This window comes from Saccopteryx bilineata, chromosome 3, assembly GCF_036850765.1.
Source record: "Saccopteryx bilineata isolate mSacBil1 chromosome 3, mSacBil1_pri_phased_curated, whole genome shotgun sequence".
NCBI lineage: Eukaryota > Metazoa > Chordata > Mammalia > Chiroptera > Emballonuridae > Saccopteryx > Saccopteryx bilineata.
In genome coordinates, this window is record NC_089492.1 from 17,061,605 (window position 1) to 17,205,783 (window position 144,179).

At 40.5% G+C, this 144,179-nt stretch overlaps 1 protein-coding gene across 1 annotated transcript; it reads right to left on the reverse strand.

Annotated features, from left to right (window-relative positions):
* Nucleotides 1-58,765: 58,765 nt before the first annotated feature.
* Nucleotides 58,766-111,307, reverse strand: COLEC10 (collectin subfamily member 10). Its single transcript, XM_066265770.1, has 6 exons — nucleotides 111,018-111,307; nucleotides 78,914-78,985; nucleotides 77,455-77,526; nucleotides 67,472-67,525; nucleotides 65,996-66,091; nucleotides 58,766-63,334 (listed from the first exon to the last, which is right to left on the reverse strand). The coding sequence occupies exons 1-6, from the start codon at nucleotides 111,163-111,165 to the stop codon at nucleotides 62,946-62,948; spliced, it is 831 nt and encodes a 276-aa protein (XP_066121867.1). The 5' UTR covers nucleotides 111,166-111,307; the 3' UTR covers nucleotides 58,766-62,945.
* Between the last annotated feature and the right edge of the window lie 32,872 nt (nucleotides 111,308-144,179).

The window sequence follows — 144,179 nt, forward strand, 5'->3', positions numbered from 1 at the left end:
TTATGGTAGGTAAGCCAGCTATTTAGGCAAAATGTCTGGGTTTAACTCCTACTTGTTAGATGTATTACTATGAGCCAGTAACTTGACCTCTTCATGTCAAACTTATTTTCCTGTGAGACAGAAATAGTAAGTGCACCTTCCTCCTCAAGTCAGAGTGTGTATTATTTTAATCAGGGAGTAGAAAGCTCCGAGCGCTGTGGAATGCAGAATGCACTGTAGGAATTCAACCCCGCACGACCGTGGGAGGAATCCGGGCAAACAACAGTCTAAAAAGAGGAGAGAAAAGTTGTTAGGCGGCAGCCCTGACATGGCTGAATGAGTAGGGTGCTTCCAGAAGCTGGGAACACCGACTGCTGTAGAAGCCTACTGCAGGCTCCCTCGTGGCTAGAGACTGTGAATCTGGATGAAAACTTCAAATAATTTTTTTCTTTTTTTGGTATAAGTATATCCCAATTCCAATTATTACAAGGGACATACTTATACTTTTTCTTTAATGCTGCTTATCTGAAATCTAAATTTAGCTCACTGTCCCTGTATTTTTATTTGCTGAATCTGCAACCTTCGTCTGTGGTCACATTTGGTCAGCAGGTCCGGAAGTTGGGATGGAGAACTAGGCATGGAGCAGGGAAATTCAAGAGTAGGCTGGAAACCACCAGCACCTCTGCCCCGTTCCTCATCACCTCTGCCAATGACAACCAGACCACTGCCTCTCAGATCTCACCCAACTCTTTCCTGCGGCCAGACCTACGCTGGACCTCTGCAGGTAAGGGACTCCAGGCAATGGAGTTCCAGCTGAGCCACCCTGACCAGGACAAAACCCTGCCTTGTGCAGTGAGTCAGATGACACATGTAAAGTCTTAGAGCAGCACCTACACATTAGCCACACTCATGAGCGGTCACGCTTTAAGGTCGCTGTGGTTTCTGGTATTTAGCAGTATTGCCAGTGAAACCGTGGGCTGAGGGGGTCATGGGATTTGATGAAGAGTTGTGAGTTGTGAGTTAGTGGTAGGAGGTATAACATAGGCTGGAACTGGCAGAAACAAAAGACAGCTTTGCCTTGTGAGAATAAAAGAGAGCTCTCTCGGGGCACTAAGCAGTTTCTCCCAGACAGGGACCGAGGCCCGAAGGGCAGCCTGGTGAACAATGTGATAACAGTGGACTCTTGTGTGGGCTGATGATACCTTTGGGCCTGTCCGAGTGACTGTGTTGTAATGATTGCTGGCCACTTTAACACTGGTGTGGGCCTTTCATCTTTCCCATGCAGACAGAAGTGTTTGGAAGCGGGCCGGGAATCAGTTGTATCGTGCTATTTCAGATACATCGCTGTAGATACGCTATTCCTGGGCCCCTGTGGAAGAGAGCTGACTTGGCCATCTGTTTTCCGATTCCAGCTGGGCACCTTACTACCTATGTCCCCGCAGGACCATATGGCATCTGTTGTCCCTTCTCCTGGTACCAGCAGCCTCATTGTGCTTTTGGGGACTGCTTTCTGCCAACAATGCAAAGGTCCATGTTCTTTGGCTTGGTTAGGGGTGACCATGTGACTCAAGCTTGACCAATGGGATTTGTGCTTCTTGGCATAGAGACTAAAACCAGCAACACTAGAAAGCAGGATTTGATTCACACTATCTGTGCAGCTGTTTCTAAACCGCTGTACGCTTCTGCCTCCTTGCTACCAGTGTGGGCCAGCAGCCTCGGGGTTGCTTGGCCTTCCCTCCGACTGACTGAATCAGCATCTGCAATTAACTGATTCCAGGTGTGCATGCATAATAATGTCTCCCACAATGTTTGCCTGGTGCATGTGTTTCATTTCTGACTTCTCAAGTGCCTACTTGTTTCACGGCATTAGGGGAGGCGCTTATGCGTGCATCACGGAATGAATGGTACCTCGGCGTCTGGCGTGGAGATACTGGAACGTTCACAAAGTCAGTGTTTTCTGGCTTGCTTAGAACAGCTTCTCAATCTCAGTCTATGTGGCTCGGGTGGGGATAACTCCATTCTTGCCTCCAAGGGTAAGAACATGGCGTATAGAGATGATCTTCGTATTCTATTCGCATTTCAAATCAGTCCTAGGAGAGTCTGTCCCGTGGCTCCTGTTGGACTGTTTGGGAAAGAGAACCTATGACTTTACCAGATTGTTAGTTCTAAGGATTTCGTGAACTTGGTGTTCCGGCAGCCATCTTGTGGAGCTTGCCCGTCTGAAAGCAAAACCAAACAGAGAGGTAAACTGAGTCAGTAATGAGAAGAGAGACTGCATCATGATAATTTTATTTGAGCTCTTAGGTCCAGTTTTCACTTATCTGGGCCAGTACATTTCCTTCTGTTTGAACAGGTGGGTTGGACACACACATAAGACATGACAAGCCAAAGCCAAAGCCTAACTGATTTGACTGGTAAAGATATAATGGGACACTTTTATTTTATTCTTTTCAATAATTAAAAATATATAAACAAGTTTATTCTTTTTAAATTGAATTTATTGGGGTGGCACTAGTTTACAAAATTATACAGTTTCAGGTGCACAATTCCATAACGTATCACCTGTGCACTGTACTGTGGGTTCCTCCGCCCATCACTATTTATCTCCCCTCTACCATCCTCTACTCCCCCCACCCAGGGAGTCACTGCACTGTTGTCCATGTCCAACGGGGCACTTTCAGATTTAGACAGTTTGTTACTTCCACAGAGAGCAATCAGGAGAGTAAGCCAAAGGTGCCTGCTCCCGGGTCTGTGTCCACACACCAAAAAGGGTGACACTGAACCGGAAGGAGCCAGATGAATGAAACGCAGGCTGTGAGGTACTCTGTCACGGAGGAGCCCATCCTCGGTGGCAGCTAAGAGGTACATTCTGTGTCTCTAGTCGGAGGAGGGGGGAGCACAGGCCCCACCCACCCTGCATCGGAAACCCAGGAGGCAGGGAGGCGAGACAGGCAGGGCAGTGGCCGATGGCCGCATTGTTGCTTCTTAGAGACCTTTATTTTCTTGTGTTTTGGGAGAACCACATATTCTGCCAGGACTCAGAAATGCTGTAGTTCCAACCTGTGCTGACAGATACACGTGGGTTCTCCAGAAGTCCTGAGTGAGGCCCCCGTGTTAGAGAACATTTGTCCCCATTTTGGTCAGTAGTGCAAGAATCTCCTTCCTGAGTTCGGCGACGCCTCCCCTCCTTGAGCAGAAGTGCAACCCTTGTTGTTCAGCTGTGCAGAAGCTGAAAGTGCTGGTTACTCATCCTCCCACCTCCCTTGTCATGTGGATGGAGCATGGCACATAGAATCCCCTATCAGATGTGCCCACTTCAGGCTTTGACACAGAAGCTGGTGTTAAAATGAAGCTGAGACCATACAGAACCTACCCCAACGTGGGTGACCATCTCTGTGGCATAGATACTGACGAACTTCTGGTGGCTGTGGTGACAGCTGCCCCAGTAAGAATATCCATTATCTGTGATGTAAAATGCAGCAGCCACTCCAGTGGAGGCAGCTGTGGTATCTTCATTCATGTTGTTTTGGGGTACGCTGTTTCCCACCTTTATTATGGGGGTCTCCAGGAGAGTCTCAAGCAGCTCAATTGCCTTTAAGAATCCCATTTTAGCCTGACCTGTGGTGGTGCAGTGGATAAAGCGTCAACCTGGAACGCTGAGGTCGTTGGTTCAAAACCCTGGGTTTGCCTGGTCAAGGCATATATGGGAATTGATACTTCCTGCGCCTCCCTCCCCCTTCTCTCTCTCTCTCTCTCTCTCTCTCTCTCTCACTCTCCTCTCTAAAAATTAATAAAATTTTAAAAAAATTAAAAAAAAAAAAAAAGAATCCCATTTTAAGCCCTGGCTGGTTGGCTCGGTGGTAGAGTGTTGACCAGGTGTGTGGATGTCCCGGGTTCAATTACTGGTCAGGGCACACAGGAGAAGTAACCATCCACTTCTCCACCTCTGCCCCTCTCCCTTCTCTCTTTCTCTCTCTCTATCTCTCTCTATCTCCCCTTCTGCAGCCATGGCTTGAATGGTTCCAGCTCATTACCCCGGGCACTGAGGATGGCTCCATGGAGCCTCCACCTCACATGCTTAAAATAGCTTGGTTGCAAGCATGGTCTCAGATGGGCAGAGCATCGGCCCAAGATGGGGTTGCCGGGTGGATCCCAGTCAGGGTGCATGTGGGAATCTGTCTCTCTATCTTCCCTCCTCTAACTTGGAAAAAGAAGAAAAAGAAAAGAAAAAAGAGTACTATTTTATGTTTAAAATGAGAGAATTGCTCTCAGTTGCAAATAGGATCCTTCACTGACATATCTTCTAAGATATACTTTATTTTTTTTTTAATAAATTTTTATTAATGGTAATGGGATGACATTAATAAATCAGGGTACATATATTCAAAGAAAACATGTCTAGGTTATTTTGTCATCAAATTATGTTGCAAAACCCTCGCTCAAAGTCAGATTGTCCTCCGTCACCCTCCATCTAGTTCTCTGTGCCCCTCCACCTCCCCCTAACTCTCTCCCTCCCTCCCATGTCCTCCCTCCCCCCCCACCCTTGGTAACCACCACACTCTTGTCCATGTCTCTTAGTCTCATTTTTATGTTCCACCAATGTATGGAATCATGTAGTTCTTGTTTTTTTCTGATTTGCTTATTTCACTCCTTATAATGTTATCAAGATCCCACCATTTTGCTGTAAATGATCTGATGTCATCATTTCTTATGGCTGAGTAGTATTCCATAGTGTATATGTGCCACATCTTCTTTATCCAGTCTTCTATTGAAGGGCTTTTTGGTTGTTTCCATGTCTTGGCCACTGTGAACAGTGCTGCAATGAACATGGGGCTACATGTGTCTTCACGTATCAAAGTTTCTGAGGTTTTGGGGTATATACCCAGTAGAGGGATTGCTGGGTCATAAGGTAGTTCTATTTGCAGTTTTTTGAGGAACCACCATACTTTCCTCCATAATGGTTGTACTACTTTACAGTCCCACCAACAGTGAATGAGGGTTCCTTTTTCTCCACAGCCTCTCCAACATTTGCTATTACCCGTCTTGTTGATAATAGCTAATCTAACAGGAGTGAGGTGGTATCTCATTGTAGTTTTGATTTGCATTTCTCTAATAACTAATGAAGCTGAGCATCTTTTCATATATCTGTTGGCCATTTGTATCTCTTCCTGGGAGAAGTGTCTGTTCATGTCCTCTTCCCATTTTTTTATTGGATTGCTTGTTTGTTTGTTGTTGAGTTTTATGAGTTCTTTGTAAATTTTGGATATTAGGCCCTTATCTGAGCTGTCGTTTGAAAATATCAGTTCCCATATAGTTGGCTGTCTGTTTATTTTGATATCAGTTTCTCTTGCTGAGCAAAAACTTTTAATTCTGATGTAGTCCCATTCATTTATCTTTGCCTTCACTTCTCTTGCCATTGGAGTCAAGTTCATAAAATGTTCTTTAAAACCCAGGTGCATGATTTTAGTACCTATGTCTTCTTCTATGTACTTTATTGTTTCAGGTCTTATATTTAGGTCTTTGATCCATTTTGAATTAATTTTAGTACACGGGGACAGGCTGTAGTCGAGTTTCATTCTTTTGCATGTGGCTTTCCAGTTTTCCCAACACCATTTGTTGAAGAGGCTTTCTTTTCTCCATTGTGTGTTGTTGGCCCCTTTATCAAAGATTATTTGACCATATATATGTGGTTTTATTTCTGGGCTTTCTATTCTGTTCCATTGGTCTGAGTGTCTATTTTTCTGCCAATACCATGCTGTTTTGATTATCGTGGCCCTATAATATAGTTTTAAAGTCAGGTATTGTAATGCCCCCAGCTTCATTCTTTTTCCTTAGGATTGTTTTGGCTATTCGGGGTTTTTTATAGTTCCATATAAATCTGATGATTTTTTTGTTCCATTTCTTTAAAAAATCTCATAGGGATTTTGATGGGAATTGCATTAAATTTGTATATTGCTTTGGGTAATATGGCCATTTTGATTATATTTATTCTTCCTATCCAAGAACAAGGAATATTTTTCCATCTCATTGTATCTTTTTCGATTTCCCTTAACAATGCTTTGTAATTTTCATTATATAGGTCCTTTACGTTCTTTGTTATGTTTATTCCTAGGTATTTTATTTTTTTGTTGCAATCGTGAAGGGGATTATTTTTTTGAGTTCGTTTTCTAATATTTCATTGTTGGCATATAGAAAGGCTATTGACTTTTGTATGTTAATTTTGTATCCTGCGACCTTACTGTATTGGTTTATTGTTTCTAATAATCTTTTTGTGGAGTCCTTCGGGTTTTCGATGTATAGGATCATATCATCAGCAAAAAGTGATAGCTTTACTTCTTCTTTTCCGATATGGATGCCTTTTATTTCTTTGTCTTGTCTGATTGCTCTGGCCAGAACTTCTAGCACCACGTTGAATAAGAGTGGAGAGAGTGGACAACACTGTCTTGTTCCTGATTTAAGGTAGAAAGTCCTCAGTTTTATGCCGTTTAATAGGATGTTGGCTGATGGTTTATCATATATGGCCTTTATCATGTTGAGATATTTTCCTTCTATACCCATTTTGTTGAGAGTCTTAAACATAAAATTGTGTTGTATTTTATCAAAAGCCTTTTCTGCATCTATTGATAAGATCATGTGGTTTTTGTTCTTTGTTTTGTTGATATGGTGTATTACGTTAACCGTTTTGCGTATGTTGAACCATCCTTGAGATTCTGGGATGAATCCCACTTGATCATGATGTATTATTTTTTTAATATGTTGTTGTATTCGGTTTGCCAGTATTTTGTTTAGTATTTTAGCATCTGTATTCATTAGAGATATTGGTCTGTAGTTTTCTTTCTTTGTGCCATCCTTGCCAGGTTTTGGTATGAGGGTTATGTTGGCCTCATAAAATGTGTTTGGAAGTATTGCTTCTTCTTCAATTTTTTGGAAGACTTTGAGTAGAATAGGAACCAAGTCTTCTTTGAATGTTTGATAGAATTCACTAGTATAACCGTCTGGGCCTGGACTTTTATTTTTGGGGAGATTTTTAATAGTTTTTTCTATTTCCTCCCTGCTGATTGGTCTGTTTAGGCTTTCTGCTTCTTCATGACTCAGTCTAGGAAGGTTGTATTGTTCTAGGAATTTATCCATTTCTTCTAGATTGTTGTATTTGGTGGCATATAATTTTTCATAGTATTCTACAATAATTCTTTGTATATCTAAGATGTCTGTGGTGATCTCTCCTCTTTCATTTTGGATTTTATTTATTTGAGTCCTGTGTCTTTTTTCCTTGGTGAGTCTTGCCAAGGGTTTGTCAATTTTGTTGATCTTTTCAAAGAACCAGCTCCTTGTTTTATTGATTTTTTCTATAGTTTTTCTGTTCTCTATTTCATTTATTTCTGCTCTGATTTTTATTATCTCCTTTCTTCGGCTGGTTTTGGGTTGTCTTTGTTCTTCTTTTTCTAGTTCCTTAAGGTGTGAAGTTAAGTGGTTTACTTCGGCTCTCTCTTGTTTGTTCATATAGGACTGAAGTGATATGAACTTTCCTCTTATTACTGCTTTTGCTGCATCCCAGAGATTCTGATATGTCGTATTTTCATTTTCATTTGTCTGTATATATCTTTTGATTTCTGCGCTTATTTCTTCTTTGACCCATTCATTTTTTAGAAGTATGTTGTTTAGTTTCCACATTTTTGTGGGTTTTTCCCCCTCTTTTTTGCAGTTGAATTCTAGTTTCAAGGCTTTATGATCAGAAAATATGCTTGGTACAACTTCAATTTTTCTAAATTTGCTGATATTGTCTTGTGGCCCAACATATGGTCAATTCTTGAGAATGTTCCATGTACACTAGAGAAAAATGTATACTCTGTCGCTTTGGGATGAAGTGTCCTGTAGATGTCTATCATATCCAGGGGTTCTAGTATTTCGTTTAAGGCCACTATATCTTTATTGATTCTCTGTTTGGATGACCGATCTAGAGCCGTCAGCGGTGTATTGAGGTCTCCAAGTATGATTGTATTTTTGTTAGTTTTTGTTTAAGGTCAATAAGTAGCTGTCTTATATATTTTGGTGCTCCTTGGTTTGGTGCATATATATTAAGGATTGTTATGTCTTCTTGATTCAACTTCCCCTTAATCATTATGAAATGACCATTTTTGTCTCTGAGTACTTTTTCTGTCTTGTAGTCAGCATTATTAGATATGAGTATTGCTACGCCTGCTTTTTTTTGGGTGTTGTTTGCTTGGAGTATTGTTTTCCAGCCTTTCACTTTGAATTTGTTTTTATCCTTGTTGCTTAGATGTGTTTCTTGTAGGCAGCATATAGTTGGATTTTCTTTTTTAATCCATTCTGCTACTCTGTGTCTTTTTATTGGTAAGTTTAATCCATTTACGTTTAGTGTAATTATTGACACTTGTGGGTTCCCTACTGCCATTTTATAAATTGCTTTCTGTTAATTTTGTATCTAGTTTGATTATTCTCTTTTGTTTTTCTATCATTTGTTTTAGTTTGTTTGTGTTCCATACTTCTTTCCTCTGTTGCTACCTTTTTTAAGTCAAGTGTTTTTGTGGTGGTTTTTTTAAGGGTGGTTACCATTAAGTAATGAAAAGGGTACCTACCATATTCATTGTAGTACCCTATCTTATAAGTATTTCTGCACTTCATCATCCTTTGCTACTGTTAATCTCCATCCTCTCCCCCCTTTTTTTCCTTTGTTGTCACAGTTTAAGTTTGGTTTTATTGTGTTCTTGGTGGAGCTGTTACTTGTGGTGTTGTTTTCTTTTGTTCTTTGAATCTGGTTGGAAAACCCCCTTTAGTATTTCCTGGAGTGGGGCTTTCTGTTGATAAATTCTCTCATCTTTTCTGTATTTGTGAATGTTTTTATATCTCCTTCATACTTGAAGGATAGCTTTGATGGGTATAGTATTCTTGGCTGAAAGTTCCTCTCTTTCAGGGCTTTAAATATTGGGGTCCACTCTCTTCTAGCTTGTAGAGTTTCTGCTGAGAAATCTGATGATAATCTAATAGGCCTTCCTTTAAATGTTGTACTCTTCTTTTCCCTGGCTGCCTTGAGAATTTTTTCTTTGTCATTGGTTTGTGTCATCTTTATTATGATGTGCCTTGGAGTGGGTTTGTTGGGGTTAAGAAAACTTGGTGTTCTGTTTGCTTCTTGAATTTGAGGCTTTAGTTCCTTCCACAGGCTTGGGAAGTTCTCGTCTATTATTTGTTTGAGTATATTCTCCATTCCATTTTCTTTCTCTTCTCCCTCTGATATACCTATTATTCTATGTTATTCTTTCTGATGGAGTCAGACAATTCCTGTAGGGCTTTCTCGTTTTTTATTATTTTTGAGTCTCTTTCTTCTTCTCTCTGTTGTGCCTCAAGTTGTTTGTCTTCTATTTCACTAATCCTATCTTCAATGTGGGCTGTTCTGTTAGCTAAGCTTGTTACCTCGTTTTTCAGCTCGTGAATTGAGTTTTTCATTTCTGTTTGATTTGTTTTTATAGTTTCAATTTCCTTGGTAATATATTCTTTGTGTTCATTGAGTTGTTTTCTGATCTCCCTATATTGCCTTTCTGTGTTTTCTTGTATCTCTCTGAGTATTTTTAAGATTTCTATTTTAAATTCTCTGTCATTTAGCTCCAGGGCTTCCAATATGTTAAGTCTTTTCTCCATAGATTTTTCCACATCTATTTGTGTTACCTCTCTTTCTTTTGTATCCATAATATTCGATTTCCTCTTTCTTATCGGCATCTGAGGGTGGTCTTATTGATAGCACTAATTAGAATTAATAAAGCGTAAAACGTAAAAAAAAAAAAAAAGAAAAATGTAAAACACCCCACAAAAAAACCCAGTAATAATTTATTATTTTCCCCTTTTTTTCTCTCTTCTCTTTCCCTCCTCTCCCCTCCTCAGGGAAATATCGTGCCTATAATGGAGGGCCTGATTTGGGGTGAAGAGTTCAAGGGGCAAAAAAAAGGGAGTAGGGACCTACTAAATGCAAAAAAAAAAAAAAAAAAAAGGAAGAAAATCTTAGACAAGCATAAGATGATTTTCTTGTAAGTGATGGTCAACTAAGAGATATAATGAGAGGGATAAGAGGGAACCAGAAAAAAGGACCAAAAAAGAATAATAAAGAAGAAAAAAAATAATAATAAGTAAAAATCTGTTGTATTAAGTGGAGCGAAGACTAAATACAATGGAGACCTTGGGTTGGGAGGACCCAAAATGCCACAAAAAGAAACAAACAAGAAAAAAAATAAAAACAAAAGCAAAAAAGAGAAATAAAGCCAAAAAAAAGCCTTGAGTCCCAAATTAACTAATTTGTTCGTGATTGAGGATTATATGGGAGGAAAGTAAAATGAGAAAAGAAAAAACGAATAGAAAGGAAAAAATAAGAAAAAGAGAGAAACGAAGGAAGAAATAAAATAGGAAGAGAAAAAAAACAAAATAAAGCAAGACAAAAAAAAAAAAAAAGAGTAGAGAGTGAGAGTTAAGTGTTTTGGAGTATAACCTTAAAGGAGGGTGAGGATGAAGAAGAAAAATAAAATGCAACACTCATGGGTAGTGTAGCTCAAGAAAGGGGAAGCATAAGATGGGCAGAGAATAGAAGGACCGAGGTGGAGGAAATAAAGGCAAAAAGATAGAAGAAACAAACAACAACAACAACAACAACAACAACAAAAATAGTGGATCAAGTTGTAAAGTCTGTGGGTTTTTCTTGATTTTGAGAGGTTAACTTCTTCCTTTTTCTTTTCTCTCCCTCTTCCTGGTCGGTGACTCTGTACCCCAGGCTCTGCCCCTGTGTCACTCTTAGGTAGGGATTTGCAGTTGATGGGATGCTATGGCAATGTCATATAATTGGCTTTAGTCTTGCTGGAAGTAAAGGCTTGTTGGCGTTTGCAGGTCCAACGATGAGAGAGTTTGCTTTCCTGGATTCTCTCTCCTAGTCCTCCCTTTCTGAATTAGCAGCCTGGTGATCCAGCTATAAGGCTGCAACTGCTTCTGCCTGGGGAGTAAGAGGCTCAAAGAGCTGGGAAATCCCCACTCTATCCCCACTCAGTGCAAGGCTTTGGGAAAGGCTCTGACAGTCAGGGCCTCCAGTGTAATCAGGCGGGGGTGGGAGTCAATTGTTGTCAAGGTAACTGTTCAGCGCCTATCATTTAGTTGGACCTCTCAACCCAGGCTTTCCACACTTTGTAGCCTGTTTTTGCAGGGAAGAAGAGGCACTAGTCTCTGCTTACGACTAGTGTAGTATAGACCTTATTATCTGCCAAGTCCTTCTTGTTAGCGTTTATCCCTGAATATGGAGGCTCTATCAATCAGAATTTGCCCCGCCCCTTTAGCGAGAGGCACTAAAAAATATCACGCCTCTTGTCTTGGAACGCTGAATTGAGAGAGATCTTATCAATTAGAACCGAGGGTGCGCAGATTTCATGGGTTAAGCTAATTTCAGTGATTGGGTCACAGCTGTGCTTCCGAAGGTATTTTAGGCTGCCTGCGCGCGCCCCTCCCCGCCCACGGAGAGAATCTCCCAAGCCTCTCCCGCTCGCCCGGCCGCTGGCGGCTGGACCGCACCAGGCGCAGGATAATGGAGCCCCCTGGGTGTGCGGGCCAGCAGGGCGCCCTGGGCGCGTGGAATGCCCAAGGCACGCGCGTGAATGGGGCGCTCCGGGCACCGGTGGCCGGCGACCCCCACTCGCAGTGTGCGGGCCGCTGGGAGCGTCAGCGGTGGTGCTCAACTGGACCAGGCGCGCGCACGGCTGCTCGCGGCGGCTCGCGGTGGCGGCTCCCGTCGGCTGCTCGCGGCTGCTCGCGGTTCCCAAGTATATGGGTTGACTCACCACAGGCGCACTTCCTTGCGGTTTGAAAGAACGTCCCTGTGGTAGATTCCTCCACACCCTCGTCTCTCAGATTCAAGTGATAACAGTCCTTTCGCTATCAGTTTGTGTGGAACTCCGGAATGCTCCGAGGATAAATTTTTCTGTTTCTAGTTGATAAATTTGTTGTGATTTAGGGGAGAGCTGTCGGATGCGCTGCTCAAGGCGCCATTTCCGTGACGTCCAAGACCAGATATACTTTCTATAATCTGCCTGCCACCAACCACGTTCCACTAACCTTCTACATTGCTCAGGCCTCCATGCATTGATCATCGAGTCATCTCTGTGTGAGTCTTACAATCAAATTCTTCAGGATCTAAAGAAATGCATTTCTGATGATGGCATTTCAGGTTTCATGATAGAAAATGTGTGTGATTTAACATGATACAAACTCATTGAATAAAATATGGAAAATGCATTAGAGTAGAAAAAAAAATTATCGATAATTGTATCAGTCAATACTTGTATATTTTTCTATGCATGTTTGCCCAGTGACGATAATAACATGTAAACAACTTACTGCTTTCTTCCTTTATATGATATCATAAGCATTTCCCACACTAGTTTTAACAAACTCATAGGAGATTTCCTTTTGTGTGTTCGAAGGCTGTTTTTAGTGTTGCACTATTATAAATATCTCTTATTTTAAATAACTTTGTTCATAAAACACTTTTTCTATCTTTCGGGTTACTTTCTCAGCATGTATTTCCAAAAGTGATATTACCAAATAAAAAGATGTGAAACTGTCTTTATATATATACACACACATACATATACATATATATATATCAAATTGCTTTCTAAAAATCGCTAACTTAATAGTTAAAATCGTATTTTAAATAGATACTTGGCAAAGAGTATGAAAGATGATTCTCAAAATAAGAACAAAGTGGTCTAATAAACAAATAAAAATATTGAACCTTTAATAATAAAATATTAAAATTATACTAACTTTTGAACTACTTTGAGGTAAGGGATTTTGGAACTGTTTGCGTTTTATGGCTGTGTCTGCCTAAGCAAATGTCTGATCCAGTTTCAAGTGGTGTATTTTAAGGGAAGTATTAGGCCCATACTTATTTGTATCAAGTGCATCAGCCCCACGCCTGTCTGCTCTTTATTTGTTCTCCGTCCAGTGACCTTGTGAGGTAGTGATGGATGTGTCTTTGCTTGTTTATATCCCACTGAGTGCAGTGTGCCCCATGTGAGTGGGACAGCATTTTTATAGCAAGAGTTCCCAGTTGTCATTGTCAATGACAGTAGGCCAGCATTTTTGTGCTGGTTGTTTGTTATTCTGAAATGGTGAGCTGTCTGCCCACAGCTCTTCTTTGCATTTGGGCTGCTACTTCCTGATTTTTTTCTGGTTGCATATTTGAGTGATTGCTTTTTTCTTTACATTTTCCCTTTGCTATGTACATTTAAAAGGCCGTGTGTAGACATATGGAACTTCTGAAGCTATGAAACTTCATGTTTGGTATGTGTATCACTCTCTTGGACACCTTGAAGCCTACAGTTCTTTTTAAAGCTGAGGACACACACTGGCTCATCATGGCCATCATTGGTCTATAGGCGTTTGCCATAAAATATAGAAGCTTTTAAAAATAAATGCCCATGTTTAAAAATTATTAGTTTTTATTTACAAGTTCAAATTTTGTCTTCCTCTTCAAAAAAAAATCTTGTGATGTGGGAAAGCTCAGTCCACATTTTTGCATATTAGGAATGGCTTAGACATAGGGCTGCTCCTTTCTCTGCGGTCATGTGCTCTTCTGTCCCCATAAACCTGACTGTGTTGTTTATATCTCTTTAATGAGAGACAGTATAACTTCATGGTTCAGAGAATGTACTCTGTCAGACTTCCTTGTTTACTCATGCATCAGTTGATAGACATCTGAGTTGTTTCCACTTTTTCTCTACATAATATACCTATGGAAATTTGCATACAGGTGTTTATGTGGATATATTCTTAATTCTCTTGGATGTATAGGTGTTGTTAAGCTCATTCAGAAGATTTTTTTATTTGCAGCTCTCATCTCTAGAAATTGCGATTTAGTTCTTTAATATATTTTCCATTTTTCTCTTTTAGATTTATGTTTTTCTTTAAATCCTGGAGCATATCGAACATACATGCATACAATAGCTGTTGTAACGCTCTGATCTTGGCATCCTGCAGTTTAGCTGGTAATTTGCTTATGGGTCACATTTTTCTGCTTCTTGACATGGTCAGCAATTTTTGATTGGATGATTGATATCTTTTCATGTTATATGGTTGAGTGTTTGGCTGTTGTTGTTTTCCTTTAGGGAGTGGTAAGCTTTTTTGTGGCAGGTAGTTTTGTTACTTGCAGATCGATTTGTTACTTTCAAGGCTTATTCTTAAAATAAGCCTTGTTAGAGTGGTTCCAGATAGTTTCTAGGTCTCCTTTAGTCTTGCTACTCAAGTATGACCCTTCCGAGTCCCTACTGAATGCCTTAGTCATTATCAAAGTGTAATCCCTGGACTAACAGCATCAGTGTTATTTTGTTAGTACTGCAAAATCTTAGTCCACTCTAGACTTACTAAATCAGAAACTTTGGGGTTGGGCTTGGCTATCTATGTTTAGCAAAGTCTCCAGGTACGTGCTGAAGTCTGAGAACCCCTCTATTCAATTCTTCTTAAACTTTCATAGGTGTATGAATCACCTGAAGATTTTGTTTAAATGCATTTTCTGATTCAGTAGTCTAGAAAATCCTGAGAGTCTTAAGTTTTTCACAAGCTCCTAGATGCTGTTAATGCTGCTGATTTTTGGAACTTGCTTTGAGTAATAAGAACTTATAAACCTTACTTTCAGCCAAGGAGTCTGATTTCAATGGCTTAATTTCTAAGTAACTACATAATAATAGGGGGACTCAGACTGGAATTAAGGCTCTTATTTACTGAATATGCTAATCACTAAAATATATATTTATTTTAGATAAAAGCAGTATAGAAATTTCTCTTAATTTTTAAATCCAACTACAAGTATGAGAAAACATTATATTAGTTACACAAATACAGTGTGACCGTAAAGTCATGGTGCACGTTTGACCGGTCACAGGAAAGCAATAAAAGACGACAGAAATGTGAAATCTGCACCAAATAAAAGGAAAACCCTCCCAGTTTCTGTAGGATGATGCGGCAACATGTGCGCATGCGCAGATGATGATGTAACACTGTGTATACAGCGGAGCAGCCCACGGCCATGCCGGTGGAGATGTGGACGGTACAGAGGAAAGTTCAGTGTGTTCTGTGGCTCACTAAATTTGTATCCGTGACCAAAGTGCAATGTGAATAACAGCGCATTTATAACTAAGTGCCACTACATAGGAATAACATTACTCGGTGGTATAAGCAGTTGATGGAAACCAGCAGTTTGGTGGAGAAACCCCATTCTGGTAGGCCATCAGTCAGTGATGAGTCTGTGGAGGCTATACGGGATAGCTACCTAAGGAGCCCTAAAAAATCTGTGTGAGCCCACATCGAACTGCACTGAATAGGTATGAAACTGGGAGAGTTTTCCTTTTATTTTGGTGCAGATTTCACATTTCTATTGTCTTTTGTTGCTTTTCTGTGACCGGTCAAAAGTGCACCATGACTTTACGAACACACTGTATATCATTTGCTGAAATTTTTTATTATATGCTGGACAGTGCCTCTTACCTCTTTAACTCCTCCCAATAACTCTTTGCAGTCAGTATCATTATTTTTGCTTTTTTAATGTTTCTTATTTTAATCTCTGCAACAGAAACTCAGATTAAATTACTTATCTGATGCCATCAAACCAGTCGTTGGTAAAGCTTTTACTTAAAGCTAGGTCTGTCAGGTCCCAACACTACAGTTTTTGTGCTTATTGTTTCGCATTAGTATTTTAGTTTGAATACAGTCTTAAGAAATAAAAAAAACCCAAAAACTCAAATGAACTTACGAACTGTTGGACTATCATGATTGATAAAACTAAGTTGAGTTAAACACGGGTTATAAGTCCATGCCACCTGGCACGGTGCCAGCACTGCTCTGCCATCACGACCATTGATTTTAAACAACAGCCTCTGTACCAGGCTTCCATTGTTTCTTTTGTGTGTTTGTTTTAAAGTAATGTACTAACACAGGCATTGAGTTATTGTCTTTATATTAACTGGCAAAAGAATACTTTTTATCTTACTTGGAGGAGGTTAATCTTGGCAAATAAAGGGAAGACGTTGAAAGGCTTGGCAAAAATCAGAGCTTAATATATTGTGGCTAAAGCCATGTCACCTTTGTTTCAAAGTCAGGGCAGCTTGGCTGGGAACTCAGAGTGGCTCTGGGTTCCAGGGAGGGGAGACGGCGTTGCACAGGGCGCCTCACGGCTCTTTTTCACTCTCTGTCTCTCTCTCTCTCTCTTCTGAAACACAGGCAAAGAAACTTCTCTGCAGGAATTACTTTACAGCTGGAAGCATGAGATTTGATCATTCATATCTTGCCTTGAATCAGAAAACACATTATTATTAGTTAAAAATTTATCAATATATTTTCAAAAATAGCAAACCGGCACTATGCCCTAAGTTCTGGTCACTGCATGCTGAATTTTACAGGTTGGGTAACTGCCACTGGAAGTTTTTATAAGATTCCTCTTATAAAAATTATTCAAACCCTGTTTTGTTTTGTTTTTTATGTAGCTAGGATTCTCTTTCTTAAATCTTCTGTGCTCCAATAAAAATGGCCTAATTATTCTTATCCTTCCCCCCTTAAACTTTAGCTATATTTCTTCCTGAAGGTTAAAGGTAAGCTAAATGGCCAGAGATCTCATAGCCTTGAGCTTCTCTAGCTATATTCTATGACCAAAATTACTCCTAAGCCTGATTTTATTATTTGCCTTTAGTTTGTAAGAAATAACTAGGTATAAATGGATCAAAATGAAGAGCATTACTACCTCATTGTGAAATTCTTTATGACTTAAGTTGGAAAAATAATGCAATTTTTTTTAATGCTCAGTGGTAGAAGATGCAGGAAACAGACAGCAGTTTCTGAAGGTCTTTTGCATAAGGAGATGGTAAAACAGACGGGCAGGCCTCGGAGTGTAGAGTTTTGCCAGCGCATGGAAACTAGGAAGATGTTGTCTGTGCTTGGCAGTTTGGGGTTTTGGGAGACAGAGCAGAGTTTGGACATTGGAGCCAAGGAAGTAACCCAGAGCTGAGCACTGACCAAAGAGGAAATGGGTGAACCCAGGTGAGCAGTCAGCAATCAGGAGGCTACAGGCACCCAAGGGCGAAGCAATCCGAGGATTCCGAAGTTGGAGAGGGTGGGTAGTCATAAACTGAGAACACCAAAGGGAGGGAGAACCAGGGAACCAGAAACCCAGCAAGCCGAGCCCTGTGAGCACTGGCACCAGTAACAAAAGACCTCGATAACAGAGACCAAGCCCTGTTTATGATGTGGTTGCAAAGGCATGAGCCAAAAGAATCCGCCCTGAAATTCCTCCCTGGCCACGCCCTGTGACCCTGAACTTCTAGCCCAGTGCCCCAGTGCCTGGCACCGAGAAAGGAGAAATGAGTCACCAGGAGACCCAGTTTCTCCTGTGCAGAACAGGGGTTTTACCTGCCTCCCGGGGTTGACATAAGGACATGTTCATGAACGTAGTGAAGGTATCAGGAAATGCCTGGCGTGCCTCGAACTGGTGCTCCGTAAATACTACTCCCCTTTCTTCTTTTCGATAACGATCTTTCATATTTGCTTTCAGCTGGGGCAGGAGACCAGGAAGGACGATAACCAGGAAAGGTCAGGAGTTTAGGCAGCTTGAAAGGCTAGCGAGGAGCCGAGGAGCGGGAGAGAGAAAGACTAAAACACTGACAGGGGTTAAGAATTTGCCAGGGGCAGGGAGATGTATATTTAAATTGTGGGTACCTTTCAGAAGGAGCTTTCAGTTGGAAATTCCTGTTAGGGCAGGATTGTGGGATGCTTTCTATTTGCAAATAAAACAATTTACTGCTTAAATAAAATCCCAGTCGGTTTCTGATTGTGATCCTTTGACCTTATTTTCATCGTCAATGAAGTTTCTTCCAGGAGCAGTTGGTAGTCTAGTGAGAAGGTGCATATCGTGCAATGGCAGGTAAGGAGAGGAGAATCGTTTAGAAGCTGTGTTTGCAAAGCAAGTATAGCGTCTTTTCCTCTATAATGTGTGATTTAGAGTGTGTTTCCGAGGGGAGGAGGGTTGATAAAGATAACTTTCCATTAAAAAAGTTGATCTGGAATTAAATTCTGTTGATGTCATCCCCTTGGTTATAACCTTAAATGATCCACATCCCCTTCTTTACGCACCAGCACCCCCAGGACAAAATACAAATTCTTCAATAGGACAGACAAACATTCATGATCTAGCCTTCACACAGTATGTGGTCTCATCCTGCACTTCACTGCTCCTCCCATACTAGCCTGAAGCCTAATTAAACTATTTAAGGTTCTAATAGTATCATGTGTCTTTGGAGTATTCTACACTACTTTCACCCTACCTGCAATGTTTTTCTCCTTCCACACTATTGGTCTTTAAACTTCTACTTAGTTTGAAAAGCACTTCTTCCAGGAAGTCTTCCCTGACTCTCGTAAGACGGGATCAACTGTCTTTTTCATCACATACTTCTACAGTTACCAGTACCTATTTCTACGGGGGGTGGGGGGTGGGATCATGCTATGCAGTAATTATCTACATACTATTTTTTTTCCCACTCAAAACTGTGTATGTTGAAAGCACAAGAACTGTCTGGTCAACTCTGTCTCCCAAGCACCTGTAAGATAGTAGATAGTCAATAAATATTTGTTAAACAAATGAAAGAATAAACTGACCTTGAGCCAAAAAAAAAAAAATTCCCAACAACAAAAATAATCCAAAGCAATTTTGGTAACAATAAGGCACATATTAGAGCATTGGTAACCCTGGAATAAAACTAATTTAAAGTTGTACAGATGCCAAAAAAAAAGCCTTTATAAGGCCATGGAATACCATATAGAATCAAATGTATATGTTCATGTACATATATGTCTGTCTGCTTTCATAAAAGCCTATTGAAATTATGAAAAAAATTGTTAAAATTACCCAAAAATGTTAGAGGTTTTCATGAAGCTGAAATAGGATAATACAGTGAAATATTAAAATTGTACTAACCTAATCTTTGGACTCTGGATGATAACGATATGTTATTGTAGGTTTCATCTATTGCAACAAATGTCCCCCAGTGGTGGGGATGTTGCTAATAGGGAGGCTGTGGGGGGGGGGGGCAGGAGGGTGTATGGGAAATCTCTGTACCTTCTGCTCAATTTTGCTGTTAGGCTCCAGATTAATAATAACAGTAATGCTGATTAATAATGAGTTCATATCTGAAAAATCAGAGCAGTTTCAATGACATATTTCAGTCACTCACCAAAGCTTCTTGCTTAGTGTTTTTTTTTCTGATGAACAAAAAGCCACTTTTTTAGGTTTGAGCCAATATACACTATTAACTTGACCTGACAGCCTTGTTACCTGGTTGATAACTACAACATCAAAGGAAATACAGCAATCCTTAATGAATGTGGAAACCACCCAACTGAAAAATACCACATTTCATTTGAGTTTTAAATATATTTCAAAAGCATTTTATGGGACTGGAATGAGCTTGCCAAGGGGCCAGAGGCCAGAGAGTGAAGTCCAGCCCCCATTATTTTAGTTTTAATAACGGTGATTGCCCTGAGCTGGTCTTTCTGGTTCCAGTCTTGTCTTTCTCCAGTCCTTTCTCTCTACATGGCGAACAGAAAGAGCTTCCTACAACTCAAGGCTGATCAAGCCACTTCCTGGCTTTTAGTCTTCTGATGGTTGGTTTCTACCTCCCATAGGATCAGGTTTACTCAACAACCTACCTCGTCCTTTCTGAGCTGTCCCCTGCTTACTCCCACAACCTCATCTTCTACCATCCCCCCCCCCCCCCATTACTTACACTCTATGCTCAAATCAGACAAAAATGTTCAGGTCTTTAAATGTACCCTGTTCTCCTGCGTCCGACCTTTCGCACCAGCTACCTTGGCAACGTCCTGCCTCGCTCTTCATTTGGTGGATCTCAGTTTAGGTTGCTCTATTCCCCCCCCTCAAATCTCTTTGCTGAGCCCCTAAAACAGAATTTTCATTTTTTTCCTGTAGGAGAAACCTATTAACTGCTCTTTCTGCAATTAATTAACTTTCAACTCCTGTGTAACAGGCTGAAAAATGGCTCTCAAAGACATTAAGATCCTAATACCTGGATCCGGTGAACATGACCTTATATAGCAAAAGAGGTTTGGAAGATGTTATTAAATGAAGAGTCTTGAAGTGGGGAGATAATCCTAGATTATTCTGTTTATTCTTGTGAGTCTAAAAAGCAATCACGGGCATCCTTGTAAGAGGGAGATTTGACAAACAGAAGAAGCAGTGACTCCTGAAGCAGGAGGCTATGCTGCTGGCTTTGAGGATGGAGAAAAGAGTCTGTGAGCCAAGGAATGCATGGACAGTAGTTCTGGAGGATGCAAAAACCAAGGAAATGAATTGCTCCCCAGAGTCTCCGGAGGGAGCTTGACTCTCCCTATACCTTGATTTCGCCCAATAGACCTGATTTGAGACTTCTTGCCTCCAGAACTGAAGAGAATAAATGCATGTTGTTTAATAGACTACACTTGTGCTCATTTGTTACAGTGGCCATAGGAAAGTAGGCCACCCTCCAAACCACCAGGACCCATTCATGTGGTTTCCATGAAGAGATTTTTTCCCCCCTGAATATACTTCTTGCCTCTTGCGCTTTGGGTTTGTTTCATGGGTAAATGCTATTTGCTGTCATAACCCGCTTCACTTCCTTTCTTTCCTAAGTAAGTTGTTTGTCTTCCTCACCACATGGATTATCAGCTTTGTGAGGACAGAGTCCATGTTTGTCTTGTTAATCTTGGTTTCCTTAACCCTTTGCCTGGGGCACAACATTATGCCCAAATATGTGAAATTACCCATGGTAGAGAATTGGCAATTTCAAATGATTCAACCTAATAGGTTTTTAATAAAGATGTGTTGAATAAAACCATCTAAGGTGAAGAGATTTTTAAGTTAAGGGGCTAGTCCTGAACCACATCCCCACTTCTTCAGTTCCCTAATCATGGAAGCCAGGAAGGTCGCATGGGTTAGGCAGTGCCACTGCTGGAAGCTACTTTTCCAGTACCTTCTTGCCCTATAAATTCAATAGCTACACCATATTACAGAATGTGAGCAAGCTGAGAGTTATGACAAAGAGCAGGAGGCTGGATCTCATTATATAAAATGTTTTGCAGGACTTAGCTCATTAATCTTGACAATAACATTGCAAGTTGATCTTGTTCCATTCTCACTTTTCAGACAAGAAAATTGAAACAGTGTTTAAGTAGCTTGTCCAGGACCCTGTTACTTGCTAGTGACAGGGTTGGGATTTAAGCTCAGTGTGATTCCAAACCCCACTCTCCACCCATCACCTTTGAGAAGCACCAGTCATGGTAGAGGCATGAGCAGCACAAGGTAACATATGAGTAACTTATGTGTGTCCATCTCTGGGACACAGCATGCTAGGGAAGGTTAGGTTAATATCTCAAATTTTATCAAAAGGTTTCCACTACACTGTAGTACAGTGAACTCCACTGTGAAAAGGACACAGTTCTGTTGCTAACTCTTTGTCTTACAAAGTAGTAAGTCATGTTTTCTGCATGCATAGGAGCTAATATTCGTTACCAGAAAACTGAACTGACATTTTACAAGCTCTGGTAATTTAAACAGTTCACAAAGGTCACGGGAAACAAGAGGCAAAGAGAATGGGTCTGTTTAAAAGTAAAATAACTGTATACAAAAGTTCTTTGGAATACTAATAATATTTGGGTAAAACTAACAAAGTTAAACTATTATTGTGTTGTTATCAGTAAGATTTTTTTCTAAGATAATTTCCCTTGGTAGGTTTATTTTTTCCTCCAGGCTCAAAGTATAACTGACAATTAAAACTGTTTTATATTTAAAGTATATAGTGTAATGATTTGATACATGTGGAGCTGAGAAATGATGACCACTGTCAAAGTAAGACACCCATCACTTTAGGTAGGGTATTTATTTATTTATTTATTTATTTATGATAAGACACTTAGGAACTTCTGTCTTAGCATTTCAAGTGTCCCATACAGTGTTATAAACTATAGTTCCCATACTGTACAATAGTAGAACATATTCATCTTATAACTGGAAGTTTGTATACTTTGACCAACATTTCTTCTTTTTCCTCCGCCCACCCCTTGGTAGCTACATTCTACTCTCTGTTTATATGACTTTGACTTTTTAGATTTCACAAACAAGCCTTACCATACAGTATTTGCCTTTTTTACACCTGACTTATCATAAATAAGTTTTTACATTGCAATTTTCTGAGGTCTATCATCTTATAAAATTAAACCAAGTTTATCAAAAATATGTTAATTGGTAAAAATGAGAATAAGAGACATGGACAAGAGTGTGGTGGTTACCAAGGGTGGGGGGGGGGGAGGGAGGACATGGGAGGGAGGGAGGGAGAGAGTTAGGGGGAGGGGGAGGGGCACAGAGAACTAGATAGAGGGTGACGGAGGACAATCTGACTTTGGGCGAGGGGTTGGCAACATAATTTGATGACAAAATAACCTAGACATGTTTTCTTTGAATATATGTACCCTGATTTATTAATGTCATCCCATTACCATTAATAAAAATTTATTTAAAAAAAATATGTTAATTGGGTCTGACCAGGTGGTGGTGTAATGGATAGAGTGTCAGACTAGGATGTAGAGGACTCAGGTTCAAAACCTTTAAAAGTTGCCAACTTGAGCATGGGCTCATCCAGCTTGAGCGCTGGGTTGCTGGCTTGAGTGTGGGATCATAGACATGACCCTATAATTGCTAGCTTAAACCCAAAGGTTGCTGGCTTGGGCCTAAGATCACTGGCTTGAACAAGGGGTCACTCCCTCTGCTGGAGCCCTTGGGTCCAAGTCAAAGTACACATGAAAAAGCAATCAATGAACAACTAAGGAGCCACAATGAAAAATTGATGCTTCTCATCTCTCTCTTTCTGTCTGTCTGTCCCTATCTGTCCCTCTTTCTGTCTCAGTCATATATATATAAAGTAAGTTTTGAATAATAATGATGGTAGATGTCTCACTGCCTTACTTGCAACTTGAATACACTAGTTGAGAACTTGGGGGTTTTGTTATAATGGAGACTGTTGGGACTAAACTCATGATGCCATTAAATTTCTCGTTGTCAATGTTTGAAGACATAAATGGCTAAGGTATTTTACTCTGGTGTATTTAGTTGAGCTGCTAAGCATCAAGAGACCAAGTTTACATGGAAAATGCTAAAGGTGAGGGAGTCTGTTATTATTTTATCTCCTGCAATGTACTTTACCAAGAAGTAATATCCTTTATAGTATTGAGGGAAGCACTGATGTTCAGACTCTCACTGCAATCCCCACTTGCAATTTCCTTCTTTATCACTTCAGAAATGAGCCAGATGGTGAGGGGCACTCAAGATCTACATTTACTTTATGTGCAACACTGTCTAAATTAAATGGAACTTTCAACTCAATTTCATCAAAGTCGATATTTGTTGAAAGCCAGATGTTTACAAAACACCTTGATAATCACTGCAAATAACCAAAGCTGTTGATCAATTGCTATTATGCAACCTCTTCTGCTGAAGCACATTTGAAGTTGAAAGGACCACCTGTGAACATTATTATGCTTGGAGGTTGAGATTGTGAATGGAGCTTAGTGAGAAGTGTGCTTCTCTGGACCTGAGTCCACGCTCAGGAATTCACTTATATGAGTGTATTTGATAAATATTTACTGCTCTGTGTCTTTCTCTAAATATAAGCTCCAAATAATTAACTCAGGGGACAGTTAATGTGTATTTTAGAGCTTCTGTCCTGCACCAGCCAATGTGTTGAGTGCAGGGGATACAATGTAGAGCTAAATTCTCAGTCCCTGTTTCAAAGATTATGCAGGTGACAACATAAACAACAAAGTTGACAATAAGATGGTCACCACAGAGGCAGTTGCAAGATAGCAGAACTTTGGTTAACCCAGTTGCCAGTACTCTTTTCACTTGCTCCTCCAGACTTCCTTTCCCCCTCTTATCCACTTCGCTGTGCATCCAGGCTGGTCTCTAATTGCTACTCAATGCAATTGCTATCCTTTCCTTCTGTTTCTATGCTGTGCTTGGAGAGCACCCCTAGGGAATTGAAGAGAGGAACATAGTGAGGTTGCTATAGGCTAGCTGAGCTCCTCTTGGACAAATATAACTGCTCCTCTTAGGTAGCTCTCTCCACACTCTCTTTCCAAATTCTAGTAACTTTTCCACCTTTAGTTCCTTTCAGCTTTAGGGTTCAGCCTACTGTTCCTAGCCCTGAGATACTGCAGGATCTTTGTGGTTTCCCTCACCCTATTGGCATCTTGTAAATGATCCTTTCTTCATTTGTTCTCCAATTTCTCCCCATATGCACTATCTGTATGCATCATACCATCTCTAAATTACCAGGGGGAGATAAAGCCTTCGGCTGACATACAATAAATCTCTGTTGGGTTAAGCCTCTGAAGTTTGGAGGTGAATTTGCAGCATAGCTCTGCTTCCTACAGCCACTGACCAAGCTGAAGCAATGCATGAAGCCCTTAAACCCCATTCCAATATACAGGATTAGAAGAGACCATCCCAAGTAGTATGGCTTTCTTTAAAATAAAAGACTAAGTGTGGAAGGGAATGAAGTGTATAACAAAATGTGCGTTTGAAGGATAATCAGAACTTGGTATAGTTGGTTGTTCAAAAAAGAATCTATAATAGAGATAACCCCCTTCAATAGTTCTTTTAAGAGTTAGGTACAGTTAGGCATTAGATACTTAGATGCTCTTCATTTTGACCCCTCTTGAGGGCTTTCTGCTATAGATACACCAAGGGGCTATGGTGGGGCTTGGCCCTGATATTCTAGTGTGACTACATAAATATGTAGGAAACATTTTTTTTATCTATCCTATCTATTGTTTTCCCTCACTGAAGAGTAGGAACTTATTAGATGATAAAGCAGAATCAAACATAGGAGGTAATTTTTGCCAGAAATGTGGTTTAAGTCACTTTAGTCCACAGGCATATTTATACAAATCCAAAAACTATTAAAGCAAAACCCCAGGCTTTAAATTACCTGTGGCATGAGTTATTATTTATTTTTTTGTTCCGTCCTCAGTGTATAGCTCAGACCCTAATATAAAGACTCAATAAACATTTATTGAATTAATGAGCAAATTGATGACTAAAGGAATAAGAATACAGACAAAAGTAAATTATAGTAGCTTCTCTTTATATTGCTACACATTCTTATTTTAAGGCAGTGTACAAGAATTTATGCAAGTAAATGAATGTTGTCCTTTAAAGTAATCACCTTGGGGTAGGGGTAGTCCATAGGCAAACATGTCTGGAAATGATAGAGTTAGTTGTTCATGTAACCATTTCAGAATCAGCAGTGTACTCTCTTAAAGAGTGGAAAATCTTAATCCCCTGGGGAAAAATTAATTTTTTTTCTGAAACTGCTGAAAGTTATACAGATCTACCTATATTATGCAGGTAAATAATCAAGGTAGTAGTATACAATCTGTAACATACATACCATTGGGGAGTTTGGCCTTTTGAGCATTTGCTTCACATTCATTCCCCTGGATGGTGCCTTTCATAATAACATAGCCAATATTTCTTCCTTGCAATTCTTGGTGTCTAGTACTTGGCTCTGCTAGTGCCAGGTGGACAAACTCTCTCTGTTCTGTAACACTTGTTAAAATAGAATGTACCCAAGAATCAAAGATGAAAATCAAGAAATTGTTCTTATACCAGAGCCATTTCTTTGCATATTACTGTTACAATGGGCAAAATTTTTTCATTGCGGAACTCTGTTAATAACCAAATTGACTCTTTACATTTGGCTGTAATTCCAGGCTTGAAAATTAGGTTGGAAAAACATTTCTAATTTTATCTCAATTTTCTAGGCCATGCTCTTTTATAATATTGTCATAAAGTAAATGTAAGCTTGAACAAATATGGGATTCAAGTGTCGAAAGCAAGTGAATTCCACTGGGTGTCAGTGTGTGGATCAGTAAACATATGCCCAGCTTCATCTCCCAGGTCTCTGCCAAATGTGGGAGGGGAGAGGAGAGGAAGGAGAAAGACAAGACTTCATCTCCACCTTGCAGTTTGAACATGGGAACGTGGAGGACTGGGATAACTACATGAGCTCCACAGTCGGGCAGATGGACTCCAATTCTGCCCTGGTCGGTCATTCACTGGGATATCTTTCAGTCCTGCAGGTGGTTCCTTCACCTATAACAGGGGAGTGATGTTACTTACTTTCTAAACCTGTTGTCCAAGTGGCCTGTGATCTATGCCTAGCCTACTTGGTACGCACATCAACAAATTATATTGAGAATTTATTTAAAGTTTTGAACTCAGGAGTGCATCAACGTACATCCACTTGACTGTGAGTTTGAGGGAAGGGATACATCTTTGGATGCCTGGAGCCAAGAACAAAGCCTGCACAAAGTACTCAGATGTAAGGAAGGGCTTCAACAGTATCCTGTGGATACAGAGTGAATATCTTTTCATCTTTCATGCTTTGAATGTGCAATCATATTTTGTCAGTTCTTATTAGGGTGGCAATTGTATTTGATGAGAACCCAAGGCTCAGAAATTTTCCAATAGCTGGCTAACACTTCCATCAATTCAAATGTGTTATAAAAAGAGCATTCTTTAAAAAAAAATCCAACACATTCTGTTTATTTTTTAAAGACTTTCTATCAAATCCTGATACAGTCTTCTTATCATATAATGCCATGAGAAAGCTTCATTTTTTAGCACAGTCAATAGTCAGTAGGATAGCTTGTCTCCTTGTCCTCATTTCTCTAGTTCTACATCTTAATCCCAACTTTCCATCTTAATGCTACAATGATAAGTAAAATGGGTTTCCCCCCAAAAGAAAGAAGAGCAATTATTTATTTTAATTTCTTGTACTAACAATCTAGTAATGTAGCTTAGGTTGTTCTTAGACTTGATCCCTGCAAAAGCAGCAAATTTTTTTTTGTGGATTGATGTGTAAAGATGAGCCCTGAACATCAAACAGTTACTTCCTTATAATTGTCATTGTGAATTAAAACTGTATCAGTCCCACTACATTTTCCCTTTTCCAGGGAAATGCATACAGGTCTTCAGTTCTAGCTTAACCCTTGCTAGGTTTATCATCTTGAAGCAGTCATCTTATTTCTGAGTATTAATCTGGAAATTAAGCTATCTTATTTCAGGGGTGTTTGAGGGAGGGAAAGAAAAGATTATAGGGCCCTGGCCGGTTGGCTCAGTGGTAGAGCGTCGGCCTGGTGTGCAGAAGTCCTGGGTTCGATTCCCCGCCAGGGCACATAGGAGAAGCGCCCATCTGCTTCTCCACCCCTCCCCCTCTTCTTCCTCTCTGTCTCTCTCTTCCCCTCCCCCAGCGAGGCTCCATTGGAGCAAGGATGGCCGGGGCGCTGGGGATGGCTCCTTGGCCTCTGCCCCAGACGCTAGAGTGGCTCTGGTCGCAACAGAAGGACGCCTCGGAGGGGCAGAGCATCGCCCCCTGGTGGACAGAGCATCGCCCCCTGGTGGGTGTGCCGGGTGGATCCCAGTTAGGCGCATGCAGGAGTCTGACTGTCTCTCCCCGTTTCCAGCTTCAGAAAAATACAAAAAAAAAAAAAAAAAAGTATTAATTATCCTACCAATAATCTTCAGATTATTTTTCTTTGACTATCTATTAGTCAACTTGACCTCAGACATTTTTTATATAAATCAAAACAGGGGCTAATGGAGAAAGTAGGAAAACCAGAAGGTCAGTGATGACATGCCAACGGGATATATACCTAATGAACAGTTGTCACCCTGTCTGCACAGTCATTCTTCCCTCCCTCTGGAAGCTGTTTCTTCATGCTCACTCCCTCCTTCTGGAAAATGGTGCTTTTCCCATTTCAGCCATTTAGTTTGAATGGGAGCTGCCACTTGTTATAAGACCCAGCCATACCTTAGGACCTGAGATGAGCAAATAAATCCAGAGTGACTTGCCTCACTGCCTGACCTTAGCTTCTTCTTCTTCTTCTTCTCCTTTTTAACTTTGAAAAAAAAGACAGCAGGACTCAGTCATTTTCTGGTGATGATAATGAAAAACTGAAAATGGAATTGCTTCCAGAGTCTCTATTTCCTGCTGGTGGAAAAACCTATCCTAAGAAAATGAAGCCAACATGTCGATAAAAGACAAGTAGTACTTTCTGGAGACATTGGAGTTTTTATTCCCAATTGGCCCCTGGACCATATTTTCTCTTTTTGTGGTTATAAGTCTTCCAATAAATTTCAATTTTTTTTGGCTCAACTAGTTTTTTGTTTGGCTTGCTGTGACTTTTAACTAGAAGTAAACCTGATTTAGAAAATCCTTTATAAAAAAATATCAGGACCCTATAAATCCTTACTCCAAGTCCAACAGGAGGTTCTGGTACCTAAGTGAATAAAAGAGCCCGAAGTCAGGGATGACTGAGGAGTGAATGTTGCCCTTACCTGGCTCTAAGTGGAACTAAATTATAAGAGATTGAAGATAGGGGCAAAGAAAAGTTGGCATCTAAAAAGCCACCCATATGAATCATCTAACCCTTAGGAACACAATCAAAGAGTAAACAACAAAAATAACAAACATACAAACAAATAAAAGGAGTCAAGAGCCAGAGTCTGTGACTGGACATAATTAATAGAGCAACAGGTGAAGATGGGTAGTTAAGAGGCTAGATCTGTTAAACAGATGCTGATGTACAAAGAAGCCAGTATCCTGATTAAAGGGTGGCTGAGACACTACTTGCAGAAGTGGAAGGTACTGTCAGATGGGTGGTAGAGATGTGGACAGAATGTTATCCTGCCCAAGACAATGATTTCAGTAAGAGGATTTTCAAATGACATGCTTTAATTCTTCATCTGTATTTTCTCTTGACCCAATGTAGACACCTCTAGTTCATGAGCGAGGCTCTCAAGTAAAAAAAAAAAAATCCTAATAAAGTTATATTCCCATTTTAGAATAGTAGGCATACAAAAAAATACAAATTTGCAAGATCATTATTTTTCTATTTAAATGATTATTTATTTTGTAAAAAACAGCATTTCTTTAGTATAAGTAATAACCTTTTCCCAAAATAGTTAAAGATGAGTATTTAACATTTCAGGATACAGCTCTTACATGAAAAAAAATCAAACTTGTGAGCACCAAAAAAAATTGGCCCAAATATTTAATCTTGTCTGCCGCAGATGATATGTAGGAGTTCAAAGATTGGATATAAACCCATCTCATTCTATTTTGCCGGTTCTCAGATGTTCTCTATATGTGAATTCATTCATACCTACTATCAAGAGGAAAAAGTTGAAGGGTCTTTCAATGGGTCTTTAGAAGTCAACAATCAAGGTTGTCAATTCAGTAGATTACGGCAAGGACTATTGTATGGAGAATAATAACCATCATCTCTGAGATGAGTAGTCCTTTAGAAAAGAGAACACTTTCTCCCTTATTATCTTATGTAAGTCTTACTGCAATCCTTTGGAGTGGGTACTATAGCCTTTTTTTTTCTTAAGGATGATAAAATTGAGGTTGGAACATTACATGATTTGCCCAAAATTACACATGGGAGTGGTACATGGGAGCGCCAAGATCCATTTCCATTTCTTGCGACTATTTTGCTTTCCAGTACAATACAGCTGCTTCACAGCAAAATATCTTATCTGTCCTTGAATGAGCTGTCTGAGATATCTTACAAATGACACCAACAACTTCCTCTGAAAGCAGTTTCCTGTTTTCCAAGCATAATACTGCATAATTGGCTCAGGACTGAACTTCTTGACAATTGTTCAGAAATCAAGGCCTGAAATATATTTAAGCAGTTTCTCAAGTACTTGGCACCAAACATTCCTTGGATATGATTCTGCTGTCGGCTAAGTGATAGACATGCCCCCATTGTTATCTGGTAATGTAACTCCTGCTATTTGTCTATGCTAAACTGATTTAGCAAAATATATTTATTCTACAACCAGCTGGAGTGTATACTAAAGTAGAGTGGAACTTTTGTTTGTTAAGTTGGCATGAATAAGTTGAAAAAGAATTTTAAAACGGAAATCAGTATTTAAATATTTATATATTCTATTCCATTTTAATTGGTTTTATTACACTTTTAGATGCTTATATATGCACCATGAATATATATTTATGTGAGTCTGAAAAATATACAGTCATTAGGTTTATAGCAATGTGTTTGCTTTATTGAACAAATCCCAGGCTAAAAATTCATTAGAGGCTAAGGAGAATCCTATAAGAATGAGATTGCTTTGTTTTTGATTGATGGGTAGGTTTAGGAAAGAATAAAATATTACATTGTTAGAAATAAAACACATTTTGGTATTAAAAGTTTTGGAGCAAGTTAAAATGAGCTTATAATTAAAAGCAAGAAAAAAATTGGGAAATCAGAAAATAGTTGATTATCTAGGTTGCTTAATAAATAACTAGAAAAGAAAAGAATCTTCTGGATTCAACCAGCTTTATCATTTTGCTGCAATTCCCCAAATGAAAATTTTAAATTATGTATTAAAACACTGTTTGTACCAGGAAATGGATATCATTAGGCTTAACACTTTCTCATTACAGTTTTATATATACATTTACAAGTCAAAAAAATAAAATGAAATGAAACACTTAATTGCTTTGCTATAGAGAATTTTAAGGGAGCAGAGCATTAAGTAGCCATTATTCATCTTTGAAATCTATGATAACTCAGTCATATTAGGGTTGGTGACATTCAGAGGGTTAGTGGATACAGTCAATCTCCAGTTAATTTGAATGTGGGAGAAGATAAAGGTTTGTCTGAAATAAGCCCGTTGCAATAGTTGCTTCCATCTTAAAATCATTATGTGGTAAGGTTATTTGCTGAGGCCTTTTTCTTCAGTAGAAGTATGGATGTAGAAGACATTTGACTTATTACTTCATTTAAATTTGTTATTTTCAGGACAAATCTTATAACAAGAATTTATGCATGGATAAGTCCTCTCAAAATAACAGCTTGTTTTGCTAAATTTACAGTGTTACAATATACAGTTGGTTTTTCATATAAATGCTATCCTAACAAGATAATTATTTACATATAGACTTAATTTTACAGTAGGAAAAGCCAAGCCTTTCACTTATTGTATCGGGCGCACTATGTTACATAATTAAGTCAATAAAACATACCTGTGCGTGCTTAAAATATAAGTAGTTAGAAAAATTTCTTTGCAGGCATTTGGCCCATATCCATGGCCTTAGGAAAGTGTCTCTCAAGGGAAACCAAGAGCTTTTGGCATTATGTCCCATCTTGGAGTGAGTGAGATGTTTGTGGGTTGGATTCCAAATGCTTTTGAAGTTGCCTAGCTACCACATCTCAGCAGAAGGAGAAACTGAGAATTTTGACAGCAACTGGCCACATCACAAATGATCACAGGCCTCCTTTGACAGCTGAGTGGTAGGGAGTATTACCATTTCCACCTATGATATCTCCTTTGAGTATGACCGACCGTGGGCCCATGCTAGGGTGAATGGTCTTCGACTGCTCTCGATTCACATCAAGTTTTACGAACTTTCAGGCCAGGAGGAAATGAGAGTAGATTAAAATGTCAATGAACAAATATTCTTGGGCCCTGATCATGCATTAGGATATGATACAGGGGTACATAAGTCCAGATCTGAGGGAGTGGGGCTAGCAAGGGAAGCTTCCTTGAGATGGAGATCATTAATTTGGGACATCATGGGGATGTTGGCACAGAAGAGAGGAGCAGATGCCTGCATGGGGACTCAGTGAAACAAGCATTGTGTGTTCAAAGGTCTTAAGAAAGCTTCATAGGGTTGAAAAGAGAATCATATGAAAAGAGAAAGAATTAAGTCTGGCCTAATTCTTACAAGGTCTTAAAGGGATTATTAAGGATTTGAGACTTCATCTTAAGAATAATTATTAGTTATCAAAGGGTCATAATAGAGGAATTTCATCACTCACAATTATGGTTTAAAAGAGACTCAACTGGCTACACTGAGGAGAGCGGGTCAGTGGTGGCCCGAGAGTGGCAATATCAGATGCAAGAGTCCAATTAGAGAGACCTATCCTGTCACTGTATTATTCTACCCAGAAGATGGTGGAGGCAGGTACTAGATTGGTGCCGCCAGAGATGGGAGGGAGGATATGGATTCAGGGGGCATTTTTAGAGGAAGAATTGGCAGGACAGGGTGACTACCCATGCACGGTGATAAAGGGAAGGTGGGCATCAAGGATGAATCCATATGCTTGTGAATGCCCAGAGGAAACAGGAAAGGCAAGAATTCTTTGGGAAAGCCGAGTTCTAGGTGCTTGTGAGAAACCCAAATGGAAAGGCTGTGTAAACAGATGGCTGGGTAAGTGATGGACTCAGACACAGATTTGGACGGGAGTTCCAAGTAGTCATGGAAGGTTTGAAAATGTTAATGATTGTCTAGGAAGACAGCGCTGGACAAAATCCCAAGGAACTCTGTATCTCATTGCAGTTTGGAGGAGTGTGACCCAATAATGGACACTAGTGTGTCCAGAAGGAAAAAAAAAAATCAAAAGCAGAGGCACCTGGAAAGCCGCATGAAGTAATTTTTTTCAAAAAAAGAAAGATCCAGCCTGGCTCATGGTGGCACAATGGATACAGCACTGACCTGAAATGCTGAGGTCGTTGGTTTGAAACCCTCGGCTTGCCTGGTCAAGGCACATAAGACAAGCAATCAGTGAGCAACTAAAGTGAAACAACCGTGAGTTGATACTTCTTGCTCTGCCTCCTTCTTTCTCTGTAAAAATCAATCAATTTAAAAAAATTCTTTACAAAAAATAAAGAAAATAAATCCTCTCTGTTGAATCATAACCTGGCAGGAATAATTTTAGTGGAATGGTAGAAGTAGAAAGTTCAGAGGTAGACCTGACCTGTGGTGGCGCAGTGGGATAAAGCGTCGACCTGGAACACTGAGGTCGCCGGTTCGAAACCTTGGGCTTGCCTGGTCAAGGCACATATGGGAGTTGATGCTTCCTGCTCCTCCCCCTTCTCTCTCTCTCTGTCTCTCTCTCTCACTCCTCTCTCTCTAAAAAAATCAATAAATAAAATATTTGGAAAAAAAAAAGAAAGTTCAGAGGTAAATGAGAAGTGAATAGAGAAAACTTTTTGTGTGTCAAAAGGAAGTTAGTATAGTAACTAGAATGGTAGTTAGCATTGAGGGAGAATACATCCATACATCCATATATACATTTATATATACATGTATACATACATGCATATGAAGAACAGTTGCACACATTTGGTGGATGATGGAGATGAGAAATACAATAACTAAACATGCTAAGTTCCTAAGAAACTCATCAAAATTATGGAAAAAGTATAATTTAGAAATAGATTTGACTATTTTATAAGTTTCAAGACCAGAAGTTGAGGCAAATTTCATCTGATGGCTTCTATTTTTCTCAGAATTTGAGGAATTACTTGAGGTGCTCTGTTGAGAGGGAGTAGGAATGTTAAATAATGTCATAATCTGTTCATTTTTTAAAACCATGGTTAAAAAACATATAAATGGAAAAAAATATGAATATGAAATCCTGAGTGGCTAAATTGAAATGGAGACCTTATTTCATTCAGTCAATAAAATCATGCAAATTTGAAAAGCAGATGATAGCACACCACCATTTTTTACCTTAGCTCATGTATACCATATGTGAACTGAGTCAGTGTGTTTGCTTAGCTTCTAAATTACCCTAATGGCAACATTTTTGAAAAAGCAAGTGATATAAACCTTTTCCTCATGCCCTGAAACATTTCATGTAAGTCAGTAGAGAAAGAGATCCATTCATTCACATTGTCACTTAAAAAATACAGATACAAGGCCCCAAAGTGAAATAATTCAAAGTTCCTATTCCCTCAGCAATTATAAATTGTGTGTGTTCAGCCGACATTTCTGGCCTGATTAGACTAGCAAGCGGTGCTGAGAGCGCAATGACCGCCGAGGGGATTGTAATGGAGAATGAGATGACAGGAAGGTTTGCATTTCTGTACTATATGAATAGTGTAAGGTGTTGGATTTTCTTGTTACTTTTCCAAATAAAGAGAAAAATAAAACTAAAGCATGCTATTTAACTATGTATGCTACTTTGTCAGAAGTCCAAACTCTCGGTTTGCAGCATAATGAGTTCATACACTATTCCCTACAAAGTGCTAGGCGTCTGTGAGAAAGCCAATGAGTATTTCAAAATTAAACTGACTTGAATCTGGTCATGTAAAAGTAGGTGACAAGCTGTCCCAGCTTTCTTGAGACTGAGGGGCTTTGGGGCATATGAGATTTCAGGCTTAGAATTGGGATATTTGGGAGCAAATCTGGAGTTGTTCACCTTTTAATGAGCCTGGTTAATTATGACTTGCACATCCTCACTTATTGCTTTTTTTTTTTTTTTTTTTACAGAGACAGAGAGCGAGTCAGAGAGAGGGATAGACAGGGACAGACAGATAGGAATGGAAAGAGATGAGAAGCATCAATCAGTTTTTTGTTGCGACACCTTAGTTGTTCATTGACTGCTTTCTCATATGTGTCTTGACGGTGGGCCTTTAGCTGCCTGAGTGACCCTTTGCTCAAGCCAGCCAGCGACCTTGGGTCCAAGCTGGTGAACTTTGCTCAAACCAGATGAGCCCGCGCTCAAGCTGGCGACAACAGGTTTCAAACCTGGGTCCTACGCATCCCAGTCTGATGCTCTATCCACTGCGCCACCGCCTGGTCAGGTGCGTATAACATTTTTAAAATGTGTAAATACCCTTCCCCAAACCATTCAAACCAGATTCTGATGATTATTTATTTATTTATTTATTTATTCTTTTTTATTTATTTCTAGTTTCGTTGAGATATAGTTGACATATAGCATCGTATAAGCTTAAGGTGTGCAACATGATGATTTGATATATACTGTGTGTGTGTATATATATATATGATATATATATATATCATATATATATATATATATATTGCTAAAGGATTACTGTGATAACATTAGTTAACACTTCCATCAGCTCATATCATGACAACCTTTTGTGTGGTAAGAACTTTTAAAATCTACTCTCAGCAACTTTCAAACACACAGTATGGTCTTCTTTACTGTAATCACCACACAGTAAATTACATTGCCAGTACTTATACATCTGTTGATCTTGAGATTGTTAAAACAGTAGATCTTGAAAAATTTTATCTGTCCTTTTAAGGCATGTTTCAAGCTGGGGCTGTGTCTCATACTGTCTACGTGCTTGGCATCTCAGAATAATGCCTGTAGTAGGCATTTTCTACAGAGTGGTTTAATGGGATGGTGATTTGTCAAGAATAAAAAAAAAGGGGGGGAGAGACTGACAGATACCACTATGCAAGAGATGCCTTTTCCTCCCCCAGGTCTCATGGAAATGGAAAATTACTATGATCTGTGCTTTGTAAAATTTATCTTGGGGATAAAAATGTTTGAGAAGTGTTTAGCTCCAAGACTGATGCAGAAAGTTTTATGAACCAGGAGGCAATAGCTTGGTAATAAAAGTATGTTCTTAATCACTGTATTGTTATATCAAAGCCAATTTTCAGCCCCCTTTCCCCCTTTTTATTCCCTAGTCAATGAAATCACTGTTCTTTAATGTATTTTTCAGTGTTTAACTGAAGCATTAGATATGTAGGTTTTCATAAAACCTAAACTGTTTCTTTTCATTAATTTTTTTAATAAATACATCAAACTAATCCAACCAGTTAGTTGGCATTTTTGGTAAAGCATTACCTGCTTCTTGACACAAGGAAGTAAAAACACACACACATATATAAAGAAGTGTTGGATCAATGCCACGTACTTTACTGTTTGCTATCATTTGAGACCCAAGGTTAGAAAACTTTTTTCAGCTTACCTATTCTTGTTCAGGTGTGCAATTAATTCAATGAAAGAGATGCTAATTCCACTGATAAAGGTTTAGTGTAAATGAGGAAAGGAGCAATCAGAAACCTTAGTCGGTGGCCCTTCAGGTGGATTAAGAGTGGGAACAGAGTGAAGATGTTGCACAATAGCATTAGGTGTGGGACTCCATGGGAACAGGCGTGGCGTTATTGCAGATGGAAGGGGAGGCTTCTGCTGCTGCATCGACTGTCGGAAGTGCAATGAAATAATGAGACAATTTTATCAGTACATTAGTTATACCTTATTTTTTTATAGCATAGAACATGTTTCACAGTGGCCGATATTCTCAGAGTATTGGAAATATTCATATCAATAACAGTTGTTTATTTTAAAGCCAAAATATACTTACCAGTAAATTTTCACACCTGCCTCCCAACAGATACACATTTTTTTGCCCCTTTTATTTAAAAAGTCAGCATTTAGAAGAAATATCTGACTTAAGATATTATCTAATGTTTGAGAATTATAGTTAAATTAATATGAATTTCTTTGGCAATTTGCAATGAATTTAGAGAGGTTTTGATGTGTTGTGTCTACCCATTCACTGGCTATTAGAGTAAGGTATTAATTTCCTATTGCTGCAGTAATTAAAATCAGTGGCCTCAAGCAATATAAATTTATTTATAGTTCTGAAAGGCAGAAATAGTGGAAGCATGTGCCCATAAAATACATAAAAACATGACCAGAGAAGGCTTTTTCATGATTGCTCCAAAGTGAAAACACCCCAAATAACAGGACACTCCAGGAGTGAATAAACGAATTGACGCTATGTAGCAATGTAAACTGCTGATAGGTGTAACCACATGAGTGAATCTCCAAACACTGTGCTGATCAGAAGAAGCAGGACGGAGAAGAAGAGCACATTCTGTGTGCTTCCATTTTTATGAAGTTCTCGAATAGGCAAAACTAAGCAGTGGCCATAGAAATCAAAATGGATTTCTATGGATTAGAGGTATTGATTGGAAAAAAAACATGAGGGAAGTTTCTGGGGTAATGGAGGCATTCTATAACTTTTTTTAAAAAAAATGACTGTACAGAGAAACAGGAAGGGAGAGAGGGAGAAACAACAATTCACTGTTCCACTGATTCTCATTCATAGGTTGATTCCTGCCTGTGCCCTGACGAGGGATCGAACACGCAGCCCTGGTGTATTCGGACTACATCGTAAACAGATGAGCCACCTTGCCAGGGCCGTATTTCATATTTTGACGAGGGTGCTGTGTCCATGGATATACAACTCATTAAACTACATTTCTAAAATGTATAAATTTTAGTTTATACTAATTTGTCCTTAAACAAATAAAAACAACATAAACTAAATATTTATTATTATTCTAATTTTATTTTAAATCATATATTTTATGTTTTCCATGAACTACTAGAATTATATAAATTGATTTTATAAATAAGATTTATTTTCAAGGGGAAAAATCATTGATATTTTTGTTCCTTTACATTTTTAATATTTTCTACAATATATATTTTTTAATAAAATCACGTCAGCCTGACCGGGCAGTGGTGCAGTGGATAGAGTGTCGGACTGGGATGTGGAGGACGCAGGTTCAAGACCCCGAGGTTGCCAGCTTGAGTACAGGCTCATCTAGTTTGAGCAAAGCTCACCAGCTTAGACCCAAGGTCGCTGGCTCGAGCAAGGTGTTACTTGGTCTGCTGCAGCCCCACGGTCAAGACACATATGAGAAAGCAACCAATGAACAACTAGGGTGTCACAACAAAAAACTAATGATTGATGCTTCTCATTTCTCTCTCTGTTCCTGTCTGTCTGTCCCTATCTATCTCTCTCTCTGACTCTCTCTCTGTTGCTGTAAAAAAGATAAAATAAATAATCACTTCATAAATAGTGCAATGACACAACTGTCAGGTCTATGATAACAGTATCTATAATATTTGATAACCAATTTATATTTACTTATTTGATTTGTGTATTATTTATGGATAGCATTTATTATATTAATTTATATTATTTTATATTATAACATATTTTTATTTCTTTACTGTTTATTTTATTTTAAATTTTTATATTTATACAGTATTATTTACTTTATTAATTTTTTTTGTATTTTTCTGAAGTGAGAAGCAGGGAGGCAGAGAGACAGACTTCCGCATGTGCCTGACCAGCATCCACCTGGCATGCCCAATAAAGAGCGACACTCTGCCCATCTGGGGCATTGCTCCATGGCAACCGGAGCCATCCTAGCACCTGAGGCAGAGGCCATGGAGCCATCCTCAGTGCCCGGGCCAACTTTGTTCCAATGGAACCTTGGCTGCAGGAGGGGAAGAGAGAGATAGAGAGGAAGGAGAGAGAGAAGGGGGAAGGAGCTGATGGGTGCTTTTCCTGTGTGCCCTGGCTGGGAATTGAACCCAGGACCAACACTCTACCACTGAGCCAACTGAGCCAACCGGCCAGGGCTTACTTTATTATTTTTATTGTATTTATTTATCTCTTTATCTTCATAATGCTTATTGGAATCCAAACCTGATTTATGAGTGTAAGACTTGGGTAATAATTAAGAGCAAATAGTAAGAACATCTTAAAGAAATCAAGCCTTGATCTTGGGAAACAAGGCAGAGCTCTTCAAACACTGGTTATCTCTAGGGTTCCTCTCCGTGGTGCCCTAGCTTTGTTTCCACTCTGTGTACACTCTGAGTGACTTTAACCACATTCAATACCCAGCTTGCCCCCGGGCTAACACTCCCTATCTTTTTCTACAGGATTAATCTCTCTGAGTTTCACTCCTCCATTCAGGGAGGGGCAGAAGTGGGTTTATGGTTGTGAGTGTCTGAGAACAAACTTACTCTCCTATTATTATTTAATAACTATTGTATTATTTTTGTATGAACAACTATAAACCTACTTTTGCCCCACCCTGTTTTTATCTACCCACTGGGTATCGCCAACTAAATAAATGGCAGTTGCCTCAAACATGACATTTTCCTACTGGAAATAATTAACAAACCACTTCCCTAAATCTTGAGGCCCTTTTAGATGACACACCCATCATTTAGCCAGGAACCTAAGGATTTCCTGTTCCTGCTTTTACCATACCTGTAACAGCTAACAAATGCTAAGTTCTGACCATTTAATGTCCTAAATAGCTCTTGTGTCTGCCTCTTCCGTTTCAGCTTGACTGTCACAGCCACAGAAGAGCCCTTCTCAAGTCAGACCAATGTCAGTAATAACCTGCTGCCTTATTTCTGGGCTCCCATCTCAGCTTCTACAGTGATTGCCTTTGGGCCAGCTGCCAGGGTGCCCTTGCCCAATGCGACTTGCTTCCTGTGAGGTATAGAGCAGTGAAAGTGTGGGCACTAGAGTCAGCCCGCCTCTGTTCAGGCAAAGATCCACCACTTCCCGTGTGTAACCTGGGATCGTTTGGTAACTTCTGCCTCCTCATCCACCCAGGAAGGAAATAAGAGTACCATTCAGTGAGATGAGTAATGAAAAGTGATCCATGCAGTCCCTGGCTCATGTGAAGAGAGCAATACATTCTATTTTGTATGAATATACATTTATAATATAGTACAATATATAAGCATACATTTAAATATATATGCAAAACTACATTTACCTAAATGTCACTCTCTCCTCAGGGCAGCACACAAAGCTGTGGTTGATACACGTGCACCATTGACTACTGTTGCTGGGCTTCAATGTTTGTCACCTTCAGGATTTGATTTCCGTATTATATCAAGAGAAACTTTGAGTCCTCACTTTACGAAAGGCAATGGGTAGATCCACCTTGCTTTATCGTTCTCTGTAATGGGAGCTTTTATTTCCACCTGTTAGTCTTCAATGTCATTTGAATCTGTGGAATTCTTTAGCATATCTAAAGTCTTGGAATAATTTGGAGCAGTTCCCCATTTTCTGTTTCATAAGCCGTTTCTGTTCATTTTATACGAAACAAAAATTGAGCCCAAAGTTAAAAATATCAGTGATTGATGGAAGGTACGGCACTGCCCAACACAAGCGCCTTTTCCTCCCACAAACGGCAGAAACGACTTCCTGAGTGGTCTGTATATTGATGTGTATTTAGCACTGTTTATTATTTTATCCAAATAATGTTTATTGGAACCCAAACATAATTAATTAGTGTAAGAGTTGTGTAATAATTAAGATCAAATAGTAATGAATATCTTGAAGAAATCAAGCCTTGATCTTGGGAAGCATAGCAGAGCTTTATTTATTTTTAAAATTTTTTGTTTATTGATTTTAGAGAGAGAGGAAAGAAGAGAAAGAGAGAGAGACAAAAACATCAATCTGTTCTTGTATGTGCCCTGACCGGGTATCAAACAGGCAACTTCTGTGCTTCAGGATGATACTCTAAACAGCTGAACTATCCAGCCAGAGTGGCAAAACTCTTTAAATGCTGGTTATTTCTAGGGTTCCTCTTCTTGGTTCTCTATCTTTATTTTCATTGTATGTATACTTTTGAGTACATAGTTTGTTAAATTAATTAATTTCTATGTCTCTCTCTTTCCCTCCCTTCTTTCCTTTCCTTTCCCTCCCTCTTTCCCTCCTTCCGTCCCTCCCTCCCTCCCTCCCTCCTTTCCTCCCTTCCTTTCTTCCTTCCTTCTTCCCTTTCTTCCTTTTTCTTCTTTCTTTCTTTTTTTTAAAACTTATTTATTTTTTACAGAGACAGAGAGTGAGTCAGAGAGAGGGATAGACAGGGACAGACAGACAGGAACGGAGAGAGATGAGAAGCATCAATCATTAGTTTTTCATTGCGCGTTGCAACACCTTAGTTGTTCATTGATTGCTTTCTCATATGTGCCTTGACCTTGGGCCTTCAGCAGACCGAATAACCCCTTGCTGGAGCCAGTGACCTTGGGCTCAAGCTGGTGGAATTTTGCTCAAACCAGATGAGCCCACGTTCAAGCTGGTGACGTTGGGGTCTCGAGCCTGAGTCCTCTGCATCCCAGTCCAACGCTCTATCCACTGCACCATCGCCTGGTCAGGCCTTCTTTCTTTCTTGTAAGTCATATGAGAAGCTAGTCAAACTATAAAGGTAAAATTGTTTTTCATTTATTTTATAGCACCTATAGAATTAGGCTGTGTCCTTCTTTGTGGAATAGGGTATAACTGTCCTAACCTAGTAAGGCAGTTCTGAGAAATAAATGAATATGTGTAAAACACATATGGACTCAAATATTTGTCTATATTATTTATTATTGCTAATACTATTATTACATTAGAACCTATGACAATCTAAGAATGGCATCAAAATAGATATATGCACACACGTGTCTATCAATATTTGTATATGTACATATATAACACATATATGAAATAATATCAAAGATTTTAGTTAATTTTCTTTGGTATAGTTTTAATTTCCTCACATGTAGAAATTTCTGGTTATACTTTCAAAATGATTGAAAGGATTTTCATACTGCTTCACCTGTTTGATTTTGTTTTATTCAACTGATATTTATTGGATTGACTGTTATTATGTGCCAGACTCTTCCTTGTAGTATTGGACATCAAGTAGTAAATGGTATTAATACATCCTTGCTTTTATGGGGTTTAGAGTCTAGCAGTGAATATAAATATTAAACAAGAGATTACGAGTTTGATTAATATTATATTTGAGAAATGTGTAGTACTTTGAGAAGGTGAGGCTGTCATTTGTAGATTTATTAGTTTCTAGGCAATGCAAAATGTGAGTTACTTAATTTATTTTGGTAATAGTTTCTCAGACTGTATACGTTAAACAAGTATACTTTTGCACTTCTTGCCTAAATTATTTTAAAAACAAACATTTTGAGCAGTGGACTATCTTGGTATTCAGACATTTAATAGTGTGTAAAAACAGTACAAAGGCTTTGAACCAAGTTATGAACAAAATTAGAATATATGAAGTTAATGAAAGAAATTTAGGTATACCGGTAAATTCCTCAACACAAAATAATACTCTAAAGAGATGAGTGTATTTAATAAATGACTAAATAAATTTAGGAAGCAGAATAGAAGTTTAATTCTGAATGTAAAATTCTGAAATATATATTTTTTTAAATTTTAGAGTTACCAAAAATTGACTTTATAACCATTGGCAAGTGATACTTGATCATTTTTACTAAGACTTTGCTCTTTAAGAAGAGAAAATAATTAGAAGGAAATAAAATTTTCTACTTCTAAGTACTTACAAACTGCATCGACTATTTTGAATAAAAGTAGGTAATAAATGTAAAAGTAATATAAAATTTTATGACTTTCAGTTTTATTTGACATTTAAAATTATTATACTGCCAAATATTGCAGAAATAAAAAAGCATTGGATATAATATATATTCCATTCTTTAAAGGAACTATAATACTTTTCAAAGCAGAGACTGTCTTATAGATCCATTTCACTTAAAGATAATAAATATCTTTGCAAAGAATGAAGTGATTTTATTTATAACTAATAAAATAGCCAATGAAAATTTTCCCCCAATACATTCATCTACATACCTCTGCATACGTTTATCAATATAGGCAGGTGGTCAGCTATGTATTTTGAATTTTTGCAAGGTTGACAATTATCATTTAACACAATGGTCCCCAACCCCCGGGCCGCGGACCGGTACCAGTCTGTGGGCCATTTGGTACCAGTTCGCAGAGAAAGAATAAATAACTTACATTATTTTTATTTTATTTATATAAATATTTAAGTCTGAACGATGTTTTATTTTTAAAAAATGACCAGATTCCCTCTGTTACATCTGTCTAAGACTCACTCTTGATGCTTGTCTCGGTCACGTGATACATTTATCTGTCCCACCCTAAAGGCCGGTTCGTGAAAATATTTTCTGACATTAAACTGGTCCATGGCCCAAAAAAGGTTAGGGATCACTGCTTTAATAAGCCTCTTTTTTTTGTGTGTGTGACAGAGACAGAGAGAGAAAGAGAGGGACAGATAGGAACAGATAGACAGGAAGGGATAGAGATGAGAAGCATCAATTCCTCGTTGCAGCACCTTAGTTGTTCACTGATTACTTTCCCATATGTGCCTTGATCAGTTGGCTCCAGCAAACCAAGTGACCCCTTGCTCAAGCCTGTGACCTTGGGTTCAAGCTGGTGAGCCTTGCTCAAACTAGATGAGTCTGCGCTCAAGCTGGCAACCTCAGGGTTTTGAACCTGCGTCCTCTGCATCCTAGTCCAACACTCTATCCACTGCTCTACCACCTGGTCAGGCTAATAAGCCTCTTTTTAGCATATGCTTTGTGCAGTTAGACTAGTGGTGAATGAGAGACAGAGATGAATAAAATTGGTCCCTGGCTTCAACCCTTTCATGATTATTATCTAAAGATCATTCTCTAAAGCAGGGGTCTCAAACTCAACTCAGCATGTGGGCCACAGAGCAAGATCACAGCCATTCGGCCTCACTAGGTCTACAAAAGGCAACTGTTACGCAACACTTTTCTCATTGCAGTTGAAAACAAAAAAAAAAAATCACTACAACAAGCACAATCGTACATGCAGTTTACTCAGTGTCACAAAACGACCAGAAACTGTAGTTCGCATCACAACTGCTGTTAACTAAGCTAATATCTAGCTAGGATGCTAGAGAAATGAAAAATACAAGTAGGCCCCTAGGCTTACTTAATTTTATCCAAAATATTTTGAACTTCGTGGATTAGTCTGCGGGCCGCAATTTTGAGACCCCTGCTCTAAAGAGTATAAATTATGTTAGTCATTTTTCTTTTTTCAAAAGCTGTAAAATTTCATGACTGAGAGCTCTTAGGTTATGTAATTTGGAAATACCATAGAATATAGCAGGGATCAAATATTTCTTCAGTCATTTTCAATCTTTACATTAAAATTCTTAGAGTATAGTTGAAAATTCAGAATTTGAATTTTATGACTGTCCTCAGTCTAAAATTTCTATATCTAAATCTTTGTCTTGACTTTTTCTTACTCTCACTCTCTTAGCCACATCTTCAAGTATATACATATAGTTATTATTTCCTATTACTAGATAATAAACAACCCCCTTTCTTCTTTATATTGTGTGCTTTATATAGCTTTGCTGTGTGTGTATGATGTGAGCATATACATTAGTATATTTTTCAATCTTTTTTTTAGATTTTATTTATTGATTTTTGTAGAAAGCAGGAGAGAGAGAGAGAGAGAGAGAGGGAGAGGGGGAGAGAGAGAAAGGGAGCTGAATCGGAAGCATCTACTTGTAGTAGTTGCTTCCTGTATGTGCCTTGACCAGGCAACCGCAGCATTCTTGGTCGATGCTTTATGCACTGCACCACCACAGGTCATGCCCTTAGTGTTCATTTCAACATCAAACCTAAGGCTGCCTTTGTATGTTAGGCACAAAATTAGAGTCAACACACGTGTGCAGGGAGAGGGACGTGGTGGGGGAGAGAGCGAGAAAGAGAGGGAATGGATTAGATTTGCTGAGAATCCAAAGTACCTGGCAAATATCACACCTTAGATAGCCAATGAACTTCACTCATTGGCTTTAGGCTTTCACTCATTAACTCCAGCTTACAGACAATTCCTCTTTCCCTAGCAAATAAAGACACCAAAACGTAGTGACCCGCCATTGAGACACTAAAAGCAGTCAAACAATGATAGGAACAGGTAAGTGACAACTCAACAGAAAGAAAGTTAAATAAATAAACAAACAAACAAATAAATAGTAATAATAAAATTCAGACATTAAAATTCTGGAAGCATAGACATCTAGATCAGTAAAATCTCTAAACACCTTAAAAGACCTCAATGCATACGTTTCTAATACAAGACCATAATTCATATTCATAATAACTACTTCAACTATCAAAAATGTTTTTACATGTTATATATATGTTCTTTTGAAGAAGGAATGCAAGTACAATAATTCAATGTATTTATATTTCCTCCGAAATAGTTAACAGTGTTTAAGAATTTAATTACTGAATAGGAAAAATTCCATCAATCTAGACAGACTTCAGTGAAATACTTTATTGCTTAATAATGGTAAATAAGACAGCCACTCACTTTTTCTGGAGTCTATCTAATCTTATGTATTTCTTTCTTCCTGGATCTGTCCATTTAATTGCTTTTTTTCATTAGTGAGATTTCTTTAAATAAAGTTACTATTCTAAGTGTCAATAATCAGAAATATTTGCCTTTCCTGTGTATTGGAAAATCACTTTAAGTTTACCAGACTTTGTCAGTCCTTAGAAATTCTTACCATACAGTGTATGTTCAAAGTTACTTCACAGTCAAGAATATCAGTAGGTCATGTGATCTTCTACGTGCAATATGCAATTTCAATTACTCACTTGAGGCTTTTTGGTTAATTTGTCCAATTTGTCTGAATTACTATAACATTTCTTGGTTCTTGATACCATCAGTCCTTCTGGAATCCTGAAATTTGAAAGCACAAGACTTAAAAGTCTTTGAATATATTTTCTACTGTCTTTCCCTATTATAATTCTTTAAGAAACCACCAAACTTGATTACAACTTACCTTTCAATCCATATTTGGTGGCTTACTGTTTATGGCTTTTCTTATTTTTCTTTCTTTTGTGTTTTCTTCTAGGTTGTTTTAGTTCATTCCTCTTTCTTCTGTTAACCGCAATTTTCCTTCCCTGTGAATCCAGTTTTGGTGGGATGCCCATCAGAATTCCCTGGCTTTCTTAAGCTAAGAGGGGCCTAAAGCCTCAAAGACTGAAGTCTATATGAGCATCAACGAGTCATACGGAAATGTGGGGAGATTCTAGATTGTATACTATCCACCAGAGAAAGGATTGGTAATAAACTATTTTTTCTTCAGATCATTAACTTTGAGTTACTCCCATTCTTTTCTGGTGCAAATGGCTTCCTCTGTCTATGACAGTCCTAGTTCCTATCACCTTTATTGTTTATAATCTCAGATTGATACAAATCTCTTCATTATGCATATATTAAGTGATTATGCAAATATATTAAACCTTAAAAAAAGTGGCCTTGTGCTCGAGTCACAAAATCATTCTTGAACCAATCACAGCATTTGGGGAGAAAGAAGTTTACCTGATTGGCCAGCCTAGAGGACGCCCCACCCATGGAAGGAAGGAGGCAGAGTAACATGTTTGCCAGCCCCTTCAGGAAAGAAGAAATTGTTGAGCAGATAGCCAATGTCTATTATAGGGAGTATGTCAGGGCACTATACTACAAACCTGGCTTTATTCTTAGTATTAAACACATAGATTCTACACTTTAAAATGCTGTATTGTGTCAAATACCCACCACTTAGATCTGTCACTTTGTAATAAATGTCTTTCTTTTCTAAATGGAACATGGTAAATTGTCTCTCTGCCTCTAAATTGACTTTTTAAAAATGGAAGTCTGTTCCTAGTGCCTACCAATTACAAGTAACAACACATAAACAAGGAACATGAAAAATCAAGATCACATAAGAGCAGAATCATTTTAACAGTAGTGAAATCTATTTCAAATCCATCAGCAAAGCTTCAATAGGTACCAGTAATGAGTTTTAAAGCTCCCAGGTCAGAAACCAAACAGGCGGCTGCTCACCACACAGGATTCATTAATCATTTATGCTGCCTGCAAAACCGGTCTGCTAAAATGGACCGAGCGCGCAGCGGCTGAGGGGCTGACCCGTGAAATTATCAGACGCGAAGACCGCACAGTTGTTAACCGCCAATGACAGCTTCGATAAGAAACTGAAGAATGTTGATACTATAAAGAAGAAAAGATTAGGAAAAGTGGCTTTGAATAAGTCTAGTTGAACAAATGTTTCTCCACTTAAGGTACCAAGCAAGATGGCCAGAAGCTCTTTGTTCTGCCCTTTAAATCTGTTTTGCTGGTCTCACTGATGTACCTCATCACTTGGTAAATCCCACCGGCCCTTTCCACTGGCCACTGAATTCTTCAGAGACCGGACATCTAAGTGAGACCTGCACGCTTCACCGGTCACCTGTTGCTCTAAGTACTTACAGAGAGTCAAATATGTCACCCCCAAACCTGTTTTTGCCAGTTCATTTATTACTGTCATAAAACAACGAAATATTAATGAACTGAGGTACTGCAATAAAAGAGAGTTTACTGTGAAAATGAAGTTTAATCCACGATAGAATCTTGACTAGTACAATTTTTTTAAAATGCTATATAATTAGGGAAGTGCGCCATTTTAAAAGGGGTTTTAACGGCGAAATTGCCACCTCGGACACATTCTCCTCCATGATCTACCTGGGATGTCTTCCGTTTCCTGCCTCAAATTTACTCTTTTGTCTCCTTTCTCATCTTTTGTTCTTCAAGAGGCTGGACTATAAGAACAGATTCATCAGTGGGCCCCCTTCTCTCTGGCTTCTACCGCTTTCAGCCAGTGAGCATCAAAGGAGAGAGGTATTGAGTGTTAACTGTCTCGTTTCCTTCCCTGTGGGATCACGCTGGACAGGCTACATCCCTTGAGGAAAATCCTCTCTGTGACAGATGGCCTTCTGGTAACCACTCCCTGCCTTTCCCTTTCAGGCTGCAGGTATCGACGGAGCTCACTCCTGTCAGCCACAGTGTAATACATTCTCTTGTATTCCCCCTACTTGGCCCACACTTCTGTTCAGAGCCCCTTTTTAGAACCTGTCTTATCCATTTTCTGGGTACCAGCTGTTTCCTGCCAGAATCCTAAGCTGCTGGAGAAACAAAAAGGGTGTGGGTGCTGGCATGGGACCGTCCCGGATGCAAACCTTAACTCGATCATTTTCTATGCTAAGTGGAGGAAGTCGAGCATGTGTGATGCTACTTTCTCAATTCCCAATGTCTTCTTTATAAACATGTGGGTAATAAAAAATTCTGCTTGAAAAGTACACAATCTGTTTCTATCACCACAGGGAGAATCAATTATTTACAGCTTTTTTGTTTAATGCAGTGCCTGAAACATACTTAATGCTTATTATGTTCTGGTAAATGAATAAATTGTTTTATGAATGAAAAAGCACATTTGCTCATACAGACTCACTTCCTGGTAAGTTTGGCTGCCATTGATCAGGTAAATCCTTTACTGCCTTCAGAAAGAATGTTTCTTGAATGAGAACCAGATGAGCCCCATCTGAAGAACTTTCACTAGTGTCTCATCCCGTTGGCTTAGCACACATCTAAAAACCAATCGTGCAAAATTGAAGTGAGCTAAAATGAAATATCAAGGTATGCATTACTTTGGCACATTTGCTAATTATCCTGGTATGCCCCATTCTGACATTTTGCTAGTAACACTTATGTAACCTTATATCACACTTACCATACACCAAGCTCGTTCAAATTATATATATGCTCGTTCAAATTATACACACACACACACACACACACCTATGACCTTCTGGTGTAGTTACTCTTTTGTTATGCTCATTTTACAGAGAAGAAAAGTGAAGCACCCAGAGTTTAAGTAACTCACTTAATGCTCCATGGTGAAATCAGAACCTGTCCACTTAACTACTAGCTTGTAGTGCCTGTAGCAGAAACAATGTTATGTATTCACTACAACTTTTCCTTTTCCAGATCACAGAAAGAGGCTACATTTCCCAGCTTGCTCTGCAACTAGATAGGGCCCAGTGACTGGGTTCTGCCAGAGTAATATAGGCGACAATGAACTAACATTCCTTCCAGTCTTGGCCTTTAAAAATCATCCTGTGCAGCCCTCCAGCTCTCTCTTTGTCTTCTGTGGCAATCTAGAAAGCTAGCGGTTCCACCTGGCACGACTCTGAGATGGAGAGGCCGTCCAAACCATTTTCAACCATTATGGAAATGAGAAATAAACTTGTATTGTATGAAACCACTAGGATGTGAGACTACATTTATTTATATGTACCTTGGTCTATCCTAATAAAGATGTTGGTATTTTCCATCCAATGACTTTAAAATAAAGCTATACTAAATGGCACTGGCTTTGTTGTTAGGCAATAAGATAGCCAATATTGGAGGCTGGGATATATGAGAAACTAGTTAGCCGTTTTATACTTTGGAAGAGCAGCTGGAAAACTATTGCCTATTGTAACTTGGGAGACAGAGTAAGTGCCTTCAGCCGGCAGTTTTAGGGGGAATGCATGAAAAGGATAAAAGCACTAGTGTCTATTGGTTATTGTTGGCTGCCTTTAGCATGGTTATTACAAAAATAACATCGGGAAAGAACTAGCCAGTATATAAGCAGAATGGAAAGAAAGTAGACAGAGTCCAGAAAGAGAGGTCTTGCTAGGTTCAAGATGTGAAACAAAGATGAGCTGCTAGAAGTCACTTTTTAAAAGGTCTAAGAAAAATTTCCCATTTGAATGAAGTGATCTGTTATGAAGATCAATGAATTTCAGCTTCCCACCTATAGTCCAGGTGTGATGCATCAATTTAACAGCAGTATGTTATGTATTTTAAATGATAAAAAAAGCCCTTTTCACTTCAAAAACATCAATGTGATTTAAAAAAAAAAGACAATAAGATCACCATGGCTATTACAACAATTTAAAACACCACGTAGCAGTTACTTCTTGGAAAACTGTGATTGCTAACTCCTCTTTTGGAAAGCATCTAGAAATTATTCAAACACTCGGGGAAACTGAAGTTTCTGCAAATACGCAAGTAATACTGGCACAATAGGATTGACTGCTAGCCAGCAGTTCCATCCCCCTGTCTTACCCATGTTTGGTTTCAGGAAGCACAGCTTTGCTTATTGGATTGAGATGTTCAGAGCAGAGTGCCCTGGAGGTCCAGGGCACAGGAGAAATATCACCCGCATTTCTCTACTCCCAGTCTTGTTTAAATGCCTGATGGGCACATTGTTTTGTACTAAAATAAACACATCAGACTGTGGATTAGATGATGACATTTAGATGAATTTTTGAGATAAGATATGGAACTGCCAATGTGTTTATTTTTGTCGCATCGATGTACTTCAGCTGCCCTGGGCTGAATCACTTGGCAGGAACCAGTTTGTGAGTGTAAGTGAACTGAGAAACCGGGAGATGAGAGGGAACAGAAGGAAAGAGAAGGTGTGGGAGGCATCTCACAATTTAAGAAGACGGGCATTGCCATCTCCTGATACTGATCTCTAAGACCCCGCTAGTCTTCAGCCACTGGATGGGAGAACAGAATTCACACCTGGGATAAGGAGGAATGTTCCAAGTAGTTGTGATATGTGATGTCTTCTGGACAGAATGAAGGGGAGTGATGGCTCACGATACCCTTTACGCCTTTGTATCTCCTTCCCTTCCTCCCACTCAACTCTTCTGTTCAATTAAAATTAACAATTCAAAGCACTTAATTGCATACAAAGTTGTGTCTATTTCTAGATGGGTGGACGGAAGGAAGGAAGGAAGGAAGGAAGGAAGGAAGGAAGGAAGGAAGGAAGGAAAAGAATGCACAAGACCAAGACCAAGCTACGTGGGGATGACAAAAGGTCATTGTGCAGGCAACAAAATGACCTGTGTGTTTTCCCTGGGGTAAGCAAAGTGGGAGAATGAGAATCTGGGCTTGCAGGTGATGATGTTTCCTATCGCGGGATGAGAGTCTATAGGAAGTCACCAAACAGAGACAAAGAGAAGGCAGAGCCCTTTCAGGCCCAGCTGCAGCCCTGTGAGTCCCAGTGTCCTTCACTGCCTCAGTCAGGCTGAGTTGAGTGTCTGCTTCTTGCCATTCAAAGGCTCTGGGCTGAAGTAGTGCAGTAGGAGAGCTACAGGCCCGGGACAGGTGGTGCAGGGGAACAGGGAGGCACATTTCTAACAGTACCCATTATCTGTGAGTCCCAGTGTCCTTCACTGCCTCAGTCAGGCTGAGTTGAGTGTCTGCTTCTTGCCATTCAAAGGCTCTGGGCTGAAGTAGTGCAGTAGGAGAGCTACAGGCCCGGGACAGGTGGTGCAGGGGAACAGGGAGGCACATTTCTAACAGTACCCATTATTTGTGCAAGTGACCTGTTTCTTGATTGAGCTGATGGTGATTGAGACTAAAATTCTGAGTCATGCCCTATGCATTGAGGTTTGATTAGAATTTTAGTAGACTTACAAAAACCAATTTATGGGTGATTTTCTTTTTGAAAAACATAAAAATGTAATGAATGTCATCACAATTATCATATATAATGGTGTGGTATATTTAATATAAAATTATATAATTATCAGGAATGTATTATTAACACATGACATTAATAATTGTATTAATATAAAATTTTATTTTATGTATGTCACAGGAGAGTCCTTGAAGATCTGAGACGCCAGGATATGCCGAGGGGTGGACTGCACTCTTGAATTCCCTCTGGCCCCTTCTACTTTAGCAATACAGAAAGCTCCTAATGTTAGGAATCACATCTTAATCCTCTTGGTCTCTGCTAGAACCATCTCAAAAGACTTGGCAGCTCCTTCTTCACCTAGGAATAAATTAGTAGGTATTGTATACAATGTCCTTACAACCAACTCCATTGTCAGAATTTCTCCTGACCCCACCTTGTAATTTTTTTTTTTTTTCTGAAGCTGGAAACAGGAAGAGACAGTCAGACAGACTCCCGCATGCACCCGACCGGGATCCACCCGGCACGCCCACCAGGGGCGATGCTCTGCCCACCAGGGGGCGATGCTCTGCCCCTCCGGGGCTTCGCTCTGTTGCGACCAGAGCCACTCTAGCGCCTGGGACAGAGGCCAAGGAGCCATCCTCAGCGCCAGGGCCATCTTTGCTCCAATGGAGCCTCACTGCGGGAGGGGAAGAGAGAGACAGAGAGGAAGGAGAGGGGGAGGGGTGGAGAAGCAGATGGGTGCCTCTCCTGTGTGCCCTGGCCGGGAATCGAACCTGGGACTTCTGCACGCCAGGCCGACGCTCTACCACCGAGCCAACCGGCCAGGGCCTTTTTTTTAATTTTTTTATTAAGGCTCTCCTGTCCAATCCTGGGCTCATATTTCATCACCTCAATTTGGTTTCCATCATTCTGCCTGGCTTTTCACTCTGTTGCTTTAATAGGACTTCTAATATCAATCTTGGGTGTCCAAAGCCTATTGCCTTTCTAATTTCAAAGTTCTTTCAACTTCCTTATTTATCCTGGTTGCCCCAAGCCCTGATAGGGCAGCAGCAGCCCTATTGCTGAAGAAGGGTGTTGACCATTGGTCTCTGTGCTGCCTGCCGTGGTTTGCACTTCAGTTCCATCTCTATGTGGCTCCACCACGTTCAGGGACACCGGAGGCAGGATTTTGTTGCCTGTAGCAAGTGGACGCTCTGCCCTGTGGTTTCCAGTTCGGATTGGCCGATGGGAAGCGCTGTGGGAGAGCAGAGGGCAGTGGGAGACACGCATCAGCTCCTGATCCCTTGGCTTCCATTCCTGCCTGGCAGCAGGCTGTTTCTTTGCTCCTAAGGCCACAGCTCCTGCCAAGGAGCTCTTGCTGGTAGCTCTCTACCTGGGCATCATCATCCCTGGACAGTTTCTCTTAACTCTGCTTACACCTTCGTTAAAAGTTTCCTTTTTTTTTTTTTTTTGTATTTTTCTGAAGCTGTAAACGGGGAGAGACAATCAGACAGACTCCCGCATGCGCCCGACTGGGATCCACCCGGCACACCCACCAGGGGCGACGCTCTGCCCACCAGGGGGTGACGCTCTGCCCCTCCCCTCCAGGGCGTCGCTCTGCTGCGACCAGAGCCAAGCACCTGGGGCAGAGGCCAAGGAGCCATCCCCAGCGCCAGGGCCATCTTTGCTCCAATGGAGCCTTGGCTGCGGGAGGGGAAGAGAGAGACAGAGAGGAAGGAGGGGGGTGGGGTGGAGAAGCAAATGGGCGCTTCTCCTATGTGCCCTGGCCGGGAATCGAACCTGGGTCCCCCCCGCACGCCAGGCTGATGCTCTACCGCTGAGCCAACTGGCCAGGGCCAAAAAGTTTCCCTTTTTGACTTTACTCAATTACCTCCTTCCATAGGCCAGCTCTTTCCTGTAAGGGCTCTGAATGCTTTTCTAGTTCCTAGAATGCTGCCCTGCACACAGTAGGACTGGGGAACACCAGGTGACCTTGAATTCTATTGCTGAATTCACTGTTTATAAGGTAGTTAATGAGCAAACACACACTGGTTGCTTACTCTATCCTGGACATTTGGCCTTCGTCTTTGTGTTACAAAGATAAATATGATATAATCCCCATTCTCAACAGAAAATGCCAGGACAGGAACCTTAGAGCTGTTCTAAGAGCAGGGGCAGAAACTGCTGACGAACTCTTGGGAGGCTGAGATGGAGGAGCTGTGTCTCATCGGATAACAAAAAGGTTGGCTAAGCAGACAATGGGAACAATGCACAAAGGCAACATACACAAATCAGAAAGATGAGCCCATTTGGAAACTTCTAGTACATGCACAGATGGGGAGGTGTGTACCTGGAAGAGGGCAGCAAAAGGAGGAGCTGAAAATGCAGGCAGAAGCCACTGTACAAAGGATGTATATTCACTCATCAAATATCTGGGATTCCCAGTATATTATATTCTGAATTTGTGGCTTTATTGATTAGGACTATAAGAGAAAGAAATAGGAGGCAAGAGTTCTGTAACTGCATACCTGCAAAAGTTAGAAAATGATTGTCATCATGGAACAAGTGATATTTTATTACTGAATTAAATAAAGACTGGCTCTGGCCAGTGGCTCAGTAGATTGAGCGTCATCAGCCTGGCATGCAGATGTCCAGGGTTTGATTCCTGGTCACAGCACACGAGAGAAGTGACCATCTGCTTCACTCCCCTCCCTCTCCTCCTTCTCTCCCTCTTCCCCTCCCACAGCCAATAGCTTGATTGGTTCGAGTGGAAGCCCTGGGGCTGAGGATAGCTCAGTTGGTCGTGCCTAGCGCATCAGCTTCAAGTACTAAAAATAGCTCAGTCGATTGGAGCACCGGCTCCAGACGGGGTTGTTGGGTGGATCTGGGTAGGGAGTACCTGAGAGTCTGTTTGATTATCTCCCCTCTTCTCAGTTAGAAAAGAAAAAAAAATTAAAATTAAAATTAAATAAAGACAGAAATAAGAAAAGAGAAGAGCCATCATAGAATTGCTGAAGGAGTAGTTGTTCCAGCCTAGAGAACTATCCTTACAGCACTGAGAGGGACCCGGACGCTTTCCGAACCCCAAACCAAGGACTCAACATGCTCACCCACGGATCCTGCAGGCCGCACTCCTCTCCAGCAGCACTCACAATCTCCTTTCAGAGGAGAACACTGTGCTCTCCATCTTCCCAGCACGTTCCGTGCCAGGGTCACATCCTTCCAGCCCAGGGGACCCCCATTTTCACTTTCCTTCTGTCGGTCAGAGCAGTTGCTTCACAAGGTACTTTTCAAAAACTTCATCATGTCGACTTTAAGTGTTTTCAAACAGAGCCCCCTGAACACTCTGTCTCTACTAGAATCATTTCCTTCATGTGAAGCTTTATTTTTCCCTGATTTCTGAAGAACAGAGAAAAAAAGGGGGGGTAGTCTTCAGAATTCTTAAAATATCTATTTGTTCCTTTTGAGAAATGGATGAAATGTTCCTAAATGTCAAACATATTCATGACCGCTGGAGGTGCTGTGAAACAGTCATGGGTTTGTAGTCTCTCATCTTTTACATCCATCCATCAATATAAAAAAAAGATTAAAAAAAATATATAGGTGCTGTACATATTGATGTTGTACATAATAAACTCAGGGAAGCTAAGTTGCGAGAAGTCACATAGAACACGAGTAGCAAAGCCATAGCAGGGACTCAGGAACTTCCAAACACGCCCATTATCGTTGATGTGACTGAACAGTGCAGCGCTCCACACACAGGGGCTGGACTGGACCACCCGCGGTGAAACCCCAGCGGGCTGACTTTAGGGACGTTATTTAATCCCTGGGCCTCAGTGTAGTCATAGGAGAAATGGAAATAATAATAATAGTAGGTGCCACACTGGGTTGGTTTGTGGATTAAATCAAAACCACATATAAAATGCTTGCTTAGCATAACAATCAAGATCTATCAGTTAACATTATTTTGAATGACAATACACAACATCCATTCTTGATCTTATTATTTTAACTCCCCTTTATGGGCAAGCTTCTTGAAAATATTATCTTTTTTTTGAGAGAGAGAAACAGAATATCCAGCTGTCCTGACCAGGGAATCGGGAATCGAACCGTGAACCTTCAGGACAATGCTCCAACCAACCGAGCTATCCAGCAGGGCTTGATGATTTTTTTCTTTTCTTTCTTTCTTTTTTTTTTTTTTTAGAGATAGAGAGAGAAAGGGAGAGAGAGGGGAGGGGAAGCATTCATTTGTTGCTTCACTCAGTCGTGTATTCACTGGTGGCTTCCCATGTGTGCCCTGAGCTGGAGATTGAACCGCAACCCTGTCCTTTCAGGACGATGCTCTTAGCCAACTGAGCTAACCGGCAGGAACTGAAAGTATGATCTATGGCTACCATCTCTATTTGCCTAGTAGCCCATTTCCCCATCAGCACAACTCTACTTTGCCTTCCGCCTCCCTCAATACTACTGATTCTTCTTTGGCTAAGTCCCTTTATGACGTCACATGGACAAATTCAATAGGTACTTTGTAAATTGTTTTTAATTGAACTCTCAGAGACATTCAGAGTTGACTGCTCCCTTCTTGAAGCCTTTCAGACTCCATTACTACTTCCGTCTCCACTCTTTATCAATATGCCTTACGACACACACCTGTTTCCTTCTTCTCAACCTTTGCATTTTAGAATAACTGAACACCCTAGACCTGGGATATCTGCTCTCCTCCTCAACATTTTTACCCTGAGCAACCTCACTCCTTTGTGTACCTTCAAGTCCTATCTCTATGCCCAAGACTGCTGTGGTACGTTGGAACCAGGACTGCCCTAAAATGTCTCTGACAAACACGAACAGGAAGAGTCTATGGCTTATGACACAGACTCGAGTAAAGTTGAAACGTTGCCAGCACAGAAGAATCTCATGTCCTGGGATGTGGCCTTCAGGCAGATAGAACATGGCTCGCTGAGTTGCAGAATTAGTGTCGTATATCGTACACTGTAGCGTCAGTTGTTTCTGATGAGGCCTTTGGCCTAGAAGGAAATGAGACCGCTCAGGACCTCTTAGGCATCATGTATTACTTAACTCACGTGGGGTCCTGAGCACTCGCACTACTTGGAGTGAATCCTGGTGACAAATGGAGAGGGGACTTGCTCAGACGTATCATTTGATAAACATCACTCTCGATTATTATTAAAGTACCGTTGAGTTTTATTTCTTCAGTCCTTGAATTCATCCCTGATTTCTTCGATCTGCTCTAAGATGTTTAACATCGTGCCCTGGATGATAAAACTGATCTAAATAGTTCATGTGGGAGGAAAGGAAACCCGGACAGCACACTACTCCCCCCACGTCACAGCGGGGCGAACGCTAAGCCCGGGGTAGGGCAGGAAAAGGGTCAAAGGCTTACTGAGCACATTCCATTAACGAAAGAAAAAGAGGAATGTATTGTGATGGATTCAAAAAGAGCTAACTGCTCTTGTCCTTCAGCAGTTGGAGAGAGCGAGTTTGGCAGAGAAGGGGATGCGAAAATGTTTTTCCTCAAGTGCCCTGTTTTATATTATCTTATCTTTGTTCCTGCTGACCTTGATACTTTTCAGAGGCTCAACCTGAAAGTGAAAGTGCCCTCGCAGGATAGCTTGGTTGGTTAGAGCATCGTCCCGATGCACAGAGGTGGCAGGTTCGATCCTGGGTCGGGGCACCTACAGGAACAGATTGATGTTTTTTTCTCTCCCTTCCTCTCTCTAAAATCAATCAATAAATTTTAAAAGGAAAGCGAGAGCAGAAACAGAGGCACGTGTCCCTGAAGAGCATCAGTACATCAAAGGGGCAGTGCATGGAGTTGCTGGTTGATTATACAGTGGTGGGGGTGGGCCACCAGGCATTTTGAAGGAAAATGTAGATTAAACATGAGGTTTCAGAGGTAAGTCCTGAAAGAAATAAAATATAGAAAATAATCAAATGTGACAAAGTCTCAAAGCTTTCATTCTTGGAGACTTCCAAAGTCCAGTGGGTGGCCCAGCCTCTCCTGCTGTCTGTCACCAAATAGTTTTTACATTACTTTTTACCACAAGATGTTGTAGCCGAGGTCTAGGAGTATGATGAGAACGGTTTGAGACTGAAGCTAGACAGTATACCTGTAAACATGGCTTCGTTCCAGGACAAAAATTTCTGGGAGCTGGGATGCCAGTTAGAGCATCAGTTTTCTGGTTGAGGTGGACTTTATTAAACTGGATAGGAAGGAGATTCACTAAGGTGTAACCAAAGATTTCTTATGGGCATTGAGCACATAAACTTATATGAGGGTGGGTTTACATCCAGAACTTTGCACAAAATAATATGAAATTGCCTTTTACTCTTCATCATTGGGTATCAATAAAAGAAGCCATATTAAGCACAAAGGAACTCAGGACCTATAATCCCAATAGCTATGTGGTAATTATACTTCTGTAGAGGGTGAGAATATTGAACAACTATGGCTAAAAATATCCAGGAAATACAGGGCCGTAAGGATTATGTTAAATGCAAGGATGTTTCAGAGTCTCAGCATGTCACCTATTTGGGAGTGGTTGCTGACAATTGGACAGTCAAGATTTCCAGCGTGAGGTGTTTGCACACCAGGACCCAGATATCATGTGACTTCTGTCTGGATGGAACCTAGGGCTTGATTGTGGTATCAGAGGAACGCATCCTTCGCTTGTGCATAATTTCACCCTGCAAATATTATCTCATCATTTAGAGAAGCATGAACTGGGGTGGGTGGGGGGAGAACATTAGTACACAAAAAACTACTGAATTTTTATAAATGTAAGAATGAGGGAAATTTATAACACAATTTTTTGAAAGAGAAGCAGTAGTAGAATGTCCCATCATGTCCGAAATAAGATAGATCATCTGAGAAAAGAAGGGCTTAGCTAGTTTTTGTTTTCATTTTTGTTTCATTTTCAAAGGCAGGTCTCAATGGGATAGCCATGATGTCAATGAACCCGATGGGAATTCTTCCCATGAGGGTAGAAACCTGAATCTGATTGGTCCTCTTTCCGATTGCATCTCCAGCCCTTATCATGTTGGCTCTTAACACAAATTAAATGTTCCATAAATATATCTGATGAATTGAAGACCTGATGAACTCTACTGCCCACCTGTGCCAGTTGTACACATAGGCTTCCTGAGCCTGGACTCTGATTTTGACTTCATTCTCCTGCTGGCCTGGACACCTCCCTTGAACCTTTGCAACAGGGCCCCACCAAACCATCTACTTCCCCTGGGGTGGCACTCTCTCTGTCATGTACCCCTCCTAATAAATAGATTATTTATGATGGAGATGCCCCCTCAGGACTTTGAATACTATTCATACTCTATATCTGAGTCTCTCATGCCTTTATTAATTCAAATTTTGAATTTAATGGGTGCGGGTTAGCAAAATGTATAAAACTGGATACCCCCATAAGTAACCAGTCCCGTAGTGAGGACAGCATTCCCTAGCCCATTAGTACATGTATTAGCAGCCTGCGCCATTTATCTCAGGGCCGGACCCCTCAGAGTTATCAACAGCGAAAGGCAGAACAATGGGCAGAAACTGGAGAGAAGCTTACTCTAAGGAATAACTTTCTAAGGAGGTTAGGAAATTGCTAAAAACATTCAAATATGGACTGCGTGACCACCTGTCAGGGGTGCAGTAAAAGAACCTCTGATGTGAATGAAAAGATACAAGCACACAACATCTGTGGTTAATGCTTCCTTTCCCCGAGTCTCCATTCAAAATGACACTTTCGTCCCCTCCAATTTTAAGGGACTTAGCCAGAGGATGAAGGCCTCATGATCTCAAGGTAATACAAGTCAATGATTTTATTTTTGAATTTAAAAAGTGACTTTTTATGCGATAAACACAGGTGCAGATGAACTACACCTTTAAAAGAAGTATGGATGGTTTGAGAATCAATCGTACGCAGGTAAGAGGAACTCTGCTTCCTCTCAGCAGCATAACATTCGGCAATTTATTTACTGCCCTGGAGACAAAAATTTCATCTAGAAAAGAGGGTGAAAATGTACCTTTCCATGTGTATACACACAGACAGACAGACAGACACATTATATATGCTGTATACATATTTTTTACTTAAGTAATTTTTTATGTATCTTAAAATACGGCTTGTTTTCAACATGTAGCCGGTAGCAATGGCTGCTTTATTGTATCCATTTAACATGTGTGGCCTCATTATATATTACCTCCTTTAAGTGTCACAACACTCGATGAAGAGGAACTATACAGATTAGGAAAACAAAGTGTAGAGTCCAGAAAATATTTCCTCACCAGGGCTAGTAAGTGGCACAGTTGGCACTGAAATTCCAGACCGTCATGACAGCAGACCTGGATTTTGAATTTCAAAGGGACACTCTCAAACCTGCGTTGCCCCGCATGGAGTCCAACCAGGACTCTCTGCAAACACTTTGTCTCAATCTGCTGTTGATGCCGTGGCTGCTCCAGTTCAGTGAACCTTTCCTATCATCTCAATAAATGCAATCTAGAGAGCTGAAAATTAATTTGTCAATAACCAAAGCAACTCATATTTGGATAATGCAGATATAAGTAGAAATTTAAAAATGCATTTTAGAAAATTTCAGCCATTTTCCTGGGTGAGTTGTCCAAAGTATAATCAATGATTGCTAGATCGCTGTCAACGCAATGTACATCTTTCTATGGTGTTCGGGCTGTGACTCTGGGCATCAGCTCTCCTCTTGTCTGGTTAGAGAATGTGCCACTGCAATAAGGCAGTATTGTGAGATTGTGAAAAAAAATTACAGGATTTCTTCCCTGGAAATGTTATGTCATCCTTGAGAAGTGCCCAGATATGTTCATGAAAAGTTGAGTAACAGTTCAACTTTTTAGAATAACATCGATTTTAAATGCTAATGATTTAAGGGAATTCTCCAGTGAATTCTTTTCCGGGGCCAGTAATTATGTGCTCATTTTTAATTTGGGGCAAATGTTGATTTTCCTATATCTGTAGTCATCTACAAAATTGTACTGAGGCTGTACTCTGCTGCCTCCCCAACATCAATGGCATTAATGACGTTGGTGAATGAAAAAGGAAACCAGGAGACACCATGTTTGTAAGGCAAGTTTCTGAATCCCGGCATCTCTGTTAATGACCCTACTCTTGAACTCGGAAAGGTAATCAAGAGCCATTCCTTGAGGCTCTGCTCTCAGGAGGGAATTGTGGATGAAGGGCCATTCGGTACAAGGGCGACGGGCAGAGGCTGGAGAAAACACCTGCTTGGTGGTTTCAATCTGCAGGGCGGGGGTCCTGCTTTTCTCCCAGATGACATCATTTTGGTAAAATTGTACAGCTTCCTTGGGCCTCAGTTATCTTTATTGGGGAAATGGCAGTAAAAATGTCTGTCCTTCGTGTTGCGTAAAGTTTATCAAAACCATGTAAAATAGAATATGTGAAGGTGTCTGCTTTGTAAAGCACAAAGCAGGTTTCACGATGAATCTAATGAAGTGTCTGGTGCCTTCGAAATTCCTTCTGGGAAAGGTGGAAAGACGGAGCCTATGCTCTCTCATCTTCTCTTGGAAGCATTGGCAGCAAATTGTTGTTATTATTATAATAATCATAATAGAAATAATAATAGCACTCATAATACACACAACACATATTTATATACTGGGTTCTCAGAACAGATCAGAATGAGGCCCCAATGGAGCTCTCTGGCAAGGTTTCCAGTCCACTCCCTCCCTCCTCTCTTCTTTTCCCTTTCTTTCCTTCCAAGTGTTTCTAGACTCTTGTTCCTCATACCCTTGGCTGGCATTCTACCCAAAGATACTGGTTTTGATATGGTGTTCTCTTTGTAACTTTTATTAAATTGCCCCGCCTTTCAAAAATATCACATGCCGCAGTCTCCAAAGTCTGAATCAGTAACTAGTTTATTAACTCGATGATTGGCAAACATTGAAGAAATTCCTGCGACTGAGCTGAACTGAATGAGGTATTAATGGGAGACCTTGACTCGGATGCCACTGTGTCCTGATGACATTCAGTATGGTTAGAACCTTTAGAACTTCCCCACGAGCTTGTAAGTAGAAAGGCCATGATTTTGGCCAGCAGACGATAGCGTGGGGCCTAAAATTTGGGTTCAAATTGACTAAATGCCAACTTAGAAAAATATAGAGATACCTTATAAAGTTCCAGCTCTCTGATTTTCCCTGCAATATCAGAACATGTAGTGACATTGGGTGCTCCACGGCAGAATAGCAGCTACCGAGAAGCAGCTGGTTCCGCTAGATGGGCAAGCTGCTTCCGGTGTCAGAGGATCCCCACCTGTTCCACTTCATTTGTTTATATCATCTGCATGGCCCCTGTAGTACTTGCATTTGTGACCTTGTTAAACCCACAGAAATAACCTAATTAAGTCCTCTCTCATAACCAGTTAGTCATGGGTGAAATCACGAACAGATGGTTTAAGGTGAACATATGTGGTTGATCCGTTTCTCTAAGTTCATTAGCCATTTTGCCAGCATTTTAAAGCAGTCTAAGCATGTGTCACAAGCTATAACAGGAGCGGCAGTTTGCAGGGGGATATCTAGAGTTTTGTTCAACGGCTTATTTTTAGATTCCAAATGAATGCTATTTAGAGAGGTTTGATCTGGAGTTCAAAGGAGAATTTCCCCAGCTCCATAAATGTGAGTCGTAGGCAAGTTCCAAGCTCCACGCCTGCCGCATTCCTGTGATGCCAGAGTAATAGGGCATCTCTGCTCTGGGGCTTTATGATGTGCAGTTATGGAAAGTAAAGGGCCTCCCACAAAATGTCACCATGAGTGATGTGTTAGAGATAGAGAGGAGGGGTCTTAGAGACTTGAGGTTGGTAGCCCCTGGAAGCTTCTAGAGCAGGGGTCGGGCACCTATGGCTCGCTAGCCAGATGTGGCTCTTTTGATGGCTGCATCTGGCTCCCAGACAAATCTTTAATAAAAATAATAATAACATTAAAAATATAAAACATTCTCATGTATTACAATCTATTCATTTCCTACCACTCACGTTCATGGTTGCGGGTGGCTGGAGTCAATCACAGCTGTCCTCCGGGACAACACCAAATTTTTATTGGATAATGCGTAACATACATGGGTTGTTGTATGGCTCTCATGGAATTACATTTTAAAATATGTGGTGTTCATGGCTCTCTCAGCCAAAAAGGTTCCCTGTTCTAGAGTATTCTGAAGGCTTCACAGACCCCACCCATCATTCCCCATGCCTAAGGAGGAAAGTTGATATGAGACCACTGAAGACAAGGAAAAATGGAGCCATATTAGTAGGGGACAATTTAGTGGGAGGATTATACATAATGTTTAGAAAAATATCCTCCCTTTTTTTTTCTTTTTAATTTCAAAAGGTCCCTTTCCCTAAATCAGATTGTTAATCACCTAGGGGGCTGGGATTATGTCGTGGGCCCATAGAAAGGGAGGGAAGGCAACTGCTGGATATTATTCAGAGAGGGTTCCAGATCAGAAGCACAAAGGAGTCCGCGTGATTCCCTATGGTCCGGAACAGACCCTTGGGCTGGGAGCTTCTCCTATAGAGGTTGGAATATGTTTGTGTGAACAAGGGGACCTTGCAAGTGTGGGCACGGCTGTGATGGATGCCTGATCTAAGAAGTAGGGATCTCAGATTCAAAGATAGGTCCTATCGTGGCATTTCTAGAAAACAGAAAACCCTCCCATAAGTCTGATTTTTGGGCAAGGGCATTTTATCCTCATCCTCACCAACCAACTGTCCAGTTGTCCACTGGGCTAGGTAGAGAGTGGCCTGGGGCTCTAAGGGGAAGAAAAAATGCCAAGAGAACATTTTATTTGAATACAAACAAGCACCCCCTGCATACCTAATAATTCAAACCCTCCCTCCAGACCCATGTAACTTGGTGAGCTGTTGGCTCAATAATATATACTCTGTATGAATATGTTTAAAATTGTAACCAAAGAACATGGTGATGAACAAATTTAGTGTAACGAGGAGGGAAAGTGTGGAGAGAGAACAACAGCGGTAGACGCAGGGAACAGCCAAGGCGGAGCACGAGGAAAGTTACTTCTTCTTGACAAACTCACAGACAAAGTACATGGTGAGATGGCACTCCGTGTCATTCCACCTGCCCGAGCTCAGCATTTCCACACAGTCCTCGTGGCCGTAGGGGTCGCTGGGTTCCCCCTCCTTCCAGTTGCTGTAGTTCTGCAGGGGGGTGTTGTCCGTGAACACATACTGCCCCTCCCTCTCCAGGTCGTTCACCCCGATGAAGACCCGGAAGAAGCCGCTCTTGGCCACATAGTCCGCGATGAGCGAGTTGGCAGCTTCGTCCTTGGGCATGGCCAGCATGCCGCCCCGGATCCGGCAGTGGGTCAGGGATTCGCGGTAGTTCTTCTCCTCCTGCACGATGTAGTAGAACTTCTCGTCCGTTTCCCTAATCCCTGCGATGACTTTGCAGAGAGGAAGAGTGTGATTATGTAGCTCAAAAAGAGAAAAGGCAAGTAAATAATATTTCTGGATTTCAGTTCATTTCTTCAAGATCCTGCAATGATTTTGCGAGGCCCTGCGATGAGGTCAGCACTGGTTTAGGAGAAAATATGACAGTATTTCCCCATGTATAAGATGCTCCCATGGATCAGATGCACCTTAAGTTTGGAGCCCAAAGTTTGAAAAAAGGACAAGCTCGGAAAAGCGGGACATGCAAGTGTAAAAAAAAAAAAAATCTACCACCACTGTATAAAATGCACCCATTTTTTAGACCTCAACTTTTTCGAAAAGGGTGTGTCTCATACATGGGGAAATACTGTATGTAGTTATCAAATGGAGAAAGAACTTATTTGTGTCTTCCCTGCCATTCCTTTAAAAAAATCTTCTTTAGTTTCTTTTTCAATTTTTAAAATGTATTTATTTATTCACTTTAGAGAGGAGGGAGAGAGAGGAGGGAGGAGCAGGAAGCATCAACTCCCACATGTGCCTTGACCAGGCAAGCCCAGGATTTCGAACTGGCAACATCAGCATTCCAGGTGGACGCTTTATGCACTGCACCACCACCGGCCAGGCTCTCGCTGCCACCCCTTTAACTTCCCGCCTGACTTGGAAGCAGAGAGCTATTCTGGCACAGATTTTTTTATACGAACTGCTATCTGACTCACCTCAGACTCTTTTTCCCATCCCGGTTTACGCTTTTACCAAATTTACAGTCCGGTGAGCACGCCCTTCCACCTTCCATTTCCATGCTGTGCCTGCCTGGGAATTCTCGCTGCTTCTCTACCGGGAAACCCCTATTCACCCTTCAGACCCCGGGGAACGTGTTTTATCCCATAGGAGCCTTTCCCTGAGCAGACACCAGGACTCCCCCATGTTACCACTTCATCTTCCTCAACACGGTCTAGTCTAGTCTAATTGTTTGTATGCCTCTTCTGCTAAACTGTGAACATCCTGACAACAATGACCATGTCTTTGCCCCTCTGAAGACTTGGTGCTCCCAACAGTGCAGAGGATGATAGACGCTTATTGAACTGATATGGGAATAATCCAGAAGGTTTTCCCAGTTTGGATGAAACTCTTAGGCTGTGAACATGTACATTTCTTTTTTTTTTAATTGATTTTAATTTATTGTGTTTACATAGATTCTAGTGTCGCCCCAAATGCATCCCCCCCTCCCCCGTATTCCCTTCAACATCTCCCTTGCCCCCCTCCCTACAGCGCCCTCCCCCCTTCCCTTCAGGTTTATCCCATCCTATCATCCCCTTTCCCTCTGTCCTCTTTTCCTCTGGTCCCTTTGATCCCTCCTCTGTTTCAATTCCGTTCCTCAGTTCACATTGTTCATTGGATTCCTCAAATGAGTGAGGTCATATGATATTATTCTTTCTCTTCCTGGCTTATTTCACTTAACATAATAGTTTCCAGGTCCCTCTATGTTGTCGCAAAGCCATGAAAAAGAAGGAAATCTAAACATGTACATTTCTTGAGCTTGTTTCTACTTTACATGAAGGACATGCAGATGAAGTAGGCTGAGCTACTAAGTTTCAAGACAGACTTAGGGACTCAGAATCATTTTGAGCTCATAGTGAGGTATATATGTTTTGGGCTTCAGGGGGCATCAACATATACTTTTTAGGGTTCATAAATTAAAATTCACAAAGAGATCTGTGACCCCTCAAATGTTAAGAACTATTGCTGTGTGTTGAACCTCTGGAGTCTGGTTTATTGATGAGTGTCCAAGTCATGCCAGAGACAGGATCTTGTGTGTAAGTTCTAATCAGAACTATAAGTAGGGTGGTTAGTTAATATTGAGCATTTCCTGTGCCTCTAGTATCACAAGATAAATATGAACACAAGATGGCGTCTGTGTGCTTCCGATAATGTACAACAGATATAGCTGGATTGCAGCCAGTGGAAGTACAATAAAATGAAGCCACTGGTAACACTACAAACAGGAGTTCTCTCATTCACACTGGCTCAGAAGAGACTACATACGCCCATTCTAAGGGCTTCACTGGTAACTCCAATGGGGAAATGCACAAGGGATAACAAAAATGACTAAAATGAAAAGCTGCAAAGTTTAAAGAAACACCTAATGTCCCTATCTCTTCGTACTGAGGGAAGAGGACTCTGAAACTTGTATTCTAATCCCTGTTCCACAGTTCATTAGCTCTGTGTCCTTGGGCAAGGTAATCTTTGTAAGCTTCATCATAATCATAGCACTTACATCATGATTATTAATATTCCCAGTATTCAAGAAAAGAGCTATTGTTTTTATTATTACTTCTATTTTTTTTTTCAGATAATAGCTCTGCCTGAATCTTGTGATCCCTTTTTATTTTTAAGGCATGACTTGCCAGTCTATGACCTTTTTCCAATTCCCTCTGTCCAGAAAGTAACTTTTTCTACCCATAGTCAATTCAATGTGTGTGAATATATTACCAACTTGAAGTGTTCTAAAGTTGGAATGGATAGTTGGTATTTTGAGAAACCAAACTGGTGACACTATCTCAGTTGTCCTTTTCCCAACCTGAGGTATTTCCTGCTAGAAATACTGAAATGGAATTGTAATGTTAAAAGAGACTAAATCAATTAACAGCACAGAGCAAAAGAGAACAAATACTCACCATTCTTGACGAATTTCATAGATGTCTTCAGGCGAGCAACACTAATGTCCAGTTGTCCAACAACTTTCCGGTATCTTCCACAATCACAGACAGTACCTTTCAAATGACAGAAACTGTGAATTTGAGTTGAAACGCATATAGATGAGTTGAAAGGAGCCATCTTCCTCTTCCCGATATTTGCTCTCTTCTAGTTTACTGTTTTTCAGTGAGTAGCTATACTTTCCATCTCTTATTAAAAACAAGGTTTCCAATCTATGCTGCCTTTACGAATTCAGAATCTATCTTTTAAAATATTTTGAATGAGTTAAAACACAGTTCTAAGCCATCTTCTGAAAAATAAGAGTAAATATGACAAGATTTCTAGTGTTGTGAACCATTTGGCATTTTTGTTGAACAGGGGACACAACCCTCCAATTTCAGAATAAAATCTTCCCAGCTTTCTTAAAACCTCTTTCTAGCCAGTCTTCTCTTCTGTTACTTCATTGTTCACTCACTCCCACAACTCCCCAAAGGGCAGGAGAAATCGTCTATGATGAAATCAAATGTAAATCCTGGTGCCAGTTTGACTGATTTGAGGACTAAGTTTAAATCTCATGAAGAGATCCAACTGATTACTTTACGAACCAGTTGTTGCATTTGTGGGTTAATTATGATTGAAATTTCTGCCATTCACTCCTCTTTGCTCATTTACCTTTCCAATTACCTACTGCTTCTGTGACAGAGAAGGAATTGTAAGGAAAATAATGTGAAATTCAAATGATTCGAGTCCTTCCTCTTTGATGGCTGCTTCATATAAACCTTGTTTGCTTTTTTTTTAGGTGTTTGAAAAACAAAAAGAAGCTTATTAGCCAAAGGGGGAAATATCTGTGGCTTTATCTCTTCATATTCTCAGTTAAATATAAAGAATTTAAATCAGTTCTTCAGTTTAGTCTTGACCATATCCCCTGTAGACAGAAATGACTGAGGACCCCCAAACAATTGACTTTCATCTCCTGCACAGAGCAGTGGAAATGAAACCCTCAGCACGTGGGGAGATCCCCATGGCCATTGAAGGCGTGTCCTGCGACCACAGGACTTTCTGGATGAGGCCAGTTTGCTTTTGGCAAACTGCAGCCAGTACGTGGTTGAGGTGCTGGTGGAATGCAAGGTATGCTGCTGCCGTCCCCATGCTGAGCCCCTGTCCATTGCCCTTTGGGTCTGGGAGGGTACGGCTGCTTCCCAATGCACTAGGGTGGCGCCCTCGCAGTGAGCATGACAGGACAGAATGTGCCATCGCTCCCCTTCCCCCGGGCTTGGAAAGTCACCAGCAAATAGAGAGGAAAGTTCCCTTCTTTCCTTTATCCCGAGTCAGATAAAGACACGTGCACTGTAAGGATTCTTGTGTGTGTGTGTGTTTTCATAACAGATAAATCTATTTTTGAAATAAACACATTTGGAATAATGCCAGCAATGAAGGAGCAAGATGAGAAGTCATACCTGTTTTGCCTTTTCCTCCAGGAATCCCGGGCAAACCCTTTTCCCCTTTGTCACCTGAATAGAAACAACAGCCACAAAAAGAACAATTAAAAGAATGAATCATTTCAGACAAATAACATCTTAAGCAGCTAAAAATTAGAGGAAACAGTTTTAAAATTTAATTTGCAATATCACCCACTGGTATTCCTTGGTTTCATGTTTAAGTAATTTGATTTTTAATCAGCAGCACATGTACAATGAATCAAATAAATCCTAGCGAATTTAAATTCAGGGGAGTGAGAAGAGGGCAGATAGTGAGAAAGACTGCCACATGCACCCCGATCGGGATCCATCGGCAACCCCATCTGGGGATGATGCTCGAGTACTGAGCTATTTTTAGCATTTAAGGCTGATGTGCTCCTAACTGATTTAGATTGAATGTAGAATTCCAGTAGGATATGTAAGGGACATTTAAATGTGTGTGACCTATTCCACAGACATGTGTTTATCATGTGGCCTTTGAGTAAAGCTAATACAGTTCTCTGCATGTTCTTAATTTTAAAAGGACCACTGTTTTTGTACACCTGGGCCCATGATTAACACATTGCCATGTCTATTTATTGTGCTCCAAAGTTCTTCCATGCAGCTTTACCCTTGGGTTTTCAAAAACATGTACTGTGCTTTGTCAACTTAATTGAACAAATATTTACTATTTACTTACTCTAGGCAAGACAAAAGCCTTGGTACTTTGAGAGGATATAAAGAGACAAAATTAAACCTCTAGCTTGAAAGAGTTTACACATTTTTAGAAAAGATGAGATGTATGCAAACATCTGGAAATAAAGTGTGTCAAATGTATTATCCTGAAATATCAACCTGGTAATTTCCCCTTCTGCTCTTCTTTGAATGTCACCATTTTCGTATTCAGCCAGACACATCCACAGAATAATTTTCAGAGAACAGTGATCATTAAAGTAGAGAGAGAGAAAAAATGTTGATTTTTTTTTAACTTCAAAATAAGCTCCTAAGGCCACATCAGATACAGTAATTGAAGGCAAAAGCTTTTGACTTTCAAGAGGACATGTTTAGCCAAAGTTCTTGAGAATGAAAAGAGAAGACCCTGATAGAAGTAGAGTTTATGCTTCAATAGTGATCTGGAAATGGAAGAAGAAAGGACTGAGGAGGGATACATGCAGGATAAAGCTCATCTGGTCTGGAAAGGAGTATGTGGCCCTCCTTGCAGGAGTTTGATGTGGCCAGGGAACCGGGTGTATGACTGGAGGGGCAATGCCAGCGGAACAAAGCAGCATTGAGGTTCTGCCGAACCACATCCTTTCCCACGGAAAGAGAGAGAGAGAGAGAGAAAAAAAATGGGAGCCTTTTCAAAACCCACAGGGTGCTCTAGGTTGCCTGCCCTATTCTCTTCACCACAGTCTGCTTAGTGCTATTTAAACTGTGTATCCCAAATATTGTCATTTAAACAAGTAATCAAAATAAAAATATCAATGGGGTATTTTACCTTTTTTTTTTTTTTTTGGTATTATGTCTTCAGAATTTTATATATATTTTACACTTACAGCACAATTCAGTTTGGAATAGCCAAAGATCAAGTGCTCAAGAATCACATGTCGCTAGTCATCATGGTATCGGACACTTTTGCTGAGTGCTTTTAGTTAACAGTCCTGTGCATATTGGTGGTTGGTCCTCCAGGAGGGCACACCTGCCGGGGCTCCAAGGATTTGCTGCATCTTTCCAAGTAACCCATGTGGACACTTTTCTTTAGAGTGTTGCAGATCATCTAGGAGCCCACCAAACAGGAGGGTGTCTTTGAAACCCAGAATGAGTACATGGAAGGACACCTCAGAACTGTCCTTGGAAGAAATGAGATACGGTGAACTCTACAAATGCAGAATGCTGCTCAAGAAAGACCTTGAATAGAGATAACATACTCTGGGAGGGAGCGAGAAGAGACAGTGGTCCAGCTGGAGGGATGAAGGAAGGCTCTCCTGAGCACGTGGCACTGGAGCTTGGTTATGAACACTTCAGTAGGTGAAGACGGGAGCCAGGTAGGAGATAATGCACAGCAGAGGTCCAGGTGGGGGAAAATGCATGGAAGTATGGAAATATGCCAAGCCCCCAGATGAGGAAGATTGACCAACTCACGCCTAAATTGTGTCCTGCAAATTCCTCACTCTTTACGTGGACATTGGAAAAAAATAAGAATAGATTTTGAGATTCAATTAATGAGAGAAAGAGAATACAGATTTGCTAAGTGCCAGTCATTTGACCAGCGCTGTTCTGGATACTTTATGGATGCTATCATATCAAATCCAACGAGCTGGGTACTGTCATTGTGTGTCCTCCACCACTGCAGAAATTGAGGATCTGAGAGGCAGCATAAGTTGCTCAAGAATATCCAACAATTCAATGGCACTCCTGGTACTAAAGCCCAACAATTTCTGACTCCCCACTTCATGGTGCTTCCCAAATGAGTTAGCCAATGAGTTAATGAAAGAAATCAAACTATTTGAAAAATGTTACCAAAAGTTGAAAGGAACCCCGGTTCTTAGCACCACCAAACACAATGTGCGCTTGAAAGATCACATGAATATGGCTTTATATTTTAACTATTTTACAATAGTGTATTTTCTTTAAATGTAAATCTCTTTTAGTTTAACATGGGCTGGAAATTGATCCTAGTTCTGGGTGAAGACCAATGATGGACATAAAAGAAGCATAAACAGAATATTTGCTTTGAAAAAAAAATACTAATTTTAAGAAAAACAAAGCACATATCAGGGACCACGGAGGTGAGACACTATCACTGTCATGTGCTAACAGAGTAAAACAAAGAAAATGCCTGGTAGGTATTTGGAGAAGGCAAAGATGGTTGTGAATCAGAGTAGAGAAGGCTCACTGAAGCGTTAGCTTTTAGCTAAATATTAATAATGTGGAAAACAGACTCCTGAATTGATAATTCACTTCTTTTTCTGAGAATATGTTAGCACTGTGATTATTTTCCAGTATTTTGACATGAACTCTTCCTCATTTTTTACAGACAGAAAAAACATAGCAGTGTGGTGGAGTGAAAGACATAAAGTCCAAACAAGCAGGACTAGAATCTTGGCTCTGTCACTTACTGGCTAAACATGGACAGGTTACTTAATCCCTGTAAGCTTCCCTTTCTTATTTTTAAAGTGGAAGTAATGGTACCTAATATCTAAGGTCATTAAACAGGATAGATTAAATAATGTTATTTTGTTATGGGATTATCTCTGTGCTCGACTCATCAAAGGTGCTCAACCAATGTTAGCTTCTGCCTCCTAAATCAGGAAAGTTACCTCCTAAATATGGTAAGGGTAAGTATATCGAGTATTTAGCCAGTTGATGGAGAATGTGAACTTAAAATGTCTATTTCCCCAAAACAAATTCTGGTTTAAAGCCATACGCAGAGACTTATTTTGGTCCATGAGTGCGAACATGTTTGTATTAACTGTCTTAAAATGAAGAATTAGGGATTGCATTTAAACAAATAAAAAATCATAATGCTTTTGCTATAAAAGGATATTGACCTTAAGTAAAAATATTTATTTTGCTATGAGATTTAATTTACCTGTGCTAAATTATTCTTTCTTATTCGTGAAATGAAATATTGGCATCCAGAAAGCTACCTGTCCATGCAAGTGACATTAAGGTCAGTCCAAAAAGTTGAGATTAATCTGAGCCAGTGAAAAATTTTGAAGGGCCATTGACAAAATGAGGACAATAAATTTCAAAGTAGAGATTAAAAATGAAATTAATCCAGGTGAGCCAGAACACTGAGCCTTCATTTTTTTTTTTGAAATTTCAGGACATGCTCATAAATTTTGATGACATATCTCTGGAGGAGAAAGAAATCTTAGTCAATGGTGGAAATTGATGTTACAGGAAAGTGGTTCTTAAAGAAATAAAGGGTGGAAAAGAGGGTTACATCATAACAAAATAATAAATTTACCATTCATTCTTTCATCCTTAATGCAACAAACATTTAGAAAGTTTCTGCTATATCATATTAAGATAAAATGATTAAAAAGTAGGGTACCCACATACAGTTTATATTTATTTAAGCAAATTGACCCAATAAATCTTTCCATTCATTAGTTTTCTCTAGAAGTTGAGTCTGTAGGGCAAAACAGATGAGCTAATAAGCCATGTTAATAAGGAATGTGATAGAGGAACACACTAGGTGTTTAATTTTTTTTTTTTTTTTTTGTATTTTTCTGAAGCTGGAAACGGGGAGAGACAGTCAGACAGACTCCCGTATGTGCCCAACTGGGATCCACCTGGCACGCCCACCATGGGCAATGCTCTGTCCACCAGGGGGCAATGCACTGCCCCTGGGGGGGGGGGTCGCTCTGCCGCAACCAGAGCCACTCTAGCGCCTGGGGCAGAGGCCAAGGAGCCATCCCCAGCGCCTGGGCCATCTTTGCTCCAATGGAGCCTTGGCTGCGGGAGGGGAAGAGAGAGACAGAAAGGAAGGAGGGGAGGTGGAGAAGCAAATGGGCGCTTCTCCTATGTGCCCTGGCTGGGAATCGAACCCGGGTCCCCCGCACGCCAGGCCGATGCTCTACCGCTGAGCCAACCGGCCAGGGCCCACACTAGGTGTTTATGTCCCTGAGTGTGAATGAAGGCTTGCCTGAAGATCTCTCTTAGAGTCTCATCTAGATTTGACACATTTAAATCTAGAATCATGTGACATCTTGAATAACTGACTGAAAAATGAAATTATTGAATTTTGGATGTGTTCATGGTAGTGACTTACCCCCCCCCCCCATTCCTGCCCATTTTGGGGCAATATTTAGGATTTCAACCTCATCTAACAGGAATGCATCTCAGAAATCTTGATGTCCAACTTTCCACTCTCTGGCTACACCTTTCTATCCCTTTAACCAGTTGTTCAATGAAGAAGATACAGTCAGGACAGAGCCATGATCAATTTTATCTGAAGCTTACACAACAGGAGGAGCCCTCATTAAGAAAAATAATACCAAATTGCAAATGGAAAAGTGGCTATAAAAATATATACTTATCAAAAAAAAGAAATAAAAACAAACCACTAAATCTTAAAAATAGACAAACACCACATTATAAAAATACGCTACAAATCAGAACATTTTAATTAATAGATGAATTCTGTGCCTCTGTGATTTTATTTTTTCATGCATAATGGGCTGCACATGTTTGGCTGCATTCATGAATATCCAATTGACCTAGCACTATTTATTGAGAGGCTCATCATTTTCCATTGCAAAGTAATGTCAACTCCGCATAAATCAAGCTTGGGAGTCTGTTCCTGCATGATCTCATCATTTCCATCGATCTGGTTGTCTCTGCACTAAATCGATACTATCTTCATAGTTGTAGCTTTATAATAAATGTTCAAATTCAATGATTTCAGCAACCCAACTTTGTTTTTCTTTTTCAAGGGTTTGTTTAGGTATTCTTGGTCTTTTTCATTTCCACATAAATTTTAAATTGGGCTGTTACATTTCAAGAGAACTATTTCTGGGATGCTGATTGAAATAGCTTTGAATTCCTAGATTCATTTAGGGAGAATTGACCTCTTAACAATGTTGAGCTTTCCAACCTGTAAAAGTAGTTTTCCCTCCATTTTCTTAGATATTCTTTAATTTCTTTCATTATCATTACACATTTGTTATAGAGGGCTTTTACACCTTTTTAAGTTTATTCCTAGATATTTGATCATTTTAATGCTATAATAAATGGCATCTTTTAGATCCCATTTGCAGAGTGTTTCTGGTATGTAGAAACACATTTATTTTTGTATGGTAAGCTATTTAAAAATCTTAACAACACAAATAGCTAATCTGTAGATTCTTTTGTATTTTCTGGGCATGCAATCATGTCATCTGCTAATAATGACCATTTTATTCCTTCATTTTCAATTACTATAATAATTGCATTTTTAGCCCGGCTAGCACTTCTTCTATAATGTTGATTAGTATTAGTGATGAGGGCTGAGCTCATTTTTCTTAATCCCGGGAGAAAAGTGTTCAGTATTTCATTACTGGGTATGATTTTTAAATAGTCTTTTATTGTTGTTGATGTTGATATTCCTTTAAATATGAAATGTGTTTCCTCCCATTCCTAGTTTTCTAAGGATGAATGAGTATATGCTTAATAAAATGTCTCTCAGAATTTTCTGGCATTCTAACTGGAAATTAATTGTCACTTCTGAAATAAAAAGGAGCGGCCCTTTCTCAGGCTAGTCTTCTTGGAGCCTTGAATACCAATGCAGTTGGAGCCGACTTTCTGCTCCAGGCTCTCAGTCTCCTATTGCTTCCTCACATGGGACCTGGGGAAGGACTAGAGAGGAAAAGCAGTTCAATGGTATGAATACCTTACCTTGGACTGGTTCCCTTCTCCTCCAGATTATGGACCTCAAAGTCTTATTCAATTTGGCATGACTTTAATAAATATGTTTGGGGCATTTTCGGACTCAGCTAGACCTTCTTAACAGAAGAATGAATGCAAGCAATTCTCTCATGACCTGTAACATATATCTGAATTTTGTTTCTATCACTAACAATATAAGAAGTTTCTTTTATCTTTACACCTTGTTATTGACCACATAGACAAATTAAGAATATCATCAAATTTTAAAATACTTTTTTATCCAGTCTTTTTCGTATATGAGCTGTTAGATGTTAGGTACGGAAAATATTTTCACGGACTAGCTCTGGCCCTATACATTCCAAAACTTGTTTCTTTTCTACAATCCACGCATGTCTTGCGATGGATAGCCCAGGGCACACTCAGATGATGATCTGATCTCTGCCCCCACACATTTTTTCATCACGACTCTGGATAGATCTAGACAGAAAATGCTAGGTGTATTCTTGGGAGCTCTCCTTCACTGGCTTTGTCAGCTGCACATGGAAGTCATTGCAAACTCCCTAAATAAGTTTAAACAGAATATTTTCCCCACTCAAGTTCTTCTTAGCTAGCTTCCCAAATACTTGGCATCCACTCCAAAAACCAGCTAATACAAGGAGGAATGTGATGAAGAGAAGTTGAAGCGAAAAGAGATGGCAGTCTTACCCTGTGCACTCTCCTTGGGGACAAGATCACCTGAAGGGTGCAGAAGTCAGTTCTTGAGAGGAGATAAAAATCTTACTCTACACACAGTCCATAATAAATATATGGCCCGTGAGTGCTCTTGAAATCTCATGGGGCACGATGGTTAGAAAAAATATGTTTAAAAAACTTGTTGGAGGGGCAATTGGTCTAACTATTGTTAGATGGGGAAATGTTTTTTTAAAATATTGACAGACAGCCTGACCAGGTGGTGGTGCAGTGGATAGAGCATCGGACTGGGATGCAGAGGATCCAGGATCGAGACCCCGAGGTCACCAGCTTGAGCGTAGGCTCATCTGGTTTGAGCAAAAGCCCACCAGCTTGAACCCAAGGTCGCTGGCTCCAGTAAGGGGCTACTCGGTCTGCTGAAGGCCCGCGGTCAAGGCACATATGAGAAAGCAATTAATGAACAACTAAGGTGTTGCAACGCGCAATGAAAAACTGATGATTGATGCTTCTCATCTCTCTTCATTCCTGTCTGTCTGTCCCTGTCTATCTCTCTTCTCTGACTCACTCTCTGTCTCTGTAAAAAATAAAAATAAATAAATAAATAAAATATTGACAGGCAGTATTTTAACCAATTGAGGTTAAAATGTGTTACTTTTCAATTTTACCAAGACATGGGCACCTATTGGGAAGGACCCTGGCAGAGTCTTGGGAAGACCCAAACAAGTGCGGTCTCTGCAGCCAGAACTTCCTGGTAAATCCACTGCAGACGCATTCTGCAGCAGGCCTCGTGAGATCTGGGCAGTCTATGTAGCTCTTCCCCAGCTCTGAGGATTTCAACCCCAGGTGAATATACAATCAATCCTCTGATCAAAAACAACCATAGCCTGATCAGGCGGTGGCACAGTGGATAGAGTGTTGGACTGGAATGCGGAAGACCCAGGTTTGAGACCCTGAGGTCGCCAGCTTGAGCACAGGCTCATCTGGTTTGAGCAAAACTCACCAGCTTGAGCCCAAGGTCGCTGGATCCAGCAAGGGGTTACTCAGTCTGCTGAAGGCCCGTGGTCAAGGCGCATATGAGAAAGTAATCAATGAACAACTAAGGTGTTGCAATGCGCAACAAAAACTAATGATTGATGCTTCTCATCTCTCCATTCCTGTCTGCCTGTCCCTGTCTATCCCTCTCTCTGACTCTCTCTTTCTGTCTCTGTAAAAAACAACAACAACAACAAAAAAAAAAACAACCATAGCAGCCCTGGCTGGTTGGCTCAGTGGTAGAGCATCAGCCCAGCGTGTGGAAGTCTTGGGTTCAATTCCTGGTCAGGGCACACAGGAGAAGCACTCATCTGCTTCTTTACCCTTCCCCCTCTCCTTTCTCTCTATCTCTCTCTTCCCCTCCCACAGCCAAGGCTCCATTGGAGCAGAAGTTGGCCTGGGCACTGAGGATGGCTCCATGGCCTCCACCTCAGGTGCTAGATTGGCTCTGGCTGCAATGGAGCAACACCCCAGATGGGCAGAGCATCACCCCCTGGTGGGCGTGCCAGGTGGATCCCAGTCAGGCGCATGCAGAAGTCTGTCTGACTGCCTTCCTGCTTCTAACTTCAGAAAAATACAAAAAACAACAACAACAAAAACCATAGCAATTTCTTCACAGTGGCATTGCCCTCAGTCCCTGCTCTCAAATGCAAAAGGAAGGAAATTCTTAAAGGGATGAGCTGGAAGAGAGTAGGGAGAGAAGGTCTGAGTTACTGGACACCAGGAGAAGAGCCACAATCTCAGCTTGGTCCTTCCAGGAACACGCAGCTAGCCACCTCAGTGAGGCACATGTTCAGTTAGGCAGCTGCTCCAGCAGGTGTGGAAGCTGGAGGGTACAACAAGGCTGCAGAATTCTATAACCCGAGGCTCTGAGTCTGCCCTGACCTGTACCTTTGCCCAACTGTCCATTGCATTCTCCCTTAAAGAGTCTTACTACTCTTCGAGGCCTCGATCAGTTCTTCATGTCAATCTTGCCTACTTTCCCAGATGGTTTCAACATAGCCATAGAGTTATTCAGTATTATAAGTCTTTCTGAAAAAGCCCTATGTTCCCCAATAGTCTGTGAGCTTCTTGCAATAAAAGTTTTGATTCTCATTCAGCTTTGTACCTTCAAACAAAGTGGGACAATGCTTGTATGAATATTAGAAGCAATTAGAACCTGCTACCATGGGGTGGGGGTGGGGGGCTTTATAACAAGATAGGAAAAGAGTAATTAGGTGAAAAAAAAAGAGGCTACCTCTATTTTTGTAATAGAGGTTATTTGTAGTATTGAAACAGTAATTATGCACAGGATCAGGATATGACTGAAAACAAAAGGATACGGTGTTTCCCCCTGTATGAGATGCTCCCATGTGTAAGATGCGCCTTAATTTTGGGGCCCGAAATTTGGGAAAAAAAATGTATTACATAAAGTTATTGAACTCAAGTTTTATTCATCATAAAATTCATACAACTCCTCATCACTGTCAAAACTCCCATCCATTAGCTTGTCCTCATCTGTGTCTGATGATGAATCACTGTCTTCATATATTGCCTCGTTCTCAGTTCCATCTATGGCATTTGAAATGCCTCACTTCTACAACCACTGTATAAAAAGCACCCAGGTTTTAGATCCAAAATTTTTCGACAAAATGTGCATTTTATACATGGGGAAATACAGTGTACTTCAAGTTCCCATCCTGTTAACAGATCCCTGACACAGAATTATTCTCACTCCACTCAATCTAAGAAGTAAAATTATACTATCCTCGGCTACCTTGAGTTTTATAAATAATTGTTTTCTACTACTGGATGGCCCAGAGATGAAAAAAGAGAGCACACATATGTTAAAAGAAAAAACAGATTATTTTTATGCTGCAGAACATTTCAAGGAGAATGGGGCTTACCCTTCTTGCCAATAGGCCCGGTCTTGCCAATGTTGCCCTGGTCACCCATGTCACCCAGCTCTCCCTTTATCCCTGAAAAGCAAAGCATGTCATCTTTATATCCTAACACTCAACCTTCCCTTTAAAGACGTGGCTAATGCAGGCTATCCACTTGAAGGAAATACCAAAATGTTCATTCTCCTATCTGTAGTATATTTATACATACTGTGCTCTCTTATCTATTTTAATAGCATTATAATGTAGGTATTAAAATTAAAATGTGGGTGCATATGACAGTCCTGGACTGGATGATATGATATTAAAATGCTTGCAATAGTTTTTAAAGGACTACAGCAGGGGATGCTTATTCAAAGGTCAGACAAGGGGCCGAGGGAAAGAATTCTCGTATTTCATTCTAATTCTGTGCCTCGCTAGGTCCGTTTCAGCTCCACTTTGGGATTCCATTCCTTCTCTATTTTACAACCGGATCTGACTCTCTGAGCCACGTTAAGAAAGAATAGGGAGTGTACAGTCATAAAACCCAGTCATCAAGGGAATATCAAATATTGTCCTACCGAGTTTTTATAATAAAAACACAAAATAACAACAACAACAAAAACCCCAGGGATCACTAAGTTTCTCCAAATCTGGTAATACTTTTGTATTTTCTAGAATAAATTTAAAAATATTTGCCAATTATAAAGAGATATTTCTGTGATAAAAATTTTGCCATTAATTTTCCAGATCTATAGGAATATCTGTAGTATAAGAAGATTTTAAATCAGAACTGCTCAAATCGAGGTCTCAAAGGCCTGGGAATGCTTTTTCCTCTCTTTAAATTATGAAGATTTTGAAATCCGAGGTTTAGGGCCACCACTTTGTAACAGTTGGCAGGGAGCATGGCAGTGCCCAGAAGACACGCGCTTGCACGTCGCAACCCGGAGCTGTGTTTTGGTGAGACTTACTTTTGGCTTTGCAGGTAAAAACATTCTCTAGTAGCCTTTGTGTTATTCTCTTCCTTGCTCCTACTCCTTCCACACCCCACCAGATAGTGGAGAAAGGTGAGTAAATCAAAGAACCAAACAACTTTCTGCTGCGTTTCCTCTTCCTCCTTCAGCTCCAAGCCAGACAAAAAGGGTTGCTTAGCAGTGGCTCCTAAGGGGAGACACAGCTACAAACACAGCTGTGTTCCTGGCATTCGTAGTCTCTGAGATATTCTCAGGGACTGCTATTCCTTGGGGCTCCCAGAGTCCCAACTCCAGGCACCGCTAAGGATAAAATTAGAGAAATGTGTCTGAGTCTTGTTGACAGGTGATCTCATAAGGACTCTCTGGTGAAGAGGAAATGCCTACCTGAACAACAGTTCATGCATCTTTGGGGCAGAGGGTGCTATAAAAGCTGCTATGTCCCAGGGCAAGTCCAGAAGTTTGCGAGAGGAGCAGTTCTAAGGTGACTGTTAAGTTCATCCTGTTTTACCTACCTTTCGGCCCCATGCGTCCCACCTTGCCAAGCTTCCCCTCCTCTCCGGGGTCTCCTTTTTCACCATCGTCTCCTTGTGAAATGGAAAACAAATGAATGAAAACAGCTCGAGTAGTAACATAGCCCATGCCCCGTCCCCCAGGATAAGGTGAACACAGCATCCACCCGTTGGCTCAGAGCTGACCGAGACCTCCCTGTGAGTTATGTGTATGGACACACCCACATGTACTGGACACTCAGGGGAAGAGGAGAAACTCCCAGGACCATTTCTTTTTCACTCTTTTCCATGTTCTACCTACAGAAGTATCCCACTGGTGAGTCCCAGAAAAGTTTGTTTGGCCTGCAAATCTGTGTTGTTATTATTATTATTTGTATTTTTCCGCAATTAGAAGTGGGGAGGCAGTCAGATTCTAGCAGGTGCCCAACCGGATCCACCCGGCATGCCCACCAGGAGGCGATACTCTGCCCATCTGGGGTGTTGCTCCATTGCAGCTGGAGCCATTCTAGCGCCTGAGGTGGAGGCCATGGAGCCATCCTCAGTGCCCAGGGCCAACTTTGCTCCCATGGAGCCTTGGCTGCAGGAGGGGAAGAGAGATACAGAAAAGAAGAAGAGAGAGCGGGGTGGAGAAGCAGATGGACTCTTCTGTGTGCCCTGGCCGGGAATCAAACTCGGTACTTCCACACACGAGGCCAATGCTCTACCACTGAGCCAGCTGGCCTGGGTGCAAATCTGTATTCTTGCTGGAGAATCTGACAAACTCTGGAAGCATTTACATGTAGGATAAAGAGGTATATCTAAATATATAAGCATGTCTTTGTATGTTATATATGTCTATACGTTATATATAACATATAATGTATAATATAAATATATAGTTATATAAATACATTATAATATATGGTATTAATATTTATATATAAAACAAGTTATGCTATTTTAAAATTATAGAAATATTATATACATATAAATTTGTTACTGTCTGACTGCATGCTTGAAAACTCCAAAGTTATCGGCACAGGACCACCGCAAAGGGCTCTGCGTGAGCAGCAACTGTGAGTGACAGGCAAGTCCAGCTCCCACACCTCACTCAGGCAAGAAGGACTGGGTGAGTGTTTTAATGAAAGGTGCCATGGACTTTGAATCAGTTCTGGATTTTAATGTCATGGCCGTCAACAATGAGTGACCAAATCTTTAAAAGTTTGTGACTGAACTTACTGGCTTTGGAGTGAGGCAGATCTGGACAGGAGGCTCAGCCTTATCATTTACTACCTGGAGAAAGTTGGACACCGGCTTCCCTTTCTGGGTCCCATTTCCCTCTCCTGCACAATAAACTGCTAACACCTAGTAGAGAGGGCTCTTCAGAAGTTTAAATAAGATACTATGTATAAATGATGTGGGACCTAAGCAATGTTTAGCAATAGTGGCTATTTTTATTCTCTCCTTTATACTTAAATTTCCTCATCCTTAATCTGGGGCTGATCCCTGCCTTCCTTACCTCCCTTGGTTGTTTTAGGGTCAATAAGCAAAGCATGTGAATGTGCTTTGAAAATAAAGAGCTCAACACACACACTCTTATGACCAGCTACCTATATTATCGCCACACCAACCACAGGACATGAGGAGTTCTGTCCATCACCAGTAGAAGGAAGCAAATAAAACACTTCTAACGGCAAAAATTAAGTTCTTGGGATTAGACACTTTGGGAGAAAGAAAGTTGAGATGTTCATTTATTTATCCAGAAATAGCATGACCAGCCATCCTCTGTTTTGTTTGGTTTGGTTTCTGAGAGCAGAATGGTAATATTATAAATAAGAGCATAAGCAGTGTACAGAAGAGTTGCATTTCCAGGTGATAAGATTGGTCATTTCCCACCTGAAGCTCCAGACCCTCCCTTGGAAAGGCTTTCAAAGTAGAACACACAGCTGATGTGCGATCAGAACAGAGGGGTGAAGTGGGTGGACTGTGTGGCATTTCTCTACAGTAATAGTGAACACTTTTTGAGTGATTATAATGTGCGCCAAGCACTGTGGTAATGTAACCATCAAAGCAGTTCTAGGAGGTGAAAACTATTATCACTCCATTTTATAAATGACAAAACTGAGTCACAACGAGATTAAGCTGCTTGCTTATTGTCATAGAGCTTGTGAATGACAGAACTACAATTCAACAACATGCAGGTCTCTGCCCCTCCTGATTCCTACAGGTAAATGATTATCCCTCCCAGTCTAGGTTTTCGTGACTCTTAGCAGGTTGTAGATTTTAGAGAACTTGGCTCTGTGCTAAATTTTTCAGAGAGAAAAGAAGAGGTACAGAAAGAATGATTGGTTCCTTTTAAACAAGAAAAATAGTGGGGAAGGAAAACACACACACACAACAACAACAACAGCTGATTGTCTCAATGACTTAATTCAAAGGAATAGACCCTTGAGATACGTTAGTGCAGTGGTTTTCAATGTGTGTGCCAGGGCACACTGCTGCGCCCTAGGAGATTTCCAGGTGCACCCTATGGTATTCCAGAGAAATATGTGCCTTTGGGCACCAAAAAACCAACTGAGTTTTTGGAGTTTAGATTTTGGGGGGACAAAGGTGTGGGGAATTGGCTGTAAGCTGACAGTCTGCCCAACCCCCCACCTCACTTGCCTAATTAGGTTGCAAAGGCTGTTAAACTGTGGTGCTGGATTGTTTACACTACCCCCCATGTTCCCCGGAAAGACTGGAGGCAAGTTTCTTCTATCCTTTGTTTGGTGTAAAGTTAAGATGATATGTATGGTGGGGGTTTTGGATTGATGATTAAACATAAGGAATTGTCTCTTGAAGACTTGGATTTCTATAAAAGAAGAATATGTGGTAATATTTTTAAAAGCTTTGAACATTTTACTACAATTTTCAACATCCTATTTATGTAAATTAGGATTTTCTACCCTCAACACAATTAAGAGTAAAAAGAGAGGAATTCTTCAATGTATTGACAAGAAAATGAGAGTTTGGCTTTCAAATATATGTCCAAACATTGAAGAAATCACTAGGACACATCAGGCTTATGTTTCTCATAAACACAAGAGTGAAAAAACTTAACACATTCACACCGGGACCTGCTGAATTTACTAATCTTACTAAGAATATATCTATATCTATATATATATATATATAAATAACTTTTTTGTCATTTTTTTATTTTTTAAACCCTGTTTTTGTGAATTCTAAAAAAGCATAACTCAAAAAATGTAACATAAAAATGTCTTTTAATGTCAGAATAAACTTAATTTTGTCATATTTATTTCATTTAATTACCATAAAAGCACGCTTGGACTTTATATTTTTTTCTTTAACATTTGACTTAATTATTATAACATACTTCTCAGAAATTTGTATATAGTGCGCCTACAATTATTTGTAGGATTTTAAATGTGCCCCGACTTTAAAACGTTTGAGAACCATAGGTTAGTGTAATTGAGACCTGGCTTCAATACTCACCAACTGAGAGAACTTGAGAAGTCTTTGACCTTTTTTTGAAGCTTGTTTCTCTCATTTATAGAGTGGACAAAAATAATGCTTTTTTTTTTCTTTCCAGAGGGTTTTAGTAAAGGTAAAGTCAGAAAATATGTTGCTCCAGGAAGCCTTTTCCAACACTCTCAGACCAGGCTAAATCTGCCCTCTAATTACCTTCGCTGTTTAAAATATCACTTTGTACTGAGGGAGTCCGTGTACCTGAACTACCCCTGTGACCCATGGGACAGCTAGGGTCATGAGTGACTTATTTTAGCATCCCTGGAATTTAACACAGTGTTTGGCTCTGGTGCTTAATCAATTCAGTTGAATTGAATCTATTTTGTGAGCCAGAAAGTGTTTATAAGATGTAATGATAGCATTTATTAAATACTATGTCCCAGAGGTTGCTCCTACTTGACATCCATCCTATCGTTTGATCCCCAACACCAACCTTTATGCTGGATATTATTCTCAGCTCCAGTTTACAGATGAGAGACGGGTCGAAGAGAGGTTAAGTAATTTCCTAGGGTCACATAGCTCGTAAGTAATACAGTCAGGATTCAAACTGGGGCATTTGTTATCAAAGCCCACGTTCCAAACAAGCTGTATATGTATGATTGCAGACAACTTCCTGTCTTTGTACCTCTGGGTTTGGGGTTGCTGTTCCGTACAAGGGGACCAAAGATGCTTGGCCTGCTCCCCAACAGGTAAGATCAAAGGCCGGCATGTATGTGAAGCTCTCTGTGAATCGTAGAGCCACAGGAATGTGAATAATTGGTGCCATTATTATTTCTGATCCTTCTCTCTCTTCATGCGAACTTTCCTGTTCACTCTCAAGCAAGTATCTAACTAACCAGAGGCAATTGGATGAGTGACTCGGTCATCTGCTGCTCCCTGGTGGCTCCTGATGGAGATCTGGAAAGGTCAAGGTAGGATTCTTCTTCTTCTGACCTGTGTGCCTGCCTCCGAGCCCGGGGGTGAGCAGGCTGCTCGCTGGACGCAGTAAACAACATGTGCCCTTGCCTTCCACCGGGCTCCCGGGTTCTTTTGATCTCGGGGACTTGCTTTAATGAAAACAGAAGAGAGGCACAAAAGCCAGGTCTGCAGAAGACGCCCCACGCGCTGACAGCTGCCTGCTGTTTTCCTCTTGGCAGTATTTCATTGGATTAGCCGAGCAATTTAGACTTCCTTTCCTTCTTTCAAAGAACAGCTACTTGCATTTTAAAATTAAATAAAAAGCTATCAACTAAAATGAACTCATTTCAATTTTACAGCCATGGTTTGTTTCAGCACCCCGAGGCCACCGGCTTGCTGTGATAATCTCCCCAGCCGAATTCCATCAGAGCACACACTTGACCAATTTCTCTTTAGGTAGGACTCCCCCCCCCAAAAAAAAAAAAAAACACAAAGCCTGAAAATTAAAGTCTAGTTTGAAATGAAACAGCTGAACCTAGGTCAGTACCCCCTGCCCAAGGAAGTAATTATTAAAAATCAGCGATTGGTTTTGGAAATGGTAAAGAAAATTCACTGGAAGCTATTCTTTTCCCACTGTCAAAATCATCTTAGGGACGGGGGTGGGGAGGGTGGGGGCGGGGGGGACGTTGTTAGCAATCCTTCTCTCGACCAGCCTAGGAATTCAGTGAGATAGGCAGTATGGTGGCTTTTGTCTATGAGGCCAGACTCCTGCTTAAAATAGACCCTTTCCATCCCTACTTACATTCTTTCCCATATAGATGCCAACTTCATCCTCATTGTTGGAAATGTCAGCAGTCACTGATGATTGCCCAGACCTCTCGTTTATTCCAGACACATTAGTACAGTCTTCAAGTAGACCACTTCCTTGTACTTTTTCTTCCCCCGTCACAACCTCATCATTTCACTGAAATATTCGGTTCTCCCTGGGCCCAGCTATTGTTGCCCTCTCTCCATTCAGCCAGTTTATTAGTCCTTCTACACCTTCCCCTGCCTCCCCACACGTCCTGGATTCTGTCAACTCAGTCACTGCCTGCCAGCTCAACCTACAGCCAAAGGACGTGTACTGAATTGGGGGCAGTTTTCTTCATTCGCTTTTAATAAAAGAATAAAAAGCAAGCGAGCATAAGATCTAAAGGAAGAATGATTTGCGGACACCAAGTTTGCCATCTTTGTTGTCCTGAGGCAGCTTATCTCTGGACAGGGGAGATTCAGACCTTGGCTAAACTTGTTTAAGAACAATAAACAATATGCTGCTCGTGAACAGAAAAAATATTTACACATTCACAAAATACTGTTTATTCTGATCCTGCAATAGGGATATGGTTACCAAAAACAAAACAAAATGAAAAGAAACCAAAAGAAAAAAAAACAACTTCTTCTTAGTGCAGAAGAAACTGCATATGTTTAAGGAGAAAGGCTGTCCCAGGAAGACAGAGAAGATGGCAGCTCTTCGCCAGGATGCCACGTGCCGAGAGACTCAGCCTTCGGAACTGCGGGTCCGTTCAACTTGAATGAGTGACAGGAACCCATTCACGCTCCCTGGAAGCTTGGCGCCATGAACAGAACAGTTTTGTAGTCTCTTATGAGCTGACTTGTGTCGTCTACCCTAAAATTCATATGTTGAAGCCCTAACCGCCAGTACTTCAGAATGTGATTACCATATTTTTTTCTTCATAAGACGCACTTTTTTTTCCCCAAAAAAGTGGAGGGGAAAATGCCCGTGCATCTTATGGAGTGAAAAATACGGTATTTTATTAAATATTTTAACACACCATTTGGTTCAGAATATTTTTTTTTTCTTATTTTCCTCCTTAAAACCCTAGGTGTGTCTTATGGTCGGGTGCATCTTATGGAGCAAAAAATATGGTATATTTAAAGATAAGGCTTTTAAAAGGTGATTAAGTTAAATTGTGGCTGTTAAGGCTATCCTAATTCAATGTGACTGGTGTCTTTATGAGAAGAGCAAACTTGGACGCACAGAGACATAAGGGTCCCTGAAAAGGCCATGTGAGAACACAGCGAGAGGCAACCACGTGCAAGCCAAGAGATCTTAGTTAGGGGAGACCAAATCTGCCGACTGCTTGGCCTTGCACTTCCAGACTCCAGAACTAGAAGACAGTACACTTTTTTTTTTTTTTCAGAGACAGAGAGAGTCAGAGAGAGGGATAGGTAGGGACAGACAGACATGAACGGAGAAAGACGAGAAGCATCCATCATCAGTTTTTCCTTGTGACACCTTAGTTGTTCATTGATTGCTTTCTCATATGTACCTTGACCATGGGCCTTCAGCAGACTGAGTAACCCCTTGCTCAAGCCAGCGACCTTGGGTCCAAGCTGGTGAACTTTTGCTCAAACCAGATGAGCCCGCGCTCAAGCTGGCGACCTCAGGGTCTCGAACCTGGGTTTCCGCATCCCAGTCCGATGCTCTATCCACTGCGCCACCACCTGGTCAGACACATTTTTGTTAAGCCACCCAGATGGTGGTATTTTGTTGAGGCAGCCCTAGCAAACTAATGCATGCTAACAGCTCTTTTACTTTATACGAAATGATGTCCCTCTGTGCTTCGGTTTCCTATCCTGGAAAACTGAGATAGTTATATTTTTCTCATGGACTTGTCTGAAGAGTAAATGATATCATGGCTGGCAGAGTTCATAGAGGAGTTTTTTGCATTGAACGTGCCCTTACCGACCGACTAGATAGTGATGTATAGTAGGCACCCATTGTTTGTGCTTATTTGGTATCTTCTACCTGGGCTTCCGGTAACAGGACCACAGTTTCCCCTAGGAAACCATACATGCTTACTCTCTGTCGGGTTTGAATCATAGACCCAGCCATTGGTTCAACACTGGACGTGTGACCCAATCAATATAAACTGATAAGTCTCAATTTGTAAATGAGTCTCCTCAGTAACTCAGAACAGTTGTAACTTTTCAAAATGGCGACCTGCTCTTTGTGGAGGGGTGGCCGGAAGGGTAGACTGTTATTGAAGTATCTGAAGCACTGCAGAGGGTAAGCCTTCATTAACATGAAGTCATTATAGAGAAAAGTAGAACCAACGTGTGAACACCGGGTCCTGAACACCTCGCTGGAGCCTGGACAGCTCAGCGGGCCTCCCTCCCTAACATGAGTCTACAAAGTCCCCGTCTCTCCTCGGTGGGCTGTTTGATTAACCAGTTTAAGTTTGCTTTGTGTGTTGTCATTGTTTTTTCACCTGCAAACACAGGTTTCCTTACTAATGTAACTACTAGACACTGATCAGGGTGATAAGGACCTCGCTGTGAAGCGATCAAAACCTCAGGAGAAGATGGGCAGGTGAGCCTATAGTTTCTGTGCCCAATGCCGGCAGTGTAGCTATTATGGGACATAAAGAAAGAAACACCTCCCTCTACCCCCCTACACCTAAAACTTGCCCTGATTCTTTCTCAGAAAGAAGTACGTGGGATCTTTTGTACTGAGCTCCACCAGAATAAACTAACATCTAAAGATAAATGAAAAAGAAAAAAAAGTGAAATTACACGTTTATCATTCTACTCGGGCAGGCTGGTAGTAAAATGTTCTCGTCAATGAAAGCCCGCGTGGATTTTTACCTTCAGCCCCACCCCATGCCCCCTTATAGGTTCAACTGTTGAGTCACCTCCTCCACCCAGGAAGCTCCTACTATAGACCCCGCCCTCCCCTTCCTCTTCGACAGTCAGGACCAATCTCATCCTCCGACGGGACTGCCCTCACCCTTCATAGCCTCCACCTCCCTGTGTCTCAGATGATGGGACAGGTCAGGATGATACAGGGTTTTCTTTTTCTGTATCCCCAGCACTTGGCACAGGGTCTGAGATCCAGTAAGTGCCTTCTCTGTAAAGGTTGGTGAAAGAAAAGGAATAATATCCTTAAAGACAAGATGGCTAAATGCGAGCTTAAATGACAATAGAGTCAGATCCATTAGTCATTGATTGAAATGCCATTCTGAATAATGGCTGATTAATGAATTGACTTTGGTCTGCTGGGCTGGCGGTGGTGATGGCTTAGAATCTAGCGAGGCCACGCCGCAAACACGCAGACCTCCGTCTCCACTGCTCCCTCCGCCCTCGGGCTCTGGTTCCTCTCCAAATGGACCCGTGTCAACCGCTATCTCTGCGAGGCTCGCATCGCTCAGGCTCAATACCCGATTGGTTTCGACTCTTCCTCCATCCTCACTCCCATCTTGATTATTTTTTCTCTTTCCTCCCTCCCCTGCTGCCTTTATTTGACCTTTTATCGTCCCCATACTATAACCTCTGCTCTTTGCAGGTGATCCCTAAATGGTCTCAAGGGTGTTTTATTCTCCAGTGATGCCAAGTGCCTCGAAGTGTGTCTGTTTAATAAACAGGCAGGGGCTACAATATTGGATTCATTGGTTCTGAACTTCTTTCTTCTAAACCATCTTGCAAACTAATCACTTTGCAAAAGGACCATAAGTGAAATAAAAAGATGCTCTACAGATATAAACAATGATAGGTGGGAAAATGCCCAGACTCACTATTAGTCAGAAAAAATATATATATCTGTGGAAATGTCTGTCATAGCTTGCCATCAGATTTAGTAACAATTTAAAAAAGACTTATTGCATCCAAAGATGTCATATATAAAGGAAGTGCTGGGTCATTGATTAGCAATGTAAATGACTATGATGTTTTTGTAAAATAATCTGTCAATAATGATTAAAGTAAAAATCCACATACTCGGTTTTACCCCAGAGAACATATTTTATGGAAATAATTGGAAGAACAAATATATACATGAGAATATGTGCCTATAGTGTCAAAAACAAAAACCATAAACAGCCTTAAAGTTTGTCATAGAATTGGTGAAAATACAAAGAGGAATATTACGCAGCTACTAAGAGTAATGAGATGAGTTAGAAAAAAATATTTGGGGGCCTGGCCAGTCGGTTCAGTGTGGATATTCAGTCCTGGCTTCAATTCTTAGGGCACACAGGAGAAGTGACCATCTGCTTCTCCAGCCCTCCCCCTGCCCCTTCTCTATATCTCTATTCCCCTTCCGCAGCCATGGCTGATCAAAAGGTATCACACCAGGGCACTGAGGATGGCTCCCTGGAGCCTCTGCCTCAGGAGCTAAAAATAGCTCAGTTGTGAGCATGGTCCCAGATGGGGGTTGCTGGGTAGATCCCGGTCAGAGCACATGTGGGAGTCTATTTCCCCTCCTTTCACTTGGAAAAAAAAGAAAAAGAAAATGAAAAAAAAACAAATGAAAAAATTATTCAGATAAAGAGCAAGCTTCATGTTATACTACATAAAAGAATCTCTTTTCAAGAATAACATGCATGTGATCCCATTTAGAACAAAAAATAAATAAGCAGAATAAATATGGAGATCACTGTTAATTCCAGGCTACTAATGATGGTTGCATGGAAGAAGTGGGTCTGAAAAGGGAAGGGTCACAGTGAAAAGAGAGATCCTTGGCTTTGTCTTTGTATATATTTTTGTACATATTTACAAATATTATTACGTTACAACAAGCATGGAATACTCTTGCACTTTAAAAAACAAATAAATTATATAAAGGAACTGTGGCCTTCCTTCTCCTTATAAATACTACCCATGAGTCTGGTCTGAAATTAAATTCTAAATTCTCTGAATTTATTGATGGAATTATTTCCTTGGCAATTCACCATATGGTTGCTTGTTACTGCTTCCTAATTGCTGCCTGGCAGCATTATTTTATTTTATTTTATTTTATTTTTATTATTTTGTATTTTTCCAAAGTTAGAAGTGGGGAGACAGTCAGACAGACTCCCACATGTGCCTGACCGGGATCCACTGGGCATGCCCACTAGAGGGCGATGCTCTGCCCATCTGGGGCATCGCTCCATTGTGGCCAGAGTCATTCTAGCACCTGAGAGGGAGGCCACAGAGTTGTTCTCTGCACCTGGGCCAACTTTGCTCCAGTGGAGACCTGGCTGTGGGAAGGGAAGAGAGAGACAGAGAGGAAGGAGAGGGGGAGGGGTGGAGAAGCAGATGGGTGCTTCTCCTGTGTGCCCTGGCTGGGAATCGAACCCAGGACTTCCACACGCCGGGCCAACTGGCCAGCGCTGCAGCATTATTTAAAAATGCATGGTTATATAATTTTTTGTATTGATATCAACTGGTTACAGTGTGAGTTCTTTGTGATAAGGGCAGACATTCTACACTTTATTCTCAAGAGCTGTTCAAAACTTCACAGTTTGCTCCCTCATTCATTTCTTGAACAAATGTTTATTGAGTCCCTACTATCAAGTCCTTGTTGGGTCTTAGGGACATAGCACTATACACTGTGAGACGTGAGCTAAGCCTAGAGGTTTGCAGAAAGCGAGCACCAGACAAGAGTTTATAGATTCCATGAGTATTACAAAAGGGAAATTGCCATGGGCTTTGCTGGTGTCTAACAATGGGAGCCTCTGGAATGATCAATGATGGGAGGCCGAGGAGACGAGGCTCTGACTCCTGATCTCCACAGATGGCCACATAACAGCAAATAAGGATATAAAAGGAAAGTGCTTTTTCAATATCAACGTGCTAAACAAATGTAAGAAAATGCAATCTGTAAGGAGATATATTGAGTTTAACTTATCTAACAGAAATATCACTGTCAATAATGATAACAGCTAATATTTCTTGGGTGCTGAACATGGCCTAAGCTGGGTTATTAATGTTCATGACCATGTCAACTAATTTCTCATTTGTGCCCAATTCTAGGGAACAATGAACTTCATTTGCCCTTCAACTCATCCCTGTACAAACTAGCAAAAAAAAAAAAAAGAGGATTTCAAGAATCTTACAATCTTTCCTACTTGAATTACAAAGCACTTACTCCTTGTCTTCAGGCTTGTTTGCTTTATAAGGAATCGCTACTTTGGGTCTGCAAGTCTTTTGTAGTCACTGTATGTCTGAACAGGGAAAAAACAACTAACACTGTACTTAATGAAAAATACAACATTAAGTTTTGTTGGGCAGATTTTCTTCTGCCTTCCCATATCATTCATTATTAAAATGCATTCACAGGCAAGTCAGTAGAAACAAATGCAAGGAGAAAGCCAACCACCGGGGACTGAGTGGCGTGCTTCTGCAACACAATGCCGTGGTTAGGAGCAGGGGGTCTGGGGTCAGAGTGTTTAGTCCAAGTCCTGGCTCCATCACTCACTGGCTGAGAGACTTTGGTAACCTGCTTAAATCCTGTCAGCCTGTTTCCTCACAGAATATCAGAATAGTGAAATGTCTCCCTCGTGGTGCTGCTGAGAGGAGCAGATGAGATAACGCAGACGGAGGGCTGACTGGGGCCTGGAATGCAGTGCGCACTGGAGAAACAGTGCATTGTGATATACCATCCCACAAGCCACCTGGAATTTCTACCCACTCACAATGAGAGGGACGAAAAGAAGAAACCAGTGGGAAGCCGGGCCTCTTTTGCAACTTCCTGGTTAATGCATATTTTTGGTTCCAGAAATTTGAGCTTCAGGCATTGAAATGTTTACAATACTCTACAGGTGTGACATACACTATTCTGTCTAAAATTCCTTTTAATACAAAGTGGGGCAAAACCTAATTTTAAACAAGTAGTCTTGTCACTAAATATGAGATAACTATGCTACTATATACAGTACTATCCCAACCCATCTCAACACTCAGTGGGAAGGGAAGTGTCTTGCCTGATGACTATCACAAAGAATAAACACTATGGGCCAAGGCGATAGGTTGTGTGATTAGTTTTTGTAGAGAAGAAATGTCTAAGAAATATTTATGGTGCCTATTTCCAACTGCCTGTGGATTTTCCATCTGAATGTGCACAGGCAGCAAACAGACAAAATTTAGAACTCATTGTAACCTGCCAATTTTGCTTCTGAAATATCTAACACCTTTCCCCTTTTTTCCTTATCTCAACAGTCCTAATTCATCTCTTATTTTTAATTCATGTCTTACCAGGAGCTTCTCATATCTTGTAGTCTAGCTTCAATTCTACCAATGTGTTTATTAGTCAGAAAAACAATCTAATTCTTTTATTCTTCTACTCAAAGACTTCCATTGGTTTCTCTGGTTTAAACCATAATTTGGCTGGTTAGACCTGATACAGTCTCACAACTTCTACACAATAACTGTAAAAACTGAAAAGAAGGAGGAGAAGGAGAAGGAGAAAAAGAAAGAGGAGGAAGAAGAGAAGAGAAGAGAAGAGAAGAGAAGAGAAGAGAAGAGAAGAGAAGAGAAGAGAAGAGAAGAGAAGAGAAGAGAAAGGAAGGAAGGAAGGAAGGAAGGAAGGAAGGAAGGAAGGAAGGAAGGAAGGAAAGAAGAAAAGAAGGAAAAGGAAAGGAGAGGGAGGGAGGGAAGGAAGAAGGGAGAGAGAGAGAAAGAGAGAAAGAAAGAAAAAAGAAAGAAGGAGAAAAAAAGAAAGAAAAAAAAAAAAAGGAAAACCCAAGGTACAATGAAAACTGACATAACAAAGTATATATATTGAGTATCTAGGGAAAATAATTCTGTGTTCTATTTTACTAAAAGAATGATCCTATTCACCTAAAAGGAGGTAGGTTGCCTGACCAGGTGGTGGCACAGTGGATAGAGCGTCGGACTGGGATGCGAAAGGACCCAGGTTCGAGACCCCGAGGTCGCTGGATCGAGCAAGGGGTTACTCGGTCTGCTGAAGGCCCGCGGTCAAGGCACATATGAGAAAGCAATCAATGAACAACTAAGGTGTCACAAAGAAAAACTGATGATTGATGCTTCTCATCTCTCTCTGTTCCTGTCTGTCTGTCCCTGTCTATCCCTCTCTCTGACTCTCTCTCTGTCTCTGTAAAAAAAAAAATAATAATAAAAATAAATAAAAAGAGGTAGGTTAGCACTTTCACTTCCACTGGACACAATAACTTTGTTGCATTACTGATGGTTTTGACATGGCAGAGTACAGTGTCCTGACCTCCCAGCCCACCCATATTTCTAACTCCAAGAACTAAGACGGGAAGAGATATAAAATATAAGAGAACAGGCAGAGATATAATGCATTTGGGGAGATTAATTTCCCACTATTAAAGCCTTATAGGCAGGTACAAGAACACCTTGGCAGCAGTAAATGCTGGGAATTTTTGTTTCGCATACACTCATCTGTTCAAACTTAAAATACTATAGAATCAGGCCCTGGCCGGTTGGCTCAGCGGTAGAGCATCGGCCTGGCATGCGGGGGACCCGGGTTCGATTCCCAGCCAGGGCACATAGGAGAAGCGCCCATTTGCTTCTCCACCCCCACCCCCTCCTTCCTCTCTGTCTCTCTCTTCCCCTCCCACAGCCAAGGCTCCATTGGAGCAAAGATGGCCCGGGCGCTGGGGATGGCTCCTTGGCCTCTGCCCCAGGCGCTAGAGTGGCTCTGGTCGCGGCAGAGCGACACCCTGGAGGGGCAGAGCATCGCCCCCTGGTGGGCAGAGCATCGCCCCTGGTGGGCGTGCCAGGTGCATCCCGGTCGGGCGCATGCGGGAGTCTGTCTGACTGTCTCTCCCCGTTTCCAGTTTCAGAAAAAAAAAAAAAAATTATAGAATCAGAAAGAAGGAGCAAGAAGTTGCATATTATTAATAGTATCCTTAGGCCACATTAGAATAATAACACGGTATGGCTTCCCTGATCATGAAAAAACATATTATGGAGGAGATGACGTCAGAGTAATGGCGGAGTAGGAAGCGATACCGATAAATCTCCCCCAAAACTCAACAAGATCTTCAACCAGAAACAGAAAAACCTATACTTGGAGCTTCCAGATTCTTCGCAATACACCCAAAGGTATGATTGAGTGAAAAATTGGCTAAATATATAACCAAACCCCGAAGGAAATAGGGAGTAAGAAGTGCTCCGCCTTCCTCACTAACCTAAACAGGGCGGCTTTCTCTGGTAACTGTGAATATAGAAACTGAGGCGGGCAAAGGGGGTGAATAGATCCAGGCCGCCGCAGCAAAAACGGCCGAACCAGGCTGTGGCTCAGAGATCCAAGCCGAGGAAAATCTGATCCTGTGGCAACCCGGGCAATACAAGCTAACACTCGCGCCAAACCCAAACAAAGAAAGACAAGCGGAGCGGCCATTTTACCCGGTCTCCTGGTCGGTGCGCAGTTAGTGGAAGAGAGATTTCTTCCTAAGCCGCGGAAGTGGGTACCCGTGTTGCCCCACGGAGAGGCAGGGTCAGAAGCCTTTCTGTGGGCTGAGGGCAGAGTCTCTGGACAGCCCCAGCGCCCTGGGAAAGCCACGCACGGGAGGGAGTGAGAACTAATCCCAACGGTGGAGATTTTCCGTGCTGGAGGGTGTTTCACTCAGAGGGAACCGCGGCCGGCCTCATATCCTGGTTTGCGCGCGCAGATAAGGAGTGAGCGATTCCTCCGAGTGCCTCGGCAGTGCGCGCCCGTGTTATCGCAGAGAGGGGCAGAGTCAGGGGCCTTTGTGTGGGCCAAAGCGGAATCTCGGGCCGCCCCAGCGCCTTGCAAAAGCCGCACACGGGGACGGAGCGAGACTCAATTCCAACGCTGCAACTTTTCCCTGCGGTTGGGGGTTTCACTCAGAGCGTGAGACTGCTGGCCGGATATCCTGGTTGCAGACAGTGAGTGAGAGTTTCCTCCAAGCGCCCCGGAAGTGGGCGCCCGCTTGTGTTACCAGATAGAGTGGCAGAGCCAGAGGTCTTCGAGTGGGCGGAAAGCCCGCCTGATTATGCTAGCAGCTCTGACTGACTGAGCCTTACCCAGAGCCCTGTGCTGAGTGGAAATAGAGTGGGGAGTTGCCAGCAATTTGAGCCTCTTACTATCCAGGCAGAGGCAGCAGCAACCCCATACCTGGACTATCAGGCTACTAATTGAGGAAGGAAAGACTAGGAGAAAGGCTCCAGGAACACGGACTCTCTCACTGTCGGAGCCTATAAATGCTAATGAGCCTCGACTCCCAACAAGAATAAAGCACAATACATGACATTGCCATAGAGACTTATCAACTGCAAACCTCTACCTGAGCGTGCCAAAGGGGCAGAACCCGGGGTACAGAGTCACCGACCAGGAAGAGGGAGAGAAAAGAAAAAGCAAGAAGATAACCTCTCAAAATCAAGAATAATCTGCAGACTTTATAACCTATCCCATTTTATTATATTTGTTCGTTTGTTTCTCTTATCTTCAGTCTTGAGACTTTTTTTTCCTCCTCCAATTTGGCCGATTAACTCTCTCCTCTCCCTGAACTACACTACCCATAAGTGTTACATCTCCCATTATCATTTCTCTTCTCTTCCTTTCTCTCTATGAGGGTTGCACTCCAAAACCCTTAACTCTCTCTCTCTCTCTCCTTTCTTTTTTCTTCTTTTAGTGGTTCCCTCTTTTTTTCTCTCTCTCTCTTTCTTTTCTCCCTCTATATTAGTTTCTTCCTTTCTCCTTTACATCTCCTCTCATTCAAACCTCAATAACAAACAAATTATCTTATCTGGGACTCAAACCTATGTTTGTGGCATTTTGGGTGGTTTTTACTTCACCTTTTTAACTCACTAGCAGTGCTCCCATCCCTGGCTCTCCATATTATCTAGTTCTTGTTCCACTAAATACAATAGTAAGTTTTCAATTTGTCCCCCCATTTTTCCATTTTCCTCTTATTCCTCTCATCATAACTCTTAGAAAACCAACACCTAAAAGCAAATCATTTTATTCTTGACCCAAATTTTTTCCTTATTTGCTTTTTGTGGGTCCATACGCTCTCTCTTTTTTTTTTTTTTTTTCCTTTTTTTTTTTTTTCTTTCTCTCTTTTTTGCCCCTTTATTACTTTTCCCCAATTCAGGCCCTCCATCACAGGCATTGTTTGTTATAACTCACAGTCCACCACAAGATTTTCTCAAGAAAGAGGGGAGAGGAGAGGAAAGGAAAAAAAGAGGGGGGGAATAATTTCCTTTTTTAAAAAAATTTTTATTTTATTTTATTTTTCTTTATTTCATTATTAATTTTTTAAAAAAAAAAAACAACTCTTTTCGATTTGTTATTTTTTTATTTTTTTTAACTTTTTATTATTTATTAAATCTCATTAATACTATCAACAAAACCACCCTCAGATGCCATTAAGGAAGAGAAAATCGAATATCATGGATACAAAAGAAAGAGAGGTAACACAGCTAGATGAGGAAAAATCTATGGAGAAAAAATTTAATATATTGGAAACCTTGGAGCTAAATGACAGAGAATTCAAGATAGAAATCCTAAAAATCCTCCGAGATATACAAGAAAACACAGAAAGGCAATATAGGGAGCTCAGAAAACAACTCCATGAACACAAAGAATATATGTCCAAGGAAATTGAAACTATAAAAACAAATCAAACAGAGATGAAAAACTCAATTCATGAGCTGAAAAACGAAGTAACAAGCTTAGCTAATAGAACAGGTCAGATAGAAGAGAGGATTAGTGAAATAGAAGACAAGCAACTTGAGGCACAACAGAGAGAAGAAGAAAGAGACTCAAAAATTAAAAAAAATGAGATAGCCCTACAAGAATTATCTGACTTCATCAAAAAGAATAACATAAGAATAATAGGTATATCAGAGGGAGAAGAGAGAGAAAATGGAATGGAGAACATACTTAAACAAATAATTGATGAGAACTTCCCAAGCCTGTGGAAAGAACTAAAGCCTCAAGTTCAAGAAGCAAACAGAACTCCAAGTTTTCTTAACCCCAACAAACCTACTCCAAGGCATATCATAATGAAATTGACACAAACCAACAGCAAAGAAAAAATTCTCAAGGCAGCCAGAAAAAAGAAGAATACAACATATAAAGGAAGGCCCATTAGATTATCATCAGATTTCTCAGCAGAAACTCTACAAGCTAGAAGAGAGTGGACCCCAATATTTAAAGTCCTGAAAGAGAGGAACTTTCAGCCACGAATACTATACCCATCAAAGCTATCCTTCAAATACGAAGGAGAAATAAAAACATTCACAGATACAGAAAAGATGAGGGAATTTATCATCAGAAAACCCCCACTCCAGGAATTACTAAAGGGGGTTCTCCAATCAGATACAAAGAACAAAAAAAAACAGAGCCACAAGTAAAAGCTCCAAGAAGAACACAATAAAACCAAATTTAAACTGTGACAACAACAAAAAGAAAGAGGGGGAGAAGACGGAGATTAACAGTAGCAAAGGACGATGGAGTGCAAAAGTACTCACAAAATAGTTTGCTACAATGAACAGGGTAGGGACCCTTTTCATTACTCAAAGGTAACCACCATTGAAAAAACCACCACAGAAGCACATGAGATAAAAAAGATAGCAACAGAGGAAAGATGTATGGAATACAACCAAATAAAAACAAAAGATAGAAAAACGAAAGAGAAGGATCAAAGAAGACACAAAACTAACAGAAAGCAAGATATAAAATGGCAATAGGGAACTCACAAGTATCAATAATTACACTAAATGTAAATGGATTAAACTCACCAATAAAAAGGCACAGAGTAGCAGAATGGATTAAAAAAGAAAATCCAACTGTATGCTGCCTACAGGAAACTCATCTAAGTAACAAGGATAAAAACAAATTCAAAGTGAAAGGCTGGAAAACAATACTCCAAGCAAATAACATCCAAAAAAAAGCAGGTGTAGCAATACTCATATCGGATAATGCTGACTACAAGACAGGAAAAGTACTTAGAGACAAAAATGGCCATTTCATAATGGCTAAGGGGACACTGAATCAAGAAGACATAACAATTCTTAATATATATGCACCAAACCAAGGAGCACCAAAATATATAAGACAGCTACTTATTGATCTTAAAACAAAAACTGACAAAAATACAATCATACTTGGAGACCTCAATACACCGCTGACGGCTCTAGATCGGTCATCCAAACAGAGAATCAACAAAGACATAGTGGCCTTAAACAAAACACTAGAGCACCTGGATATGATAGACATCTACAGGACATTTCATCCCAAAGTGACTGAGTATACATTTTTCTCCAGTGTACATGGATCATTCTCAAGAATTGACCATATGTTGGGCCACAAAAACAATATCAGCAAATTCAGAAAAATTGAAGTTGTACCAAGCATATTTTCTGATCATAAAGCCTTGAAACTAGAATTCAACTGCAAAAAAGAGGAAAAAAATCCCACAAAAATGTGGAAACTAAACAACATACTTTTAAAAAATGAATGGGTCAAAGAAGAAATAAGTGCAGAGATCAAAAGATATATACAGACTAATGAAAATGACAATACGACATATCAGAATCTATGGGATGCAGCAAAAGCAGTGATAAGAGGGAAGTTCATATCGCTTCAGGCATATATGAACAAACAAGAGAGAGCCCAAGTGAACCACTTAACTTCCCACCTTAAGGAACTAGAAAAAGAAGAACAAAGACAACCCAAAACCAGCCGAAGAAAGGAGATAATAAAAATCAGAGCAGAAATAAATGAATTAGAGAACAGAAAAACTATAGAAAAAATTAATAGAACAAGGAGCTGGTTCTTTGAAAAGATCAACAAAATTGACAAACCCTTGGCAAGACTTACCAAGGAAAAAAGAGAAAGAACTCATATAAACAAAATCCAAAATAAAAGAGGAGAAATCACCACGGACACCGTAGATATACAAAGAATTATTGTAGAATACTATGAAAAACTTTATGCCACTAAATTCAACAACCTAGAAGAAATGGATAAATTCCTAGAAAAATACAACCTTCCTAGACTGAGTCAAGAAGAAGCAGAAAGCCTAAACAGACCTATCAGTAGAGAAGAAATAGAAAAAACCATGAAAAACCTCCCCAAAAATAAAAGTCCAGGCCCTGACGGCTATACCAGCGAATTTTATCAAACATTCAAAGAAGACTTGGTTCCTATTCTACTCAAAGTCTTCCAAAAAATTGAAGAAGAAGCAATACTTCCAAACACATTTTATGAGGCCAACATAACCCTCATACCAAAACCAGGCAAGGATGGCACAAAAAAAGAAAACTACAGACCAATATCTCTAATGAATACAGATGCTAAAATACTAAACAAAATACTAGCAAATCGAATACAACAACATATTAAAAAAATAATACATCATGATCAAGTAGGATTCATCCCAGAATCTCAAGGATGGTTCAACATACGTAAAACGGTTAATGTAATACACCATATCAACAAAACAAAGAACAAAAACCACATGATCTTATCAATAGACGCAGAAAAGGCTTTCGATAAAATACAACACAATTTTATGTTTAAGACTCTCAACAAAATGGGTATAGAAGGAAAATATGTCAACATGATAAAGGCCATATATGATAAACCATCAGCTAACATCATATTAAATGGCACTAAACTGAAGGCTTTCCCCCTTAAATCAGGAACAAGACAGGGTTGTCCACTCTCTCCACTCTTATTTAATGTGGTACTAGAGGTTCTAGCCAGAGCAATCAGACAAGACAAAGAAATAAAAGGCATCCATATCGGAAAAGAAGAAGTAAAGGTATCACTTTTTGCAGATGATATGATCCTATACATCGAAAACCCCAAAGAATCCACAAAAAGACTACTAGAAACAATAAGCCAATACAGTAAGGTCGCAGGATACAAAATTAACATACAGAAGTCAATAGCCTTTCTATATGCCAACAATGAAACAACTGAGAAGGAACTCAAAAGAATAATCCCCTTCACGATTGCAACAAAAAAAATAAAATACTTAGGAATAAACATAACAAAGAATGTAAAGGACTTATATAATGAAAACTATAAACCATTGTTAAGGGAAATCGAAAAAGATATAATGAGATGGAAGAATATACCTTGTTCTTGGCTAGGAAGAATAAATATAATCAAGATGGCTATATTACCCAAAGCAATATACAAATTTAATGCAATTCCCATCAAAATTCCAATGACATTTTTTAAAGAAATAGAGCAAAAAATCATCAGATTTATATGGAACTATAAAAAACCCCGAATAGCCAAAGCAATCCTAAAGAAAAAGAATGAAGCTGGGGGCATAACAATACCTGACTTCAAACTCTATTATAGGGCCACGACAATCAAAACAGCATGGTATTGGCAGAAAAATAGACACTCAGACCAATGGAACAGAATAGAAAGTCCAGAAATAAAACCACATATATATAGTCAAATAATTTTTGATAAAGGGGCCAACAACACACAATGGAGAAAAGAAAGCCTCTTCAATAAATGGTGCTGGGAAAACTGGAAAGCCACATGCAAAAGAATGAAACTGGACTACAGTCTCTCCCCCTGTACAAAAATTAACTCAAAATGGATCAAAGATCTAAACATAAGACCTGAAACAATTAAGTACATAGAAGAAGACATAGGTACTCAACTCATGGACCTGGGTTTTAAAGAGCATTTTATGAATTTGACTCCAATGGCAAGAGAAGTGAAGGCAAAAATTAATGAATGGGACTACATCAGACTAAGAAGTTTTTGCTCAGCAAGGGAAACTGATAACAAAATAAACAGAAAGCCAACTAAATGGGAAATGATATTTTCAAACAACAGCTCAGATAAGGGTCTAATATCCAAAATATACAAAGAACTCATAAAACTCAACAACAAACAAACAAACAATCCAATAAAAAAATGGGAAGAGGATATGAATAGACACTTCTCCCAGGAAGAAATACAAATGGCCAACAGATATATGAAAAGATGCTCATCTTCTTTAGCTATTAGAGAAATGCAAATCAAAACGGCAATGAGATACCACCTCACACCTGTTCGATTAGCTGTTATTAGCAAGTCAGGTAATAGCAAATGTTGGAGAGGCTGTGGAGAAAAAGGAACCCTCATCCACTGTTGGTGGGAATGTAAAGTAGTACAACCATTATGGAAGAAAGTATGGTGGTTCCTCAAAAAACTGAAAATAGAACTACCTTATGACCCAGCAATCCCTCTACTGGGTATATATCCCCAAAACTCAGAAACATTGATACGTAAAGACACATGCAGCCTCATGTTTATTGCAGCATTGTTCACAGTGGCCAGGACATGGAAACAACCAAAAAGCCCATCAATAGATGACTGGATAAAGAAGATGTGGCACATATACACTATGGAATACTACTCAGCCATAAGAAATGATGACATCGGAACATTTACAGCAAAATGGTGGGATCTTGATAACATGATACGAAGCGAAATAAGTAAATCAGAAAAAAACAGGAACTGTATTATTCCATACGTAGGTGGGACATAATAGTGAAACTAAGAGACATTGATAAGAGTGTGGTGGTTACGGGGGGGAGGGGGGAATGGGAGAGGGATAGGGGGTGGGAGGGGCACAAAGAAAACAAGATAGAAGGTGACAGAGGACAATCTGACTTTGGGTGGTGGGTATGCAACATAATTGAACGACAAGATAACCTGGACTTGTTATCTTTGAATATATGTATCCTGATTTATTGATGTCACCCCATTAAAAAAATAAAATTATAAAATAAAATAAAAAAAATAAAAAATAAAAAAAAAAAAAAAGAAAAAACATATTATGTATGCTTTGATTAAATTATAACCGCTCATAAAAATGAGGGGATCAGGGAACATGCATATACTCCAGTACTTTCAGCCTTGTGTATAGTGCATTTTCACCAATGAACTAAGTTAGTTTTGCATCTCATTTGCATAATTGAACAACTTTCTTTGGCTTGTCATTTGCTTTTTCTGATGTTCTTGTTTAAGAAAAAAAATTAAATGCCTCTTTTTTGTATCACTTTATATTCATTTTGAAATATTCTTTAATTTTGTGAGAAGTATATATACACACACACACACACACACACACACACAGTGTGTCCGTAAAGTCATGGTACACTTTTGACCGGTCACAGGAAAGCAACAAGAGATGATAGAAATGTGAAATCTGCACCAAATAAAAGGAAAACCCTCCCAGTTTCTGTAGGATAATGTGGCAGCATGTGCAGATGATGATGTAACACCGTGTATACAGTGGAGCAGCCCACAGCCATGCCAGTCGAGATGTGGACGGTACAGAGGAAAGTTCAGTGTGTTCTGTGGCTCGCTAAATTCAAATCCGTGACCAAAATGTAATGTGAATATCGACACGTTTATAAAAAAGTGCCACCACATAGGAATAACATTACTTGGTGGGATAAGCAGTTGAAGGAATCCAGCAGTTTGGTGGAGAAACCCCGTTCTGGTAGGCCATCAGTCAGTGACGAGTCTGTAGAAGCTATAGGAGATAGCTACCTAAGGAGCCCTAAAAAATCTGTGCATGAGCCACATCGAACTGCACTGAATAGGTACAAAACTGGGAGAGTTTTCCTTTTATTTGGTGCAGGTTTCACATTTCTATCGTTTTTTGTTGCTTTCCTGTGACTGGTCAAAAGTGCACCATGACTTTATGGACACACTGTGTGTGTGTGTGTGTGTGTGTGTGTGTGTGTGTGTGTGTGTGTGTATGATTTCAAGCTCACTTTAATTTGAAAAATAAAATGTCATCTTATGTGTGCTCCAGTCTAGGAAAGCAGGTCATATTCCTATCTTTGAATACTCTATGTGAGCTTTATCTCAGTGTATTATGACCCGTGTTTGTTGTCTAGTACTGGCTTTGCCCCATGATCACCAGTGGCATTGTCCAGCCTTCTTCTTCAAGTTCTAGGGTCACACTGATAAATCATTTTGATATCACCAGTTCCACAAACCCTCCTCTAAGGTATAACAAAGTTTCCCAGTATCTTTGGGGGCTTTCATTAGGGTCCAGAGCCTATTGCCACACTTGCTACCACACTCCATCTCCTAATGTCCCATTGGACGTATGAGTCTCCCTCCTTTTGATTGTCCTGTCATTTGGTCACTCAGCATGTGGTCTGATGAGAGAGAGAGATGACAGCTTTGTCAGCTTTTGGCTTTGAAGGTCAACATGTTTTTCTACATATTTGTCATCTCAGACCAGGCAGAACAATTCCTTTTAAACTATTTCTGACTACACCCAATACTATTAGTGTTTTGCACACACACCCAATCCCTGGGCCAGGTCAAATAAATGACCCTCGAAATCTAGAAGTTCTCCAACTGCAGAGAACAGGAAGAGTCTCCTCTTCAAGGAATTTGGTGTCATCTGTCTATCTAACCTGTCCTATTAAAATATGGCTGATTTTGCCTGAGATGATTTCTCATTTGAGGGATCTTAGCTCATCTTATTGACTAAGTCAGTTAGGGTTATTTTCTTCAGAGTTAAGGAGGTGGAATGGGCAGAGGATTTTTCCCCAGAATACTTGCTCATGGCCGTGCAGTCAGACCACATGCAAGAATAGTGTGCTTTAGTCTCTTTCTCTTTCAGTAGGGATAATAATTCCCATAGTATGTCAGTGGAGCTAAAGCAAAATAATGGAGAAATCCTTTGTAAATTCTAAAGATGCACATTTACATAATTTGTTTAACAGATATAAGTACTGTCAAGTGGCCACAAGAGACCTGAAATGATGCTTCCAGAGCTTTCAAATCAAGAACAATCATGATAAATAATTTGAAAACAATGAAATTATTTAGATGCTACTTCACTGGAATTTCTGAGTGTCAGATTTTTACTGTGTATATTTACAACTCTTTTATGAAAGAGCCGAGAAACCTATAAAATACAATTGAACGAATTTTGTAAAATGATAGGGTATTGCAAATCAAACGTTTGGTATGAAAACCAGAGAGAATGTTGATGAGTTGGAATATCCTGAAAAGATGAGGAGGGGCCAAATAAAACCATTTCTAACAGAATTGAGAAAGTCTCCAAAAGTAGAATTTCATAAACCCAAATTGGAAGAGAGATATCTACACATATTGTCCATGACCTGAGACCAACCAAAATGTCTGCTGAGGGCACAGACAGTAGGAAAAGAAAAACATCCCTTAAAGCTGTGGTAGTCAACCTGGTCCCTACCGCCCTCTAGTGGGCTTTCCAGCTTTCATGGTGGGTGGTAGCGGAGCAACCAAAGTATAAATAAAAAGATAGATTTAACTATAGTAAGTTGTTTTATAAAGATTTATTCTGCCTGACCAGGCGGTGGCGCAGTAGATAGAGTGTCGGACTGGGATGCAGAGGACCCAGGTTCGAGACCCTGAGGTCACCAGCTTGAGCGCGGGCTCAACTGGTTTGAGCAAAAGCCTACCAACTTGAACCCAAGGTTGCTGGGTCCAACAAGGGGTTACTTGGTCTGCAGAAGGCCCAAGGTCAAGGCACATATGAGAAAGTAATCAATGAACAACTAACGTGTTGCAACGGGCAATGAAAAACTGATGATTGATGCTTCTCATTTCTCTCCGTTCCTGTCTGTCTGTTCCTGTCTATCCCTCTCTCTGACTTACGTTCTGTCTCTGTAAAAAGTAATTAAATAAATAAATAGAAGATTTATTCTGCCAAACTTAGTGAGAATCCGACATAAAGTACTTGGTAAGTAATTATTATTATATGCTTTAACTTGCTGTACCTCTGCTTTATAAATTTTATAAAGTTACTTCCCTACTTTATGAATCACCATTACTGTGGAACCGGTGGACGGTTAGAAAATTTTACTACTAACAGAGATACAAAAGTGGGCGGTAGGTATAAAAAGGTTGACGACCCTGCCTTAAAGGAAGAAAAAAAGAACAACAACAAAAACCCAGGAAATAACATTCTCATTCTCCCTTGGATTTTGTTTGGTTTGCTAATATTTATAGAACCCTTGGCAATGTGGCAAGGACAGTGTTTAGTGCTTTACGTGGCTTAACTCACCTCTCCTCACCACAACCCTATGCAGTAGTTGCACAATGTTATCATCCCAGGATACCGATGAGACAACTGAGGCTTAGGTTTTGTACTTCTTAAACTCATTTAGTCCATTTACATCCCTAGGGGTATTTACAAGGTTCCTATTCCCATTTTTATGATAAGGAGCACCGGGCTCAGTCGCAGAACTAGAGCACAAAGGCAACATCAGCAAAGAGCTTGGGTGCTCGCAAGTTGGTGAGCTACTGATGCATCAGTTGACTGCGGTGGGGCTGGAAATAGTCAGGAAATTGCAGGAAAGAACAGAGATAGAGGCATCTCCCTGGTAGATGTCTATGTGTCGAACTATCTTCATAATCTACGAGCTTTTCTTTAGCGGGGTGGGGACAGAGGAAGCTTATGGTGAGCAGTAAGAGCAATGAAAGCTAGTGGGGGGGAAATGATAGGTAATCTCTCTGGTACACATGTTTTAATTTAAAAAATAAGCATTTGAGATGGGCAGTATCATTATCGCCATTTAAAAAATGAGGACATTAAAGCTGAAGATCACGCAGAAAGGAAGTGGCAGAGCTGAAATTCACAACCATACACTTTGTCTCCGTAGCCCATGAGGTACCGACAAGCAAGTACCTATTAGGTCCCTAGTAGTGATCGATGTATAGCTAAGTTATTATGTAAAAGAGTCGGAGAGAGAAACGGCTTTGGTAAAGGATGCTAAAATGAAACAAACTAATTTTTTTTTTTGTCATTACCACTCAGTATTTCCTGACTCATCTTTGTCCATACTTTGATTAACTGGAGTTTTATTCATTCCCTCTTGAATTTTTTTAGGGGTGCATCTATCCAAAGAGAAAAGAAGAGGAGAAAAGCACCCACTCACTGAAATCTAAAGTTAAAAAAAGACAAGCCGCTTAAAATTTTGGTCTGTCCTTATGCATTAAATGCGTATTAAAACTCATAATGAAAGGATCCAGTTCATTACTGCAATTAATATAAAGGTTTTGGGAAAATACTTACTTGCTTAACCTCTCTAATAAAGGCACCAGAAAGAAATTAGCAGCTTAATTTATATCAAGGTGACCGAGTTAAAACAATTCTGTAGCATGTTTATACATTGACCTCACAGAACGTCTTTTCTAATGTTAATTTATAAAATTGAAGAAGGACCATTTCACGCCTGATGAGAATGATAAAACGCAAGGACAAGAATGTAACGGGCAGGAGGGAACAGGGACTGGCTGAGGAGTCTGAAATGTGAGCTCTAGTTCCAGCCCCGCCTCCAAGGAGCGGCTGTGTGGTGTATGGAGATCGAACACGTTATTTCACCTCTCTGGACTTCCATTTTCACAAAGGTAAAAATCATTGGGGTTAAAGCAAATTATCTCTGAGAGTTACTCCACGGGTGTGAGACTCCCAACGTGAGTGTGACAGTCATCCAGAGATTTGGGGGCTTCTCTGGTCATCCGTTTGGGGAAGCCAGGCAGAGTCCTGTTTGGAGATGCAGAGGCTCCTGGGAAATAACTCAGGTCGTGTCAGTTGCTGGGATCCAGAGCCATGATCAGGAAAATGCTGGCTGGCCAGAAAGAAGTCCATGTTCTAGAGGCTAATGGGTCTGCCGAGAAATAAATTATTTCAGAGTGCAGAAGGGAGCTCTATAAGGCCTCCCTTGTGGCAAAGCCACATGCACGTCCTGTCATCTGGCGCTCACATGTGTCATCTGGTCTGCCCGTGCATGAGCTCCGTAGGGATGAATAAAAACTTGAAGCAAAAGCTGAAGTAGCTGTTTCATCCGGCCCCGTAAAATACTGTGGGACAGTCAACACTGCTTAGGGGCTTAGTGGGCTGTTTAGGGAGTAGAGTCCAACTATACCAGGATGGCGTTCCAACCTGCCCCATTCCAACTGTGTGGCTCTAGGCCAGCGACTTCATAGTTCTGAAGCTCAGTTTCTTCATCTGTCAAATGAAAATTATAATGTTTTTTCCCCTCTGAGTCTACTGAGGTAACTAAATTTTAAAAGGGCTGTAAAGCACTCGCACAGTACAAAGGCATCACTAGCTAGGTGATGGCATCACTGCTCCTACCATTGGGATTGAGGTTGTCACTAGAGCCACAGTGAAGGGAAGGGAGAGTATCCCGACCCCATGAGTTCACCACAGGCCACGTGCGTGGAGGAGTCATGACAGTGGCTTGTAGGAGTTGTAGTGTCCTCAGAACGATCAATGGGGAGCCTTCTGTACTGAGTGAAGGGGTGTCGAGTTAGTGGCCAGGCTAGGCTGAGACAGGGGCATCAGGCAAGCCACAGTGCTCTGTACTTGCAAAAAATTGGTGGCCACTTGTGGGGACATCCTTTGACTACTGAAGAAATGGTGTGGTGACAGTGCGCCTCCAGGATCAGTCCTCCTTTTGGGAGCATTTGCATAAAAGGAACAGTCCTTTCTTTGAAAATGCAGGACATATGTGGAGAGCATTCTCAAGGAACTGTATAGAAAGGTCCAAGCCATGAGCTAAAATGTCGGGAGATTTTAGATAACTGGGGCTCATTTATTTAACCCAAAATATTTATGCAGCATCCACTGTGTGTCAGAACTCTTCTAGGCAGCGGGAAAAGACCCTCAGCAAAGAGGACCGGGTCCCTGCATTCCAAAAGCTTGCGTTCTAAGAGTGACTATAACTATATAAATCCACAAAAGATTGTCATTGAGAGGTAAGTCCTTGAAAATAATGAAATGGTTTGGGATCTATAACAGAGGGTAAAGGGGTGGCCAGGCAGGACCCCACTGTGCACGGGGCATTTGACTAAAACGTGAAGGAATGAAGACAGAACTGTCCTCGTGAAGAGCTGCGGTAAGACAGGGCCAGACAGTCAAGGGCAAAGTTGCTGGGTCGGAAATGAGAGACAAAGCATGGGTGTCCAGAGCGAACGACAGTGGGAGACAAGGTTTGAAAGGAGTAGAGAGAAGCAAGCTGGATTGTAAAGGACCTCTTAAGCCACACATGCACGGATGTCATTGGTTAGGAAGAGCTTTTAAATAAAAAAAAGCCAGCAGAAGCCAAAGTAAGCAACAGGGTAAAATCACATGAATTTCCAAACAAACGAGAATTCATTCTCAAAGAGGAGTCATGTCTCATGTCATCACTTCCATCATGTTCTGGTATCCAGTGCAATATTGGGCTGAGAAGTTACCTGAGCTCCACGTTCTTAGGTGCTGCCTTAACTGTTTCTTATCAGAAAAGAGTCAGTGGACTGTATTCTAATAGAAACCAGGGTTGTCATGGAATGACACTGGACCCAGAGCCAGAAAGCTAGGGGTAAAGTTCAAGTTGCATGACTGCAAGTATTATATTTACCTGAAAGACATTGGCACGCCGCTGGCCTCCTTGATACTGTCTCCTAATCTTTAAGTTTAAAGTAATTACTACCACATAGGGCAACTGTGAAAATTACACAAGAGAGTGTATTTCAAAGGATATTAGGAATTGTGAAGTATCACCTCCATGTTTCTTACTGGTTTTAAAATTCTTTTTAACAGTCCTTGTTCAAATTTCTTGTCATTGTTATTTTTAAGTAAAACCACTAGAGGTCAGAATTTCACATAAATTGTTTAAAGAAACTACCAAGGTAAGAGAGAGGAAAAAAAAATCCTACTAAATAGAATAAAGTAATAAATTTAAGACAAAGAAAGAAAAATAAAAGTGGATTTACACAAAGAAGTTTTGATAACTGGAACAATATTCTAGAAATTGCTACCCAACAGAGTGAGATAGGGAGAGGAAGGAAAGATAAATAAAATGTAAGTACCTATTTTATGGTGTCTACACAGCTTAGAGTTTATATTGATTATCTTATACTATTTTTAAAACAGGTCTATCATTAAGGCCCATTTTACAGAAAAAAACAAAAAAACAAAACTGAAGCATAAATAGATGTAATAACATACTTAAGATAAAACAGATTAGATCCAATCTCTTTTCACTAAGTCATCCTTAGGAAATAAGGCAGTGAAATACGACATCTCTATATTAGACAAAAAATTAATTAATGAGTTATCATAACTGAATCTATACATGCAGGTCTAAATAATTTATTTAGTTCCTAGTGTCCCAAATAAATTTAGGAAAAACTCCTGAACTGTCTATTTCTGAGAGAGAGTATCTAGAAGTTTCTAGGTATACTGCTGGTAAATAGGATATTGCAGTGATTACCCAGGGAGAAAAGTGTAGACCAGCTTGATCTTAGAAAGAAAAAAAATATTGAACAGAAACAACAACAGCCTTTTAAAATGTTAACTATCAAGTTTTGTCTTTTTGTTTCTTTTTTTTTTTTTTCCTTTTGTAGAGCTAAAAATACAAATGTACCTTGTTCAGGAGTGGGGAGGAGCTGTCACCATGCCTATGAAGGAGTAGATAGGGGTAAGTGGCAGTTGTTTCTTTTTTCTTTTTTTTTTTTTTTTTTGTATTTTTCTGAAGCTGGAAACGGGGAGAAAGAGTGAGACAGACTCCCGCATGCGCCCGGCCGGGATGCACCCGGCACGCCCACCAGGGGCGAGGCTCTGCCCACCAGGGGGCGATGCTCTGCCCCTCCGGGGCGTCGCTCTGTCGAGACCAGAGCCACTCTAGCACCTGGGGCAGAGGCCAAGGAGCCATCCCCAGCGTCCGGGCCATCTTTGCTCCAAAGGAGCCTTGGCTGCGGGAGGGGAAGAGAGAGACAGAGAGGAAGGGGGCGGGTGGAGAAGCAAATGGGCGCTTCTCCTATGTGCCCTGGCTGGGAATCGAACCCAGGTCCCCCGCACGCCAGGCCGATGCTCTACCGCTGAGCCAACCAGCCAGGGCCGGCAGTTGTTTCTTGAGCAAAGACAACAATGCCTTGTTCTCCACTGTCTGAGCAGTTAGCACAGTGCCTAGAGCAAGGGCAGGGCAGCGGTGAACACGCTCACGTGGCACCATGTGTGCCTGGAGGCAATTTGCGAAGAAAAACAAATGACCTAACTGGGCCCTGACCCCAAAGGTTTGCAATCTAATATCCAGCTGGAAATGTAGCTGTAAGTTCTAGGACAAGTTCTTCCTTAGCCGGAAACCTTTAGCATCTCACACGATGCTTGGGACTTAGTGGGTAGTCAGTACATTCCAGAATTACGGACTCTCTTAAAGAAGAAACACACTTAGAATCCATTGAATGCAAAGCTCTCTGGCTCTGGGGAAGAAGAAGAAATCATAGTAGGTTCATAGCCGACTTCGTTCTGGGACCCGGGTTCTTGCTTTCCTGGGGCAGTCACTTCCTCACCCTGTCACATCTCTGGCTTGTAATCCTCTCATGATTTTCACACAGGCTCAGAAAGAGAGTTAAAGAGGTTTCATTGTTTGTAATCATAGTAGGGTTTCTTTCTAATGGAAGGGAGTTTTCTGTTAAGCAAAGAAATGAGGGAGGAAGTCTTAGGGGTGAACACCCTGCTGTTATCTAACACATATTGATTTCCCTCTGTTCCCCCTCTTAAATCATTTATGTCTCCATTGCTCATGATATTAATATATTATATATATATTTTAATGCATATCTTGTGCTTAAAATAGCGCTCAGCACTTAGTAGGTATTCAATATATGTTTACTGAATTGGAATGAATAGAACTGTTGACCATTATATTTTGGGACATTATTTTAACAACACTTTTCCATTTTTCCTCCAGTTTGAAAATTGCCATTTCTCGGCAAGAAAAATTGTTGAACAGTGCTATTTTCAAATGGATTCTCCTATTTGCAGGAACAGGGAAAATGTTCATTTTCAGCACTCTCCCTGATCCTCTAGGACTAATACAAAGTTTTCTATACTCTATGGTTTTAAGTAAACACTTTATTTCTCATCAGAACTTTCTTTTCTAAACATCTGCCCTCACATTATTCATGTGTTCACCCAAGAAAGTATTAGGAAGCCTCAAGGTCTCATTCTTCCTCCGGCATTTATTTTGTGGTATCAAAGGTTAAAACTTGGATTGCAATCTTATGAGGAAATTAATTCACTGATTAAGAAAAAATGCACTTTAAGCAATATACATTTAAATAACTGACAAGCACAGGGCAATGTATCTCTGGGATGCTTTTTCTGAAAGACCCTTTTTCTACTTAAAATTTTAAGCAGTTGTAATTCTCCCATCCTCTAGCCTGGAGAAACGCTGCATGAATTACTAATGAGGGGCCATCAATTTATGCTGCAGTGACCACTTTGAGAACAAAAGGGTCAGAGCTAAATCTAGGAAAAGAGCAGCATTTTTTATTTATTTATTTATTTATTTATTTATTTTTATCAACCACTTGCTTGAAGCACATTTAGACCTTGGCTCCACTCAAAAACATTCTGCCACATTCCATCACCTTTCAATTGAAGGCTCTTGACCCCTAAAGACTTCACTTTCAAATAAAGAAATGTTCATTTGTATACTACCTCCAATCCTTGACAAAACTGTTCCTCTGTGTTGGATCCCATTAACTTATGAAATATACCAAAGGTTTAATATTTACTAAACTTTTGCTTAGTAGCATTAGTATGAGAAAGGTGTTGAAATAGGAACCGCCCAAGATGCTTTAAGGAAAGGATTCCTGGAGACGAACATCTGGCTTGTGTCTTCTCCTAAAGCAGCCTGGAAGAGGAAATTCCCCCGCCTTGGATTGGTTCCATCACGTCCCAGGCCTGGGGTTCTACCCCGCCCCCCCCCCCAAAGGGCCCTTACCTAACATCAGGGGAGATGTGAAAATAAGTAATATGCTATTAATTTTCCAAAACAGAAGCAAAGTGGGAGGAAGTAGGGAGGGAAGAAGAGAAAGTCATTGGGAGCTAGAGTGGGGTTGAGAGGTGGAGGAAGAGAGCTTAGGGATTGCAGGAAAATTTTCCCTTCCTTTCCTCACCTTTGGGTCCTGGCGAAATGGTGTGCGTGGCGCAGACTTCAGTGGTAGGATGACTCTCCACGTCCAGACCCAGACCCGGAATGTGCAGAAGGAAGAGCGCCAGCAGCATGAACTCGTGTCTTCGAAGCGGGACTCCGAAGCCACCCATCCTGGTGGTTCTTCAAAAAAGGGTTGCCCAGAAATGCCAAGTAAACAGCTTGGTTTTGCAATCGAATCTTCTGCTCTGTGGAAGAAGATGAAGTCTCTCTGGAGCATGTGTTCCAAAGAGGCCTGCACAGGCAAGAAGACACATCCTGTCCTGGTGATTTTCTCAGCGTTCCAAATGGACCATACATTGTCCAGACTGTTTATTTTCAAGTGACAACAGTTTATTGAAAATGATCTCTGAACTAAACAATCAAGTGTGCAGGTCAGTACAAACATTCCAGAGACTGAAGACCACAGAGATGCCTTCTGCTCAGTACATGAGCTGGCAACTGAATACTCTAGATTGCATTTAAATGTTGGGGTGTCAGAAATGGCGAGCCAGAGATTTTTTGATTTACCTCCATGCTGTGTAAGTGGTATGCATGCCTTTGAGCTTTTTTATAGGGAAATATTCATTACCTGTTGGTGCCAGTTAAACGGCAAAATTCCCTCTGCTCTCCATAACCTTATTTCCTTCTCTTGCTACAAATAATTTTCTTGGGGTTCAACCCCAAAGGAAACAACACCAGCTTTACTGCAAGGCAATTTGGCAGTAAGTATCAAGAACATTAAAAATCTTTATAGCCTTTGGCCTAGTAATTGCCCTCTGCTATACTATCATAAGAAAATATACTGAAATGGGTAAAGTTTTATTTGAAAAGATGTGTGAAAAGGGGGAAGGAGCATAGATTGCCTAAAAATACAGTAAGGAATGGAAAATCTTAGTAAATACAAACATGAGAGAGTATGACAACAATTTTATTAAAATGATGTTTGTAGCGAGTCTTTGATAACATGGGGAAAAGGCTTATGGCATTATGTTTATTTAAAAACATGATAAATATAGATAAGATAGCTACAGATAAAAAGATTTATCCACCTATCCATCCATCCATCCATCCATCCATCCATCCATCCATCCAATCATCAGAATACTTATCTGTTCCATCAACCCACGACCTGTATAAATAGCTTAGTTATAGTAAGACACTGGAAAGCTATAAGCAGAATCACATATAGTAGGAAGATGTCCTACCTTCTCAATTCTTGAAGAGTTGTGCCAGAGAGATTTTTAACCTACTTTCCAAAGTAGGACCTTAAAGGTCATGGTAAAGCCTAAAAACAAATTATCCCTAAGAGATATAATGTTCAATTTAAGAAATACAGGTGTAGTTGGTTCCTAGCGCTTCTGTAATAAAAGACCACAAACTGAGTGGCTTAAACAACAAAATTTTATCATCTCACAGTTCTGGAGGCTAGAAGTCTGAGATCAAGGTACTGGCAGGGCCATGCTTCTTCTGAAGGTGCTGGGAAAGGACCTGCTCCAGGTCCCTGTCATAGCTCCCAGTAATTCCTTAGCTTGTGACAACTGAATTTCAATCCCCACATGGAGTTCCTGTGTGTGTGTGTGTGTCCATTTTCTTTTCCTTTTTATAATCATGCTATTTATAATGGGTTAGGGCAATGGTTCTCTGTTGGGCAGATAAAATGTATTATGTTCACTTTGTTAAAGATGACGCTGCCCACTGCCCATGAGGAGGCCGTCGCCCAGGTGATATTAATGTGTGTTGGGGTGGGCTAAAGGCAGGCAGAATCCTTGTAGCCTGGGGCTTGGTTTTGGGAGTAAGCCTTTCCTACCCTTTTTGATGTAGGGTGGTACAATCCAATCATACCTCAGAGAAGTGACTGTATTAGAGACTTCCCTATTTTGTATATTGGATTAAAGGTTATGAATCTACACTATAAAATGGGGGCAGAACAGGAGCTTACTCTCTTGGCTCCTAAGATTAACATTATAAGAGAAAGCAGAGCAGAGAGCAGAAGGAGGCCACGTGGAGTAGGCCAGGAGAAGCAGCCAAGATGGCGGAGTGCTGAGTGAGAAGAGAGTTGGTGCAGAGTTTGTACAGGGAGAAAGAAGGAGATGGGGAACAGAGGTGAATAAGGCTGGTAAGCTAGAAACCTTTGATTCTAGGAAACTCGGATAAGTCAGTAGTAGCTTTGTGAGCACTGAATGTGAGTGGGTTTTGGAGCCCAGTGTGTATTTTTTACTTGCCCACCGGGTGCAAGCTAGAATTAAAGACTATGGCCCACCAGTTTGTGGCTCCGTTGTTTCTTTACTGACTGTCCGAATCCAATGCGAACCTGCATGGGCCAGGAGGCTGCTCTGATGCTGGCCCTGGCTTCTGGCTTTACATTCTCAAAATGTGTACCAGGGCGCACTGGTCTGCCCTAGAAGATTTCCAGTTGCACCCTATAATATTCCAAAGAAATATGTGCCTATTGGGGACCAAAAATCCAGCAGGGTTTTTGGAGTTTAGGTTTTTGGGGGACAGAGGTGTGGGGAATTGGCTGTAAGCTGACAGTCTGCCCAACCCCCCACCCCACTTGCCTGATTAGGTTGCAAAAGGCTGTTAAGCTGTGTTGCTGGATTGTTTACACTACCCCCCCCCCCCCCCGCCTCCGTGTTCTCCAGAGAGACTGGAGGCAAGTTTCTTCTATCTTTTGTTTGGTGTAAAGTTAAGGTGATATGTATGGTGGGGGTTTTCTGCACTCGACATAATTAAGAGTAAAAAGAGAGGAATTCTTCAATGTTGACAAGGAAATGAGAGTTTGCCTTTCAAATATATGCCCAAACTTTGAAGAAATCACTAGGACACTGTTGGTCAAATAAGTTTGTAAATATGATATATATGTTTGCTTGCTTATAGTTTGCATTGAGTGTGGGGGACAGGCTGTAAGCAGGCAGGGTTCTTATAGCCTAAGGTTTAGTTTTAAGACTAAGCTTTTCCCCACATCCCTTGACTGTTGCATGATAGGGGGTGGTGCACTCTCATGAGGAATCCCATTATGCCTCAGATAAGTGACTTTGTATCAGAGACTCCCCTGTTTGTATATTGGATTAAAGGTTTTTGATTTCTACAGTATAAAATGGGGCAGACCGAGAGCTTGCTCTCTCTTGGTTCCCGAGATTAGCATTAGAGGGGAGAGCAGAGAAAAGCCACGTGGAGGAGGGGAGAAGCAGTCAAGATGGCAGAGTGCTGAAGGAGAAACCAGTTTGTGCAGAGTTTGTGCAAAGAAAAGGAAATGGGGAACAGAGGTGAATAAGGTTGGTGAAGTAAAAACCTTTGATTCTGGGAAACTTAAAAAAATCAGTGGCTTTGGGAGCCCTGAATGGAAAGGGAAGTGTTTTCCCACTGTGTGTATTTCTTGCCCACCAGGTGCAAGCTAGGATTAAAGCTAATGGCCCACCAGTTCTTAGCTCCATTGTTTCATTACCGTCTGTCTGAATCAAATGCAAACCTGCATGGGCCAGGCAGGTGTGATGGTGGCCATGGCTACTAGACTTTCAGACACATCAGGCTCATGTTTCTCAAAAACACAAGAATGAAAAAACTTAACACATTTTCGCCAGGACCTGCCAAATTTACTAAATCTTACTAAGAATGTATCTATATATAGAAAAAGATAACTTTTTTGTCATTGTTTTAATTTTTAACCCTTCTTTTTTACACATTCTAAAAAAGCAGAACTCAAAAAATATAACATAAAAATGTTTTTTAATGTGAATAAATTTAATTGTCATATTTATTTTGTTTAACTACCATAAAAGCATGCTTAGACTTTATATTTTTTAATATTTGACTTATTACACTTCTCAGAAATATGTATAAAGTGCGCCTACAATTATTTGTAGGATTTTAAATGTGCCCCGACTTCAAAAAGTTTGAGAACCACTGGGTTAGGGCTTACTCTAATGATCTCATTTTAACTTGATTCCCTCTGTAACAAACCTATCTCTACATATGACTGAACTTCAGGACTTCAACATATGAATTTCCTTGGCTGAGGAGATAACAGTTCAACCCATAACAACAGTCTTACGCTATAATGAAAGGCAGAAACAGAGGGCTGAACCAAAAACACGTGGCTAATGTGTTCCAAAAGGAAAGTTTATTTTTAAAATGCCTAGGTGCAGGTGGGCTAAGAACAGCAAAGGGTGTCAGTCCCAAAGGAGGGATGGGGCAGGGGTTCTATGGATTCATCAAAGAGCCTTGGGCAAAGGCGACTGCAAGACCGCAAGACCGCTACTTCTGTTTGTGGTTGGGAATGGCGCCACAGTTCCTCAAAATTGTCTGCACCCTAATCCAATTGGCCCTTATCAGCATCCAGCTGCAAGGTAGGTCTGAGCCAGATTACTGAGTAGGCAAGTCCTTCTTCCTCCTTCAGGCCTGCATTGCTCTTAAGAATGATGGTGGCTGAGTAGCCATTTTACTTATCATATAACTTGACTGATCTTGTCATCTTTATTATATGCGGCTTAAGTGTCTGTTTGTCACCGATAGCTTATTGGTTGCTTGCGTAACTGTACTAGCCAATGGGATGAAGTTGCCACGGCATTCAAATAGTCCCGCCTTCTGGCATGCCACCTCACAAATTGAGGTTAAAGATTGGAGCAATTATTATGCTGTTAAGAAATCTTAACACCAGAAGGGGTCTTTGCAATGGTACAAGACTAGAGGTTCTCCAGTGAAAAATAATGTCATAATAGCTAAGTCTTTGACTGGCTCCTCTAAAGGTGAAATACATGTCATTCCAAGAATTGATTTGGCTCCATCTCAAACAGGGTTGCCGTTTCAATTGAGACATAGATAATTTCCTGTAGAACTTGCCTTTGCTATGACCATCAATAAGTCTCAGGGCCAAACGCTTAAGTGTGTTGGCATTTTTTTACCTGAGCCTACATTTGGACATGGTCAACTTTATGTTGCCTGTTCAAGAGTTCATGAAAGAACGGAGGTAAAATTAAAAATAATTGATGCAAGACGAGCTTAAAAATGACGGATAGATCTACACAAGAAATGTTGTGTACAAAGATATCTTTGACATGTGAATTAACATTTTATTATTTAAATCACCTTTATTTATTGAGCTAGCATGGCTCTTAAGAAATGTACCACCAGTGGTTTCCTTCATTGCACTCTACTTTAAGCAATTAAGCAAGTAGAAGGGGGAAACCTCATGGGGCAGTAAGCAAAGGGGCATCCTCGCCACCTACCCTGGGTAATTCAGTTTGAATTAGCAGACACCTTTGCACAAATCATTTTATTTTTTATTTTTTTTTTTAATATTTTTTATTTATTGATTTTTTAGAGAGAAATGAGTGAGAGAGAGAGAGACAGAGAGAGAGAGAAGGGGGAGGAGCAGGAAGCATCAACTCCAATATGTGCCTTGACCAGGCAAGCCCAAGGTTTCGAACCGGCGACCTCAGTGTTCCAGGTCGATGCTTTATCCCACTGCACCACCACAGGTCAGGCTGCACAAATCATTTTAATTACAATTTATAATATCTAGAACAGCGGTCATTTTGTATGACCACCAGGCTTTCTAGTAAGAAATATAAGAATAGGAAGGGAAAGAAACTGGCATTTATTGAATAGTCATTATGTGCAAGGATGGAGTTAGTCTCTTAAGTTTATCTCATTTAAGCATTAAAATAGCACTGTAGAATAGATAGCCATCCCCCCATTTTGCAAAGTACCCAAGTTCACAAAAGTTAAGCAATTGACAAGGTTACTGTAATGGTTAATTTTATGTCAGCTTGACTGAATCACAAGATGCTTGATATTTGGCTAAATACAATTTCTGGGCATGTCTATGAAAGTGTTTCCAAATGAGATTAGCCTTTGAATTGGTAGATTGAATAAAGCAGATTTCTCCAATGTGGGTGGGCCCATCCAATCTTTCTGAACCTTCAATAGAACAAAAAAGGCAGAAGAAGGAAGAACTTGCTTTCTGTCTCACTATTGTACTGAGACTTTGGTCTTTGAAGGTATTTGGACTGGAGTTTACAGCATCACTTCCCCTGGTCTTTGGATTTTTGAACTTGGACTGGGACTCACAGCATTGCTTTCCTTTATTATCAGGTTTTTTTAGCTCAGATTGAAAGTATCACCAGCTTTCGTGGGCCTTCAGTTTGTGGATCATGGGACTTCACAACCTTCATTACCAAGTAAGCCAAGTCCTTACAATAAATCTTTCTCTCTCTAAATATGTAGATAGATATACAGATATAGGTATATAGATATATATGCATATATAGATGGATAGGTAGATAGATACTGATATAGTTATATCCTGACTTATAGTTACCCAATGAAAAAGGGACAAAATAATTGAATACAAATTGTTTTTTTAAATTCCTGCTTTAAAATGTTATTTGGTCCCATAATGGTCAATATTCTCAAGTTTTTGTTTGTTTGTTTTGTTTTTGGGGTTTTTTTCAATTCTTTTTTTTTTTTTTTTTTTTGTATTTTGCTGAAGCTGGAAACGGGGAGAGATAGTCAGACAGACTCCCGCATGCACCCGACCGGGATGCACCCGGCACGCCCACCAGGGGCTATGCTCTGCCCACCAGGGGACGATGCTCTGCCCCTCTGGGGCATCGCTCTGCCGCAACCAGAGCCACTCCAGCACCTGGGGCAGAGGCCAAGGAGCCATCCCCAGCGCCCGGGCCATCTTTGCTCCAATGGAGCCTCGGCTGAGGGAGAGGAAGAGAGAGACAGAGAAGAAGGAGGGTGGGGTGGAGAAGCAAATGGGCGCTTCTCCTATGTGCCCTGGCCGGGAATCAAACCTGGGTCCCCCGCACGCCAGGCCAATGCTCTACCACTGAGCAAACCGGCCAGGGCAATATTCTCAAGTTTTGAGGATGCATTAATTTTCACACATACTTAAAATGTCCAAAGTAGGTATATGCGTCATGTTAACAGTGATAGGAAAATAGTGGGAATTAGTAGAATGATGTTAGACACATCAAATTTCACATCTGTCATCACCAGATATCTAGAGCAAGTCACTCAAATTCAATTGCCACAAGATATATGAAGTGAGTCGGGAATTGATAGTTAATGGACTTTTTGAATTCTATGATTGTAAGGCCAGTAGTCATGGCCACCATCACAGCTGCCTGACCCGTGCAGGTTCGCATTTGATTCAAACAGATGGTGTAAAGCCAGCAGGCATGGCCAGGGCCACTATCACAGCAGCCCGGCCAATGCAGGTTCACATTGGATTCGGACAGTCGGTAAAGAAACAGCGGAGCCAAAAACTGGTGGGCCATAGTCTTTAATCCTAGCTTGCACCCAGCGGGCAAGTAAAAATACACACTGGGCTCCAAAACCCAGTCACATTCAGTGCTCACAAAGCTACTGACTTATCCGAGTTTCCTAGAATCAAAGGTTTCTAGCTCACCAGACTTATTCACCTCTGTTCCCCATCTCCTTCCTTATCCCAGATACAACCTCTACACAAACTGGCATCTCACTCAGCACTCCACCATCTTGGCTGCTTCTCCTGGCCTCCTCCACGTGGCCTTTCTCTGCTCTCCTCTGCTCTCTCTTGCTAATCTCAGGAACCAAGAGCCCAAGCTCCCACTCCGATCCCATTTTATAGTGTAGAAATCCAAACCTTTAATCCAATATACAAAATAGGGAAGTCTCTAATACAGTCACTTCTCTGAGGCATGATAGGATTGTACCACCTCACACCAAAAAGGGTGGGACAGGCTTAATCCCAAAACCAAGCCTCAGGCTACAACAATTCTTAGCACACATTAATATCACCTGGGCAATGGCCTCTTTAACAAAGTGAGCATAATACATTTTATCTGCCCAACAGATGGTAATGAAACAATGGAGCCAAGAACTGGTGGGCCATTACCTTTAATCCTAGCTTGCACCCTGTGGGCAAGAAATACACACAGTGGGAAAACACTTCCCTTTCCATTCAGGGCTCCCAAAGCCACTGATTTATTCAAGTTTCCTAGAATCAAAGGTTTTTACTTCACCAGCCTTATTCATCTCTGTTCCCCATTTCCTTTCCTTTGCATAAATTCTGCACAAACTGGCTTTTCCTTTAGCATTTTGCCATTTTGGTTGCTTCTCCTCTCCTCTACGTGGTCTTTCTCTGCTCTCATCCAGCATGGGCCCCTCTACCCCATTTTATAGTATAGAAATCAAAACCTTTAATTTAATATACAAATGAGGAAGTTTCTGATACAAAGTCACTTATCTGAGGCATAATATATTCTTCATGAGAGTGTACCACCCCACATCATGCAATAGTCAAGGGTGTGGGGAAAAGCTTAGTTATGAAAAGATCTCAGTATTAAAAGGACAGAAAAGGCTTAGTCTTAAAACTACGCCTTAGGCTATAAGGACCCTACCTGCTTACATCCTGTCTCCTACACCCAATGCAAACTATAAGTGAGCAAACATGTACATCATATTTGCAAACTTATTTGACCCACAGAGAAAAATGAAATAGATTTAGAATAGTCTAAACAACTAGAAGAACACTTATTTTCAAAGAATCACTGTTGGTCAAATAAGTTTGTATATATGATGTACATGTTTGCTCACTTATAGTTTGCATTAGGTGTAGGAGACAGGAAGTAAGCAGGCAGGGTCCTTATAGCCTAAGGCATAGTTTTAAGACTAAGCCTTTCCCAGCTTTTAATACTAAGATCTTCTCAACACTAAGCCTTTCTCCACACCCTTGACTATTGCATGATGTAGGGTGGTGCACTGTTAAGAGGAATACCATTTATGCCTCAGATAAGTGGCTTTGTATCAGAGACTTTCCTATTTGTATACTGGCTTAAAGGCTTTAATTTCTACACTATAAAATAAGGGAGACCAGGGGCTCTCTCTCTCTCTCTCTCTCAGTTCCTGAAATTGGCATTGCAGAGGAGAGGCAGCCAAGATGGTGGAGTGCTGAAAGAGAAGCCAGTTGTGAAGAGTTTATGCAGAGAGAAGGAGATGGGGAACAGAGGTTGTTGGGCAGATAAAATCTATTATGCTCACATTGTTAAAGATGGCGCTGTCCACATAGAAGTTATCGCCCAAGTGATATTAATGTGTGTTGGGGGTGGGCTGTGGGCAGGCAGGATCCTTGTAGCCTAGGGCTTGGTTTTAAGACTAAGCCTTTCCCACCCCCCCTTTTTTTTAAGATTTTTATTTATTCATTATAGAGAGGGAAGAGAGAGAGAGAGAGAGAAGGGGGAGGAGCAGGAAGCATCAACTCCCATATGTGCCTTGACCAGGCAAGCCCAGGGTTTTAAACCGGCAACCTCAGCGTTTCCAGGTTGACGCTTTATCCACTGCGCCACCACAGGTCAGGCCCTTTCCCACTCTTTTTTATGTGGGGTGGTACAATCTAATCATGCCTCAGAGAAGTGACTTTGTATTAGAGACTTCCCTATTTTGTATATTGGATTAAAGGTTTGGATTTCTACACTATAAAATAGGGGCAGAACGGGAGCTTGCTCTCTTGGTTCCTGAGATTATCATTAGAGGAGAGAGCAGAAAGAGGCCATGTGGCCAGGAGAAGCAGCCAAGATGGCAGAGTGCTGAGAGAGAAGCCAGTTTGGGCAGAGTTTGTGCAGGGAGAAGGAAGGAGATGGGGAACAGAGGTGAATAAATCTGGTGAGCTAGAAACCTTTGATACTAGGAAACTCGGATAAGTCGGTAGCTTTGTGAGCACTGAATGTGAGTGGGTTTTGGAGCACAGTGTGTGTTTTTTGCTCGCCCGCAGGGTGCAAGCTAGGATTAAAGAGTATGGCCCACCAGTTTTTGGCTTCGTTGTTTCTTTACCGACTGTCCGAATCCAATGCGAACCTGCATGGGCCAGGCGGCTGTAATGGTGGCCGTGGCTACTGGCTTTACAGAGGTGAATAGGATGGTGAGGTAGAAACCTTTGATTCTAGGAAACTCTGATAAGTCAGTGGCTTTGGGAGCCCTGAATGGAAAGGGAAGTGTCTTCCCACTGTGTGTATTTCTTGCCCACTGGGTGCAAGCTAGGATTAAAGGTAATGGCCCACCAGTTCTTGGCTCCATTGTTTCATTATCATCTGTCTTACACTCTCACTTTTCAAGCATTCTTTAGCCCATGATAAAAATAGATCAATTACATTTATATATAGAAATCCACTGGTAACAGTTTAAAGCGAATAGTTATAATCTTTAGTATTTTTCCTGGGCTATCCTATTACTGTCCTTTTCATCTTCCCCTTTTTTTTTCTTTTTTAAGTCAACAATACATATAAATAGCTTTCTGTATTAAAACTAGATTATTACACCAAAATTTAAATTGCTATAGATTACTCACACATTTCATATGTAAAACATCACTTAATAAAACAATGCTCTATTGTTGGGAATTTTAAATTTCTAATAGTATTAAATGTAAATAAAACTGTAATGAACATCTTTAGAGGTCAATCTATTGGCCCACTTTTTTAAACATTAAGGAAGAGAAAGGTATATTGCTCGGTAACTCACTGAGTGTTGAGAGGTACAGATAGACACTTTAAAAAATAACTCATCTATTGTAGTCTGTATGGCCAGTAGTCGCGGCCATCGCAGCCATGAAGATACAGGTTTTCATTAGATTTGGGCAGATGGTAAAGAAACAATGGTGCCATAAAATGGTGGGCCATTCCTTTATTAAAGTTTCGCACCAGCTGATGAGCAAACACACAGGGAAAACACTTCCCATTCACTCATTCAGAGCTCCCGAAGCCCTGACACATGCTCCGGTTCCGCAACCAGGAGAATCTTCTTTGGTTTCTCCTAGAATCAAAGGCCTCACCAGTCAGTGGAGCTCGCAAAGCCCCTCAACTCTGGTTCCACATCTGCACACCTTTTCTTTCCCTGCCGATATGGCTTCTTTCTGCCTCTTCTCCTTCTGCTCTCTCTTTTCAAAACTCTCTAGTTTAAAAACCTCTCCTCCAACAAACATTAGCAAAACAATGGCCATTCCCAAACAGGAAGATAATTTGCAATTTCATAGACCACATATACCTGGCACTGCCAGCCCCCAATGCAAACTATAAGCAAGCAAACATAAAAATCATATTGTGCTGTCCTTTCTCATGCAGACCATGGTCCCTAGGGTTGATTTTTTCTCATCTGGCTTAGAAACTATAGTTCCCTTTTGTCAACACTGATGGGGAATTTATAAAATTGTGGATATATTGCCTGACCAGGTGGTGGCGCAGTGGATAGAGCATCAGACTGGGATGCGGAGGAACCAGGTTCGAGACCCTGAGGTCACCAGCTTGAGCGTGGGCTCATCTGATTTGAGCAAAAATTCACCAGCTTGGACCCAAGGTCGCTGGCTCAAGCAAGGGGTTACTTGGTCCACTGAAGACCCATGGTCAAAGCACATATGGGAAAGCAATGAACAACTAAGGTGTCGCAATGCGCAATGAAAAACTGCACAATGATTGATGCTTCTCATCTCTCCGTTCCTGTCTGTCCCTGTCTATCCCTCACTCTGACTCTCTGTCTCTGTAAAAAAAATGAAATAAAATAAATAAATAAAATAAAATTGTGGATATTCAGAGAGTGCTTTCATAGACCATGGAGGACTGCTCCACTTTTAGCTAAGATTTATGGAGAAATGTGACCTTAAAAATTATTTTGCAGCTTTAATCTGGATGACTGAAAAAATACTAATGCCAGTAAGACACCCTGGTTCAAAAAAGAACTAGTTTTGAGGGGAAAATTGTGGTAAGTACCAAAGAATTGAAAAATTAATATTGATGTTTTAGGAGAAAGAGTCAGGTTTCTTGTCTCCTCTTTCTGTGGGGAGTGAAGGGAAAGAGACATAGGAGTTTCCTGGCTTGCAGAGACATACTGTGTAGGAAACCCCTTTTACTAGGAAGCTTAAAGGGCATTTTATAATTTGGGCTAAGCATACAGAGAGATTTTGTAAATATGATTTTTATACTTGTGTGTGATTTGCACCAACTCGGGACAGAAAACAACATTGTATTTTAGAGAGATTTTGTGCTGGGAGACTTATATCTCCCTTCCCCCACCTCTGTGAGAAAAAGAGTAAACACCTAGCCAGGTGTGGGGAAGGGAGGGAGAGATTAAGTGATTTTTTTCCTCTCCTCTCTTTCCTTCTTTGATGGGCCATCTGCAGATGCTCATTCCCTGGTGCCATGTAGACTCCCCATCCCCTCCTGAAAATGTGTAATCAATGTATATACTTCTAAACAAAGGAATGGCAAGTAAACACTAGAAAATTTAGGAATATCTTTTTATATGTAGAACAACATTTTCTGCTGCTGTATTACCTTGTAAATTTTAATGTGTAGAAATATTTTTATAAATCCTATAGATGAATGTTATAAGCTTGATAATAAATTGTGTCATCTCTCCCCCTCATCCTTTTCCCGCCAACCTGTGTGTGATCAAAGGTATATAACCTTCTTCAGGTCTATAGTTGGTGCACATGATTTGGGTCAGCTATGCCCCATGTTAGCCATACGTGACTGGCATATTAAATCTCCTCCTATTAATAAAATTCCTAAAAATTCATTTGGACTTGGTGTCTCTATGTGTTGAGCAGGTAAAATGTATTATGCTCACTTTGTTGAGGATGGCGCTGCTCACGTGGAGGCCGTTGCCCAGGTGATATTGTGTGTCTCTGTGGGCAGGCAGAATCCTTGTAACCTGGGGCTTGGTTTTGGGATTAAGCCTTTCCTACCCTTTTTGATGTGGGGTGGTACAATCCAATCATGCCTCAGAAAAGTGACTTTGTATTAGAGACTTCTCTATTCTGTATATTGGAATAAAGGTTTTGAATCTACACTATAAAATGGGGGCAGAACAGGAGCTTGCTCTCTTGGTTCCTGAGATTATCATTAGAGGAGAGAGCAGAGAGAAGAGCAGAGAAAGGCCATGTGGAGGAGGCCAGGAGAAGCAGCCAAGATGGCGGAGTGCTAAGTGAGAAGCCAGTTTGTGCAGAGTTTGTGCAAGGAGAAGGAAGGAGATGGGGAACAGAGGTGAATAAGTCTGGTGAGCTAGAAACCTTTGATTCTAGGAAACTCGGATAAGTCAGTAGCTTTGTGAGCACTGAATGTGAGTGGGTTTTGGAGCCCAGTGTGTGTTTTTACTTGCCCCGCTGGGTGCAAGCTAGGATTGAAGGTAATGGTCCACCAGTTCTTGGCTCCGTTGTTTCTTTACCGACTGTCCGAATCCAATGCAAACCTGCATGGGCCAGGCGGCTGTAATGGTGGCCCTGGCCATGGATACTGGCTTTACACTATGTAAACCCGGCGAAATGGTACTTTACAACAAAATAAGGAGGCCAGGTGAATTTAAGGGTCAGAAAAATAAGAGGATGGAAATTATAATCAGGCCGACTGGAACACAGGTCCAATTTGAGGTCTTGATTTGAGGGGGAAATCTACAAACTGAGATTTCAATTGGAGAGTGTTAGGACTGAAGATTTTAGGTAAAACTAGAATGTCAAGTAAAAAAAGAAGTTCAAGTCTATATTAAGGGGCCAGAAGGTGAAGAAAAGGCTAGCAAATAAATCAGAGCAGAAGCAAAAGGTCATAGAAGCCAAACTGTAATAGAGTGAAATGTTCCATTTATCTGCTCCATCTTGTTTAAGACTGCTCTGTTCCCATGGCCTTTAGGCTAATAGCTTCTGCTTCCTATTGCATAGAGACATACTAATCATTAGAGGAACTCTGCTTGCAGCTGAAGAGATAAGGGAAGTATGTACTGTTTATCAAAGACTTGCAGGAACCTCCAGTTAGTAGTAGCATAATCTTCCTTGGACCCCTGCTGACATCTGCATAGTCAGTCACCTTTTGCCCCTCCCATTTCCCCTTCTGTTGACATAAAAGAAACCTGAATTTGTACTCTGGCAAAATGAATTTAAGGATTAGGTCTCCTACCTTCTAAATTGGTGCCTTCTCAATCAATAACCCTTTCCTTACTCCAAACTCTTGACTTTTGGCTTTTCAAAGTATTCGGCATGTGGACTTTGGACTGGTAACAAAAGGACAAGAAAATTTAAACATATAAGAGGTACTAATTAATGCATGAAGAGCAAAATGAAGGTTAAGAACAGCCATGGGACTTAGGAGTCAATGATTTTTAAATAAAATCTTATAAATAAAAGAGATCATTCATGGAAGAGAGTACATAAAGGTGAGAGGGAGTAATAAAGAGTCCCATGTCCACTGGGAAAGTCATTGCTGCACAGTCATAATAATTTTAAAAATTAATAATAACACACTTTTATAGACCTGTAAAGCCAGTAGCCACAGCCACCATCACAGCCGCCTGGACCATGCTGGTTCACATTTGATTTAGATAGACAGTAATGAAACAACAGAGCCAAGAACTGGTGGGCCATTACCTTTAATCCTAGCTTGCACCTGGCGGGCAAGTAAAAACACACACTGGGCTTCAAAACCCACTCATTCAGTGCACACAAAGGTACTGACTTATCCGAGTTTCCTAGAATCAAAGGTTTCTAGTTCACTAGCCTTATTCACCTCTGTTTCCCATCTCCTCTCTGCTTCTCCTTCAGCATTCTGCCATCCTGGCTGCTTCTCCTCTGCTTCACATGGCCTTTATCTGCTCTCCTCTCTAATGCTAATCTCAGAACCAAGAGAGCGAGCCCCTGGTCTCTCCCCATTTTATAGTGTAGAAATCAAAACCTTTAATCCAATATACAAATAAGGAAGTCTCTGATACAAAGTCATTCATCTGAGGCATAATGGGATTCCCCATGAGAGTGCATCACCCCATATAAAAAAGGGTGGGAAAGGCTTAGTCTTAAAACTAAGCCTTAGGCTATAAGGATGCTGCCTGCTTACAGCCTGTCCCTCACATCCAATGCAAACTATAAGTGAGCAAACATATATATCATATTTACAAACTTATTTGACCAACATTCCACCCCTTTTGCTCGCTTCACAATCTAAAGCACAGGTATTCCTGCCCAAGGAAATTAGGCACATTACACAAATTATAACATGACAAATCATACTATTTCAACAATTACAAAGATATACTTCACCAGTCTCTGAGCACTTTGCCAAAAGTGCAAAATGTCCTCAGACTTCTTTCTGGTCATAGGAAAAGCTTCCCAGGGCAGAGGGAGGACTTCTAGCAAAGCCGTCCCCCACTCCCAACAGGGTATTTCACATTGTCCAAAATTTGTAAGTCCATCCAACAAAGGAGCCAGAGCCCACTCCGATTACAGTCCAGGAATCAGTCCATGCACATGGGGCCTCAGCCACCCCTCTCATCCCTGCTGTCCTGGCAGGTCTAACACTGTCCCAAAGAGGAGCACATGGCAATGGCAGTCAGCATTTCCATCACTGCTCCAAAGAGCATGATGGCATTCACCTCTATGTCCCCAAATCGCAAACCTACCAGGGTGCTCCTTGCTGCTGGGCTCTAACCTTCTGGAGACTGCAGATCACAACTCCAGCCTGATTCTCCTCATCCTCCAAAGAGGAACTGGAAACACCAGCTCCCACTGCCAGGCTTGAAACCTGGGCTGCAGCTGCCTTCTGCTCCACAGACCTTGCAGCCCTAGCTCTGGCCTCAGCCCCGGCCTCCTGCCACTGCTGGCTCTCCACAACATCCAGGGCAAGCTGCAACTCAGGAACCTGTGATTCCTCCTCCAGAGGCTGCTCCATTTCCAAGCAAATCTCACAAATCTGGTCGGCCTCCTCCCCTGGTACTTGCTCTAGCTCCAGGGTCAGCATCTCTTTTTTCCACATTTGCTCCAGCTCCTTCCACTGCTCAGTTTGCAGGTCCCAGGCAGCCTCTTCCACAGAACTCTCAGTTTCGTCATGCATAGCTGTAAAAGTCAGTCAGCCTACAGCCCCCCAAATGACAGCCATCAGGAACCATAACAGCAGCCAGTCCTCTACTCCACCACTCAAAAGTGGTGGTGGCTCCATACTAATCTGTATTGAATCCTGCCTACTACGCCAAATGTAAAGCCAGTAGCCATGGCCACCATCACAGCCGCCTGGACCATGCAGGTTCGTATTGGATTCGGACAGACGGTAATGAAACAACGAAGCCAAGAACTGGTAGGCCATTCTGTTTATTGGTGTCTCACCAAGACAGACAAGCCACAAGAGAAGATAAGGAAAAAGCAGAAAACCCGCTTTGCCCATGAAGGGTAAGGGATCCAGGAGGCCCCTACAATGGTGATAGCAGGAACCGAGAGAGCAAACTCCTCCTGGTCTGCCCCACTTTATAGTATAGAAATCAAAACCTTTAATCCAATATACAAATAAGGAAGTCTCTGATACAAAGTCACTTATCTGAGGCATAATGGGATTCCTCATGAGAGTACACCACCACACATCAAAAAGGGTGGGAAAGGCTTACTCTTAAAATTAAGCCTTAGGCTATAAGGATGCTGCCTGCTTACAGCCTGTCCCTCACACCCAATGCAAACTATAAGCGAGCAAACAAATATATCATATTTACAAACTTATTTGACCAACAAGACCCAACTCTATCTTAGTTATGATAGGGATATGCTATATTTCTTCTTAGGGTTCTCAGTGGTGTTTAAACAGGGTGCAGTTAAAATTGAACAGCATGACAGATGAGACAATGGCAGTTTTTCAAGAAATATTTTGAGGAAGAAAATAAATACAATGTGAGGAAAGTATTAATAGAACCCTATCTGTGACTCATGGAAGGGGTGGAATATATGGATAAAAATTGTGAGCCTTGTCCAAATATGACATGCCACTAAAGTGAACAACAAGTGACATTTTTCTTGTTATTCTTCTACCCATTTTTCATGTGTTGAGTTTTGGCCCCATGAGAGATATGTTTATATTCTAATCACGAGAACCTGTGAATCATATTTGGCAAAAGGGTCTTTGCAGTTGTAATGAAGCAAACAATCTCAAGATGAAATAATCCTGGATTATATAGGTTGTCCCTAAATCTAATGACGAGTGTATACTCATAAGTGACACCCAAAGGAGAAACAAGGGAAGGCCATGTGAAAACAGATGCAGAGGTTGAAATTATGCAGCCAGAAGCTAAGGGACACCTGAAGCCACTAGAAACTGGGAGAGGCAAGGAAGGATCTTCCCTTGAGCCTTCAGAAAGAGCTCACCCCTGCTGACACCTTGCTTTGGTATTACTGGTATTCACAACTGTGAGATAATGAATCCCTGTTGTTTTCAGCCACCAAATTGGTGGGGAAATAATACACCATTCTTCTGATGCTAATCTACAGTTTCTGGAGGGAGTGACACAGGAAAACATTTAGTGCCTAACAGAGACCAGGCAACATCTGTTCTTGTACATTTTAATTATTATGCATCCAGCTTTGACAATGTCTGGAGGGGCAGAAAACACAGGATGTAAAACAAGCATATCCTAAAGCTAAAGGTGGTGAAGCCAAGCCAGCAACAAAATGGCAACCTCACTTCCTGAAAGAATTTCCTGATGGATTGAAATAACTCAGCTTTGGACTTGGTTTTGTCTTTGTCCATTCACATAAGTATCTTATTGAATTCAAGTTCCTACTTATGAGTTAATTTAATTAAATACAATTAGTAAAAACATAGACTTAGTATAATGGCTTTTAAAATAAAACATATTTAGAAAGCAACATAAGAGACACACTCAAGAAATTATTTTGTTTTAAGTTTTATACTTAGTAAAGCATATTTTTAAAATGTCAAATAGCTTTTACAGGCATTTGAGATTAAACAGAAGCCTTCTTTCTTTCTTTCTTCCTTTTTTTTAGTCACATAAGAAAACTATTTCAATAATTTTATTGCTTCTTTTATCTCTTCCATATTTTTAAATAAAAAATTTATACTGATGTTTCTGCTTATAATTTTTTTCAATTTAGATACTTATCAACTTATTAATATGGAAGGTGGTTATGTCTTTCCTTTTCCTCCCTCACCCTGCATCATTCTACTCACATATTTCTTCTTTCTCTTTGTAATTTAATGATATTATCATTTTAATACAATATTTAATGTTTATATTATAATGACCCTATAAAAAGAATTCATAGCTGAATCACATGTGCATTACAATTACATTCTGTTTCTTGTACTAATTTTGTTCTCACGAGGTCTAATAATTGTATTGCTTTTTTTTTTTTTTTTTTGCATAGCTTTCTATGTACAAATTCCATAATAGCTACTAATTCTTAGAGATGTGTCAGTTCCGTGGAAAATGTAAAAAGTTCAATTACATAGTTTCCATTGCTTTTCTTAGAAATATGTCTGAAACCCTCGGGTTCCTCTCTCCAGCTGGACCTGATATTTTTCAGGCTTCCATACAGATGTTATCTTAGGATTTGTCTTCAGCATCGTCTGGGAATCCGTGTTACCACTCCTCTTTCTGTGTCCACATCTTTTTTATTTTTCTTGATTTCATCCTCATTTTGTAGGAGCATGACCTCCAGTAATTTTGCAAAAGAGAATGAAGCTTCAGATATATTTTTTAGAAATTGCATGTCTGAAAATATGATAATTCTACCTCCAAATTGTGTAATATTTTGGCTGGGTATCGAATCCCAGGTTGAAAGTAATTTTCACACTAAAGTGTAAAAATGTCCTATTTTCTTATAGTTTTCAGTGCTGCGTTTGAGAATTACACTGTCATTAAAATCTCTACACTTTGTCTAGACTATTTCTTTCCTCTCTCTGGAAGCAGAAAAGTTCTTTTTTTTTAAATTTATTTATTTTTTACAGAGACAGAGAGTGAATCAGAGAGAGGGACAGACAGGGACAGACAGTCAGGAACAGAGAGAGACGAGAAGCATCAATCATTAGTTTTTCATTGCATGTTGCAACACTTTAGTTGTCCATTGATTGCTTTCTCATATGCACCTTGACCGTGGGCCTTCAGCAGACCAAGTAACCCCTTGCTGGAGCCAGCGACCTTGGGTTCAAGCTGGCAGGCTTTTGCTCAAACCAGATGAGCCCGCGCTCAAGCCAGCGACCTCGGGGTCTCAAACCTGGGTCCTCTGCATCCCAGTCTGATGCTCTATCCACTGCGCCTCTGCCTGGTCAGGCAGGAACAGTTCTTTATAGCTTGTATTCTGAGATTTTAATAGTATGTCCTTAATATTGGCCTTATTTTTTTTATGCACTGCATTGGATTATCTATAGTTATTTTTCTATTGCTTATTCTGTTCTATCTGTCATCGATCATAAATTATTATTATTTTTTATTCCATTGTGTTATTTTGCTGACATTCTGGAGAGAGCTGAGTATAAACATGTAGATTCAACCTGCCATATGACTCAGAAATCCCAAAGATTGACCTTTAATATAGTTCCAAACAACTCTTGTGTGTATATGTGTTAAGATGAGGTTCAACATGCCTATTTGTTCCCCTAAAAATGAGTCATGGGGATAGAGCTCTGGGTATGGCCATGTGGAAAGATCAGAGCATCTCCTCCATATAACACAAACCAAACTAGTCAAAATTATTGAAAAATAACCATTTTAGGGTTCTGACAATTGATTGAAACAAACAATAAGGTTAGAAGTATTTATTTGTGAAAGATGCCCGTAGTTTTTGGTAAAAACAGTAAAGATATGAGACCTTCATGCATGACCTTGATAGGTAAGAGGGGCAGTTTTATCAGCACAAGGATGGCCATGAAATCCAGTAGCTTTGCTGCTGTGGGCTGGCTCAATACGGACAGCGGTGTGAAAATACGCTGATAGATTAATGTAACTGACTAGTGAGTGCAGAAATAAATCCTCACATTGATTGTTGACAAAGGCACAGAGACAATTCAGTGGGGGAAATGATGATCTTTTCAACAAATGATTCCACTGGAAAATTGGATAGCCACATAAAAGGAAATGAGCTTAGTTAGCATGGTACCTCACCCTGTATGCAAAAATTAACCCAAAATGAATTACAAGGGATAATATATAAGAGACAAAATAATAAAAATTATAAAAGAAAACATAAGAGAAGGTCTTTATGACCTTAGGTTAGGCAAAAAAGTTCTTAGATATTATACCAAAGCCATAGTTTATTTAAAAAATTGATAAATCATGACTACTTCAAAATTTAAAACATTTGTGTTTCAAAAAAAACAACAACAACATACCATTATGAAAATAAACAGACAAGTCAAAGACTGGAAGAAGATATTTGCAAGTCATATACAATAAAGGACTTGTACCCAATTGAATAATAAGAACACAAATGACTAAATGAAAAAAAAATAAGTTAAATACTTGAACAGACATATCTATAAAGACAATAAATAGCTAATATATGTATAAAAATGTGCTCAGTGCCATTATTTATTAAATTTCAGTATGATACCACTATATACAAAAAAGACTAGCCATAGTAATAATAAAAAAAGTGACAGTACTAAGTGTTGACTAGGATATAATAAACTGGAACCTTCATTCATTGCTGATATGGTTTTAAAATGGTACAGTCACTTTGGAAAACAGTTGGAAGTTTTTTTAAAATTTAAATATGAACTTAAAATATAACCTAGGACCTTGGCTGGTTGGCACAATAGATAGAGCATTGCCTGCCCAGTGTGCAGGCATCTTGGGTTTGATTCCCAGTCACAGCACACATGAGAAACAACCATCTGCTTTTCTTCCCCTTCCTCTCCCCCTTCTCTCCCTCTTCCCCTCCAGCAGCCAGTGGCTCAATTGGTTCAAGTGTCAGCCCCGGCTGCTGAGGAAAGTTCAGTTGATTTGAGCATCTGCCCAAGACAGGGGTTGCCAGGTGAATCCGGTCGGGGTGCATGTAGGAGTCTGTCTCGCTATCTTCCCTCCTCTCACTTAAAAAAAAAATTATGTATATAACCTAGTAATTCAACTCTTGGATATCTACTCAAGAAAATTAAAACATATGTTCACGTTCACACAGACACTTGTACATAAATGTTCACAACAGTATTATTCATAATTGGGAACAATACAAATTTCCATCAAGCAATGAATGGATTTTGTCCACAAATAGTGTCCATACAGTGGAATAAGATAATAAAAACAAACAAACAAAACAAAACAAAAACACTACTGATGTGTGCAACATGAATGATGCCTCCTCTCCAGTTTATGCTAACTGAAACAAACAGAAAGCCATGACTACAAACTATTTAATTCCATTTATGTGAAATTTCTAGGAAAAGCAAGACTCTAAGGACAGAAAGGAGCTGAGTGGTTTTCTGGGGTTGGGGGTGAAGGTAGGGATTGATTGCACGTGGGCACAATGGAACTTTTGGGGTGATAGTGATGTTATCAAACTGAATGACAGTGGTGTTTGCACAACCCTAGACATACATTAAAAACCCAAGTCTTCTCTTACAATTGGTTAATGGTATGGTATATAATTCCCACCTCCATAAAACTGTGTGAAACACCCTAACATTAATTCCAAAACACTTGGAATATCTTATTTCTCTAGAAGGGTTTATAAGCCTAGAAACCATTAGACAAACATGGCTTTTCCTCTACTTTGAAAGCAGTCCTTGTAGATTCAGTAAGTCATTAATCTCAAGATTGTCTCCAGTTCAGTACGTGTTGGTTTAGTGCACCTATGGAGTGTCTTGATGTAAGACTTTTTAGTTAAAGCAATTAATAAAAACTTACCAGAGAAAGGAAAAAATATCAATATAGATAACATAACTGAATGTTATTTAAACCATCTAAGTATAAGTTTAATTACAAAAGTTAATTACAATAAAGAGCACAGGTATCCGCAACCCTTTTTCCTTACTAAGGGATCAATACTTTCTTCTGGCCCTAATGGAGTTAGAGGCAAATTCTTGATTTTCTTTATTTTTGCTCTATAATTGATTATATACAGTAATCTCTTGAATAATATCAGATGAGTTAAAATGGATAATTATACAGACACATAATGATAGAAGTTTGAGTTTATATGATAGAAAATGCATTCACTCATCTGCTCATTCAACAACTATATATTATGTATCAGATATTGTGGTAAAATATCTGAACAGTAGTTCAGTTGCAATAGTCCATTAGACAGAGTCTTTTCTTTAAGGAATTTACCATCATCTTGTTGAAAAGACAGAGAAGTTTAAAAGTACTTGCCATTACTTTTCTTTTGCCATTCTGACAGGGGTAAATGCCAGCTGTCCCATTCTTATGGGGACCTAGAGGGGAGGGACCTAACTTAAGTTTGGTGGATCAGGTAAGGTTTCCTTTGGGGAATGTTTCCTAGCAGGGTTTCAGAAAACCTGTTCAAATCAGCCAGTCAAGTACAAAAGGAATAAAAGAAAGCCATTTAACAAAAGCAGGTCAGCATATGCAAAGTCATGCTGAGAGAAAGAATAAGGTGTGTGGGGAACAGAAAGGAGCTCCCTCAGATTCGGGTTTAGAACTTGATGAGATAGATGAGGCTTAAGCTGAAGGGGAGAACCAGCTCCCGAAGGACATTGTATGTGCTGCCCAGGAGTTGAAAAATATCCTAAGGGCAGTGGGAAACCCTGAAGGATTTTAAGAAAGGGGCAGTCACTATTAGACCTGAATCAGAATATGAGAGATGTATCAGAGATAAAACTTAACTAGCCTCGTATAATAGAAACCCAGCAACAGTGATTCACTGGCTTAATAAACTAAGAGATGTCTTGTGTTTTTTTTTTTTTGAGATAATAAGAAATCCGGAGATAGTAGTATTATGTTATCACTAGGAACCAAAGCTTCTACTTTCTGCTCACCACATTTTATCTGTGGCTTTTCTCCTCATTGTCACAAAAGGGCTGCTATAGCTTCAAACATTGCACCTACATTCTAGATAGGGTGAAGGAAATGGTTGTAGAGAAAGGGCTAAGAAAACACCACAGCTAAGTTAGTCACCTTTTTAAAGTGCTTTCCTGGAAAACTTCTGGTGTAAAATCCACTTCCATCCCCTTGGCCAAGATTATGTCCTTTGTTAGCAGCAAGAGAGGCTAAGAGATCAAATATTCTAGTAGGTAAATCAGGGCTATTAATAAGCAACATGAACTTTAGCAGTGACAAGGGGAATATAGAGAAGCAAAGGGGTTAAAAAGAAACCAGTGAAGTAATAGGACTTGCTGATCATTGGGGAATGGAGGGTAAGGGGGAGGGGCAAATCAGGGTGAGTCCCAGCTTCCTTTTACTGAGCACAAGGCATGCTAATTTGCAGGCAAGGATGATTAATTAAATTTTGGATATGTTAAATTAGATATCCTTCTGGAATATTCAAGGAGAGGTATCCTATGGCCTAAAAGAAATCTCAGCCAGAGTACAGATTAAAAAGTCATCTGCATATAGATTGTAATTAAAGCCATTGGAAAGGATGAGCTCTTGAAAGAATAAAATGAGAAAAGAGTCAAAGTTATATTTTAAAGGAGAAGGAATAGAGTTTGGTGAGTTGTCAAATCTGTGCAGAGAAAGAAAGTTCACATTTATAACTGGGAGATTCTTTGATGATTTTGGCAGCACGAAAAGGAAATTAATACTTTATAGCACTTTTTTTCTTTTCTCTTTGACAAGGCATTTTTATTCTTTGTAGTCAGCTCAAATACATGATCTCTTTTAAATTGCTTTATGCTCTCTAGGACAAGGAGATGATTAAATTGAAGACATTGAACAGAAACTATAAACAGTAGTCTGGACTTGACATTCAAGAGGCCTGAGGCCAACTTTCCCTTCCTTCAGAGATTTTTGCCTCTGGGAAGACTGTTTACTTGTTCTACATCTTGACTGTCCAGTTTTCAAATGTGGAGACCAAGATTCACGCTTTGCTTGGGGAGACTGGTCAAAAAACGATTCACGGTACCTGAGATCCCGGAGGCGGGCACCAGATGGATATGGGTTGAGTCACTACAGGGCATCATTGCCTCTCTCCTTGCTGTACCCTGGGGTCTGGAATGAGTGTTCTTCCAGGCAATTTTGACTGCACACTCTTCCTTTGCCCCCTTCCTCTGAGAAGCCTGAAGCAGCTGGGTCTCCACCCAGAAGAGTATGTGGTTGACCTGCTGTCCTTGTCTGACACCCAGCACAGAAGAGTTAAGAGAGACTCGCAGGCGTTTGTGTAACTGATGAAACACAGACTACAGCCCATGCCTGGGAAAAGCATTTCCTGCCCTGTGGATTCAGCTCTGTTGGGAAGCATGCGCCTAATCAATGATACACTTTTTTTTTTTTTTAATGACCTGTTTACGTTTCAGACTTCACATCAGGAAGTTTGGTCCCTTCCGTCACATAGAATTCTCAAAACATAATTTCATGAGATATTTTTTGAAGAGAGATCCAAACTTAATTATTTAAAAAATACCTTTCATTTTTCTAAGTTCCCCAAAATGATTCTGAAATGCCTACTTCATAACAGATAGTGAAGTCTCTTTTACTCATATAATTCCTTTTTTTTCCTTCGGAAGAGCCAAAAGCTTACAAGGACATGGGACAATGTATAGAACGCCAAGCCACCGTCACTTTTATATCTGAGCATCCTGTTGCTAAAAATATTTTCCAACATGTTCATTTCAGAGGCAAGCCTATACATCACAGAAAATGGGAGCTGAACGTTAGGGACTCCCGGAAAGGTTGCTGGGCATGTTTCTGGATTCCGGGAGGGCGCGAGCAGAGCTTCGTGTTTCATACCAGGACCACACCCTCAGCTAACTCAGTTTGGATTTGGGGGTTATTTCTTTCATCTCAGCTCCATAGTGTTTCTGTTAAGCAGCTCCTCATTTGCCACATGGCTCCTGTATAAATATCTTAACATATATCTTTTAACATTTAAGCCTCTCTACATCACCTGTTTGCAGTCTGTGGCTACGGGAAAATGCCCCCGATGAATAGTCACATTCACAAGCTGCATCCTTAAAATGAATTATTTCTAGTCGTTCGACTGGATTCAGACTGAAGGAAAGAGAGAGCTCAGTCTGTAAGTCCAAGAGCACGTAAGCCATTAGACGAGGGGCCTTTCTTTATTTTATTTTGACCGCCTGCAATCCTGAGAGCTGGACACTATCTGCACTTTACAAGTGGGGAAACGGCATTAGAGAGGGTTAGCAACGTAGCTGAGGTTTCAGGGAGAAGCAGTGGAGTCTGGGTTCAAGCCCTGACTGTTGACTTGAAGAACATCTGCTAGGAACGGCTGCACACTGCCTCGAACACAGCTCGTCATACTGTGGGTGCTCAGTGTGGAACCTAGAAGTCAGCTACCTGGCAGTCCTCAAGTTTTCCTCTTTTGTGGGGGTCACAGTGCTCTTTAAGGCTTTGAGAAAATTGTCTTGAGCCTCCACCATGCAAACTTTGCCAGCTTTTTGCCCTCCTTGGAACGGCTGAGAATTGTCTCCAGTCACTCCAGTAACCAGTTGCCAGTGTCTCTTTAAGCCTCTGGCCTCTGTCCCCTGTGGCCACGCCCTGTCTTACCACATACAGATCTGTGTCGTTTTCTTTGATTTCCCACACAAAGTAGCTATGTGCAGGATTTTTCTACTGAAATGCTGAACATAACAGAGGGTGATTATCCCAGAGTACGTCAAACAACTTAGAACTGAGTCATTGGCAATCCTCTTCCTCCCAAGATCTCTGGCCAGCAACATACCAGGAATTTTCTCTTCACCGTCTACTTGCACCCGTTCCTTCTCAACGTTTTTCTCTAGAATTTTACTGCTGGTCCTTCTTCTTGGTTCCAGGTGCCCCCAACCTCCTTCTTTCTTGGGCTGCCAAAGAAGCTTCAAAGTAATTTTTTGTTTTGTTTTTATTTTGCACATCTCTTTACTGTGTGCTTTCCACTAAATTTGCCCAATCACGTCTTTTTTTTCCCCACCCTTAAGCTACTCATGGCCGGCAGCAACATTTCTTCCATTAAATTAAAATGTAAATATACTTATTTTTCTCTCCTCTGAAAGTGGAATGGGCACAGGAACAGCATCACCAAATCACCGTGGGAGAGAGAACTGGTTTGTTTTACGAAGTGTAATTTGTTCCCAGAGCTATTATATTAATCTGAGATTCTCACCGACTCTGAGGAAATGGAGACTCGGGGACTTTCAGTGACATAATAAATTTGTAGAAGCAATAAGTGAGTTCAGATCTTAGAAACAAAGGCCTGTAAGGATGGCTGTAGTCACTTTCAAATTAAATAAGAAATTGCCTTAGATAACGGAAGGAGTTGTCACTTTTATCTATAAACAAGTCAGTAAATCAGCACAGTCACTCAGATAAGCTTCCGCAGTCATAGAGACCAGAAGGTAAATGGGTTTACTGGCTCTTTAATCTCCAAAAATATAATTTTTGCACATGGATCTTAGAATCATATGGTCAATTTATTTAATTTTGCATTGTCCTAAAAAAGTAGCAGCCTTACTAAAGTAAAATAAATTACAAAGCTCAAAGAATAAAATTTTTTCCCGCAGAAAAAAATATCCAGATATCTATTGAGAGTTTAAATGTCGATATACTATTTCTTGCAGCTTCTACCTAATGATCTGTAAGATTTTCTTTGTTTAGAAAAATCTCTTCACTAACCAACTTCTGAAGAAATCATATCCCTTTAGGGAAATCATATTCCTTTAAGGTGGTTTCAATAGGTAACTGTGAAAATCAGTTATTCTCTTTGATTACTGTAGAAATTCTTCAAAAGTATAAATGACAAGAGTTTAAAATCAAATGCCTCACTTTTAGTAATCTTATAAAAAAATAAAATAGCCAAGACTTATCAAGCGCCAGGGAACATTCACTTTACACGCGCTTTACATGTATGAACAAGGTTCTCACAAACAAGCCAAGTAGGCAGGTCCTCCTATCGCTGGGGAGCAGGGAGTTATCCAGTTACCAGGAAGTGGCTTTCCCGGCTCGTAGTGATGACCGGAACTATGAGGACCAGCATTCAGCTTCAGAGACTCACCTTCAGCCTTGAAAGTTGTACTGCCTCCCCGGGCAGAAGCTAGTTCCACCCTACCGGTAGTGTCGTCTCTGAAACAGAGGGGGAATTGAATTTTTAGATAATTGAATTCTCATATTGTGGGAAACAGGGGGTCCTGCTAGAAGTTATAACATGGTTCTTTTCCAGGTGCAGTCAACGCGGAGATGACTTTTTGTTTCTTCTTCACAACCAATTCACAGCCTCTGTAAATGGTTTTGAAGGAAAATTCCTCTGATTTAACAGGAATTTATGCTTACCTACTCTGTGCCATGTAGTTAATTAACCTAGTCACTGGAGATGATACAATAAATAAGACTTACTCTTTGAACTCTGTATCTATGAGTCAGTTTCTATTTTGTTTGTTAGCTTATTTTGTTTATTAGATTCCACATTGTAAGTGAAATCATACAATACTTGTTTTTCTCTGCCTGGCTTATTTCAGTTAGCATAATGCTCTCCAGGTTCATCCATGCTGTCGCAAAAGGTAAGACTTCTTTCTTTTTTCATGGCCAAGTAATATTGCATTGTGTAAATGTAACATAGCTTTTATTCACTCATCTTGAGAATTCCTTTTCATTAAAAACCAACCAGTAAAACAGACCAAATTTAATAATATTATTTCACTATTTCTGTACCATAGTAAATATGTTAAAAATTAATATCTTTCTTTGATTGAGCACCTGAGAATTTGAGTTGATCAGGCATGATGGCTCTTATGCTATTGTAGATGGGCATTTGTATAGAGACAAACTATAGTTGTTCAAAGTCTAGAATTTACCTTGAAAATCATACTTTCCTGGCATTTGTCACATAAATTTGTTTTCCTGGTATTTCTCTTTGATAAAGGAAAGCAATTGAGACATTCCATTTATTTGCATGATTGCTAAAGCTGTGTTTTTATTAACTGCTTTTTTACTTGGCATGGCACCCTTAATTATTGTACACCATTGTCTTACCCTAGTAGTTTTTAGTTTTTCTTTATTTGGTAATCATATCCCTACAGAAAAATATAGAAAACTGGACAGTTTTTGTACATAGACAAACAAATATCTCTTTGGGGTTTATACTGAAAGAGTAAATATATCCAGTTTGTGCGCATTTTTCAGAAAGAAAACTTTTTAACATTTCAACTGATGGGGAAGGTGTGGGAAAACCTGCAGGCACATATTACATATGTGTTAGTTCTATAAGGAGAAAAAGGTGGGTCGACTATGATGAAAAGCCTGAAAATGAAAGTCCAGGTTGCGTTTTGATCTTTAGTTTTTCTGCCTTTCTGCTTCCTGGTCCCGACTAATTCAACTGGCGCTTTCTCGCCGGTGCCCGCACGAAAGACACTCTCTTCTAACTTGATCTGGAAGGCGATGGCTGGATTTGACACAGCATATGTTGTCACATACTACTGGTTACTGAGTACACACAGAGGCTTGAGACAGCTGGCCATGGCCACGCTTTTGGCTTGGAGTTGCGCCCTGAACTTCCACAGTTGAAATGATTCCATGAATTTTCTGGCTGCCTGATCCATTACCCACGTGGCAAGAGAGCCAAAGTGGTAAACCGGTTTCACCAAGGAAGGCTTAGATGTACTCAAAACATTTACCTTGCACACCAATCCATATACTCTCTTATTTGAGGATGGCTGCTCCTTTGTGATCATAACGGATGAACTATTTTGAGATGGGATCTATTAACATCTGTTGGTATATAGTCTCCACACACCCCCAAATACATTGTTGAATAGAGTCCAAGGTAGGCAGCCTTGATTACGTGGGAGAGCTAACTCAGCACTTAGGAATTCCCCAAGAAGTGCTATTCCCAAGGACTCATCACATTCTTACCTGACTTCTTAACATTCAAGTTCATGCCAGTCACTACGTACTAAAGGTGAAATAGAAAATTCTATGGTTCAGTGTGTGTTGGGGCCACTGACTAGCCCATGAAACCATGGAAAGATAGTCTATGGCTCAGAAGTAGCTCTGAATAAAAAGAAATTTGATTCCTAAATAGGCAACATACTGCAATATATTTTTTGTTTGTTTGTTTGCAAGCAGGTAAAGCAAATATCACATAAAAATCAGAAAAGACTAATATAAAAATTATAATTATTTGAAAATAAGTGTTTTTTTTTTAATATTTGGAAGAATCCTGGCATCTCCAACTTCAATTTAGAGACGGGACGTGTGACTTCAACTGTTTGAACTTTCTCTGGTTTCTTCTAAGAGGCACCATTAATAGGATGGGTTGGCTCTCATAAAATATGGGCAAAGCAACTATTGAAATAAGATGCAGCCAATATTTATCTGGATGATAAATTCATGTCAAGAATTCCAATTTACTGAACATCTATGGACTTATGAGACCCATCATTCATCACACCCTTACTGAGAGAGCCCGTTAAAATCTGGACACAGCCACCGATGAGGCAAAAACAAGGACACAATAAAGAGAGGTTGCTAGGATGAAGGCTGCAGATTCTAAACAAAGATGAGTGACACATGTTGGGTTGGATAAATCTACAAATAGCTTGGGGCCAGACATCAGACATTATTTGAGATGACAAACTTCACATTAACTAAAAGAGAAAAAGGAAAAAAGATCATAGCTGGAGTCAGACAGTGGTGCTAAAAGTTATCCAACAGCATGATTCATTTCCAGAAGAAATCAATGTCAAGATGACTTTTTTTCTCCTTCAGAACAAATAATGAGTCTCCTATAATTAGGTAAACTTTCTCTGTCCTATCAAAACAAACCGTTAAGCCACAGCAGGGCCACTGACACATCTGGCCCTCCACCGAAGCTATAGTATTTTAATCTAAGTAGAATGCAAAGATGCATGAGTCAATCTACCGTAAATTTTCAGCAAATAGCATGTGTCATTGGAAATAACTCCTGCTTTTCCAAAGACCTTAGATTTATTCTGTAGGAGTTTTAGAAACAAGCAACAACAATTTTAGCTAAAGCAATTCCCCGCTGTTCACTAAACCATAACTGTCTGAAACTAGTTATTTCTAGAATTACACAGAACCAAAATAGCAAACATGTAAACAGAGAGCTATGGGTTTGAATTCATCAAATGAGGAAGAAAAAAAGGTTTTGAATCTTAAGGTATAAAATATTACATCTCTTAACTATTTACAGACACCCAATTTTAATGCACCATTCAAGCACTCATTAAAAACGTTCTCTATAAACACAGCCAATTTACTGTGTATGCAGAATGAATAATACAATCAACTTTCCTTTGCTATCAGTTCTCTCTTTGGATGCTCTGTCAAAAAGTAATTGACCTTTGGACTTATCATTAAAACTCAGTAATCTAGGCTAGAAAAATGAAGCTAGCTCTATTCATGCCATCAAATAGGATTACAGCATGTCTAATCCCACCATTTTAGCTTTCTCTATTGTCAACACAAGTTGCTAGGCTGTGGTCTCAGCCAACTGGGGGGAAATGCAGGTTTGAGCTAATTGGACATGATGCATTGTACCTATTACATACATACAGGCAGAGTCTTTTCATTTGCCATTAAGTTAATAAAATAAAAACATGAGACAAGCAAGTGACATCTATTCCAGCTAGGACACTGGGGCAAGAGAGATGGACTTTCACTGTTCAACCTTATGCTATTGTTGTATTGTATTCATACCCAAGTCAAATTCCAGGAGGAAGAAATATTTTGTCATGCCCATTTCCCTTACCTTCTGAAATTTCTGAGGAAATACTTGTATCACTGAGAACTTGGGACAAATTGGTGGGGGAAGAGGGTAGGTAATACATTTTCCTGAACAAGGATACAATTATGGAAATTTATTCACAAGTCTATAGGAATCCAAAATTGGAGCTGGAAAGAAACAGAGAGAGAGAGAGAGAGAGTCTCATTCAATCTCTTTGATTTATAAATGACAGAAATGGCAAAACCCAGAGATAAAGAGCAACTAGCCATAGGTCACACTTTGCTAAGACATGAATTTGGGTGTGTTCTTTTCAGCCACAGCATAGCTTTACTTTTTCATGAACTTAATGTTTTGTTGATTAAAAACCAACAACAACCACAAAAACAGAAACAAAATTCTCGCTGAAGGCATCTTGTAAAGCCACACATACGTGCTCGGGTCTTTCTGGCAAGGATTCGCTCTGCTGTGGTCCTTCCATGCAATCTTGCTCATTTTCAAATATGAGTACATCTGCCCCCCTTTTATAATCCCCAAAATCTTGGGCTAGTTTCTGTCATTTCCTATTGGGAAGCCAAGTTTTAGAATGAACCTTCAGATTCTTTGCAAATAAAATGTAGATCTTTCCATTCAACATGAAACTTGTGTTTTAATTAAGGTGACCATATAAATTATCTTTCAAAGCATACATTTGTGAAAGTGGATGGGGGTGCTATTTACTGTTACAACAGGACAACAGGTCCAAACCTGACATAGGATGCCCTAGCTTTAGTGTTTCTAACATCCACAGTAGTAGAAATTCTTCTGTGCATTCAGACATTTGTTCCTATTTTTTAATTTTCTTAATTTTTTTAAGGCATTAAATAGTGGAAAGGTAAAAGGATTTTCTACTATCTAATGCCTAACAAAAAAGGAATCAAAAGAAAAGATCTTTTTTTTTTTTTTTTTTTTTTTTTTTTTTGTATTTTTCTGAAGCTGGAAACGGGGAGAGACAGTCAGACAGACTCCCGCATGCGCCGGACCGGGATCCACCCGGCACGCCCACCAGGGGGCGATGCTCTGCCCCTCCGGGGCGTCGCTCTGCTACGACCAGAGCCACTCTAGCGCCTGGGGCAGAGGCCAAGGAGCCATCCCCAGCGCCCGGGCCATCTTTGCTCCAATGGAGCCTTGGCTGCGGGAGGGGAAGAGAGAGACAGAGAGGAAGGGGGGTGGGGTGGAGAAGCAAATGGGCGCTTCTCCTATGTGCCCTGGCCGGGAATCGAACCGGTGTCACCCGCACGCCAGGCCGACGCTCTACCGCTGAGCCAACCGGCCAGGGCCAAGAAAAGATTTTATGGTCCAAGTTTTACCTCTAACGGTGAGACCGTTAGCAAATATTGCCCTCTTTTGTATCTAGTAGTATAGATACTCAGTATTTGTATCTATTAAAATATAGGGTTGGACTAAGTCACCATTAACTTTTTTCCTGTCTCTAATGGTCTAGAATTTCTATGTTCTCCTAATATCTACTTAACATGTATGTATTTGTGTATGCATATACAGATATATATATATATATACACACACACACACACAAATACATGTATCGATATGCATAGACTAAATAGAAATAAATTCTGAAAAAAAACAGTTTCAATGAATATTAAATAACAAAATTCCAGACTTTCAGCCTCGAATGTTCCATTGGTAATGTTATCTTTGAAAAGGAAGTAAAATTGTTTACCTGTAATGAAAGTCACACCAGAGACATAATGTTATAGCAACTTGTTAGTTCAGTAACAGACAGGAAATGTGTTTTCATGTGTGTTTTTGGCAAAACTCTACATCTTAGGATACTGGTGGGTTTTTTTTTTTGTTATTGTTTTTGTTATAACAGTCTTTTATGTGGCAAAGTCACATTAGACGCTGTCTGGTTGCTCTTGGTTACCAAGGCTTTTTCCTATTTGACTCACCTTCAATTTTTAGGCAAATTCTCTGGCTTCCTGCTATTGTTTCTGGCATCTGCAAGACCTTGCAGTTTGTTATGTGTCTTCTGAAAGGGAAGAATGGGTGGTAGGAAAGTGTTACACAGCCCCTGTATTTTATTATTATTATTATTATTATTATTGTTATTATTATTAAGTGAGAGGCGAAGAGGCAGAGGCAGACTCCCTGCATGTGCCCCAACCAGGATCCACCCTGCAAGCCCGCTATCAGGCAATGTTCTGGTTGTCTGGGCTGCTGCTCCGTTGCTCAGCAACCGAGCTATTTTAGCTTCTGAGGCGAGGCCTTGTAGCCATCTTCAGCTCCTGGAGCCAGCTTTGTTAAAACCATTCTAGCCATGGCTGCAGGAAGGAAAAAGAGAGAGAGAGAGAGAGAGAGAGAGAGGCAGGGTGAGGGGAGGAGAAGCAGAAGGTTGTTTCACCTTGTGTGCCCTGACCAGGGCCAGGGAATCAAATCTGGGACTTTCACATGCCAGGCTGACTCTCTACTGGTTAGCCAACCAGCCAGGGTCAGCTCATATAACTCAAAAGGTGTAAATTATTAAAAACATAATACTGGTTGAGTAAGAAACACAAGCAGCAT

What these genes read in the sequence shown, in the direction of transcription:
- COLEC10 (XM_066265770.1), bottom strand. Translation starts at nt 111,165, where the DNA reads ATGGGTGGCTTCGGAGTCCCGCTTCGAAGACACGAGTTCATGCTGCTG. An exon ending in CATTTCGCCAGGACCCAAAG is followed by an intron (nt 78,986 to 111,017) that starts GTGAGGAAAGGA and finishes CCATTTCACAAG; the next exon opens with GAGACGATGGTGAAAAAGGA. An exon ending in GGGACGCATGGGGCCGAAAG is followed by an intron (nt 77,527 to 78,913) that starts GTAGGTAAAACA and finishes TTTGCTTTTCAG; the next exon opens with GGATAAAGGGAGAGCTGGGT.